The 142,444-nt window shown below is 50.1% G+C and overlaps 1 protein-coding gene and 1 non-coding gene across 2 annotated transcripts; one reads left to right on the plus strand and one right to left on the minus strand.

The window, feature by feature from the left end:
- Positions 1 to 16,710: 16,710 nt before the first annotated feature.
- Positions 16,711 to 16,817, minus strand: LOC138419868 (U6 spliceosomal RNA). Its single transcript, XR_011249119.1, has one exon. It is a non-coding gene; the product is annotated as a U6 spliceosomal RNA (small nuclear RNA).
- Positions 16,818 to 34,198: 17,381 nt separating this feature from the next.
- Positions 34,199 to 104,332, plus strand: CRISPLD2 (cysteine rich secretory protein LCCL domain containing 2). The gene is made up of 15 exons (XM_069549659.1): positions 34,199 to 34,377; positions 50,873 to 51,186; positions 53,924 to 54,042; positions 55,829 to 55,961; positions 56,392 to 56,507; positions 59,799 to 59,899; positions 66,613 to 66,753; positions 68,866 to 68,926; positions 74,576 to 74,642; positions 75,130 to 75,260; positions 77,228 to 77,271; positions 80,676 to 80,748; positions 84,035 to 84,110; positions 90,343 to 90,476; positions 101,935 to 104,332. Exons 2-15 carry the CDS (start codon positions 50,947 to 50,949, stop codon positions 101,987 to 101,989), a joined length of 1,491 nt encoding a protein of 496 aa, XP_069405760.1. The 5' UTR covers positions 34,199 to 34,377; positions 50,873 to 50,946; the 3' UTR covers positions 101,990 to 104,332.
- Positions 104,333 to 142,444: the final 38,112 nt, after the last annotated feature.

Genomic DNA, 142,444 nt, shown 5'->3' on the forward strand with positions numbered 1-142,444 from the left:
GAGTCTCTTTCTAACAAAGGTACTGGGTATTCAGGGATGTATAAAAATTCATGAGTCACTTGGTGTCCCCCCATCTGACATTTTCAGGGTAGGCTAGAGACACAAAGGCTGCATTTATCACCATCTGAGACCCAGCAGCCTCTGGGTCTATTGGCGTCTAAAGTCTATAGGCCTCGCACAGTCTTTCGCAGAACGCAGAGGGTGATTCGCTTTCCTTTGAATCACTTCGGAGGGTTTTGTGATACTCATAGCTTTTCGGGTCCCCCTCTTGAGACCTTGTGAAATAGTCACCTGATATCTCTCTAGGTGGCCCCTCCCTTCCTCTGTGTTACAGTCCCAGTTAGGCCTCTCATCGGGGGTGACTAGTTCTGCCCACCGCTGCGGGTTTGCAGTACCCTGAGGTGCTATTTCTCTTAACCATTTTCTGGCCTCAGGTAGGATCCTGTGTCTTTCCTCAGTACTGAAAAGGGAGACTAGTAGTTGGATTATGTCATCCTCTGCAGGGTGGTGGGTTCAAAAAATAGTCTCGATTAGCCTAATCATGGCTTGTGGCTCCCCTGAGTATGGTGGAGCGTGTCTCTGCCAGTTTAATATATCCTTAGAGGAAATGGCTGGTAATACTAGGCTACAGGGGCAGATGGTAGTGCCCCATGCGTCCTGAACCGGAGGCTGTTATAGCTCTCTGAGGGGCATCTGTAGTGGGGGTCTTTCCCCCTGTTCCTTGGCAGAGCGCAGCCTCTGTCTAATTGCTGCGTTTTCTTCTCCCTTCCCATAAGTACTCACCAGGAGAGGTGGATACAATCTAGGAGATCCAGCTGAGGGGGAATTCTGGGGGCACTGACCAGAGGTCTCCATTGCTGGGATTGGAGCCTGCTGAAACGGCGGCTCTATGAACTGCGGGAGAGCTGGTAGAAGAGCAGTGGCTGCTGCAGGAACTTCACCTGGCCCTGGATTGCACAGTAAGGCAGCCTCTGGTCCTGGTGGAGCACTGGGAGGCAGGTGTGTCATTAGCCAGTATGGGGAGGCGTCAGGTCAGTTCAGTTCAGTTGCTCAGTCCTGTCTGACTCTTTGCAACCCCAAGAATTGCAGCATGCCAGGCCTCCCTGTCCGTTACCAACTCCTGGAGTTTACTCAAACTCATGTCCATCGAGTTGGTGATGCCATGCAGTCATCTCATCCTCTGTCATCCCCTTCTCCTCCTGCCCCCAATCCCTCCCAGCATCAGGGTCTTTTCCATTGAGTCAACTCTTTGCATGAGGTGGCCAAAGTATTGGAGTTTCAGCTTAAGCATCAGTCCTTCCAATGAATACCCAGGACTGATCTCCTTTAGAATGGACTGGTTGGATCTCCTTGCAGTCCAAGGGACTCTCAAGAGTCTTCTCCAATACCATAGTTCAAAAGCATCAACTCTTCGGAACTCAGCTTTCTTCAAGTCCAACTCTCACATCCATACATGACCACTGGAAAAACCATAGCCTTGACTAGACAGACCTTTGTTGGCAAAGTAACGTCTCTGCTTTTGAATATGCTATCTAGGTTGGTCATAACTTTCCTTCCAAGGAGTAAGTGTCTTTTAATTTCGTGGCTGCAGTCACCATCTGCAGTGATTTTGGAGCCCCCCAAAATAAAGTCTGACACTGTTTCCACTGTTTCCCCATCTATTTCCCATGAAGTGATGGGACCAGATACCATGATCTTCGTTTTCTGAATGTTGAGCTTTAAGCCAACTTTTTCACTCTCCTCTTTCACTTTGATCAAGAGGCTTTTTAGTTCCTCTTCACTTTCTGCCATAAGGGTGGTGTCATCTGCATATCTGAGGTGATTGATAATTTTCCTGGCAATCTTGATTCCAGCTTGTGCTTCATCCAGGCCAGAGTTTCTCATGATGTACTCTGCATATAATTTAAATAAGCAGGGTGACAGTATACAGCCTTGATGTACTCCTTTTCCTGTTTGGAACCACTTTGTTGTTCCATGTCCAGTTCTAACTGTTGTTTCCTGACCTGCATATAGGTTTCTCAAGAGGCAGGTCAGGTGGTCTGGTATTCCCATCTCTTTCAGAATTTTCCACAGTTTATTGTGACCCACACAGTCAAAGGCTTTGCATAGTCAATAAAGCAGAAACAGATGGTTTTCTGGAACTCTCTTGCTTTTTTCTGATCCAGCGGATGTTGGCAGTTTGATCTCTGGTTCCTCTGCCTTTTCTAAAACCAGCTTGAACATCAGGGAGTTCAGGGTTCACATATTGCTGAAGCCTGGCTTGGAGAATTTTGAGCATTAATTTACTAGCATGTGAAATGAGTGCAATTGTGCGGTAGTTTGAGCATTCTTTGGCATTGCCTTTCTCTGGAATTGGAATGAAAACTGACCTTTTCCAGTCCTGTGGCCACTGCTGAGTTTTCCGAATTTGCTGGCATCTTGAGTGCAGCACTTTCACAGCATCATCTTTCAGGATTTGAAACAGCTCAACTGGTATTCCATCACCTCCACTAGCTTTGTTTGTAGTGATGCTCTCTAAGGCCCACTTGACTTCACATTCCAAGATGTCTGGCTCTAGATTAGTGATCACATCATCATGATTATCTGGGTCGTGAAGATCTTTTTTGTACACATCTTCCGTGTATTCTTGCCACCTCTTCTTAATATCTTCTGCTTCTGTTAGGTCCAGACCATTTCTGTCCTTTATCAAGCCCATCTTTGCATGAAATGTTCCCTTGGTATCTCTAATCTTCTTGAAGAGATCTGTAGTCTTTCCCATTCTGTTGTTTTCCTCTATTTCTTTGCATTGATCGCTGAGGAAGGCTTTCTTATCTCTTCTTGCTATTCTTTGGAACTTTGCATTCAGATGCTTATATCTTTCCTTTTCTCCTTTGCTTTTCACTTCTCTTTTTTTCACAGCTATTTGTAAGGCCTCCCCAGACAGCCATTTTGCTTTTTTGCATTTCTTTTTCTTGGGGATGGTCTTGATCGCTGTCTCCTGTACAGTGTCACAGACCTCATTCCATAGTTCATCAGGCACTCTATCAGATCTAAGATCTAGTCCCTTAAATCTATTTCTCACTTCCACTGTACAATCATAAGGGATTTGATTTAGGTCATACCTGAATGGTCTAGTGGTTTTCCCTACTTTCTTCAATTTAAGTCTAAATTTGGCAATAAGGAGTTCATGATCTGAGCCACAGTCAGCTCCCGGTCTTGTTTTTGCTGACTGTATAGAGCTTCTCCATCTTTGGCTGCAAAGAATATAGTCAATCTGATTTCAGTGTTGAGCATCTGGTGATGTCCATGTGTAGAGTCTTCTCTTGTGTTGTTGGAAGAGGGTGTTTGCTATGACTAGTGCGTTCTCTTGGCAAAACTCTATTAGCTTTTGTCCTGCTCCATTCCATACTCCAAGGCCAAATTTGCTTGTTACTCCAGGTGTTTCTTGACTTCCTACTTTTGCATTCCAGTCCCCTATAATGAACAGGACATATTTTTTTGCGTGTTAGTTCTAAAAGGTCCTGTAGGTCTTCATAGAACCATTGAACCTCAGCTTCTTCAGCGTTACTGGTTGGGGCATAGGCTTGGATTACATGATACTGAATGGCTTGCCTTGGAAACGAACAGAGATCATTCCGTCGTTTTTGAGATTGCTTCCAAGTACTGCATTTCAGACTCTCTTGTTGACCATGATGGCTACTCCATTTCTTCTAAGGGATTCCCACAGTAGTAGATATAATGGTCATCTGAGTTAAATTCACCCATTCCAGTCCATTTTAGTCCGCTGATTCCTAGAATGTCGGCATTCACTCTTGCTGTCTCCTGTTTGACCACTTCCAATTTTCCTTGATTCATGGACCTACCGTTCCAGGTTCCTAGGCAATATTGCTGTTTATAGCATCGGACCTTGCTTCTATCACCAGTCACATCCAAAGCTGGGTATTGTTTTTGCTTTGGCTCCATCCCTTCATTCTTTCTGGAGTTATTTCTCCACTGTTCTCCAGTAGCACCCGGGGAGTTCCTCTCTCGGTATCCTATCATTTTGCCTTTTCATACTGTTCATGGGGTTCTCAAGAGGTCAGGTCATCCCCGTCCAAATCCCGTAGAATTTCCTTTTTTATCATCAGTCAATTTTTGTGCCATTAATATTTTTCCCTTTCCCTTCTGGATACAGATGTTTGTCCACGTAGGAGGGTCTTGGCTAACCCTAGCCATGAGTCAATCTATGGATATTGATCCAGGTGTCCTGGCTCTCCTGTGACTACTGCATGGACTGCTTCCACTATTTTTAAGTTCATGGTGTTCTCTGGTGGCCATCCTACTCCCATAGGGGGCCATTCGACCTCCCAGAGTAGGTGGAGGTGGCTAGGCTCCATCGTCACCTCATAGTCTCCTCCAAATCCCTCCTTAAAATTTTTAATCATGTACTCTAATACAGTTGCCTTAGATTCACTTTCCCCCATCTTGTTTACCTTCTTGGACCACCTTCTACTTTTCCTTTTCGTTCTGTCTACGAAGTTCTCAGTACCGTATGTACTTCTGATATTTCCACTCAATGACACTTAAATTGCCATTCTGCCTCCTTAATTGGGGTGAGAAGAGCCTAACCTGCCAGATCCCAGAGGGAGAAGGGGGATCAGCGTGTCTTCACCTGCCAGTCAGCACAGCCGAACCAGAACACCACGTGATCCAAGACTCTTTCTTCCTTAGCTTTTAAAGTCCATTCTGTCTTGGTGGGCTTGATCAGGTGCAGATGAAAATACAGATGGGTTAAATACCCCACGTCCCAGGCCGTCCCGGAAAAGCCAGTTTGTACTCACTTATGTATCCCCCTCCTTCTAGCCTGACAATTCCGAGGGGGTCAAGAATTTCATAGCAGATGGGACGCCTCCTTGGGGAGGGCAGAATATGAGCACACAAAAACCAAGTTTCTTCTCCTAAAAATCCCCTGGTAATTGCTTGGTAATAATTTTCCCCAAGACGGCGTGGACACCGCCTCCTAAGTGACCTTCACAAACTTCCTTTCTAAGCCCTAACATGCTCGTCAACCTGTGTACCAAGCAATCGTTGCCACCTGCCTATTCCAGGCTCCTGGGGGTATGTGCCCCTTCTAATCCCTCCCAGGGGGGTTATCAGGCCCCTCTTCCACCCTACTGGGTGGGTTCCTCCTCACCTGAGCGCTCAGTTCCCCTGCTGCCGTCCACTACCTGCTAACGTGAAAGGTCTGGGCATTGAGAAGCAGAATCCTTCCAGAAGGGCGAGGTGCCTTCGCCCCTCTAGAAGATTAGAGCCACAAGGCCTCAGAGTAGTCCCAAATGGGACTTGTCTCCTCAAAGTGAGGAGTTTCCCGGCCCATGCACCCAATGTTGTAGCCAAGTGTTCTGGGAAACAAACTCACTCAGAAGGACAATGCAGATAGTGGAGTGTGGTTTATTACACCGGTGGCCCAAGGCAGAGTCTCCTCTTAGCCTAGGACCCCGACCAGTTTTTCTGAAAACCTTATATACCCTAAGTGTACATGCCAAACCCACCTCCCCAAATTCCCTGAAACTAGTCTGAACAAAGGAAAGGAAAGATACAATCAAAGTTAACCCGTGATTCATATGCCTTAAGCCTAGGCAGTTAACAGTGGACAATTATCAGTAGGCCTGTGGTCATACCCCAATAAGCATAATAGAATTTGTGATTCTATTTGGTTACACAGATAATTAGGGTATTCTTTTAGGCAACAGAGAGTCTAGGTATGAGCCCTGGGGCTCTTCCGTCCAAGGAGCCCAGTTTTCCAGTTGGTATGTCGTTTCCATAGATACGGGGCATATAGTTCAAAGTCCACAGTTCGCCCCAAGATGGAGTCCTGCTTTCAAGATGGAGCCTGTTCTGTCTGTTTCCTCCTTCATTCCCCCTCTTCATGCTCTTAACTCATAGTATGAGCATCATTCACAGGGATATATTGCACCCTGACTCTCCGACCTTTAATTTGGGACAACGACATCAACCTTTGGGTTGCAAAGTTCATGATACATTGTAAAATAAAGGGTCCACAAAGCAGAACTATCAAGGCAACTATAACAACGGTAAATATAGTTTTCCACCAGTCACCCTTCACCCAGGATAGGACCAAAGTCCAAAAAGGAAGATTATCATCAGCCATAAATTTTACCTGACCTTTGATGACATCTAGGGTGTCTGATACATAGCCAGATAAATCAGGAATATATACACAACATTCAACTTTAATTATAGCACAGGTCCCTCTTTGTACTGAAACTGTGGTTAGTCTCAAGATGATACCAGCAAGTCCTTGTAGCAGCAGTTGATGGTAGAGCTCCCCCTCTTTTTCTTCTTTAAGATGACCGTGGTTCCACGGGGCTCAGTGGGGTCCTTTTACACAGTCAGCTCGGCGTCCTCCGGGTCTGCGTGGTCTGCTCTCTTCACCCTCATGTGGTGGACCCACACCTGCAACTTTCACTGCAGGAGGGCTGGTTAGAACCACAGTATATGGACCCTTCCAATGTGGGGCCAGGAGTCGTGTTCCCAGTCTTTGAGCACACCTGATCCCCGGGCACAAATTCGTGAATCTGTTCCCCAAGGGGGAATGGCACCCTTTCTTGTACAAACTTCAGTTCAATTCAGTTGAGTCACTCAGTCGTGTCCGACTCTTTTCAACCCCATGAATCGCAGCACGCCAGGCCTCCCTGTGCATCACCAACTCCTGGAGTTCACTCAAACTCATGTACATCGAGTCGGTGATGCAATCCAGCCATCTCCTCCTCTGTCGTCCCCTTTTCCTCCTGCCCCCAATCCCTCCGAGCATCAGTCTTTTCCAGTGAGTCAACTCTTCACATGAGGTGGCCAAAGCACTGGAGTTTCAGCTTTACCATTATTCCTTCCAAAGAATACCCAGGGCTCATCTCCTTTAGAATGGATTGGTTGGATCTCCTTGCAGTCCAAGGGACTCTCAAGAGTCTTCTCCAATACCACAGTTCAAAAGCATCAATTCTTCGGCGCTCAGCTTTCTTCACAGTCCAACTCTCACATCCATACATGACCACGGGAAAAACCATAGCCTTGACTAGACGGACCTTTGTTGGCAAAGTAATGTCTCTGCTTTTGAATATGCTATCTAGGTTGGTCATAACTTTCCTTCCAAGGAGTAAGTGTCTTTTAATTTCGTGGTTGCAGTCACCATCTGCAGTGATATTGGAGCCCCCCAAAATAAAGTCTGACACTGTTTCCACTGTTTCCCCATCTATTTCCCATGAAGTGATGGGACCAGATGCCATGATCTTCATTTTCTGAATGTTGAGCTTTAAGCCAACTTTTTCACTCTCCTCTTTCACTTTGATCAAGAGGCTTTTTAGTTCCTCTTCACTTTCTGCCATAAGGGTGGTGTCATCTGCATATCTGAGGTGATTGATAATTTTCCTGGCAATCTTGATTCCAGCTTGTGCTTCATCCAGGCCAGAGTTTCTCATGATGTACTCTGCATATAATTTAAATAAGCAGGGTGACAGTATACAGCCTTGACGTACTCCTTTTCCTGTTTGCAACCAGTCTATTATTTCATGTCCAGTTCTAACTGTTGTTTCCTGACCTGCATATAGGTTTCTCAAGAGGCAGGTCAGGTGGTCTGGTATTCCCATCTCTTTCAGAATTTTCCACAGTTTATTGTGACCCACACAGTCAAAGGCTTTGGCATAGTCAATAAAGCAGAAAGAGATGGTTTTCTGGAACTCTCTTGCTTTTTCCATGATCCAGCGGATGTTGGCAATTTGATCTCTGGTTCCTCTGCTTTTCTAAAACCAGCTTGAACATCAGGAAGTTCACGGTTCATGTATTGCTGAAGCCTGGCTTGGAGAATTTTGAGCATTACTTTACTAGCGTGTGAGATGAGTGCAATTTTGCGGAAGTTTGAGTATTCCTTGGCATTGCTTTTCTTTGGAATTGGAATGAAAACTGACCTTTTCCAGTCCTGTGGCCACTGCTGAGTTTTCCAAATTTGCTGGCATCTTGAGTGCAGCACTTTCACAGCATCATCTTTCAGGATTTCAAATAGGTCAACTGGAGTTCAATTCTAGTCTTTATCTATTCTGTGTCCTTTGCCTTCCTACTTTGAATTTAGCATCTTCTTGTCTCTCTCTGCAGAGACTCATGCTGGAATTTAGACTGGAAATACCTTAAGCCCTAGAGATTGATTTCGGGAGAACTTAGAACAGAATTATGTCTTGTCTTCCAACCCCCAAACACAGTATGTCTCTCCATGTATTTAGGTCTTGTGTGATTTCCTTTTTAAGGGTTTCTTTGATTTCTTTCATTAACATTTAGATGAAACATAGAAATCAAGGGCAAATTTTGTTAGACTTACACTTAATTATTTCATTCTGGGGGACCAATTGTAAATGGTATTATTTTAAAATATTCAGTTACTGTTTATTTATTGGTGGTGAATGAAAATAGGGTTGATTTTTATATTTTGACCTTGTATCCTGAGATCTTGCTAAACTCACAGAAGCTTTTACACATGTTTTAAAATTTTCTTCATAGACAAAGATATACGCTTGTAGGGACAGTTCTGTTACTTTCTTTCCAGTCTGTATGCCTATGATTTCTTTTTTCTTGCCAAATTTCATTGGCTAGACCTTCCAGTAAAATGAGGTCTAAGAATGTTAACAATATATATACTTTTCTTGTTTCTGGTCCTTAGAGAAGGCAGTTCTTTCACTATTAAATATGCTAGCTATGGGATTTTTGTAGATATATCTTTTACTGGATTAAGGAAGTTACTTTCTACTCTTAGTTTTTCAAGAGTTATGTGTGTATATATATATATATCACGAATGGATGTTGAATTTTGTCAAATGTTTTTCTTTCATGCACGAATTAATATGATACTGTTTTTTCTTCTTCAGAGTCTATTAATGTGATGGACTGTGTAGATTTTTTTTTTAAATACTCCACAGCCTGCATTCCTGAGATAAGCACCATTTGATCATAGAGTAGTATATCTTTCACAGGTTGCTGGATTCTATTTGCTAATATTCATCAAAAAATTTTGGGTCTGCATCCATGATTCATACTGGTCCATACATATTTCTTGCATTGTCTTTGTGTGGTTTGGGTGTCAGAATAATACTGGCCTCTTGGATGTCCCTGGTGGTCCAGGGGTTAAGACTCTGAGTGTCTGTTGTTAGCTGTGCACGTTCATTCCCTGGTTGGGGAAATTCCACATGCATCATGGTGCAGAAAAAAACAAAAACCAAATGACAAAAACAACAACAAAGCAAAAAACTGGTGTCTAAAAATGAATTGGTAAGTTTGGTAAGTATTCCTTACTTGTGTGGGACTCGTGTTACTTTGACTGTAAACATTTGGTAGTTTTCGCTAGTAACACCATCTGGGCCTAAAGATTATTTTTGAAAAGTTTTAAACAAGTTTAATTAGTAGAGATAGGAATACTGGGTAATAATCTATTTCATTTTGGGTGGGCTTTGGTCATCTGTGGCTGTTTAGAAATAGTTCAAATTAATCTCAATTATTCAGTTCAAGTGCAAAGAGATGCTCAAGGTATTCTCCCATTGTCCTTCTAGTGTCTCTGGGGTCTGTGGTGTTAACTCCTTTTTATCCCACATGTTGGCTGTTTGTGTCTCTATCTGTTGTCAGCCTTGTTAAAGATTTGTCAAATTTTATTGGCCTTTTAAAAGTACCAGCTTTTGATTTCATTGATTTTTCTCTCTTGGTTTTCTGTCACTGATTTTAGTGTCACTGACTTTTGCTTTTCATCTTGATTCCTTTCTTTTGCTTGCTTTATTTTACTTTTGTTTTCCTGGTTTCTTAGTGTGGAAGCTTAAGTTATGGATTTGAGATCTTTATTATTTTTTTTAACATTTCCTAATGCTATAAATTTCCCTCTAAAGATAGCTTTAGCTGCATCCAACCAATTTGGATACTTTACATTTTCATTTTCAATTCAAAACATTTTCTACTGTCTCTTGAGACTTCGATGCATGTGTTGCCCAGAGGTGAGCCCAGGAGTTCCTCTCCCACTGCATGGGGTTGCTTTCTTGGGTTCCCTCCCCTTTCCTTCTCCCCTTACCGAGGTCTCCCTTCCCCCTCCCGTGACCAGAGAGTCTGAACCTTAGTTCTCGGCTCTGCCATGCTCTTCCCACCCTGCCTGCCTCTAGGACCAAGTGGCAAGAGGTCAGAGTGAGGGAGAAGCTAGTGGGGAGGGGGCTTGGGACTTCCCCGGTTGGTTCAGTGGTTAAGAATCCTCCTGCTGATGGATGGGGACATAGGTTTGATCCCTGGTATGGGGAAATTCCACATGCCACAGGGCAACTAAGCCCATGCGCCACAACTACTGAGCCCTTTGCCACAACCGCTGCAGCCCACGGACCCTTATAGGCCATGCTCTGCAGCAAGAGAAGCCACCCTAATGAGAAGCCCGAGCTCCCCAACTAAAAGTAGCCCCCTCTCAACGCAACTAGAGAAACCTTGCGCACAGCAAGGAAGACCCAGCCAGAAGTAAATGTAAAAAAAGCTAGGGTTGACCCCACGTTGTTGGGACCACAGCTTTTCTGATGAGACACTTTTCAGACTCAGAGGTTCTATGTGCCTGCCCAACCACATCCCCGCTGCAGACTCCCTGGGGGCTGGGATAAACAACGGGAATAGCAGAATAGAGGGAAAACAACTCGGGGCGTGCCCCCACATTCTCTGACTCTTCCAAGACTCCCTTTGGTGTTGCTCAGTCCAGAAACAGGGGTTCTGTCTGCTCTGTCTCTGCCCCACCTGGTGCATGGTTCCCTTCCTGCTGCCTGTGAGCTCAGACCAGGAGGTTCCAGGAGAAGGGTGGCAGCTCACCACTGCCCTAGGATGCTTTGCATTCTGGCTCCTTCCCCAGTCTGTCTGCCTCCATGTACTTCTGAGTCGATCCCAGTGAGAAAGCCAGCAAGGACAGTGCTGGTCCATCTTGATGGAATCAAACCACCTTGATTTTATTTTTAATAACAGTAATCACTGTGGGAGCTCGTGACAGCTGAGGGTGTCGAGGAACTCGGTGCGTCCTGGCATCACAGATACCAACCCAGGAAGTCATTTGGGTTTAAGGTTAAAAGCTGTTCCTCTACAGTAGCATAAGGTCCAGCCTGAACTCAGCTTTCCTGGGCGTGTGTGTCCACCTCCATCCTAGTTGTGCGTGTTGAGCTGGTTTTCATTGGAAAACGAGAAGGTCAGAGTGGACGTGGTCCTGAGGGAGCTGGCCAAGCCCATCATTCACAGAGGGAGAAACTAAGGCAGAAAGAGGGCCAGCGTGAGGGGTCCATCAGGGCCCGGCTGTAACGCCTCTGGAGGGCTCTTGGGGTCTCTGCTAACACAGCACAACTTTTCTCTGGAGTGAAAGTGCTTGGGTCAAGTCTATATCTTAAATACTAATCATAAGTGCTTCTAGTTACTAAGTACTTAATGCATCCGGACCATTACTCATTTATAATCTGTCATTCATCTCCACAGCAGCCCCAGGAGGTAGATTGTGCTTACCACCCTCATTTACAGTGGGGCGTGAAGCCCAGAGAAGGCAACTGGCTTTCCCAAGGGCACACAGCAAGGGAGAGCTATGGCAGGGATTCAAACCCAGGCCCATTTGGATGGTGCCTCTTAGTCGGGATAAACTGAAAAATCAAATCCTGAAGACATATCTTCCCAGTGAACACTTGGGGCTGGCCAGCTTATCTTTCAAGGATGGGCTTTTGGAATTTCAGTGTTCTGCAGATCAAAGCCTTTCTGGTGCATAACCAGGGAATCAGCCCATGTCTCAGAGACCTCGTAAAGTGGCTAGGTCGTTAACCTCTCAGATGACTTCCATTTACTGGCAGGAAATATTAGTAAAAGAAGAGTTACCCTTGAAACGTTTGTACGCTGATGGTATTTTGTTTTGATTAAGAATTCTGGGAAGCCCGAGAGGCCTTTCTGCGCGCAGAGCTGCTGTTTCCCCGCCAGGGTTGGCGCCTTCTGCAGATGGAGCAAGACCCCGTCATTCACGGGAACTTTAGAACCTTCCCTTCGGCTGACCCATCCCTGTCCCAGTCAGCAAGACTGACTCAGAATGGGCCAGACCCCCGCCCTCCCCTAGGGTTTTTCAGGAGGTGGGACCAGCGATTTCCGCCAACTCCCAATCAGTTCAATCAATCTCAGAGACAGGACACGAGGGCGGGGGGACAGCCCCGGATCCCATCCAGGCACCAGAAGTGCTTCACATAGGCAGGATGTGGATTTGGTTGCCATCCTCAGTTAATAGAAAGTTAGACCATGCTTCCAGCTGCCCTCGGTCCAGAGTGAGCACTGACAGGGTGGCTCCAGTGTGGACTGCTTCACAGGCACACACCCCCTCCAGGTCCACAGGATGCCCTGCTCTAGCAGGTGCCTGGCAGGTCGGGTTCCTACCTGTGATGATGCGGTGGAGGGTGGGGAGGCCCTCCTCCATCTCTCCTCCAGGATTCCCTGCAGAGTTGCCCTTTTGCTGCCTCTGTTGCCCCCTGTCTCCCTTCTTGTTTTGTTTTCCTTTCTCTTCCTTCCCTCCTCATATTTCTTTCATCGTCCTATTTTGCACATTCCCCCTAAGGTAATACATGCCCTCTGGACACATCTTTGTTAGACAGTCAGCAGTAAGGAAGTAAACCCAGAGCTCTATAATCTCATTGCATAATTCCCATTGGCCTTTCTATATTCATATATATGTGTGTATAGAATACAGGACCCTTCTTCAGACAGTATATTTTCATGTACCCTCCCCATACTAAATGCTTTTATAACCACATTATCATTTCTATACACATTGTAAACCAACAACTCCGGGCCATAACATTTGCTTTAAACAATCCCATTTACTAACTTGTTCTTTTACAGGGTGTGCTTTTGATGTTGTAACTGAGAAATCAGTGCCTAGCTGAGACTTTCTCCTGTCTTGTCTTCTGGGAGTTTTATAATTTAAGGTTCTGCATGTAGGTCTGTTATCACTGGAGTAGGTTCTCGTTATCCCTGGAAATATTCCTTGTTCTGAAGTCCACTGTGCTGCAGTATCAGCCCTGTAGCTTTCCTTCCATGAGCATAAGCATGTTGGTTGGTCTACACTTCTCCCTCTCTTTGTTTTCAGCCTCTCTGTATGTCTGTATATAAAGTTAGTTTCTTATAGACAGCATATAATTGTGTCTTTTTTGTACAGTCTGACAATCTCTGCATTTTAATTGGAGTGTTGAGATCATTTACATTTAATACAAATAACATTGTTGAGTTAAAACCTGCCATCTTGCTGCTTGTTTTCCATTTGTTTTACCTCCTCTTTGTTACTTTTTTCTCACTTTTTCTTCTCTTCTTTTGGATTAGTTGCATAGCTTGTCTGATTCTAATTCATCTCTGTCATTGTAGATAGTTTAAAAGTTGAAGTTTTATTAGAGATGTACAGAAAGTAGCGACTTTTTTAGTTAGGAACATGTACTTTAATCAGTTTTTACAATAAAAAAAGTCTTCTTTAAAAAAAAAAGTTATGACACACACACACACACAAAGAGAGTAGCTGTTTTCCCTAAAATAATGAGCCCAATCATGAGATAATTGGTTAAGGAGAAGGTCAATAATAATAATAATAATGCATATTTGGATTTGCCTCTGGTTACCAGTTAGGAAGCAGAATAATCCCACACTGGAAGCCAAGAGCATCTTATTCCCTCAGCTCACAAGTGTGGAGTCTATGGTTCTAATTCTCAGAGGGGCAGTGCCGGGAGCCAGCGTGAGGAACCCCACCCGAGGCAATGGTCATGAGGAAGGAAGCCAGACAAAATGCAAAGGCGTGATCTAGCTTCAAGGGTTCCCCCTGAGTTTTCCTGAACAAATACCTGCCAAAAACCAAAGTCTGCCTGCACACCACCACTTTTCTCTGGAAAGAGTTAACTCAGGGCTTCAGTTAACAGTCTCCCACAGAAGGAGTGTCTCAGCTCAAACCCCTCTGGTGGCTCTCTAACTTGCCTGACAGTTAGAGACTTTTACAATTTGTGGATTGTTTATAGCCCCCCCCCAACCGCAAGGGGCACAAAGCTTAAAGCATCTTAAGATACAGAGCCTTTTCTAAGAGCTAAAAATCATATTGGTGATGGGTTTTCACTGTTGACTCAATGACTGCTGCCAGGCCTCCATATTCTTTATCTTTTAGACACCTGAAGGATATTAATCAATGTAATAGGGATATAGAAATAGGAAGTAGTAGTTTTGATGTTAGCAACACTAGACTTTTGAGTTAATTACTTTTCTTTGTTATATATCACTGCACTCCTCTTGTGTCCTTGCTATGTAAGAATGTAACTTTATTTAGTGCTGAGAGTGGCACCAGACTTTGGGAAGATCAATACAAATAAGTCTTCTGGTTGACAAACCCTTATCAGAAAAAAGGCTGTAAAATGTTAATTGGCCCTCTGGCTAGAAGATGATGTAAATCACCTAAGACTTGTGTATACAATTAGGTATGTAGAGAGAAAGCCTGGTTTTGATAAGAGCCAGGGCTGATGACGCTGCATAACTTTATATTACCCATTGATCTCTATGTACAATCAAAAAGGTATAAAAGGCCTTTCTAGACGGTAGAGGCCGGGCCAGTCCTGGGAAGACTGGTTTCCCCCGTGTCTTACTCCATTTCTGGCTGAATTCCCGTCTGGGGCGTGGAGGCTCGCCATGTCTACTTACTTGCCCCAGCTTCTAAGATCCACGCGAGAGGGAGCCCAAGGTGGGGCACCCCCCGCTATTCAAGAGGACGCCGGTAGGACGCCAGTGGCCTAACGTAGATGGTGCAAGCTCCTTGTCTGGAACTGTACTGGCTTTCCACGTAAACCAAGTTATTCAGCCTCTTTTCTCCACTTAATTTTCCTCCTACACTATTTCTTCCTAATCTAATCTTATATTAATAAATAAATAAGTTTTTCCTCACCCACACCGTCCCCGCTTCGAATTACCCTGGATCCAGCGGGGCTGGACCCCAGCAGGGCAGAATGGAGAGTTCTGGAAATTTAGGGGAAATGAGTTGACTGGTGAAAGCCCTGTCCCTGGGAACGACGAGTTCCCCTTGGCTCGCCTTCCCCCACCATGCTTCGCCTCCCTCCCCTCGTGCTAAGCTTCTCTCCAGAGCCGTGTTTTCTGTGCTCCAAAACTTCCTCAGCCAAAGCACAGTTCTAACTAGTGTTTTTCAGTTCTCATCATTGTTAAGTCCAGCTCTTGGGTTAGCTGACGTCTCTCCAGTGTACAAATTTTAGGGCATGTTTTTGTGGGGGCGTGAAGGACAAGGCTCCAGACACTACACTCAGAGCTTTACCTGCATTGGTTCATCTGCTCTTTCCAGATGAGGAGGTCCCCTGTGAGGTCCCCACTGTTATCAGCTCCACCTTGTGGCTAGTGAACTGAGGCTCCAGCCCTTCCAGCAGGGGTGGAAACATTCTACTCGTGATTGTAGTCTTTCAGTGTAGACATTTGTTGGAACCTGGTCAGCTGTGTGGTTTATCAGATTTGAAGTTGACCTCCAATAGGGTTGATTTCAAAACGCCTCTGCAGCCCCCTGCTGGTGAGGTTGGGTAAGTGCAGGCCGTGCTAGTAGTGAAAGGGGATCAAATGAGAACTTGGCGATGAACCTTCCTCTTTTGTGTTTCAGGGTGCCTGACACTTCCCTTTCTCAACTGAGGCTCCTGTCTGCCTCTAGGGGACCAGGAATGCTTCAGGAGCTCAGCAGGAGAGAGGAGTCCGAGTCTTGCTTGGAATCAGAGATCAGAGGCCTGAAAGTGGACTCGGATAAAGACAAAGGGTCTTCTAATTCCCTTTAGCTCCCACTTTTGCATTAAGAGCCAGTTATCACCAGAAAGTCTACAAACAGTGAATGCTGAAGACGGTGTGGCAATGTGGAGAGAAGGGAACCCTCCTCCACCGTCGGCGAATATGTGAGCTAGTGCAGCCCCTATGGAGACCAGTCTGGAGGTCTCTTAAAAACAGAAAAACAGAATTGCCATATGACCCTGCAATTCCACTCGTGAAGATGATACACAAGAAGGGCCTACTATATAGCACAAGAAACTATTCAGTTCAGTTCGGTCGTGTCCAACTCTTTGCGACCCCATGGACTGTAGCATGCCAGGCCTCCCTGTCCATCACCAACTCCCGTAATTTACTCACACTCATGTCCATTGAGAAGGTGATGCCATCCAACCACCTCATCTGTTGTCCCCTTCTCCTCCCACCTTCAATCTTTCTCAGCATCAGGATCTTTTCAGATAAGTCAGTTCTTCGCATCAGGTGGCCAAAGTATTGGAGTTTCAGCTTCAGCATCAGTCCTTCCAGTGAATATTCAGGACTGATTTCCTTTAGGATGAACTGGTTGGACCTCCTTGCAGTCCAAGGGACTCTCAAGAGTCATCTCCAACACCATAGTTCAAAAGCATCAATTCTTTGGCATTCAGCTTTCTTTATAGTCCAACTCTCACATCCATACATGACTATTGGAAAAACCATAGCTTTGACTAGACAGACCTTTGTTGGCAAAGTAACGTCTCTGTTTTTAATATGTTTTTTTTTTTTTTTTCAAAGAGCAGAAAATGTATTTTCAGGAACAGAAAAAAATCTCTAGTGCTGAAAGATACAGTAAAAAGCAGATTTCTTTGGGGACATTAATCAATTAGATTATAATTCATTATGAAGATTTCTCTTTTCAAAAATATGGAACGCTTCACGAATTTGCGTGTCATCCTTGCGCAGGGGCCATGCTAATCTTCTCTGTATCGTTCCAATTTTAGTATATGTGCTGCCGAAGCGAGCACTGTTTTTAATATGTTGTCTAGGTTAAGATGCTGTCTAACTTTTCTTCCAAAGAGCTGCTAAGTCGCCTCAGTTGTGTCCGACTCTGTACGACCCTGTGGACTGCAGCCTACCGGGCTCCTCCGTCTATGGGATTTTCCAGGCAAGAGTACTGGAGTGGGTTGCCATTGTGTCTTTTAATTTCATGGCTGCAGTCACCATTTGCAGTGATTTTGGAGCCCCTCAAAATAAAATCTGACACTGTTTACCACTGTTTCCCCATCTATTTCCCATGAAGTGATGGGACCAGATGCCATGATCTTCGTTTTCTGAATGTTGAGTTTTAAGCCAACTTTTTCACTCTCCTCTTTCACTTTCATCAAGAGGCTCTTCAGTTTCTCTTCACTTTCTGCCATAAGGGTGGTGTCATCTGCATATCTGAGGTGATTGATATTTCTCCCGGCAATCTTGATTCCAGCTTGTGCTTCATCCAGCCTGGCATTTCTCATGATATACTCTGCATATAAGTTAAATAAGCAGAGTGACAACATACACCTTTGATGTACTCCTTTTCCTATTGGGAACCAGTCTGTTGTTCCATGTCCAGTTCTAACTGTTGTTTCCTGACCTGCATATAGGTTTCTCAAGAGGCAGGTCAGGTGGTCTGGTATTCCCATCTCTTTCAGAATTTTCCACAGTTTATTGTGACCCACACAGTCAAAGGCTTTGGCATAGTCAATAAAGCAGAAACAGATGGTTTTCTGGAACTCTTGCTTTTTCCATGATCCAGCGGATGTTGGCAATTTGATTTCTGGTTCCTCCACCTTTCTAAAACCAGCTTGAACATCTGGAATTTTACGATTCATGTATTGTTGAAGCCTGGCTTGGAGAATTTTGAGCATTACTTTACTAGCGTGTGAGATGAGTGCAATTGTGTGGTAGTTTGAGCATTCTTTGGTATTACCTTTCTTTGGGATTAGAATGAAAACTGACCTTTTCCAGTCCTGTGGCCACTGCTGAGTTTTCCAAAGTTGCTGGCAGCATCTTGAGTGCAGTACTTTCACAGCATCATCTTTCAGGATTTGAAATAGCTCAACTGGAATTCCATCACTTCCACTAGCTTTGTTCGTAGTGATGCTTCTTAAGGCCCACTTGACTTCACATTCCAGGATGTCTGGCTTTAGGTGAGTGACCACACCATCATGAGTATCTGGGTTGTGAAGATCTTTTTTGTACAGTTCTTCTGTGTATTCTTGCCACCTCTTCTTAATATCTTCTGCTTCTGTTAGGTCCATACCATTTCTGTCCTTTATTGAGAAACTATACTCAGTATTTTTTAATAATCTATAATGGAAAAGAATCTGAAAAGCAATATATCCATATGTATAAATGAATCACTTTGCTGTGCACCTGAAATTAACACAATGTTGAAAATCAACCATGCTTCAGTTAACAACAACAACAACAAAAGAGGCCCATTGAACTTGACCTTCAAGCTGATAACCAGCCAGAGGGGAATAAAATTCAGGGTCTGCCAAAGGGGTATCCCTCCTTCCCAGCTTCAGCCAGGTGAGGCGAGGGATAAGAAAGAAGTGGGGAGGCATGTCCTGAGCTGCCCCCTTGCGTCCCCCCAAAGTTGATGGAGGAAGGTAGATTAAGGGGGAGGCAGAAAGCAGAAGGACTCGGAGCTACCCCCAGTGCCACACAGAGGGGAGACCACCATGTTGCAGGATGGGGGACCCCTTTTCGAGCGCTTGTCTAACACTAGGAAATGAACTGTCAGAGGAGACACGTGTGCTGACAAAGCAAGAGACTTTTTGGGAAGGGGCACCCGGGCGGAGAGCAGGAGGGTGAGGGGACCCTGGAGAGCTGCTCTGGCACATGGCTCAGCCTTGGGTTTCATAGTGATGGGATTAGTTTCCGGGTTGTCTCTGGCTGGTCATTCTGGCTCGGTCCTTCCTGGTGGTGCACACATTGCTCAGCCAAGAAGGATGCCAGCACGGATTCTGAAAGGTGGTAGGACACATGGCGTTTCCTTTTGACCTTTCCCAAACTCTTTCCAGTGGTGGTGGCTTATTAGTTCCATGTTCCTTACCAGGATCTCCTGTTGTAAAACATCCCATGCAATGCTTACTACAGTGCGTGGCCTGTGTGTGGGGTCAGTCAGTGTGCTTCCCCGAACAACCACGTGCAGGCCCAGCTCCAACATGGGACAGCGCTGTGTGTCCAGGCTGCTGTGGGGCGGCCTGGTTAGGAGGGAGTAGCCAAAGCTGAGCCCAAGTAGTGTTGCTGTAGCGTTGATGGGGGGCTGGTAAAAAGCTGTGTCCACATGCTGACCCCCAGACTGGCAAATGTGACCTTGCTTGGAAAAAGAGTCTGTAGGTGTGATCAAGTGGCCCATCTCAAGAGGAGATCAGCCAGGCAGGCTCTACGTGCAGTGATCACTGTCCCTCTGAGAAGAGGAGGGGCCGGGTGAGGATGGAGGCAGAGGCTGGGGAGAAGCGGCCACAGGAACCCCCGAGCCACCGGAGACTGGAAAGGGCAGGAGAGGTTTCTCCAGAACCTTAGGAGGGAGACATACCTCAGCCACACCTTGTTTTCAGACTCCTGGCCACCAGAACTGCGAGAACATCAATTCCTGTTGTCTTAAGCATCCCCTCTGCACCCCCTCCAGTGTGTGGTCATTTGTTCTGGCAGCCACAGGACCCTAATCTTGGCTCCAGTGTCATAAAAAGATCTGGGGGTTGAGTGGATTACCCCTGCCCCAGCAAAACCACAAAGACCCGAAACAGCTCCTGCCCCGTGAAGCATCATTGTAGGAAGGAGAGAGTCGAGGAAGATGCACCCATGAGAAGCTCCAGATAGCACATCTCAGACAACTGACCTGAGACTCTGCAAATGAGCAGAGATGCTGTCAAGGGACAGAGACTGGGGCACTGCTTATTGTCAAGTTTAAACTAGTTACCACTCCCCGCACCACCCCACCCACCCTGTTCTAGAAGATAAGCACACACCTCTGAGCGGAAGTGGAGTGAGCGTAGCTGCCTCTCCCACAGGGGTGAGAAGCACGTGGAGGAGGAGGATAGCATGAAGATGCCTTGGCCACGGTCACGTCCAGTCTGGTCCCAGCTTCTGCAGGCCGTCCAGGGCTTCCCTGATGGTGGAAGGCGGCTACTGCCCACCAGAACAAAGCCTAGGGCTGGCCCCCATCCAATTCCTACATCTGGAACATGTTACATGATTGCTAGAAAAATAACCAGACGAACCCAGGACATTTCTGGTAAAGAGGCTCCGAGGAAGCAGCTCTTGGAGCAGATGACTCAGGCTGTGCTGAGGGCTGTGTGGTCTGCGAGCCACGCTGCCTGGAAGCCATTCCCTGCGCCCTGGCTGATTCACCCTGCAAGGGGCATCGCAGAAGGCTGTGGCCTAGCTCCGTGGCCGCCCAGATACCCTTTTGCAATCACAGTGAATCATGGGATCTGCGTTAATGTTCTGTGGCTGCTGTAGTAAGTGACCCAACCTTAGAGACTTAAGACAGCATGTGAAATGAAATGCGCATGCTCAGTCGTGTCCAGCTCTTGCCACCCCATGGACTCCAGGCTGCTCTGTCCATGATATTCTCCAGGCAAGAGTGCTGGAGTGGGTCACCGTACCTTCCTCCAGGGGATCTTCCTGACCCAGGGGTCAAGGCCACGTCTGCTGCATCTCCTGCATTGGCAGGCAGGTTCTTTAGCGCTCAGCCACATAAATCAGCACAAACCTACTGTCCTGCTGGGCTGGAGGTCAGAAGCCTGAAAGGGTCTCACGGGACTAGTCAGGGTTCCTTCTGGAGACTCCAGGAGAGAATCTGTTTCTTAAATCCTTTGGCTCATGGCCCCCTCCTCCATCCTCGGAGTACGTCCCTCTGATTGTACCTCACTCCTCCTTCTCCTCTGACTTTGACCCCTGCCTCCCTGCCTCTCAAAAGGAGCCTTGTGATCACACTACACCCACAGGATAATTCAGGGTAGTTCTTCATTCCCAGATCCTAATCACCTTAATAAAGCCCCTCCTACAAAGTGTGGTGATTGGACTAGTGTTCCCCCAGATTTCATCTCCACTCAGCCCTCAGAACATGACCTTCTTTGGAAATGCGGTCTTTGCAGATGTAATCAAGTTGGGGTCCTACCTGAGTGGGGTAGCCCCCATCCAGTCACTGGTGTCTTGTAAAAAGAGGGAAATTTGGACACAGATACTCAGGGAAGACAGCCTTGTGACTTCGGAGTCAGGGATGGGAGGAACGTAGAAACCAGGAAGCCCGAGGATCGTCAAGACGGGTGGAAGCTGAGGAGGCGTGGACTTCATCCTCCCTGAGGGTTTTGGAGCAAGCATGGCCCTGCCGATGCCTGGATTTTGAACTTCCGGCCTCCAGAGCTTTGAGAGCACAAGTCTCTGTTGTTTCACACCCCACCCCGTTTTTGGTTGTTTGCAGCAGCCCTAGGAGACTGATGCGTCAGCTGTTTTTCGCTCAGTTGTGTCCAGCTCCTTGCGACCCCATTTACTGCAGCACGCCAGGCTTCCCTGTCCTTCACCATCTCCCAGAGTTTGCTCAGACTCACATGCATCGAGTCGGTGATGCCACCCTCCCGTCTCATCGATGCATTCCAGGCTTCAGTGATCAGGCTGTGCTCCTCCTGGGGGTGTTACTCAGCTCATCACAGAGCCTTCGAGGGGAAGGGAATGTCCATGGCAGGGAGGAGCTGGAGACGGCAGTCAAGCCAGATGTGAAGTCTAGGTCTGGGACTTCCCTGGTGGTCCAGTGGTTAAGAATCTGCTTTCCTGTGCAGGGGACGCAGGTTGGATCCCTGGTCTGGAAGGTCCAACATGCTGCGAGGCAACTAAGCCTGTGCGCCACAACTGCTAAGCCCATACTCTGGAGCCTTGCTCCATAGCAGCAGCATAGGCATCGCGACGAGGCGCCAGCGCACACCGCAACTAGAGAAGAGTCCGCACGTCACGACAGACACCCAGCGCAGCCCGAACTCAACACGAAAGACGAAGTCTAGGTTCCCTGCCTCAGGCCTTGGCTCAGGCGACTGACAACTCGGCTAGGGCTAGGGGTCCGAGGCCACTTGCCCAGGTGCCTGGCAGTGGGGGCTGGCTGGCAGCTCAGGCACAGTCCGGGGTCCTTGGCTACCCCCACCCCATCCTCTCATCCTCCTGTGGGCTAGACCGGGCTTCCCCATATCATACCTGTCTCTGGGTCTGAGAGACCAAGAGCAGAAACTGCAGACCCCGTGGGTCCCAGGCTTGGAGCGGGTGCCCCATCCCTTCCCTCACAGCCTGTTGTCCAGAGTAAAACCATACGGCCAGGCCAGGCCCAAGGGAGGAGCATTAAACTCCGCCTGGTGATGAGCTGAGGGCTGGAGACACAGGGGGCGAGGATGCGGGGTCCCCGCCCCACTGACCACAGGGCCGTGACTCCCGGGAGGAGACCTCTCCAGCTTTGGCCTGAGTGGAAAGCGGGACCCAGTCAGCAGCAGACCCACGTTACCCAGCTGACGACACCGACCTGGAACACGTGTGTGCAGGGTGAGGCCGTCCTCGCAGTTGTCCCCGGGTCAGACCCGCCAGGGCTTGTGCATCTGCAGGTCTCACTGACTCACCAGCCAGGGCCTGCCAGGGGCTCCGGAAGTCTGTCTTCCATGAGGGCCATTATTTAATAGGAACACAGAAGCCACCCCATCATTTGGAAATAATCTCAGTTTGTCTTGGTTTAGGCAAGAAGGAGCACAGAACCTGGGCATGTTTCGTATAATAATAGATCACAGGGTATGAATGCCTCCAGTTGTTGTCATTGTTGAGTAGTTTCTTGGGAGTCAGAGATGATTGTATTTCAGTCCTTGAACATTTGGTGCGTGCCCACTGTGTGCCCAGCCCCATGCTGTAACAGGAAAGAGTGGATCACCCCTCCCTGTTCCGGTCACCTATTGCAGAACAAGAAAGCACCCCCTAAACTTAATGACTCAGAGCATCACCAGTCAATCGTTTTGCTGGGTCTGAAGGACCCGCATTCATGACTGCACGTTGGTGCTGCCTGCCAGCTCCCCTCCCTGGGGGCAGCTTGGGCTTCCTCCTGGCATGGTGGTGGGCTCCCAAGAACATGTGTCCCACAAGGAAGAAGTGGAAGCTGCCAGATCCTTAAGGCCTGGCCCAGCATCCTTCTGCCATATTCTTGGTCTCACAGTTTAGAGTCAAGGGAACAGCATCCTTCCAAGACTCATGGGAAAAAGGGATTTGTAGATGTAATAAGGTGAAGTTCTTACTGGATCAGTGTGGCCCTAACGCACTGTGACTTGGTGCCTGTGTACAGAGAGCAGGGGACACGGTGGGCAGGTGAGAAGCTGGAGGGGAAGAGCGAGGATCCTCCTCTCGGGGCCCAGAGGGAGTCCGGCCCTGCCGACCCTCGATTTCAGACTCTGGCCTCAGATACTGTGAGAGAACACATTTCTGTTATTTTGAGGCACCCAGTTTGTGGTCATTTGATCTGGCACACCCCAGGATGCGGATACACTGATTTACCCTGCTTTTCCAACTTTGACCAGAAACTCCACTTATTTGACTGTTTCCTAGGGCGGGGGAGATTAAGGGAGGTGTCCCATAGGCGGTAGTGCTCAACTTGGACGATATTTATAAAAATAGTAGTGTTGACAACTCAGAGGACATGGAGGAAAGGGATGATGCCAACAATTAACTCGTTTACTGCAGCGGCTCTGGGGAATTCCCTGGCGGTCCAGTGGTTAAGGCTCCAAGCTTTCACTGCAGGGGATGTTGGTTCAGTCCCTGATCGGGAAACTATGATCCTGCATCCTGAGCTGTGCAGCCAAAAAAAGAAAAAAAAAAACAACACTACAAAGGCTTTGTCAAGAGGGTCTATTACTATTCTCATCTCACAGATGGAGAAACGAGGGATGGGAAAATCAAGGCATTTGCCCAGGGTCTCAGGACAAGAAGGACAGAGCTTGGCTTCAGTGTCCAGTAGGAGATCTGGAGGTTTTGGTCCTCCCCAGCAGGAGGGGTTCCCATGCTGGGGTCTGGAGGGGAGACAGGTTTCCATTCTTTTCATCTCTCAGTCCCCCCGGGCTGGCATGGAGCGTATAGCAAACACACTAGGGGATGCTGTTCATGAGCGAATAGGCAGCATTGGGATGCTTGGCTCCATCTGCAGGCTGACAGGAAGGTTTAGAATCTTCTGGAAACGCCACACCCTGGGTCTGATGCCCAGGGCCCAGCCTGCTCTGGAAAAGCCTGATCGTCACCGGAGAGAAAGCAGTCACCAATGCAGCAGCCTCCAGAAGAGCTGAGCTTCCGAGGCGTTCTCAGCCACGGCCATCAGGGCCCCGGCTCTGCGCCTGGAATCTCAGGGAGGAGAGAAGCAGGCAGGAACCCTGGCGATGGTGGCAGCCCAGGCATATTTCGGATATGGGTTTGCCCTGTTCCAGGTTAATGATTTCAAAACCAGCATGAGCAACGAGTCTCGCAAAATTGTGAAACATAGTCTCCCCCTTTTTGTAAAGATATTATCATACTTCCATTTTGTTGTTTGCCTCCAAGAATGAAGAGGTTCCAGATGGATAATCCCAAAGAACAATAACAGAGAAAGAATAACAAAAAATAAACTCCCCTGTTCGAACATTAGATCTGTTATCAGGTTTAAACTAAAGATGTTATCCAATGTAAGTATTGGGGAGGAATAAAAATCCTACCCCTCCTCACCTAAATCAGGATAAAAATTTATCTTTTTATGTAATAGAAATCTGAGGTAAGTAGTGGGACTGATATAGAAACCTATGTTAGTTATAGATGGCCAGGTGCCACTACTTAAGGCTTCTGTTCCCACCATACCTCGTGGTCTAAAGTGGCTGCTGCACTCCAGCCATCATATGCATATTCCAGGCAGGAAGGAAGAGGAGAACTCTGAAGTCTCCCTTGAGGGAGACTTCCTTGAAGCCACACTTAGATGTAGTTCTACAGACAAGAGAAGGTGTGAGGCTGGCTGGGAAGTATCCTTTAGCTAAGTGACAATAAAAAATCTTCCTATTTTTTAAGGAAGAAGAGAGATGAGCTATCTGGAGGCAACTTGAGCATTCTGTCACTACTAGGGAATTTTGTGGTTCAAGGGATCTAGCATTGAGACTGAGCCTTGGGAAGCTGGCATTATGGCCCCAGGATAGCCACACACTGTGTCGTCTGGGCGGTGATGGTTTGGCAACCTTATCACTTCTTATAAACTTTTCCTTGGCTGAGGAGGAAGGGTTCATGAGCGTTCCAGGGTAGTTGTTTATACTTCAAGACCAAGAAAGCATTTCCATCCCAAATCCTGTAACAAAAAGCTCCCTGAAGGGTCCAGCACTTTCTAACCAAAGAATTTCATGGGCTACTCTTGTCCATCCTAGAAGAAATCAGTCCTGAATATTCATTGGAAAGACTGATGCTGAAGCTGAAACTCCAATACTTTGGCCACCTGACGCAAAGAACGGACTCATTGGAAAAGACCCTGATGTGGGGAAAGATTGAAGGTGGGAGGAGAAGGGGACGACAGAGAATGAGAGGGTTAGATGACATCACCAACTCAATGGACTTGAGTCTGAGTACACTCCGGGAGTGGGTGATGGACAGGGAGGCCTGGCATGCTGCAGTCCACGGGGTTGCAAAGAGTCAGACATGACTGAGCGACCGAACTGACTAACCTGACTCTTGTCTGACTACCTACTTGCTTCAGGAGGTATCCCTTGCTAGCAGGAAGCTCACAGTTGGGACTCAGGGCCTGAATAGATTCAGGAAGAGACAGAAAGGGAGGAAGGGAGTGGGAGAGAGAGATGCTGCATTGGACCTCTTGATGATAAATTACCACATCACTGATTTGTTAAAAGGTCAGGTTTTGGAATCCACTGGCTCCCAGCCTCTGTATCGCTTACTGTGTTATCCTGGGCCACTTATTTATGTGTGTGACTCTCAGTTTTCCTCTCATTTGACGAAGATGCCCCAGGTCCCACCTCAGAGCACCGGCATGAGGGATGGGAGATGGGACTCATGGAGAGCACCCAATAGACGACAAGCTTGGGTACCTAGTTCTCTACTGTGAGCTCAGGGCTCACCCAGCACCCAGGCACCCAGAATGGAAGAGAGCTGTGGGGGGCTGTGGCCCACCATCCTCTTTGGTGCGAGGAGTTCCCCCAAAACCTCCATCCCAGCTCCCCTGGCCCCAGGCTGTCTCCCCAAGGATGCCCCAGGATCTGCCCCAGATGCAAGTCTTGCCTTTTGGGGCTCCTCATTCTCTCCCCCTAGATTCAAGTCCACACTGATCAGAAGGCTCACTCAGATCCCCACCCCCCCAGCCTCACCTCTCCACCGCGGTCCCTGTGTCTCCTGTTCATCCTTCCAGACCTGTCTGTCTTGGCCATCTCTCTGCCTATCTCTCTTGCCCATCTGTCTGCTTCCTTGGGGCAGCTGTTCCTCCCCTGCTTGGGTCACTGACTCTGGCTGCCCTGGCCTCTGGGTGAACACCACTAACCAGGTCCTATCCCTCGGTCACAGGGTTGCAGTGGGTGTCCTGGTTTGCATTCCCCCTAAACAGACTCCAAAACAGGATGTGAGTGCAAGTAGTTTATTGAGGAGATGATCCCAGGAAATGCCAGGAGGAGGGAAAGGGCCAACAGAGGGTGGGCATCACACCAGCTGCCACCTCAGCACCTGGAGTGTAGCCCTGGGGGTCTCTGGGAGCCAGTGTCATCACCCTGAGGGGTGCAGGAGCTGGGGCATTTACACTCCAGTTCTTATTAAGTTATTGGTATGATTCCATGCTGATACTGTGCCATGCCCAGGGCAAAGGAGTGTCTGTGCCGGCAGCTGACAGGACAGGGCATGGCAGCATCTGCCAAGGTGGACGTGTGGCCTGAGCCCAGCTAATCATGTCTTTCCCTGGGATTTTGCTTCTCAATTTGAAGCCAGGCGGGAGGTGTGACCTGTTGAATCATAGCTACCAGTGGCCACCTACTCTGCTTCATGGACTGACCAGAGGTGCCAGGCAGAGCCCAGAGAGGAGGGGGAGGTCAGGGGAGGGGAGGGGAGGGGTGGTGACCATCTTCTCTGAGGTCCTGGTCCCGGGCATATCTGAACCTGTCTCTTCCCGGGCCTCCCACTCATAGGAGCCGACACACCACCTCTTTTTCTTCCTCAGTCTGTCCTAATTACCTTTCCATAACCTGCAGCTGGCCCTGCATCACGTCTGTTTGTGAAGCCTCCGTTCACTCCTTGGTCCAGACACCCGCCCCCTCTGGGCTCCTTGGAAGCCTCTAGATCCCTGTTGCTGCCCTCAGCACAGAGGACGCATTGACCATCCACCCGGGGTCCCTCCGTCAAACGGCTTGTCTCATGTCTGCTTTATTCATCTTTCTCTCTTTTTTTTTTTTTCCGGAATGCCTGGTCCAAAGAAAGTCCTCAGTAAATGTCATCAAATAGAATGAAAAATGAACTCCAGCATTCATTTATTTTTAAAAATCTATTTACATTTTCTGCTTGTATTACTTCTTGTGGGGTAACTCAAGGTGGATAAATTTGCTCTTCACTGTTGGCTGAAGAATTCCTTTCATTTGCTCAAAACTACCTCTCTCGAACTTTAAGGGGGTGCCCATCGTATTCTGGGACTTGGTGTTCACTTTTCCTACGTGAGTCATCGTTTTTATATAGTTAAATAATACCACAGCTCAGCCTTTGGCTTCCCAATTTCTTCTTGTAAAAAGCCCTCCTCTTTACGTGGCTAGACTTTCTCGGCTCTTTCCTCATCTTCTCCTATACTGGCCCGCATGTCGGCATGCAGTAGGTGCTCAGCTGATACTCAGTGGCTAGAAGAAAGAATGCACAGATATCCTCAGCGAACAGAGATTCCTGGGCTCGCCTTCCCAACCTTCAGGTCCTTGTCATAGTTAGGGTTCCCAGAAGCAGATGCTGAGCTGCAGATTTGAGGGCAGGCAGCTTATTTGAGATGTGGAAGGAATACAGGAGCTTCCCAGGTGGTGCACTTGGTAAAGGATCTGCCTGCCAGTGCAGGAAAACTTGGGTTCGATCCCTGAGTCAGGAAGATCCCCTGGAGGAGCAAATGGCTAACGAACTCCATTATTCTTGCCTGAAAATCCCATGGACAGAGGAGCCTGGAGTCCTGCAGTCCATGGGATGTCAAGGAGTCAGACATGACTGAGTGTGCGCACTCACAAGGAATACAAGAAGGAGATAAGTCTAGTGATGCAGGAAGGGCAGGAATATAATGTATATAGCATTAAGCTGATGACTGCTGTGTGACCAGCTAGAGAATCTTCTGGGAAACATCCACCTCTGAGTCCTCCCAGCTGAGAGCGCAGGGTCTGGGGTATTTATACCCCCAGCCCTGTTAGCCATGGTTGGCCAATGTCTCAGGGGCATTAAATCCCAGGCACTTTGGGGCCTTGACTGTGGAGTGACATCTCCTCCCAAAAGGGCCAGTCAGATTCTCTCTCTAGGAGGTTGGAACTGGGAGACAGCTGGGTACACCCTGCGCTGGTCCCTGGAACAAGGGAGATGTGAGCTCCCATGCTGGTGGGCTGGCCGTGAGACCACAGGCGATGAGCAAGGCCAGGCTGCAGAGGGAGAGGGAGGGGACCCCTGCTGCGAGAGGTGAGAGCTGCGCAGAAAGTTCTGACAGCACGCTTCCGGGACTAACTCTCGTTCTCTGAGGGTCTTGGCTGTCCTTGAATGCTATAGTAACCCAGTATCCTACCAAGAAACCCCCTCTGTGATTAAGCTACCTCAAGTGGGTTTCTGTTACATGCCGCTTCAACTGATCAAGATCTTCCCCTAGATTTACATCCCCCACCAAGAGTCACCTGCCAATATAAGATGTGGAAATCACCCTTGGGCCCTTCCTCTCCAACAAGTCAAGCAAACCCATCCCACCAAGATCCCAGAGGGCCACAGAACTGGCACCTGTCAACACAGAGGGGTTACCACCTTTCCTACTTTTTTGGTTCTTCTTTTTAAGCTAATACCCATCACAAAATGGTACCCCCATGTCTCCTTGACTCACGTTGTTAGAGGTCTTTGATGCTGAATTGAGGCTCAGTGGCTTTGTGCAGCTGCTAAATGGGTGTGGCAGGAACAAACAAGAAGCTGGAACTCCCCAGCCCTGGCGCTTGGTGTCCAGCTCAAGGAGACTCCAATGCAGACAACTGGTAAGAAGAGTTCAAGACCCATCAGTTCTATGGCAGCCACCTCGAGAGACAGGAAAGAGAGACTCTGATCTTTGCTGTGGATGATTAAACTCGTGGCCATCTGCAAACCCCTCTATTCTGCAGACGTGTGTGGTCCTCGCATCAGCCCACCTTGGTTCTGAGAGACCAGGCGGACAAGAGGATGGAACCTCTCCAGGCCCAAGCGTTCCTCTTTCCAACCTGGGCTTCATTATGACCAGACGGCCTTTTCCTTGGTCTCAAAGTCTCCGTGACTGAACTGCTGCCTGGGTGGCACATCGGCTCCTTTGCTGGGATTCCCACGGATGTATGTAGCCAGTCCCTTCCCAAGAGGACCCTTGGGTGCCTCTCAGTTCTTTTCCGTCCAGGACTTCCCAGGAGTCCACGTTGCCCATGACACACCGTTTTATTTGAATTGAAATGCAGTTTTTTGGAAATCAAAGTCTAAGATTGCACAATGATGGAAAAGTTGATGGAAATCAAACCTCTGCCTTTGTACTGTGTTGGCCCTAATAACAGTAATATTAACTAACACTTGCTAAGCGCCAGACCCTGTCTGGCTAGTTTCCTTATATTAACCATTTAATGCTCATGGCAGCCATGGGAGAGAAAGATGCTGTTATGATCACCCCATTTTACACACGGGAAGCTGAACAAAGGCCAGGCCTGGAGGTGGAGGAGCCAGGATTTGAACTCAGCCCTGCTGGTTCCAGAAAGCTGCAGACCTGGGCTCACACTGCCCCTTGGGTGAGCCAGCCTGGGAGGCGATTGCAGCTCAGAGAGGTCAGGTGACTTGAACAAAGACACAGAGCTGGTGGAACCAGGATTCAAACTCGTCCGCCTAGCCCCTCCTTCCCCTAAGAAGGACTGGCTGTCTCTCACGGAATGTCTGCTCAGTGCCAGGCACTGTTTGTTTGTTTTCACATATTGCGTCTGTTTTTTTGATTAATTGATTTGGCCACACCACATGGCTTTTGGGATCTTGGTCCGCCAACCAGGGATCAAACCAGGGCCTAATGTAGTGAGAGCGCAGAGTCTCAATCCCTGGACCACCAGGGAATTCCCTGTTGTATCTGTTTTAAAACTTGGGGAGGATTTAAAACCAGCCTGCAGATTCTCTGATCTGTACCTGTTGAAAAGTTAGGTCTGTGCCCTCTCTTCTGTGCTTTGGCCAAGGGTGTGGGAGCAGTGACGTTCTTCCACCGCCAGGCCATCAAAGGTCCTGCATCTTTTGCCTGGTTCTCTTGGGAGGCTTGCTCTGGGGGAAGTAAAAAGTCTGACTGCCTGGAAAGGCTGCATGGAGCTCCTATCACGAGAATGACATCTTGGGTATCTGGCCAGGTGGGACCTTCCAATGTCTGCAGCCCAGCCAGCATCTCACTGCAGGCACTCAGTGAGGCAAGGAAGAACCATTCAGCAGAGCCCATCCCACATTCCTGACCTGTAAAACCATGAACACAGTGATGTTTCTTTCTTTTTCCTTTAGGTTTAACTGGCTTTTTTTAACTTTTAATTCTGTATTGGAGCATAGCTGATTAACAATGCTTTGATAGTTTCAGGAGAATAGTGAAGGGACTCAGGCATACATATACAAGTATCCATTCTCCCCCAAGCTCCCCTCCCATTCAGACTGCCGCATAACATTAAGCAGAGTTCCATGTGCTGGACAGTAGGTCCCCGTTGGTTATCCATTTTAAATATAGCAGTGTGTACATGTCAGCCACAAACTCCCGAAGTACCCTTCTTGCCATCCTTCCGCTGGCAGTCATAAGCTTGTTCTCTTAAATCTGTGAGTCTGTTTTTGTTTTGTAAGTAAGTTCATTTGTATCAAGGAAAATGGTTGTTTTAAGCCACTACCCTTTGGGATGGTTTGCTGCAGAGCAGCAGTGACCCTAACATGCTGTTTGAGAAATATTAATCCCACTGAGATGTTAGAGAGAAATGAAGTTGCTGAGAAATGTCTAGTGGGTTCACACTGTGGCACATCCAGCTCCCTGTTCCCCTCAGGCCACTTGGTTCAGGGGCTAAGGTCTCTGACACGAGTGCTTGCCAGAAGGCAGCAGGCAGCTCTGGGCAGACAAGGAGCAGGTGCACAAATGCAGAGGAGCCCACAGAGGGAGAGGAAAGAAGCAGTGAGTGGAGGAGGTGGGGTGTTGGCAGTTCCTTGGTGCAGAGGGCGGGGCAGTGGCAGCCAGTCTGGACAGGCACCTCGGCTTGGGGGTGACATTATAGAAAGGTGCCCTCAGGTTGCAACTCTGCCAACGGCGCCCCTGGAACACCTGAGCTGGGGATGGTGTCCCCAGAGCCATCCAGAACTACCGAGGAGCCCACAGAGCAGCTCCCAAAGGAGGCGGAGGCCCGAGTCAGCCAAACTGGAGATGTTTTGTTGTTGACCACCCCCATCCGCACCCCCACCTGCATGCTGGGCCCGTGAGAAATCAGTCTGAGTAGCTTCTCTTCCCCTCTGCTAGGGCAGGAGCCGCTTTGCCCACTCTTCCCAGAGCCCCAGCATTAATGGTGCTCAAGGCGGCAGCAGGTGCGTGGTGCAAGCCTGAGTTGAAATCCCAGTTCCTTGTGGCAGGTGGGAGTGCACCTGCGCGCAGGGAACCAGCAAGGGAAGGGGCGAAGCGAGGCCTTTACAAAGCTGCCCTGTGTCCCGAGGCTTAGGTGCAGTGTCGCTGTTCAACCAAAGTTTAATTGAAATTGTAAATGTAAAATAAAAGTTCTCCTCTAGTGAAAAAAACAAACGAACAGGTCCCGGTACTTTCTGTACTCAGTTTCTGGGTGGTAGCACCAGCTTCGGAGGGCTGTTGGGAGCAGGGGGGTTTGCCAGGATGATGGGTATGAGGCTGGGTACCTGAGAGGCATCTGCCAGGAATACAGCTCTCTCCTCCCCTTGGATCTGCCCTTTGTCACATCGAGGATGCTGGTAATGAAGCAGTCTGTTTTACTTACCACTAAATGCCCAGTGCTTGGGACAGAGCTTGACACATAGTAGGAACTTAATAAGTATTGAATGAATAAGTGTTGAGCTGAGAACGATGCTTCAAAAACTGAGAAAAGGAAGAAAAGTAAAAGATGAAAATAAAATGAGTTAAAAAGGTAACTTTTTTAAAAAATTGCGTTTGAGCTGCACCTAAATCTTCAAGAGTTTCCAGCTTTCTGAATCCTAGTCACACATGCCTGGCCAATCACTTAGGTTCTTCCCTTTTATTTAACTCATCCTCCCTGCCCACCCCGCTCCCCGCACCAGCCAAGTGCTCTGAACCATTGACACTCCAGACTCAGATCCCAGTCCCAGAGGGGCATGTCTGTGCCTGCTCACTGCTGTACAGTGCAGGGGCCAGTGCAGAGTGACTGGATGGGGCTGTTGGGGAAAAGCTGATACTGAGTGATACGGTGTCTTCACTCAGGAATAAGCAGCGTGGTGAGGACAGGCTCCCTCGGGCACCGGCACTGCCCGCATACAGTTCAGTTCAGTCAGTTCAGTCGCTCAGTTGTGTCCGACTCTTTGCGACCCCATGAATTGCAGCACACCAGGCCTCCCTGTCAATCACCAACTCCTGGAGTTCACCCAAACTCATGTCCATAGAGTCAGTGATGCCATCCAGCCATCTCATCCTCTGTCGTCCCCTTCTCCTGCCCCCAATCCCTCCCAGCATCAGGGTCTTTTTCAATGAGTCAACTCTTCGCATGAGGTAACCAAAGTATTAGAGTTGCAGCTTCAGCATCATTCCTTCCAATGAACACCCAGCGCTGATCTCCTTTAGAATGGACTGGTTGGATCTCCTTGCAGTCCAAGGGACTCTCAAGAGTCTTCTCCAACACCACAGTTCAAAAGCATCAGTTCTTCAGCACTCAGCTTTCTTCACAGTCCAACTCTCACATCCATACATGACCACTGGAAAAACCATAGCCTTGACTAGATGGACCTTTGTTGGCAAAGTAATGTCTCTGCTTTTCAATATGCTGTCTAGGTTGGTCATAACTTTCCTTCCAAGGAGTAAGCGTCTTTTAATTTCATGGCTGCAATCACCATCTGCAGCGATTTTGGAGCCCCCCAAAATAAAGTCTGACACTGTTTCCACTGTTTCCCCATCTATTTCCCATGAAGTGATGGGACCAGATGCCATGATCTTCGTTTTCTGAATGTTGAGCTTTAAGCCAATTTTTTCACTCTCCTCTTTCATCAAGAGGCTTTTTAGTTTCTCTTCACTTTCTACCATAAGGGTGGTGTCATCTGCATATCTGAGGTTATTGATATTTCTCCCGGCAATCTTGATTCCAGCTTGTGCTTCTTCCAGCCTGCATATATTAAGTCCACATTAAAAGTGGGGGGCACTGGGGAGTCCTTTAGCTCCTGTGGCCTTGCTTTCTTCCTCTGCTGACCAGGACCTTGGCTACATCTCTCAAAGGTGATTTCTTCTGGTTCTAAATTCACTGAAGCGTTTACCTGCACTGCCAGCTAGGGACTTGGGACAGTCTCTTCTCCAAGCCTCAGTTGCCTGATCTGTGAAATGGGATCATTTCCATCTCAATGGATTCCTGTGAACCTATACTGAAATAATGACGATTAAGGATTAGCTTGGGCCTCAGCTTTACCGCGTTCATCCAGTAACATCTTCTTGTCTTCATTTGCACGTTGGGAAGGTGTGTGTCTATGTGTATATGTGTGTCCGGATGGCAAGAGTGAAGTTTTCTATCCAGGTGTAGAGGATGGGGATAAATTTAGCAAGTGTATTCTACACCCTAGTTGATGGGGCCCACACCAGTCCCGAGGAGGTAGCTTCTCTTTTCCCATATTCCAGTTGAGGCGCACAGAAGTGGAATTTGGTAAATTTGCAAACCCCTAGTGGAAAGTGCTTGGCACCGCGCTGGATGCATCGTTAATTTCTCAATGGAAACGCTATTTTTATGGTCATGATGAGGAAACTGAGCGCTTCCTCCTTTTCTCAAGCCGAGTTTTTAGGACGCGGGTGGTCCCGCCCTCCCTCCGAGGCCCCCGACTCGAGGCGCCAGCGCCTCCCGGAGGCCGCCAAGCTCTTAAGTGGGGCGAAGCCGGGAGGGGCGGGGCCGGGCCGGTGGGTGGGAGGGCGGGGCCACGACGGCACGACCCTATTAGGGCCGCCGGGGGCGTAGCTCCTGGGTCCGGGCAGCCTACAAGAGGCGGCGCGTACGGTCCTCTGACCCACTGCATCTTTCGGCGGCCCGAGAGTCCCTCATCCTGCGACCTGCCTGCTGTGTCCGCTGTGCTTGTGCTGCTGTCGCCGCCACTCCGCGCAGGAGACGCCGGCGAGGAGGTGGTTGAGCCCTGCGGAGGGAGGTGAGTGTGCCTTAGATTCCTCTCTCTGCACCGTGCTCTCCACCCCCTCAATCTCCTGGGAGCTGGAATAACCAGAGCAGATGTCATCTCTTAGGGTTTACTGTGCGCAGGCAAGTTAGCTGTGCACACCTCCTGCATTTCAGAACCGTGCTCGGCGGCATGCCCTTCCGCAGATGGAGAAACTGAGTCTCAGCGAGGGCAAGTTGTCTGAGACCTCACATACTAGAAGCTAGGGAGCCTGGGACTCAAAGCAGGTCTGACGCAGAATCGTGCTCCCTGAGGCTGTGTGTATTCTTGCCTTCCCTGTGCAATTCGCCAGCATCTATTGCATCCCTGTGTACACCGTGGGCGTCAATAAGTGGAGAGCATGTGGCAGGAGTTTGAATGTGTTCTGCCCACGTGTGGAGGCTGAGGTGATCCTGGCGCCGTGTGTATTCTGCTGGGCAGTTTATAGAGCCACGCCCCTTTACGATAGTGTTTGTAGACCTTCCAGGTAGTTTTCCTCTTCCCCTATTTCAGAGGAGGGCACTGAGAGGGTCAGGGAGGTGAAGTGTCCGGGCAGAGCGGAGGCTGGGACCCAGTTCCGTCTGCCTCCAAAGCCCCATAAAGCTGTGGATGTGTCCGGGCGTGGCACATGTCCAGTTCCTACAGGTTTGGGAAGAGTTCCCGGGCTTCTTCAGCTAGAGTAGGTATCTGTATAAACTTCTGGTAGGGGGAACCGCTGGCAGCTGAGGGCTCAGCTCTGGGGTCTGGGAGATCTGCGACCCCCAGTGGAAGAGCCAGGGCCAGCCCCGTGGGCAGTGGAGACCTGGAGCCTCCCTTGAAAGGGTTGGGCTGGTGGACAAGCCAGCTGGCTAATGCCAGCTCATCGAAGTCCAGTTTGAATTGGGTGTCCGTTAGCTGGAAGGTGAGTTACTGCTCTGGTCAAGGGAAGCAGCTGGGAGTTGACAGATGCCCGGCTCACCTTCCAACCGAGAGTGGGCTTGTGAGTTTCCACTTTGAGCCTTTGGGCTCCTTGCCCTGGCAGATTAGGGTGAGCCTGCCTTCCCCAGAGGGTCACGGCATCTAGGGTCTAGAACCTGACAGATGAGAGGCCAGGATGTGAAGGACAGGATGAAAGGCATGCCCCCTTCTCCAAACAGATCCAGAGGGGGAACTCTTGGGCCTGTTTGTTTTGTGCACTTGATGGCTGTGTGTGATGCTGTCACCTCAGGTCTATCTGTCTGCACTTAGCCTTCATACTTAAGGGCTGAGTCCTGCCTCCTTTAAGACACTTCTCTGTCCAACTGCTAACTCCACCTCTGAACCCGACCTTCAAACCTGAGGGATTGTTTTGTTTGAGAGGGGCTCCAGGTAAAACACAGTTAGCAGAGTTGGGGCCAGCCCATCCCTGACGATGCAGTCAGGGAAGAGAATGAAGAGAGTGATCTTGATTTTTACAGTCTCTTAAAGATAGGAGTAGGAATAGTAATGATCGCGTTTGTAATCCTATCAGCAGCTGACATTCATCTGGCACTTACTGTGGGCCAGTCATGCCTGGGGTTTTACATGGATGACCGCTGACTTATTTGTGAGCTGGACTGTCCTCCTTTTTACAAGGAGGAAAGTGAGGCTCCGAGTGATGAAGGCATGTACCCAACATGACATGGGCAGGGTCGGGGAGAGCTGCCATCCTAGCTGGGTCCTCCCTCAGATCCCGGAAAAAGATGCTGGTCCAATGACTGGCCACATGACTGTCAGCTCAGAGCTTGCTTCTGGGCAAGGCTCCTGCCGTGTGGGTTCTGAATTCCCCGGCCCTGGTTAGGGGTGGGGCTGGAGAGGAAACACTGACATGGGGCTTGGGATCAACTCTGCCGACAGGTACCTGCATCAGTGTGCAGGGCCCTGCTGGGGAACCCAGAGCAATGCCAGCTGCTCCAACAGCCCTGCCTCTGGACTGCCAAGGAGAGCTGGCTGGACGGGGAGGGGCTGGAGCCTCAGGAGCGGAGCATGGGCCTCTGAAGACCCCCACACTTCATCCCTCCCTCACCGACCCCACATCAGATACCTGGGTTTTTCTGTAGGTTGCATTTGAAAACCAGCTTTTAAAGGCAGGACCTCTAAATGTGACCTCTTTGGCCTCATGGGAGCTGGAACATTTCTTTTCTCTGTCACCAGAGTAATTTACTATGTATGGGAGGTGCCTCTGTGTCTGCTTACTCCCAACCTAGGAAGACTCCCCCCCACTTTTTTGCAGACTCACTGGTTTTTGATCAGTCCCAGATGTGCAAACCCAGCATCACTCAAAGGAGCTGATGGCTTGTCAAGAAAGGAAAATAGAACACAGGCATCATTTCATTTCATCTTCAGTTCACTGAGCTGACTACGATAGGGATCTGGAGCCCCTCATCAGGTCCTACGGGAAGCACACTCCGTTCTGGAACAGGGAGGGACAGGCCGCTCTTCTATTTTATTTTTTTCCCTTGGAAAAGATGATTCTAGCATTGTAAAATACTAATAACATGAGATTTATCATTTTAAAGTACACGGTTTGGTGGCATCTAGTACATTAGCTGTGTTGTGAAACTATCAACACTGTCTAATTCCAGGACATTTTCATCACTCCAAAAGGAAACCTTACAATCAGTATTAACAGTCACTCCCCATTCTATCCTCCTCAGCCCCTGGCAACTGCTCATCTGCTTTCTGTCTCTCTGGATTTGCTTAATTCTGGACGTTTTGTGTAAAAGAAACCACCCGGTATGTGACTTTCTGTGTCTGGCGTCTCTCACTGAGCCTGACATGGTCAGGGTTCATGCGTGTTGGAGCCTGTGTCCATGCTGGGCCCTTTTTTGTGGTTGAACACTCTTCCGTGGTGTGGGCAGGACAGACCGTCCTTAGTTGATCCTCTCACCCACTGCTGGAAGTTTGGGCCATTTCCCCCTTTCGGCTGTTGCACATAATGCTGCTGTTGACATCTGTGTACACTTTTTTTTTTGGACACCCGTTTTCAGTTGTTTTGGTTCTTCCCCCAGGAGTAGAATAGGTGGGTCCCATGGTAACCTTATTTTTACCTTATTAAGGATCATTTGTCCCTTTTTCTTGACTTTCGTCTTGAAGAGGCATCAACTGAGATCATCTCCTTCCAGAAGGAATCAAGGCCCTCTGCCATGAGCGTAGAGAATGGGGTGTCTGGATGTTTGGGGGGAAGTGTTCACAGTATCTCCCCACCCCTCACCCCGGAGAGCAACTGGCAGAGATTCCTGTCAGAGATGTTGTCCTGGGGAACATCTTGTATCCCAGGCTGTACATTTATGAGTACTTGGTGATAGACAACCCCCCAACCCAAGATTGTGGGGACAGACAGTTTCTTGTGGTCCAGCCCCGGGGAAATTTATCTTCTCTGATTGCCCCAAGTGCTGCGTCAGCTTAGAAAAAAAACCACAGATTCAGGGGAAAAAGGAAAAGTCCTAATGAGGATTATGCAACTTTTGGACCATCATTTTAAAAAAATATTATAAATTATGAAATCCCACATTTTCAGTCCAAGTTTCTGGATCATTTCCCACTGTGAGTGCAGAATGGTAAAATCCTGGAAGGAAAAGAATCCAGCTTCCATTTTGTTTGTAGTCAAGTGGTCCGAGAATGGACCCTTCCCTGACGTTCTTTTGGACTGAAAACTTCTGGATCTGTCTAGAACTAGGGACGGGCATCCAGCTGACCACAGCTGCGGCTGATTTGATAAGACCCTAGAAGTTCTTTTACTGGTGGCTCAGTGGTAAAAGGAGATGCAGGAGACTTGGGTTTGATCCCTGTGTTGAAAAGATCTCCTGGAAGAGAGCATGGCAACCCACTCCAGTGTTCTTGCCTGGAGAATCCCATGGACAGAGGAGCCTGGTGGGCTATAGTCCATGGGGCCACAAGGAGTCAGACACGATTAAAGTGACTTAGCATGCACACACAGAAGTCATTTTAGAGCAAAGAGGCGGTATGCCTGGCAGGGAAGGTGACAGTGGATGGGTGGGGCGTTGAGGGGTGCGCTGGGAGGGGGCCATGTTAGTGCAGAGGCCTGAAGGAGGGCTCCCCTGGCACCCTGAGACTGACAGGAAGCTCAGGGGTCCGGGGGTCAGGCTCAGGGTGGAGGAGCCTGCCCTGTGCTGAGTTTGCATCTCCTGCTCTGAGCTGCGGGGCACAGGGGAGTCATGGTGTGGCCTTCGTACCTGAGAGCAGGTCACGATGGGATGATCGGTGTCCCCTGCAGTGTGTGAAGCCCATCCCAGCCCCACGGTGACTGAGCCTGTGTACTGACCCAGCAGCAACCCACCCTTTACAAAACTGACCTCCCTTTACAACAAAGACAGGGCACCCTCTACAATGAGGCCTCTGGTCCTAGCTCTGCTCCATGTTCACCGAGGCTCATCTCACTTCTGCCTTCTGGTCACAGCAGGAGGGATCAGGTTTTCTGCACATGCTGACCATAGAAGGCCCCTCCTCCCCACTTTTTTTTTTAATTTTTGGCTGCCCTGCACAGCATGTGGGCTCAGTTCTCAACCAGGGATCAATCTGTGTCCCCTGCATTGGAAGTGCAGAGTCTCAACCATTGGACCACCAGGAAGTTCTGAAGGTTCCCTTTTTAACATAAATTTCTTTGAACTCCCAAAGCGAACCAACAGATAAAAATAAGAAAATATGAACTAGAACAAGGAGATGGTAGGAAGGTAGGCAAAGCTTGGGGTAGCAGGTGTGCCAAGGGCTGGAGTTTGGGAAACACCGGACTAAGGTGCAGCATGGGGAGACTGGAGAGGCTGGTGCCACCAAGAGTAGCGGTTCTCAAAGTGAAGTCCCAGGGCCAGCAGCAGCACCCAGGGGAGCTGTCAGAATGCTGATTCTCAGCTGCACTGCAGACCTCCAGAAGCTATGGAGGTGGGGCCAGCAATCTGTGCTTTAGCTTGACTTCCAGCACTTTCTGGTGCAGGCTCCAGGGTGGGACCCACTGCCCGGGAAAGCCTGGAAGACTTTCCCTGGGCAGGGGCCCAGAATGGGGTGGGCGGGGCGGCTGATTGGGGCGGACGGTTCTGTTTACAGGACCTGATGTCAGCACAGAGAAGTCATGTGGCAGGGATAGAGCCAGTGGCTTGGGAGCAAGAGTGACCTCTTCTGTCCAGCGTCGAGGCCCCTGAGAGCAAGTTGCTGGCGTGTTCCTAGGCCTTTCTTCAGGAATGACGCTGGGTTTGCTGGCACCCATTGCTCTAGGGCTTGAGCAAGTGTCCTGAGGGTTCCAGCCTTTTCCTTCAGCAGTGTTTAGAGCCCATGTGCCCTGGAGCTTGTGAAGTCCGTCTGTTGGTGACCCCTAAGCGGCCCCTCTGAAAGAATGGGCTGTTTCCTCTCCAGCATTCAAAATACATCTGTGTGTCTGTACATGTCCGCTGTGTCTCTCCATCCTGCCCCCAGCCGGCTCCCAACACAGCCAGTCTGTTCTCATGGGGGGAAGCACTGGCTGCTTTAAAAACACTGTTTATTCCCGGGAACCGTCAAGGCCAGGCTTCCCGGGGACTGAGATATTTTCAGCTTTGGCATCGCTGGACAAAGTGCCCTCTCAGACCAGGATGAACCGGGCCCTGTCTGGCAGAGTCGCTGTCTGGCCCAGGTGGGAGGCCCCAGCCGCACAGGGCTTTCTCTGGGCTCCAGCACCTTCAGGTTCACTTCGAAGGGCTGTCGGAGTCCAGGCCCCAGACTTGTCTCAGTGCTGATATTCAGGGGAGAGCCCGGAGGGTTTTGTCTTGCACAGTGCTCTTCTCCTGCTTCTGTGGAGGCATTCTTCCAACAGAAGCCAGAGCCTCTTTAACTCTTCACTGAAATTTTTTATTAAAGTTCAACATGCTGGAGAAGAAAGCGCATGCATTCCTGCACAGGGGGATGGCGTTTTCTCCAAGTGCGCATGTGCAGGCTCGGGCCCCAAGGTGACAGAGCCTGACTCCCCCCCAGGCCCCTCCCACAGCCCCACCCCCGAGGGGAACCATTTCTGCGCTTCTGTTGGTTTTGCCTGGTTTTGAACTTTACATCAAGGGCAGCATGGATGTTTCATCACTGGAGTCTGGCCTCTTCAGTTCAGCGTTAGGTCTGTGAGGTCCATCTGCGGAGCTGCATCTGCCGGGTTCTCAGAGCGTAAATCAGACCCTGTCACCGTCGGCTTCATCTGCTCTGCACCTGAAGTGCGCGCCTGTGCACACAGACACACACACACACACACACACTCACACAGACACAACCCCACCCCCCATTCCACTTTGCATTTAGAGTAAAATCAACACTCTTTGGTCAAGGCCCTCGAGGCCCCAGGCTGCCTGGCCCTGTTTGCCTTTGTGACCCCATTTCTCCCTGGTCACACTGCTCTGACCCTTCTTGTCCAGGCCAAGACAGTGACCATCTCAGAGCCTTCGTCCTTGCAGTTCCCGCTGCCTGGGGTTCACCCCAGCCAGAGTGGTCACCGCCCCGACCTCTGTCCACCCTCACCGTCCGGTGTCCCAGGCTGTCTTCCTCCAGCCTCGGTATGGTCTCCTCTGCTTGCTGTGATGCCCACCCCCCACTGCACCCCACTCCTGGGGACAGAGCCTTGCTCACTGCATACCCCAGGGACTCCCTAGCCACCTGAGGGCTTGCTCTGGGGATTTCCCCCGAGAGGCCGCGTGCAGAGTCCATAGTCTGGTGCTATATAGAATGCTTGACTTCGGTTCAAGGCTGTGACTCACCCTTGCAGGTACCACCTGACACCGGTGAGTCATGCATTTCAGGTGGGAGGATAGTCCCGGTGCTGCCAGCGCCGTAGCCTGGAGCAGAGGTGTCTGGGATGGCTAGTTTCACCCTCAAGGAGCGGGAAAGAAACACTAATTGAGCACCAGTGAGTCTCGGGACTCTGCTGCTGGGCTCCTTAGAACCACTATTTCCACAATCTGCAAATTCTCCCCCAGCCCTGGGAGAAACTCAGTACTTTGTTTTGCCTGGGAGGAACTGGATACTCCGAGGGATTGAAGGACCTTCTGGGCGGCCCCCAGGTCTACGTCATAGAGTCAGGATTCAAACCGGGTTTGGCCCACTGTCCACACTTTTCTTCGCTGTCTCCTGAGAGTTCTCAATTTCTTGTTTTTGGGAGCTGGAGGTTTCCTGCCATTTATCTAAAGATTTCTGAGAGCACTGTTTCCAAGGAAACATCCACATGTCTACGAGAAGGGAGAAAAGGGCCCCAGGCGTCATGTACTGGGTATTTGAAGAGTATATTAATTTATTATCCAGTCACTTTAAAGTGGCTTCTCATATATTATCTTGGCTTGCATTGAACAAACCTGTTTTTTCTTTTTTTTTTTTTCTGCACAGAGTAGATTAAGCGAATGTTTGTTGAGTAAGTGTGCTCTTTTTGTTCAGAATTGTGTATGTTCTCTGCATAGTATTTAAAAAACTGAGTGGGTTTTATATATTATATTCAGTTAAACATACTGAGTTGAAAAATAAAAAAATAAACATACTGAGTTGTTGCCCTGTGTCTCGCATAAGGACATATCTTTTGCTGAGGGGACAGGAGAAAAGAAGGTGCCCGTGGGGGTGGCCTTTTTTGTTAAGCCTAATGTCTGTCTTTGTGGGGTTGGGGGCAGAGCAGTTGACAAAGGAAGCGACAGTCCTCCGTGGTCTTTCCCTAATTCTGTCTAGAAGGGTTTACGGAAAACTGGCTCCCATGGAGGAGGGAGATCCCTGCCCTCAGCGTGTCTGGTACTTACCCAGCCGCTCTTCCAGCCCTGGGATTTGCCCGAGACAGGCTGGGGTGTCCCGCCCCCCTCCTCCCAGCCGCCACTTCATTCCTGGAATTTCTGGGTGGTTTGTGGGTCTGACTCTGCTCTGCCTTCAGCCTCACTCACATTCTGAGTTCTCCTTTGTGCTCCTGAGGGAGCTTGGAGCCCTGATGCCCCTGCCTTTGGGGCTAGCTGTGGGGGCTCCTGCTGACATGGGGGCGCAAGTCAGAGCTGCCCTGATATTTTGGAGGGCAAGGCAGGCAGGGAGTCAGAGCATGGCAGGCTCCTTGCCGTTATCCACAGGCATTCTGCACGACTGTGAGCAAGTTGCTCGTCTGCGTTGAGCCTTAGTTTCCTCAACTGTAAAATAGGGATCATAGTCATAGTGACCCCAACAGTCTGCAGAGAGGGTAAAAGACAAGATTCTGGGAGCAGAGGACCCAGAACAAGGTCAGCCACTTTGTCCTCATTCATCATGTGTTGGCTGGGTGATTGGTGAGAAATGTTTGTTGAGCAGTTAATATGCCCCGAAGTTTCGGGTTGAGTAAGACCCAGTCGGCCAGTGCTGTGCTGGAGCTGGCTCATACTGGCTTGTGGGAGCTGATGGTTAAGTTTCCGGATAAGTTGTGGGCCAGTTCAATCCCACCATCATTTTTTTTTTTAATTGAAGTATAGTTGATGTCCAGTGTTGTGTATGTCTCGGGTGTACAGTACAGTGATTCAGTTACACGTGTGTGTGTGCGCGTGTGTGCGCCCAATTACTCAGTCATGTCCTACTCTTTACAGTCCCGCTCCTCTGTCCATGGCATTCTCCAGGCAAGAATACTGGAGTGGGTTGCCATGCCCTCCTCCAGGAGTTCTTCCCCACCCAGGGATCTGTCTCCTGGGTCTGTGGCACTGGCAGGTGGATTCTTTACCACTGTGCCACCTAGGAAGCCCTACATACACATATTTTCAGGTTTTTGCTCTTATAGTTTATTACAAAATACTGGGTATAGTTCCCTGTACACGCAACCACCATTATATGTTATATAAACTTACAATGAAATAAATCTTATTTAAAATAAAAATAGTAGCTAGTCAAAACTTATTGCATCCTAATCTTTTACCCTGCCTCACTGTTCTCTCTGTTCTTGGGGTGGTTGCTGTCTACTCCATGTGTATGGTGGAAAAGTTGCATCACAGTGTGTTATCGTGGGACTCTTTCCAGAAACTCCATACTCAGTGACCCTACATCAATGGCTTGAAATTGCCGTGGTGGGGATATTTACACCAAGGGAATGGGTAGACACTACAGATTAGGGTGAGTATTTCAAGGTTTTCCAAATGTCCGTTATTAAACATTTGCCAGTCTAGCACTGGTTCCAGCCCCTTGAGAAGTGCCAAGTCTAGCTGGCAAGGCAACCAGTGTGAGCAGACTTGAGGCAGGTTGCTGGCTCCTTGACACCCAGGGCTCAGCTGAGCCCTGGAAGGAGACCCAGCCTCAGGGCAGCAACGGCCACTGAGCCGGGTAACTGTCGCTGTGAATCCGGTTTCTGGCCAGCTGATCATGTTCGTGCTGCAGATCCAGTCTGTGACATCTCGAGTCATCACTTCCCCAGGAAGCTGAGAGAAGTGGCTAAGGCCCCAGGCATGTAGGGAACTGAAGCATATTTCAGATTTAAGGGAGGCCTGTTTTTTTTTTTTTTTTTTTTATCATCCCCACCAGCATTAGACATCTTATAGGAGTTTTAAAAATTAGGTTTGTCTCAAAGCAGAGGCTTTGAAATAAGAGAGAATAGCCTTTTTCACTTCATTCACCTTTATTAATCCCAGTCTTCCTCAAATCTCTCCAAACAATGGGTCTGTGGAGCATTTAGCATCATTATTATTGCCATAGCCAATACGATTAGCCATTAACCATGCAATGAACCCTGTAATGTTGTGACCCTGTAGTTCTTTGTCTTCATCCCTTGATCCCAGCCTGCCTCCTCCCCTCACAGACAGATCAGTCTCTGCTCCACAGGAAGACTCAGTGGAGGAGTCAAAGGGTCACCACTTCCCGGAAACCTCCGGGAGCTGAATCACGCCTGCAGACCTGTCGATCTTGTTCACTGACGAAGATGCCAACGATGTTCTATAAATATTTACGAAGTGAATGTACAGATCTCCTCGTTCCGACGAGGTCAGACTGTGGCGATTCAGCGGTGAACAAGGCGGACAGGTCTGGGGCCATGATTAAGCTGGGACCCCAAAGTTGAGTCCTAACCCACGGGCAGGAATTCATCTGCCGGGCCCTGGTGGGGGCGTGGCAGGTCGGGGTCACAGGCTGAGCCGCGGGAACAGCGTGTGCAGGAGCAGAGAGCTTGGCACAGCCTCAGGGCTGCCGGCTGGCGGGTCCCACGAAGATTCATCTTTCTGGCAGACTTTCCTAAACACAGGCAAAGGCAGCCTGGGCGGAGTGACGCCTCCAGGTTCATCCACATTCTCTTTCTTCATTTTGCTCCTGAGAGTTGAGTTGAGTGTCAGGAGACCCCGAGGTGGATTGGGGGCACTTGGGGCTGTGGGTGCCCTTGATGTCCACAGACTCTTAGGCGGGGCGGAGGGTGATGGCAGAGCTTTGTAGCAGCAGCCAAGTGTACAAAGCCCTCCACGCTTCCAGAAAGTGGGATCTCAAGTCTTGGTTCCACCCCAATCCAGCCCCAGACCTCACTAATACCATGGAAGATCACCAGGCTCAGTTTTGTTTTCCAGAAAACAGAGTGGAAAACAGCCAGAGCCCAAATGTATCCCACAAGTTGGGGCGATGCTGCAGGAATCCGACCCCAGATTGAGTGGCTGTAGACCGAGGGGTTTGAAAGCTTTGTCAGTGTCTCCCCGCCCCCGCGCCGCACCCCTGGTGCCCTTGTTTGTGGTCTCTCAGGCTGGGAGTTTCAACTGCCGTCAAGGAGACCTCTCCTAGACTGCATTTCTGTCAGCTGCGGCATTCACTCGGGTGTTTGATGCTGTTGGTAACAGGCCAGGGACAGAGAGTGGGGAGGGCTTCCCTGGAAACGAAGCCTGCATTTGGCCACCCTGGGAGAAGCGGGGGGGCAAAAGAGCCAATGAGTGTTGGCCTCCATCTCCAGGCCCCAAAGGGAGCTCGGATACCCCGCTTGCCTTAAGTGTGAGTCCCTCGGGGATGTCAGGAGGGTTGGAGGAGTGCAGAGAGAGAGTGGGCGTCATATTTGAGTCAGAGGTAGATGGAGGCTGGGTGGGTGCTAGGCTCGGTGACGGGGCATGTCATGGTGCAATGTCACCGTGACGTAAACGTTTCACTCCCCTGGGGATGACACATGGGTACCTTCTTCTCGACAGAGTCACTGGCTGACCTGGAGTTGGGGTGGGGCCTGTCTCCACTGAGCCCAGCCATCTGCCCAGGAAGCAGAGAAGGGTGGGGAGGGTCAGAGTGTGAACTGGGTTGTTTGCGGGGGTCCTGCCCTGTGTGGGTGGTGATGGGAAATCCCCAAGGAAGCTCACCCCGGGGAAGGCGTGGTGGCATTGAGGAGGGGGCTCAGAGGCCAGACGGAGCTGCGTTCCAGCCCCAGGTTTTCTGCTTGCAGTTGTGTGACCTTGGGTGTGTTCCCAAAGACCGCAGGGGCCTTAGTCTCCTCATCTGTCAGATGGGAGCAGTAGAACCCAAACCCCTGGCTCATCAGGAGGGTGGAGTGAGGAATGCAGCCATGGACACGAATTGGGCCTCCCTCCAGGTAAGCCCCCACCGGCCTCCCTGGTAGGAGCCTGTACTTGTCATTTTGGAAAGCCCCAGGTGGCAGTGTGTGGGTCTCCGCTGGAAAACTTAAAAAAAAAATGTATTTTATTGAAGTATAGTTGGCTTACAGTGTTGTGTTTATTTCTGTTGTACAGCAAAGTGAGGCAGTTACGCATCTGCTGCTGCCGCGCCGCTTCAGTCGTGTCCGACTCTGCGACCCCACGGACGGCAGCCCGCCAGGCCCCGCCGTCCCTGGGATTCTCCAGGCAAGAGTACTGGAGTGGGCTGCCATTATATATATTCTTTTTCGTATGCTTTTCCATTCTGGTTTGTCACAGGATGTTGAGTATATTTCCCTGTGCTCTGCAGTAGGACCTGGTAGTTTATCCATCCCGTGGATAGTAGCTTGTTTCTGCTAACCCCAGCCTCCTGCTCTGTCCCTCCCCCACACCGATCCCCCTCAGCAACCACAAGTCTGCTCTCTGTCTGTGAGGCAGTTTCTTTTAAATTACAGATGGAAGGGGCTGAAGTGCTTTGTTCCTAAGTTCTGATCGAGCTGTTTGGGCAGCAGAAGTTGAATAGTCTGCGCAGACCAGGGGGCTGGCAGGGCCTGGTGAAGTCGCCTCGGCCGATGGCCTTGTGCTGAGACACAGCACCAATCGCCTCCACCCAGGTTCCAGCCGCGATCTCAGTCTCGGCCGCCCGATTTGCCTCTCTGTTGCCCCGTCACCCCCTTCCATACAGCCATCAGCGGGATGTTTAGAACCTAATTCTCATTTATTATCTGATGCTTGTATTAATACTAGTCTGCTAGGGCTGCCAGGACCAAGCACCCCAGACCAAGCAGTTCAAACAACAGAAATTCATTCTTTCACCCTCATGGAAGCCGGAAGTCCAAGATCAAGGTGCCGGCAGGGCTGGTTTCTTGTAGGCATTGCTCTTCAGCGTGTCAACAGCGGTCCCCTCCCTGTATCTCACACGCTCATCCCTCTGTGTGTGTCTGTGTCCAATCCATCCTTCTCACAAGGACACCAGCCATACTGGAGCAGGGCCCACTCATATGGTCTCATTTTAACTTAACCACCTCTTCTAAGGCCCTGTATCCAAATCCAGCCATGGTCTGAGGAGCTGGGGTTGGGACTCCGGTGACGGAATTTGCAGAAGGCATAGCTCTGTCCATGATTCTGTGTTTCCCTCTGTGTGCCAGCCCTGTGCTGTGGTCTGGAATAAAGTTGTGGGACACCAGGCCTGTTACTGCTACAGTTCTGCTTGAATCTTCCATGTTCTCCTTGGCCCAGACTTAGAACCCATCAGGGTCCAAGCATTGCCCCCTCCCCAGCATGGCTCCCCCAGCCCCCAAGCCCGCCCCTCCCTGCCCCCGCCCCAAGCTGCAGGCACACCAGGCCACTTTCAGACCCAGCAGTGCCACCCGACATGATGCTATGAATGGCCTGGCCCAAGACAAGTCGGCATGTCTGTGCCAGCGACTGTCTCGAGGTGGAGAAGCCACTTGGAGAAACGCCTCTTTTCACTTGTGTTTCTCCCCAGGGGAAGGTTTGACTAAACCCCGTGGTTCTCCCAACTTTGAAGCTCCACCCGAGCCTTCATCAGCTCTCTCCTGAACCTTGGAAGGAAGGCCCTGTCTGTGGGGCATGGACCATGTGAGGCCATTGAATGTTCAGAGTGAAGGCGACTCTCCAAGTCTTCTGGAATAAGGTCGCCCTTGTTCAGGAGAACATGCCAGGAGGGTGCCCTTGAACCAGCAGTGGTTTCATTGTCTTTTATGCTTTGGCATTTTGCTTTCTTCTACTCATTAATATTTTTAAAAACTTTGAAGTAGATAAGTCCAAAAGATAGAGGGCACTCACCGGTGAGGTCCGGCCCCCAAGGATGCCCAGCTCTGGCTACCACCTCACAGTTCCAGCTAACTCACCTGGTCCACCTTGCGTGAACTGAGCTTACGCTTTGCCACGTGTTCTTGAGCTTTTAAAGCAGAAACAATATATTAAAGATAAAGATGAGTCCCCTCGTAGTCTCATTCCCGGTTCAGTTTCCTTCCTAGAGTGAACCACCAACATGAACTGGTTTCACTGTACAAACATGTGCACGCACACCATATATGTACAAACACATATAATACATGTCTGTGTAATAGACACATACGTATACATGCATGTCCACCTATAATATCCCCAAAGCTTGTCCAAACATGGTCTATATGCCTTAAAATGTACATAAATAGTACAAACACATACGATACATGTCTGTGTAATATACACATACATATACATGCATGTCCACCTATGATATCCACAAACTTGTCCAAACATGGTCTATATGCCTTGAAATGTACATAAATAGTACCATTAGCATCATACTCTACAACTTTCTTGGCCCAACCTCGGATTAGAGCTTTGTTGCTGTGGACAATCCCAGAACTCCAGGTCTTTCTTTTACCTGCTTTATACTATTCCACCCACGCTGACCCACACCTATTTTACCCCTCCCCCTACTGAGAGTTATTTGAATTGTGCCCACTGGTGATTTAAACCAAACCCAGGTTTTGGTCCAGTTGAGTCATGTGAACAATTCCTGTTTCATGCCTTTGGGGGTGCCCTGCCCCTCAAGATGCTGAAGCGCAGAGTAAAGCAAATTGGATGTTTCTGTGATGACCGAGTGGTCATTTTGTGATATCAGTCTTGTTCCTGCTTTGTCCCAAATCTTAACCCGGCATCAGTACTTTTTGGCATCCTTTTCAGCCTGGCCTCTGCAGCTGGGAAATGGTCATATATGGTGGTGTGACTAAGCGGGGAGGTGGCAGGGACCCTGGGAGCGTCTGCATTACTGGCTTGATTCCCACGGGGCGAGTGAGCACACAGAAGCCCTCCCGTGGGCCCTGCGGCTCTGCCCCAGAGGGAACTCCTCGGCCAAGAGGCCACAGAGCCGGGCCTCCGCCTGTATGTCGGCTGCTTTTATGTGAAGCGTAAGCCTGGTCAGGACCCTGGAGAGTTTCCAGGGGTGGAGATGGGAACTGCCATGTTCCCATCGCTCCAGGCTCTGTGCTCAGCCTCTCGGGTGCCCAGGGCAAGCCCCAGAGGATCCCCGCCTTCCACTGCCATCTTGCAGCCCCACTCCAACGCAACCAACAAAACCCTGGCTGTTGCTCACGTGGGAGATGCCAGAGGGGCCTCCTGGGGTTCTGGGTGGGCCAGCCTCCAGGCTGCCTCCCTCCCTGCTCAGCCAGCAGTCTCTGGAGCCCTCCTTTCAGCTCTCCGTGCTGTCTTCAGCCAGGCCTATCCCACTGGTCAGGGCTTGGGGGCTTCCCTGCCCGTCTCCCAGCCTAACTGGGAGCCCCTTGAGGCCAGGGAAGTGCCTTGTTGTCCTCCTCTCTCAGTGTGCAGCACAAAATAGGTGTCTATAAAGGTCACTGGGTAACTGACCGACTCTCCCTGGGGGTGAAACAGAGGCGAGAGGGTGAACGAACAAGGGTGAACAACAAGCCCTGTCTTGTCTTCTTGGACCAGACAACAAGCCATCAGGAGGACCACACTTCGTGACCTGTAGTGTGACCCCTGGCCCCCCAGGGTGAGAGGAACCAGGGCAGCAAGCTGGAAAACCCCAGGCTCTCAGGGACGTCACACCTGGGTTTGAGTCTTACCAGTAAGCAGCCTCTGGGATCAACTCTCTGAGCCTCAGCCTCCCCATCTGTAATGTGGTCGCAAGGGCACACCGACCTCCTGGGTTGTCATGAGGGCTGGAGATGACATGGATGAGGCGACTGGCCCCCGCAGAGGCTCAGGAAGGGCTCTGGGAAGGAGCAAAGGCACAGCGGAAACTCAACCTAATAAATTATCTTCGGGCTGGGGAATTTTAGAATTAGTAAGTGTGTTCCAAGACTAAGACAGCTTTTCCTAAGATGCCTGCCAAGGAAGAAAGGTTAGTGAGAGGCGGTGTTTGGGAAAAGGGCCCAGAGCCCAAAGGCAAGGATGGATCATGAAGCTCCTTGACAGGTCATAAAATGACAGCGTCAGGCACTGTGGATCTCAGAGGGGGTGAATCCCAACTGATGTGACCGTGAGGCGTGCACCACAGCCCCGGGGCCAGCACGCGTCAAAAGCTAGGGTTCCAGAAACACTCCGTGGGAAGCACAGCCCCAAGAGGGGCTGGGAGGCCCGGGAGTCCCAGCCACCATCTTCCATCCTTTCCTTGGCCCCGCTGATGCAGCTGTTGGGTGCTAATCACCCACATGAACCATTCACTCAGCAGCCAAGAGAGTCACACCCAGCAGTGCCCATAACGGGCCCACTGTCAGACAGAAGCTGGCCGAGGAAGGCTGCACGCTGGACTGTTTGGGGGGGTTGCCAGGCAGGGACAGGGTGAGAGTGGGGTGCACAGGTACTCCTGGGAGGCCCTGTCTCTTTCTCCGAGGATCAAGTTAGCAGAGCATGTGGCTGGGCCCTGGGAGGCTGTGTCGCAGGGTGTGATGGTTACACACCCCATGGAAGGGCCGTGACCAGAGCAGCCTGTGCAGGGATGGGTCTGGGGGTGCCTGACGGCCAGTTTGGGAACTGAGTCTTACTTCACAGGGACTAGGAAGTTTGCTGCCCCTGTTGGTTCATGGCACATCCTTTGCTGACATGAAATGGCTTTAGCAGTCTCTTTTGGGGGCAGGAGATGGAGTTTAATTCAGGCCATAGACTCACCGGAGCCCTGAATGAATCCAGATGCTGACTCAGAGTGAGGAAAAGGAGGCGCCACGAGCAGCTGAGTCTGGGAGAGACCGAGCCAGGATGTCCATGTGGCATCGGGCCGCTTGCCGTGCTGGAGGCTGTTGGCTTGAATCCCAGCTCCACCACTTCCTGCCTGCCGGACCTTGCTGGTGTAGCTTCTGGGAGCCTCAGTCTCCACATCTGCACAGTGGGGAGAGAGGGGTGCCGGGTCCACTCTCTGCCGTGGCAGGTTTGGCACTGACCAACTTCTCCGGCCACCCTCTGCTTCCTTTCAGAGCACGAGAGTGCCCAGCTGTCTCAGGCACCCAGGCCATCCGTCACTCCCTGCCCTCACTGCCAGAGTGGAGCCATGAGCTGTGTCTTGACCGGCGTCGTGCCCTTGGGGCTGGTGCTGCTGCTCTGCGGAGCCCAAGGCTTTTTCCTGCCCAATGTCACACACTTAGAGAAGCTGCTCAGCAAATACCAGCAGGACCAGCCCCACTTGCGGGCGCGGAGGGCCATCTCCAGGACGGACCGGGAGGAGATCCTCATGCTTCACAACAAGCTGCGGGGCCAGGTGTCACCGCCCGCCTCCAACATGGAGTACATGGTGAGCTCCGGGCCCGGGGCAGGCCTGGCGTGGGGGCTCGGGGCGGGGGCCGGTGAGGGTCACAGGCTGGGCTCTGGCCTCGGCACTCACTTGGCAGTTGGTGGCACGCCCAGCACAGACGCTCAGCCCTGGGGCTGTGATGGTACCGTGGCCTCCGTGCAGCGTGGCCTCCACCCCACTCTTCAAGTGCTCCCTCTGTCCACATAGCGAGGGGCAGCTGAGTCTGAGCAGTGGGGCGTTCTGCTGGGAGGAGGAGGCCGAGAAGGGACACTGGAGGGTCCCCTGTACCTCAAGAGAAGCCCCCGCACTTAGGAACAGAAGGAGCAACCAGCTCCAGGTGCCCGTCCCCAGCTCCACCCTCGCTCACATGTCTCCATGTCTGGTTTTCTCAACCCCATGAAGTGGGCACTGGGGTTCCCCCCAGCTTTACAGACTGGCCCGGGATCACACAGCTGGCAGAGGCAGAGGTGGATTCCGACCTGGGTCCAGCTGAGTCCAGGACCCATACTCTCGTTCACCTGTCCATGCCTAGTCTGAACTCTACCCCACCCTGCTGCCCCTCTAGGTACCTGGGGCTCGTTCTCTGGCTATTTCCATCCTCCCTGCCCATGGTGTTCTCACCTTGATTAGCGGGGCAGCCTCAGCCCTGGAGGGGGACTCACCTCCCATCTTGCCCTCTGAATCCTGGTATCACGTTATAAATCCTCAGTCTTTATTCTTCCAGCCTTTCTCCTGGCAGGAGCCTCGAAGGCCCTCTGTGCTTCTTGCCTGGCACCCAAGGCCTCCTGTCAGGAGCCCTGGTCTGTCTGGTTAGCTTGTTTCCCTTCCTCCTCTGAGGCCAGAGAGGTCTTGGGGTGCTGTGTGTAGAGCCCCCCCTCTGCACCCTGTCACTCCCGTATCTAGCTCTGTGCAGCCCAGGCCCTGGCCCTCTCCTTCCTCTGGACTCAGCTGCCGCTCTCTGTGTTGATCATGTTCTGACCTCGGTCACCCTCATGGTCGGGCACCTGCCTGTGTGGCTGTGGGCCCCTAGGCATTGCTGTGCCCGATGAGGTGGTCCATCACCAGGGATGAGTGGATGCCGCCTGGGCAGAGCCTGAGCAAGGCTGTCCCCTGGGGACTCCTTATGAAACCATTTCTTTTTTTTCCCTCAAGAAAATAGTCCAGGGGTTTGTTCTGAAGGGGCTCTGCTAATTTTAGGAGGCAGAGTGGGCACCCTTTCAAAATGTTAATGCACAGGGCAGCCACGCAGAGCTCTTTAGGGTTAAAGATGGAGAGAATTAGGGTAGGTTTCTTTTTAGGCTCCCGCTGCCCCCTGCCAGGATCCTCGCCTGCCAACGTCCATCCACCCAACAACAGGCGGCACTGATTGGAGAGAGTGTCTCAGATCCATGGCTTCCTGCTCAGCCCCGCTTCCTGGGGCTTTGAGCCACAGCCCTCTGAAACAGGCTCATCCCAAGAGGTGGACTGTAAAACCCCACAGAGTTAAGACACCCTGTTTTGAGGTTTTACAAGTAGACAGGCTCTGGAGCCAGCCTGTCTGGGTTTAGGACTTGCCCCTGGATGTTGAGGAGTGCAGTTATCTTGGCTAGAAGGAGACGCAGGACCGGAGACTGGGGCAAGGGGTGGCTCCATGCTGGGGTCCTGCGGTTGGTGAACCAGTCTCCTGGAACGTCCCAGGGCCCTCCCCGTACAGGCTGTCAGTGAGCATCTACTATGTGCGGGGCTGGGCCTCCTGCCTGCCGGGAGAGTCTGGGAGGGGGCGAGCAGCCGCTGGCTCATAGCCTGAGGGCGCTGGGCGTCAGTTTCTTGAAAGAGAGAAGTGGTCTCCCTCACCTGCTTCACCGGTTTCTCTTCCGGGGAGTTATATATGCGCCCTGTGCTGGCTGGGAAGGGAGCAGGTGGCAGATTCATTGTCCCAGACCCTGCCTCAGGGTGGGCTTTGCTGGAGGGGAGCAGGACTGGGTGAGTTAAAGGCATTTCTTGCTACTTACAAAAAAAAAAAAAATCTCTCTATATGTGTGTGTATGTATGTGTGTATATATAGAGAGGGTTATATATGGGCTTCCCAGGAGGCACTGGTGGTAAAGAACCTGCCTGCCAATGCAGGAGATATAAGAGATGTGAGTTTGATCCCTGGGTCAGGAAGATCTCCTGGAGGAGGACATGGCAACCCATTCCATTATTCTTGCCTGAGAATCCCCATGGACAGAGGAGCCTGGCGGGCTAACAGCCCATAGGGTCACAAAGAGTTGGACATGACTGAAGCGATTTACCATGTGTGTGTATAAAGAAATGTATATGTATATATATACATATATATATATATAAAATGGTAAAATATACACAATATAAAACTTACCATTTCAACCAGTTTAAAATGCACTGTTCAGTGGCATTAGGTGCCTCCACACCATTGTACAGCCATGACCACCACACATCTCCAGGGTATTCATCCTCCCGTGTCACAGACGAGGAGGCTGGGGCTGAGAGGAGGGACTTGCCAGGGTTCCCAACAAGTTACGGGATGAGCAGGAGCTCTGAGCATCCAGGCTCCTCCAGGTTCTTTGCTGAGCAGAGACTGTTGAAATGCTTTCGGAGTCCTTGAGTCCAGTGTCGCGGAAGCTGAGCCTGGTCCTTAGGGTCGTCCTGGGGCCCGAGCTGGGGGCGTCTGTGCAGTTTGAGTTCTTCCACACACTCCTGACCCTACCTCCTGGTGCCCGTTTCTCGTCCCCTGCAGACCTGGGATGAAGAGCTGGAGAAGTCGGCGACGGCCTGGGCCCAGGAATGCATCTGGGAGCATGGGCCCACCAGCCTGCTGGTGTCCATCGGGCAGAACCTGGCCGTGCACTGGGGCAGGTGAGAGCCGCATGGCCCCCTACTTGTGACCTGGGGTCTCACTCACTCTGCCGGACCACTGAGCATCTGTTAGACGTCACCCACTGACCTTCGCCCAGGTCAGCTGGTCCGGTTTCCTTAGAGGAAGTGGGGAAGATGTCTTCCAACAGGTTGAGACTCGCTGACCATGTGCAAGGCACATGAGTTCTCTGAGTAGGGGCCCAGGAATCGCTAGGGTTCCAGAGTCTGCTTCATTTTGCCCCATTCATTGAAAAATTGATATGGACTGGACAGGGCCCCTGAAAACTCAGGGCAGGGTTTGCTGGCCTTCAGACCTACCATATCCAGTTTCTGAGCTTGGATTTTAATGGGACCCCAAGCCCTTGCACTCTCCTTTAGCCAGGTTGTTCTGGGCAGGACCTGGGCAAGGGGTCATCACCGGGCTAGAGGCTTGACTCCGTGGAGGCAGAGCAACCCGGTGTTGTTTTCTGCTTTCTATCCAGTCAGTCTTATGACAGCATCGCCAGAAAATGTCCAAGAGGAACCCAACCCATGGACCTGCTGACCTGGTCAGCTCTTTCTGTGTTTCTGGGCTCCTGGGCTGCATCTGGCCGACATATTTTCGCATAGTTGTAACCGTGGCCAGGACAGCTATTGATTTTTTTTTTCCTTCTCATATGACATCAAACAGTTTTCTAGTACATACTTGTCATGGTTATCACATTTTAAAGGCTGCCTGTGAGCGGTCAGGTTGACAGACCCAGAATTTAGCCATTCCATCCTCGTAGCTGGGTTTTGTTTTTTCCTTTTTCCCTTTTGGCTCATTTGAATGATTTCATTAGGAAAACTCCAAGGAGTAGGATTAATGGGTCCATGGCACAAAGGCTGTTCCCTTTCTGGATCAATATTGCTGACTCACTTTCCAGAGCAGCCCCTCATCTGAAAGCCCCTCAGCAGCTGAATGTTTTCTTTCTAAAACCGGCCTAGCCTGGCAGCACGCTTGTGGGACATGGATAGATGGGGTGGTGGGTACCCTGTGGCCTTGGAGCTCCGTCACTGTCTGTGTGTCCTTCTCCGAGCTGGCCCCAAGCAGAGAGGCGCTTTCCCTGGCCAGGGCACTGACCGCCACCATTACCTGAGTCCTGACTGTAATCCTTACAGGACTGCTGGCTGCCCTGCTCCCCACGGTGCCCTCAGAAGTGCCCAGTTCCCCCTGCATCTGTTCTGCTTATTGAAACCACTTTGTCCACACTTGCGGGTGACAGCAACCGGGGCTTGCATCTGGCTTATTTTCTCTCCCAGTGCCAGCCTGGGGCTGAAGAGAGGGCCAGCAGCCACCAACAAGAGGTGGGGAGGGTCTTCTAAGTGCTGGGGGCTCGGGAGGGCTCGGGTGATAGGATCCCAAACGGGAGCTTGGAGCAAGGTTTTCGCCCCCTTCGGTTTTTTCTTATGCAGTAGTCTGTGAAATATGGGATTCAGGGGCTGCATATATTTCCCCAAATGTATATAAAAATACATAATTATTAGTATAAAAAAGGGTTCACTGGGGCCAGATACAGGTATCCCATACACACAGGTGGTGTCTGGGTCACCCAGGCATACTCCTGGACTCTGAAGGAGGCCAGTTCGTGTTTTAAGCACTTCTAACAGGTGCCAGGTGGGATGTGGGGCTGTTGGTCTGAGGAGGGCCCGCCGCCCCCCTGCCTCCAGCTCCACCGTGGGTGGTGGTGCTGCCAGAAGGGGTCTCTGTTGCTGTGCGTGTGGTGGCTAGAGCTTCACAAGCTGCCCTGTCCCTCTGTGCCTGCAGGTATCGCTCCCCTGGCTCCCACGTGCAGTCCTGGTACGATGAGGTGAAGGACTACACCTACCCCTACCCCCACGAGTGCAACCCTTGGTGTCCGGAGAGGTGCTCTGGGCTCATGTGCACACACTACACCCAGGTAAGGCCAGAAGATCGGGCGTGGCCTCAGCCTGGCACCCCCCGGATTCTGGGGCTCCCCCCAGTCAGAGAACCTCTGTTCTATCATTGCCTTCATTTTTCCCCTTTAACTCAGTCCTACTCAAAGTATAACTGGTGGGTTGAGCTGTTTGTGGCTGGTTCACAAATATGGAAGCTGAGAATAAGCACTAGAAACTTCTGTGGCAGTTTTACATTGCTGGGGCATTTTCCTTGTTTTGTTTTGTTTTGTTCACTTTTCTGTTTTTGATTTAAACAAATGTCTGGATCTTTCATGGGCTAAGGGAAGAATGTGGGCCTTCACCCCTTTACCACACACCCGTTTACTGTGGGCACCTTATGGATTCAGGCCAGATTACGTCACCCTGGTCATTTTCCCCTTGAACTTTGATGTACGGATGTCATCTTTTCAGATAGTTTGGGCCACAACCAACAAGATCGGCTGTGCCGTGAACACCTGCCAGAGGATGAATGTCTGGGGAGATGTTTGGGAAAATGCGGTCTACCTCGTCTGCAATTATTCTCCAAAGTAAGAGCGAGTGACATGGTTTTATGGGTTGGAGTGTGTTTGCTTGCCGTGGAAGACCCAGCTAGAACTGGCTTAAGTGGTAAAGTCTCTTCATTACCTCACATTCAGAGATTAGTGTGTCTGGGTTAGCTTAGTAGCTCAGCAGTGTCAGTGCGAACTTTCTGTCTTCTTGCAGTACTGTCCTCTCCTCATGGTCTTAAGAAGGCTGCAAAACATCAGGCACCAAGTCTTCCCAAACAGAAGGGAAGCGAATGGTAGAAAAGAGTTCTTTCTTTTGGCTTTTCTCCTCCCTGGCCCACTTTCTCCTTAAGTCATTTGCCAGAACCGGACTGCTCATGGACAAGGGGGAACAAGACTGCCTCAGCTGGCTTTGACCAATGAACTTGTCCCAGTTGGCTTGGCAGATCGTCCTCTGGGACTACCTGAATAAGTCAGAAGCAGGAATAGCTGTTGGCTGGGCCACTAGTGGAGTCCACTATAAAGATTCTTTTTCTCTGAAAATATGCAGCAAAGAGCACTCTAGTAAATAGGTATTTTGCTTCTTTATATTTCCCCTTCCAGAAGGGACCTCATCAAACCTTGTGGGCACAGTCCCTCTCCGTCTTTACAGCATCCTGATGTCATCAGTGTGCCACTTACCCCTTTCCTCGTTCGCCTCTGCTGCTCATGAGACAACTATGTGCTGATTCTCGGAGAACAGCTCACCCAGTTTACGGCCTGTGGTTTGCGCACCGGCCGAGGGGCTGGCAAGCCATCCTAGCGCTGTGCCCTGCATGCAGGGGCCCTTAAGGGATATTTTCTCAGTGACTGCATGAAGCAGGAATGACCTCATTTACTGGGTTGGGTCAGGAGTGGCCGTGAGAAGGTGGGATGAAGAGGGAATCACTGAGGTCGGGAGGAAAATAGAAACTCTCCATAAACCATCTGGCATGCTAGTGGTAGCAGTGTCTCCACAGCCACAGGGATGAGGTTAGGGGTTGTGTCATCAGTGGGAGGGACCAAGCCCCATGGAAGGGCAGTAAGCTGGTCAGAACTCCTAGAAGAGTGGCAGGTGGGGAGTGAGGAATCATTCAATTTGACTGTGTATTTAAAAAACCCCAAACACTAGAAGATCCTTCTAGAAATACCACTTCCCTCTTATTTAGCTCCTATCCCTTTCTTAAAAAAATTAATATCCTATGTATAGTAAAATACACTAATCCTGAAAGTACAGCTGGTCGATTTTCACGTGTATAAACATATATTAGCACAGGCTGCTGTAACAAAGTGGCTTCAGCAGCAGATTTCTCTCTCATAGCCCTGGAGGCCAGACGTCCAGGTCAGGGTCCAGCAGGGCTGGTTTCTGGTGAGGATTCTCTTCCCAGCTCACAGATGCCCACCTTCTCCCCATGTCTCCACATGGTGTTTCCTCAGTGTGTACAGTGGGTGGAGAGAGATGGAGGGGAAGTTGAGCTCTCTATGTCTCTTCCTATAAGGACACTAATCCTATCGGATCAGGGTCCCCACCCTTGTGACCTCATTTAACCTCAGTCACCTCCTCTGAGGCCTCATCTCCAAATGCAGCTACCCTGGGGGTTAGGGTTTTAACATATGAGTTGGGGGGTGTGCACATACGTTTAGCCCATGAATCCTGTATATATAACGTAGCACCCAGGTTGGAAGACGGGCTCCCAGGACGCCTGGCACCCAGCCCATGTCCACAATGGCTAACTCAGAGTTACTGCTCCAGTCCTGTGGGAGGCATGGTTTGTCACTGAGGAAACGTGGAGCCTACATATTCTGGCAAACTCAGCTTGGGGAGGGGAAGAGCCCATCTGGGGGCCCAAATGGTCTGAAGAACCTACTGAGCCCCACCTAGGGACAGGGCAGGTGCCGGGGCACCCAGGGTCCACCTGGTGATGGTCCATTTGTGGGGGTCAACCCGAATTCATGGCCCTCCGTGAGTCCCGGCCAGCCTGCATGTGAGGCAGATGTGCTTAACAAAGCAGTGTCTGCAGTCTGCTGGGGAATGTTATTTTGCCCTCTCTGGGTGCAGATTAGGACAGCCCCTGCCCACCATCCCCAGCCGGACACCCGCGTGGCCCTGGGTGGTTCCATTCCACTATTTGTGCTGACCAGGAGCAAATAGTATATTTTCTGCAGTTTGTCCTTTGGCCAGCACTAACGGGACCCCTCCCTCCCTGGCCACCCTGGACAGCCGTCAGACCGTCACCCCATGAGGCTGCTGATTTAGCAAGCACTCAGAGAGTGTGTCGCCATCACCAGAGGCCAGCCCCGATGTGAGGCGTACACACAGCCACCTCCTTCATCTCACGACCAGCCCCCGAGGTTACCCTGCGCAGAGAAGGGGGCAGAGGTTCTGGTTGGCAGGGCCAGGTCTAGCCCCGGAGCCTGCTTCTCATGGCTCGGCCACCCTTGGCCCAAGAATGGGGCCCTGCAGCTATTTCCTGAGAGGATAGCTGGTTGAGTGGGGCAACCATGAAGGAAGTTCCTAGAACAGATCACAAAGACCGGCCCCCAGTCACTCACTGCTCCAGCCTCTGCTGCCAAAGGCACCACTAGAAGAGCCTTGGAGTCCTGCTCACCACCTGCTCGCTACCCAGGCCCTGGAGAATTCCCACCGAGTGGCCTTTGGTTTTCTTGCTCTGGGAGGTTAGAGGGAGGCGGATCGGCACCTGTGATGCCCAGAGGGACCTTGGTTCCAGCCCCGCGAGCAGAGTATGGTCAAAGCTCTGAACCCCACAGGCTGAAGTCAAATCCCAGCCCTCACACTCACTCACTGTGTGACATTGGGCAAGTCACTTAACATCTCTGAGCCTCTTTCCTCTACTGATAAAGGATTGAACTCTAGCATGTCCTTCCTAGGGTACTGGAAGGATGGAGTAAGCGGGTGGGTATGCAGTGAGAAGCCAGTAACCTTGAGGTCCTCCCTGGAACAGGCTGCCCATCACTCATTTGAGAAATGGCTTAAATGGGAGGGTCCCAGCAGTTTCAGGGCTGGGGGAGGAGGCGGTGCTGCTGGCTTTCAGAGTTGTGCGAGGGAGCAGCGTGGGTAGGTGGGGGCCACAGGACAAAGGATGAGAAGGAGAAGGACACTTCATGGCTCCTGGCTAGATTATTCTGTAATTCTCTAGACGCTGTGCACAGAGGGGCTCAGGGCAAGTGCCTGTCCCCCTCATACCTTCCTTCCTCCCTGCCCAGGTCAGGGCCCCAAGAGTGTCTAGAACAGAAAGAGGGGTCCCCGGGCTCTGGCATGGCAGCCCTGTGATGGTGTTTCTGGTCTGTCCTCAGGGGCAACTGGATCGGAGAAGCCCCCTACAGAACCGGCCAGCCTTGCTCTGAGTGCCCGGCCAAGTACGGCGGTGGCTGCAAGAACAACCTCTGTTACCAAGGTAGGAATCCGCTTCAGAGCCCTTGGGAGCAGGCTTCCGCTCCCATCCCTGAGCCATAGAGCTGCCAATGTGAAACGGGGACGTTGGACAGCTAGGGGGAGAAGTTGGTCCCTTTTACCCTTGGCCTCTGCTCCCCTCCTCCATCTTCAGACTCCAGCCCACGCTCCCTCCTCCCCTCCTCATCTCCAGACTTGGGGTTGAGCCCCAGCTCCCCCTGGGACATCCCCCAGTGGGCGTCTCCCTTGGGCGGCACTGACCAGAGGCATCCTGCCCTCCTGGTGCTCAGACTTTTGTATAAAACAGACAACAAACGAGGAATTTAAAGCAGCCGTGTGATGGATGGTCCAGACCAGCTGTGGGCTGGGTGGGCTGTCGGAGCCCCTCCTGCTCGTCCTTGTCCCCACCAGCCCCCCACCAACCCACATGTGCGGCTCACCAGGCCCTTACTCGTCATAAATCTAAGTTTCCCTCCCCCCTCAGCTCAGGCCTGGCTAGAGCTTTCAGGCCCTGTATTTCCCAGCGACACCAGCGTTTGTTTATTGCCAGCCACTCAGGGTGCTTCCGTTTGCCCCGCTCCTGTAAATAATGCGCATTTTTCACGCCTGAAGTGCTCCTCACATTTTGGACTGTTTCCTCCAACTCCATCCCAGCTGCGGTGCTGACCACGTGTCTGCGGTTGAGGTGTGTTTTTTTCACGTGGCTGCATCAACAGGTCCTGTGACGGCTGAGAGGGGCCTTTCAGGAGGGTTGGCACGGGCAAGAGGCAGCGGCCCTTCCCTGCCGGGGGTTCGTGGGATCAGCCCAGTGGGCTCCAGGCTGAAGAGTGGAGTTCCAGCCATCTTGCGCTGCAGCAGGGCGGTGGCGGCGGGGCGTCCTCTGAGGGGAGAAGCAAGGGTCTGACTGTTCAGTCAGTGTGGCCCAGTCCATGTGGTCCCCTGGGTCATGACTTACATGCGGGGAGCTGAGTCTCTGGGGGAAGCAGGGGCTCAACCCAGAGTCCAGACATGAGACTTCCGGCTCTGGATCTTGGTGATCTGAGGTTCTTTGCTTAAATCCCTCGGTCTCTCTGCCCAGCAGCAAAATGGGCCTGGTGGCTCTGTCCGTGACGCATCTCAGGCTCAGATGAGAGAGTCAGTGCATTTAGTGTGAACATCCTGAGTGCCTGCTGTGTGCCAGGATGTTGCTAGGTGATGGGGTGGGGTGACTATGGGGACCAGTCCCGGCCCCGCCCTGGGGAACCTGACATCCAGTGGGGCTGTCGCCCCTTTCAGGGCATGATACAGGTGCCTTGGGGCCGTAGCATGAGCCTCCGCCATGGGCCAGGTCAGGGAGGGCCTCCTGGCAGGCAGCTGTTGAGGAAGACTGAGCCTGGTGATGAAGGAAGGGAAGGGCGCGCCCCCCAGGGAGCCGCTGTGCCGTGGCGTAGCGCCCAGGTCCTGGCAGTGCCTGCTGCGTGGTAGGGGGCTACAGGCGTTTGTTAAGTGGAGTTCCTCCTGCTCCCCCTCTCCACTGTCTTCAAGACCGGGTCCCCACGCCTATCCTTAGTGAAATATTTCCACGCAGTCCCACTCCAATACCTGGATTCCTGGGACAAGTGTGGGTTTTAGAGTCTAGTACACCTGCTTGAGGGCTATCAACCCTGCACGTTCCAGCAGGGGGACCCTGGCAGGTCACTTCATCAATCTGAGCCTCAGTCTTCCTGTGTGAGCATGGGGTGACATGTCAGCCCCTGAGGTTAATAGGAGGGCTGAGAAGGCAGGCCGACACTTGAGGCATCTCAGGCTCCAGGTCCTCATTCAGGTGGGTCCTGTGGCTGCTATCTGGTCACCCAGAGGGACAAGTCCCCTCTCAGATCCTGGGGGCTGGTTAGGGGACTGTGAGGGAGGGCAGACCCCTGGGGGCGCCCCCTCAGGTCTCCCGTTGGGGGATTCCATGTGTGCGTGAGGCAGACTGTTGTGGTGCAGGGCGGGCAGAGGGGCTGGGTATGCCAGGCAGACTGCTTGCCTTCTCTGAGCCTCAGTTTCCCCATCTGTAAGAGTAATGCCATCATCTCCTGCAGATGGTTTGCTGGGAGGATGCGGTAAGGAAGGTACGAGTTGCTAGGACAGCAGCCTGCACATAGTCAGCACTTTATGGACCCAGCCCATTACTTTCTTGGAGAAGCAGGTGGGGAGGTATGACCTCACTCATCACCTGGCATGGAGTTCTTCACCTTAGGGGTTACTGGGGTCCCCATCCATCTCAGGATCCTGGCACATGCCTTCTTTTCTTGGAAAACACAATTGTGGTATCACACCTCCTCTAGGAAGACTTCCCTGATTTCACAGCCAAGCCACTCACTTGCCTCCATGCTCTCACTGCACCCAGACTCTCCATGAACTTGAATCACCTGTAGTTACAACTGCTGGTTCACGCCAGGGCCTCCAGGGGCACCTAGCAGGTGTGTTCTGCATGTTGTCTGAATAAATATACCCCCAAAGTCCACAGAGGGTCCTTGTCAGAGAACAAATGTACACAAAGACAGCCTAGATACAGGTTAACCCACCCAATGAAGCCTCCTGGACTTGCTTCTTTATTTTTGGTGGAAAATACCCAACTTCACTTGGCGGGCATCCTGATTTCCTTAGCTAACCATGCAGAAAGTCTCCTCTAAAGCGGCTTATCTGCATAAGCTACTTAATAAGCGTTTATTGAGGTGCCTGGCAAAGCCTTGACCTCTTAATGGAGATGGAGCAGGGATAAGGATACACCATAAGAGGTGTTCCTACCCCTCCAGCCTGTCCCTGTGTGGCGATGAAGGGTGTGGAATTCAGGGAAAGGAGTTTGACTCTCAGCTGTGTGAGCCTGGGCAGGTCACAGAGCCTCTGCAAGCCTCAGTTTTCCCATCTGTGAAATGGGGCTGTTCACGCCTCCCAGGGCAATGAGAGGATGACACGAGAACTTGACATTAGCTATGAGCTTTGTCCACACTTACAGAACCAGATGGAGTCTGCAGAATGATGTAGAAATGCTCAGTGCCCCAGGACCCCTGGTCTGGAGCTGGACAGTGCACAGGGTAACCTTGGCGTGAACTTGGGCATGGAATTTCCCCAGGCCTATGCTGGTCCACTCAGGGGATCTTAATTAGGATGTGCTCAAATACAGCCCATCCTCTGGGTAAGCATTCCACTTTTCATGTGTGTGTCTGAGGGTGAGGACTGTCTGCCCATTTTCTTAAATAGTGAGCCCTCAAATGCTTTAGGCTGCTCTACCCAACTATATTCGGCTAAATAAAGCTGCGATTATGAGGTATAAAAATCCTAAAGGCCAGTGGAAGAAAACCCAGCTTATTCCAGAGACAGCTCTGGCTTTCAGTGGAGGGCAAGCCTGAATAGCCACATTGACGGGAAGACAGACCAGAGACCGCTGCTGGGTTCCAAGTGCTGTTTGCAAACCCAGCGTCTTCGTAAAGATTTTGCCTATAGAGTTTAGCTACAGATGATGTTTTTCGCATTCCCCTTCCTGAATATCTTTAAACTTTGCTGGGACTATTTTTTTCCTTTCCTCCTCAAAGACAGAGTTCATTGCAGGGGTTGGGGGGAGGGTTTGATGCTCCTTCATGCAGCCAATTTTGTTGAGCAACTGCTGTGTGCTGGAGCCCGTTGTAGAGTAGGGTGTGAAGCAGGCTGGCTGTTTTCAGCTGGTGGGGAGGCAGGTGGTGGTGAGCATGTCGTCCAGGAGCCGGACATGAAGGCCCACGAGCTCTGGTAATGAACTTGGGACTCAGGATTGATGTTCTCCTCTGGCTTCGATCCCGTCCATCCTCCTACTCCCGTCCCATCCCCAGGGTTCCCCTGGGGCAGTGGTTGTACAGTGATGAGTCAGCCAGTGAAATGGCTGCAGAGTATCCTATCAAAAGGCATCCAGAGAAGATCTCTGGAAGAAATCTTGAAGTCACCCTTCAATTGAATGGCTTGTGTCAACACAAAACAGTTAGTCTGCCCTTCAGAGAAGAAATGTTGTCACCCTAAAGGAGAAATGGAGATAAGGCTCAGAATTGGTGGACATTTGATGGGACTTGAGTCTTAATTCATTGACACAAAGAAGCCTGGGAAGGCCCCATTCCTGCTCCGTGAACTCTTTCTTATCAAAGCACATCTGTTGTCTTTTCTCACTGGAGAAGCTTAGAAGGCAGGGGTTTCCAACTCTGGTGCACGGCATCCTTGCCGAGTCCCCCAGCAGATGTGCACCAGCTCATGTTTGATGAGGGCACACAAGCAATACTTTGCTTTGCTTTGGCTGGAGTGTAAGGCGAGGTGGCAAGAATACACAGAAGAACTGTACAAAAAAGATCTTCACGACCAAGAAAATCATGATGGTATGATCACTCACCTAGAGCCAGACATCCTGGAATGTGAAGTCAAGTGGGCCTTAGAAAGCATCACTACGAACAAAGCTAGTGGAGATGATGGAATTCCAGTTGAGCTCTTTCAAATCCTGAAAGATGATGCTGTGAAAGTGCAGCGTTCAATATGCCAGCAAATTTGGAAAACTGAGCAGTGGCCACAGGACTGGAAAAGGTCAGTTTTCATTCCAGTCCCAAAGAAAGGCAATGCCAAGGAATGCTCAAACTACCGCACAATCGCACTCATCTCACATGCTAGTAAAGTAATGCTCAAAATTCTCCAAGCCAGGCTTCAGCAATACGTGAACCACGAACTTCCAGATGTTCAAGCTGGTTTTAGAAAAGGCAGAGGAACCAGAGATCAAATTGCCAACATCTGCTGGATCATGGAAAAAGCAAAAGAGTTCCAGAAAAACATCTACTTCTGCTTTATTGACTATGCCAAAGCCTTTGACTGTGTGGGTCACAATAAACTGTAGAAAATTCCTCAAGAGATGGGAATAGCAGACCACCTGACCTGCCTCTTGAGAAACCTATATGCAGGTCAGGAAGCAACAGTTAGAACTGGACATGGAACAACAGACTGGTTCCAAATAGGAAAAGGAGTACGTCAAGGCTGTATATTGTCACCCTGCTTCTTTAACTTCTATGCAGAGTACATCATGAGAAACGCTGGGCTGGAAGAAGCACAAGCTGGAATCAAGATTACCGGGAGAAGTATCAATAACCTCAGATATGCAGATGACACCACCGTTATGGCAGAAAGTGAAGAGAAACTAAAAAGCCTCTTGATGAAAGTGAAAGAGGAGAGTGAAAAAGTTGGCTTAAAACTCAACATTCAGAAAATGAAGATCATGGCATCTGGTCCCATCACTTTATGAGAAATAGATGGGGAAACAGTGGAAACAGTGTCAGACTTTATTTTTTTGGGCTCCAAAATCACTGCAGATGGTGACTGCAGCCATGAAATTAAAAGACGCCTACTCCTTGGAAGAAAAGTGATGACCAACCTAGATAGCATATTGAAAAGCAGAGATGTTACTTTGCTAACAAAGGTCCATCTAGTCAAGGCTATGGTTTTTCCAGTGGTCATGTATGGATGTGAGAGTTAGACTGTGAAGAAAGCTGAATGCTGAAGAATTGGTGCGTTTGAACTGTGGTGTTGGAGAAGACTCTTGAGAGTCCCTTGGACTGCAAGGAGATCCAACCAATCCATTCTGAAGGAGATCAGCCCTGGGTGTTCTTTGGAAGGAATGATGCTGAAGCTGAAACTCCAGTACTCTGGCCACCTCATATGAAGGGTTGACTCATTGGAAAAGACTCTGATGCTGGGCAGGATTGGGGGCAGGAGGAGAAGGGGGCAACAGAGGATGAGATGGCTGGATGGCATCACCGACTCGATAGACGTGAGTTGAGTGAACTCTGGGAGATGGTGATGGACAGGGAGGCCTGGCGTGCTGCAATTCATGGGGTCACAAAGAGTCGCACATGACTGAGCGACTGATCTGATCTGAAGGCTTGGTATCCAAGTGGCCTGATTACAGATCATGGTGACTTTCATATTGAGAACCGATGCTTAATAAATGCAGTTTCTTTGGTGAATTAGAATGTTTTGAAACATGAATGTGGCAGTCATGTTTGGAGAAATAACCATATTTGGCTGGGGAAAAGGTTGGGATCCAGTGAACTAAGTTTTTTTAACCAAGAGTTGGGTCTTTGGCTCTTTCTGGGTGACGGTTCCAATGTTACTGGGTTTCAGAACTTCAGTGCAGAGAAAGGTTAAGTGATCTTGACCTTTGGGGGTGGGGAAGGGAGCAGAACGTGTGGGCTGTAAAGGGCAATGGGTCTAAGACTGTCGACACGGGTATTCTTGCACCCCGATGGCATGTATCTAGGAGGACCCCTCCCGCAGTGAGAACCCAGGGCAGAGGGTCCTCAGGGAGACAGCTGCGGTTTGGGGTCAGAGGATGAGGTGGCCTCCTGAAGCTGCTTCCTTGGGTGGGCAGTGGTGAGTAGGCAGAGATGGGACAAGAAATCATTCTGACCACCCAAGGGTGGGTGCAGGGGCCTTCTAACCTCCAGTCAGCCCAGATGCTCTTGGGTTCCAAATCAAGCACAGTGAGCAGAGAGCCATCCATTGCCCTTGGCAGGGAGAATCCCACCTGGCCAGTTGGCCCTGAAGTGGAACTTTCTCTTTGCTGTTGAAATGACCCTTTGTGAAAGCAAACCTCAAACTAGTTTTGTCTCCAGATGGCTTTTTGAGTTTTTCCCAAGTGCATTTCGTTTGGATTCCAGCATGTTGCTTTTCTCTCCCCCCTTCACTATTAAGAGACTCACGGCCAGGAACCTGAAACGGACGACATGAACGAGGTGGAAACGGCCCCTATTCCTGATGAGAAGCACGTCTGGATCAGCCCGAGGGTGATCAAACCCACGAAGCCCAAGAAAGACTCTCCCGTGAACTACATGAGTGAGTGGGGCTCTGCCCTGCTGGCCGCCTCTGGAGGGGGCAGTTTTCTCTGGGGTGGACGGAATAGGGGAGCCAGTGGGTTGAGAGGTCTCCAAGTCGACAAACAGCGGGGACCAGAGTGGGGTGTAGCTTGCAAAAGCGCCACCCAAACACATTTCTAAAAAATGATATTTTAAAGTCATTTCAAAAGAAGCATTACAGGAGCTGTGCTTGGGTGGCCTTCCCCCCAGCCCCCCTATGCAGTTATTTTAAGGTTAAACCTTCTCTTGTCCTTTCAGAGAGGACCAGGGCTGAGATTGGGTTCCTGTTGGGGTGCCCACCTCCCAAAGGATGAGTGAACAGGCAGCATGGGGCCCAGCTCCCAGGGCCACCACGCACACGGGTCCTGTGGCTTGGACCTGCCTCTTTGACACCCCACGTGCTCATCTGTAAAGTCAGAGCCCTGATGACTCTTGTTAGCACTGTTTTAGTTTAGAGACACGGGTGTGTGCATTTCCTGTGTCCATATTTTAGGAGAGGCATTGTGTTCTTGGCAGAGAAGAACTGAAGCAGTCACCAAGGAGCTAGGCTATGAATTCTAGACCTGGGCTGGATGTTCTCATCTGTCCCTCCTCAGCCATCTCCTTGCCAGAACGGCTGCAGCTCGGTCAGGTCACTGTGAGGATCCTTTGCAGTCACATGGGTCCCCAGTGTCAGCTGTACTGTGAGGTCCTCAGCGTTGCCTCTAACAGGTCCGTTAAGGCGGGAAGTTGGCTATTTCCCCAGATACTTTAGAAGGTCCCCAGATGCCATGTTCTCACGCTCACTTCTGGTCTCCCAAGACCCTTCCCCTCCTGGGGCTCGCTTCTCTCTGCCTTTCCTTGCTCGGCTCTGATTAACCCCTCCCTGGCCCAGGTCACCTGGGTATGCTTCACCTTTACTGAAGTTTGGGGGCTCTAGAAGGCATTTTCTTACAGACACGGCACCAGGTATGGCTCCTCTGCCCACCAGTGTCTCTATTTTCCCTCTAAACCATCACACAGCACACAACTGGACTCGGCTCTGAGCAAGAGGCCGGCTCACGCCCATCTTTCTCAGAAAGCCTTGGCTATTTTGTCAGTTGCCCTCCCGCCACCCCCCACCCAGCCGGTGTTCTTGTGGGCCTTCAGTTCTCTCTCCCCTGGGCTTCCCGCCTGTTTAGTCAATGGGTTGCAATGGCAACCCACTCCAGTACTCTTGCCTGGAAAATCCCATGGATGGAGGAGCCTGGTAGGCTGCAGTCCATGGGGTTGCTAAGAGTCAGACACGACTGAGTGACTTCACTTTCACTTTTCACTTTCATACATTGGAGAAGGAAATGGCAACCCACTCCAGTGCTCTTGCCTGGAGAATCCCAGGGACAGGGGAGTCTGGTGGGCCGCCATCTATGGGGTCGCACAGAGTCGGACACGACTGAAGCAACTTAGCAGCAGCAGCAGCAGCAGCAGCAGCAGCAGCAGCAGCAGCAGCAGCTCTCTGTGACCAGGAAATACCCTGATGTCCTTGTCTGTCCAGAGGTTCCAAACTCTTTCATTATATTTTATTTTTTGATAATGTAAAATTACAAAATAATACGTGTCTTTCTGTCAAACTATAATGCTACTCCAAGATTCTGATATGTCCCTATAAACTAAACCAAAAGGAAAACTTGGCAAAGTCCTCTTGGCTGTAGGGGAGATGACACTGGGAAGAATGGCTGGGTCCCCACTTCCTGGGCTGCACCAGGCTCGCCCTCCAGGCCCTGTGAGGCTGAGGGGAACTCAGTGTACCAGGCTGCCTTCCAGGGTTGGTTCACTTTCTCATCAAGGCTCAGAGAAACTCTTGGAGGTGGACACTGTGCCCATCCCCGTTAATAAGTGGGATTTGAACCTCAGAGAGGGGAAGTAAGTGTCCAAGATGACAGTCCTACTAGAAAAAGGAGCCGGGATTCAAACCTCCACCCTGCGCCTGCAGCCAGTGGGTGACGCTTCTGCTCTCTTTATGACGAGGATTCCAGGATATTACAGAAAGTTCCTCAGGGTGGGGATGGCATCTGCTCTCAGACTCATCCTCCCATTTCTTGCCGTGACAAGTGTTTCTGCATTTCTCTCCTAGCCCAAGTCGTCAAGTGTGACACCAAGATGAAGGACAAGTGTAAAGGGTCCACGTGCAACAGGTAAGGGCTGGCCCCTCCCTCTCCCACCACCTGCAGCCCTTAGACACACCTGCTCTGGGTCAGGGGTCCCTTCGTGACCTGTCGGCTGATCTGCTGTGGCAATGCCAGGTGTGCTATCGACAGGGAGATCCAGAACAATGTTTTGGTGCAGGTGGGTGCTCCTTTCCACCCTCTGCCTGAAGGGGTCCCCGAGTGACCCAGAGCTCTGGGCTGCAGCAGCGTTAGGGCAGGTGTGGCCATGGCCGGGTCCAGCACAGCTGCTGTGGGGTCCCAGTCAGCCTGCTTCCCCAGGGCCCCACCAGACGAGGAGTGGCCAGCATCTCCCCCAGAGTGGAACGAATCTAGCCAATGGAGTCACTTAGTATCATCCATTTCGGATGCTGAAAAACATCTGCCAAGAAGAACAAGCTTGGTTTTGGCAACATAGCCTCTGAGCTGCTCCTTCTGGCAGCAAATGGCCAACAGGTGCAGCGGCCATGTGCAGACCCTCAGGTTCACGGCAGGAAAACTGTGGAGGGGAGGGGTGGAGGGGTCCTTGCTCTTCTTCCTATAGGTCCTGGCGTCTGTTCATCTAAAGCTGAATCATGTTATTTAAAGCACATGCTAGGTGTGTATGCCCAGAAGTGGGATTGCTGGGTCATAAGGCAGTTCTATTTCCAGTTTTTTTAAGGAATCTCCACACTGTTCTCCATAGTGGCTGTACTAGTTTGCATTCTCACCAACAGTGTAAGAGGGGTCCCTTTTCTCCACACCCTCTCCAGCATTTATTGCTTGTAGACTTTTGGATAGCAGCCATTCTGACTGGCATGAAGTGGTACCTCATTTTTTTTTTTTTTGATTTGCATTTCTCTGATAATGAGTGATGTTGAGCATCTTTTCATGTGTTTGTTAGTCATCTGTGTGTCTTATTTGAAGGAATATCTGTTTAGTTCTTTGGCCCATTTTTTGATTGGGTCATTTATTTTTCTGGAATTGAGCTGCAGGAATTGCTTGTATATTTTTGAGATTAGTTCTTTGTCAGTTGCTTCATTTGCTATTATTTTCTCCTATTCTGAAGGCTGTCTTTTCACATTGCTTATAGTTTCTTTTTTTTGTGCAGAAGCTTTTAAGTTTAATTAGGTCCCATTTGTTTATTTTTGCTTTTATTTCCAATATTCTGGGAGGTGGGTCATAGAGGATCCTGCTGTGATTTATGTCACAGAGTGTTTTGCCTATGTTCTCCTCTAGGAGTTTTATAGTTTCTAGTCTTTCATTTAGATCTTTAATCCATTTTGAGTTTATTTTTGTGTATGGTGTTAGAAAGTGTTCTAGTTTCATTCTTTTACAAGTGGTTGACCAGTTTTCCTAACACCGCTTGTTAAAGAGATTGTCTTTTCTCCATTGTATATTCTTGCCTCCTTTGTCAAAGATAAGGTGTCCATAGGTGCATGGATTTATCTCTGGGCTTTCTATTTTGTTCCATTGATCTATATTTCTGTCTTAGTGCCAGTACCATACTGTCTTGATGACTGTGGCTTTGTAGTAGAGCCAGAAGTCAGGCAGGTTGATTCCTCCAGTTCTATTCTTTCTCAAGATTGCTTTGGCTATTTGAGGTTTTTTGTATTTCCATACAAATTGTGAAATTATTTGTTCTAGCTCTGTGAAAAATGCCGTTGGTAGCTTGATAGGGATTGCATTGAATCTATAGATTGCTTTGGGTAGTATACTCATTTTCACTATATTGATTCTTCTGATCCATGAACATGGTATATTTCTCCATCTACTAGTGTCTTCTTTGATTTCTTTCACCAGTGTTTTATAGTTTTCTATATATAGGTCTTTAGTTTCTTTAGGTATATTCCTAAGTATTTTATTCTTTTCATTGCAATGGTGAATGGAATTGTTTCCTTAATTTCTCTTTCTTCTCATTATTAGTGTATAGGAATGCAGAATTGAAAGAGACATTTGTACCCCAATGTTCATCGCAGCACTGTTTATAATAGCCAGGACATTGAAGCAACATAGATGTCCATCAGCAGATGAATGGATAAGAAAGCTGTGGTACATATACACAGTGGAGTATTACTCAGCCATTAAAAATAATACATTTGAATCAGTTCTAATGAGGTGGATGAAACTGGAGCCTATTATACAGAGTGAAGTAAGCCAGGAAGAAAAACACCATTACAGTATGAGTTCAGTTCAGTTCAGTCGCTCAGTCGTGTCTGACTCTTTGCAACCCCATGAATTGCAGCACACCAGGCCTCCCTGTCCATCACCAACTCCTGGAGTTCACTCAGACTCACGTCCATCGAGTCAGTGATGCCATCCAGCCATCTCATCCTCTGTTGTCCCCTTCTCCTCCTGCCCCCAATCCCTCCCAGCATTAGAGTCTTTTCCAATGAGTCAACTCTTCGCATGAGGTGGCCAAAGTACTGGAGTTTCAGCTTCAGCATCATTCCCTCCAAAGAAATCCCAGGATGATCTCCTTCCAATGCAGTATACTAACGCATATATATGGAATTTAGAAAGATGGTAAGGATAACCCTGTATACGAGACAGCCAAAGAGACACAGATGTATAGAACACTCTTTTGGACTCTGGGAGAGGGAGAGGGTAGGATGATTTGGGAGAATGGCATTGAAACATGTATAATATATGAAATGAATCACCAGTCCAGGTTTGATGCAGGATACAGGATGCTCAGAGCTGGTGCACTGGGATGACCCAGAGGGATGGAACGGGGAGACAGGTAGGAGAGTGGTTCAGGATGGGGAACACATGTACACCCATGGCAGATTCATGTTGATGTATGGCAAAACCAATACAATATTGTAAAGTAATTAGCCTCCAATTAAAATAAATAAATTTATATTAAAAAAAAATAAAGCACATGCTCAAGAGAGAAGTTGTATTGTATTACCTGAAAGAGAGGGTCCTATTTTACACCATGGGGACGTGGAGTCAAGTTTGTCAGGAGAACGCTCCACTCGCCTTTGGCAGAAGTGTCCTGGGACAAAGAGCAGCTGGGATCAGATGTTCAAGGGACTCACATGTTGTCCCACCAGCCTTGGTGATGGGCCAGCAAATACTGCGAAAGTAGAACCAAGCAGTTTGGTGGTGAGACGAGCAAGAGGTGGCAGCGAGGGTGGTGGAGTAACCATCTGCCTCCACTGTGAACGTCATCCCAGAGGGGTCTCCACCCTGCAGACTCCTGGGTCTGAGATGCCCAGAAGGCTCCCGAGCTGCCCTGTGGCAGTGCCGTGTCTTCCAAACCGCTGACTCATAAGAAGAGCATCATGCCTGAACAGTCAGTGGGAAAAATGACAAGATTTGAAGAATTTTCGTTGTCAGACAGCATCAAAAGAGTTTCAGGTTCAGAGGTAGACGGAGCCCTCCCCAAGCACGAAGAAGGCAGGGGCCTGTGCACATGAAGCCTCTTAGACGCCTCCTGTCAAGAAATCGAGCTCAGCCCATGTGTAACCCCCTGAACTCCCACGGTGCCCTTCCTGGATGTTGTCCCATCACCTGGCACACCAGTTTTCTGTATATGGCACTTTTGCAAGAATAATATTTACTGGGATGTTTGTTCTGACTTTAAAGGATATCCTTGTTCATTGTAATTCAGGAAAACAACCACCAGAACAAGTATAAATAAGATAAGTGTCCTAGAATCTTGTTAGTGTCAGTAATAATTTGATGTCGTTCCTTCCAACCTTTGTTCTGTGCTCTGATTAGGCCTATCCTATTGTACAATCTTGTATGGTACTAGTTTCACTTAAGATTTCCAAAGTCAATAACTATTCCTCAAAAACTTCATTTCTAGTGGCCATATAATACGCTGACATTTGGCTACACAGAAATATATTTGGCTATTCCTTTGACACCTGCTGACTTACTTCCAGTTTTCCCCAGTTATGAACAGTTGGAATAACATGGAGGTCTGACTTTCTGATTTTTTTCTTGGGAGAGTCAAGAATCAAGGGATATAAATTTTTAGGTTTCTTTAAATTGAAGCATAGTTAATTTACAATGTTGTGTTAGTTTCAGGTATATAGCAAAGTGATTGTTATACATATATATATTCTTTTTCAGATTCTTTTCCATTATAGGTTACTATAAGATGCTGCATATAGTCCCTATATACAATATACAGTAGTTCTTTGTTGGTTATCTATTTTATATATAGTAGTGTGTATATATTGGAGAAGGAAATGGCAACCCACTCCAGTGTTCTTGCCTGGAGAATCCCAGGGATGGGGGAGCCTGGTGGGCTGCCGTCTATGGAGTCGCACAGAGTTGAACACGACTGAAGTGACTTAGCAGCAGCAGCAGTGTGTATATATTAATCCCAAACTCCTGATTTATCCCTTCCCCAATTTCCCCCTTTTGTATTCCTAACTTTTCTATGTCTGTGAGTCTGTTTCTGTTTTATAAATAAGTTCATTTGTATATTTTTTTAGATTCCACACATAAGTGATAGTATATATTTGTCTTTCTCTGACTTCACTTAGAATGATAATCTCTAGATCCATCCATGTTGCTGCAAATGGAATTATTTTAGTTTTATGGCTGAGTAATATTCCATGGTATATATGTACCATCCTTTTATCCATCTATCTGTTGATGGGCCCTTAGGTTACTTCCATGTGAATATTGTGACTATTGCTGGCATGACCATTGGGGTACCTGTATCTTTTCAAATTAGAATTTTTCATCTTTTCAGGATATATGCCCAGGAGTGGGATTGCTGGATCACTTGGTAGTTCTGTTTTTAGCTTTTAGGGAACCGCCATCCTATTCTCCATAGTGGCTGCACCAACTTGCATTCCCACCAAGAGTGTAGGAGGCTTCCCTTTTCTCCACAGCTCTGCAGCATTTGTTATTTGTAAACTTTTTAGTGATGGGTGGTACTTTATTGTGGTTTTAATGTACATTTTTTCTAATAGCAAAATTGAGGATATTTTCATGTCCCTGTTGGCCATCTGGCTGTCTTCTCTGAAGAAATGTCTATTTAGATCTTCTGCTCATTTTGGGGGCTTTCTGATTGGATTATTTGTTCTTTTTTTATATTAAGCTGTATGAGTTTATATATTTTAGAAATTAATCCCTCGCGGGTCACTTCATTTGCAAATGTTTCCTCCCAGTTTGTAGGTTGTTTTTCTTCATTTTGTTTATGGTTTAAGGGACATGAATTGTTAAGGCTTTCTGGAAAGATTAATTGATATTTGTTTGTGAGCATGATCACCATCATTGAGTTTTCTTCTATTAAAACACCCTTGTAGTTTGACACCTGGAACTTTTAGTCTGCACATCTTTGATGATTGGTATCTGAGGACTTTTTTGGTGCCTTTGAAGCCACTTGTCTTTCTTCTGGACAAGCCATTTGTCCATTGTTCATAGAAACGTCCATCTATTTGACTTGAATCTGAAGCACATGAAAATGGTCTTTAAAGAGGCCAAGTTGAATCTGTAATTGTGTCCATGTGTCCATATACTTCAGCTTGGGTAAATTGTGACTTGCTCCCAAACGGTGTATGCTAGATCACTGACACTTTTCTATATGTAATAATAGCTACTGAAGGGGAATAAAAACAATAAATTCATGGCGAGGTTTTATCAACGTATTTTATTCAACTTATGAAAATCATCTCCTTTCTTCCCCATCAGGTACCAGTGCCCAGCAGGCTGCCTGCACAGTGGAGCAAAGATCTTTGGGACTCTCTTTTATGAAAGTGTAAGTACGGCCAGAGCTTCTTTAAATGGGCGGCGTGGACGCCTGTCTCTGTGTTAAAAGCAGGTGGCTGGTTTTCAGGTGAACAGATTTTCATTCTGCTCAGTAGTCAAACCCCCCTCTTTGTAGAGCTGATCCATGCCTATTTCTGGGGTCACAGATTTGTGAAGCCACTTTCGGGAATGGGGGCTGACCGCTGAGCCAACCAGTCTCTATGTTAGCCTCAGCGTTAATATGCTCCACTGGAGGGGGAGAAAGGGCTGTTTGTCACTGTTCTTAGTTTGTAAAGCAACGCAGATGAGTTCTTAAAGATAAGCAACCCCAGAAACAAAGACGTGTTATAGAGTGAGGTCGGAGTCAGCAGTGGGGTGAGCCTTGGCCCGGCTTTTTGGCTTTTTGTGGGTTGAGGACAAACATCTTGTGTGTTCCTGGAAATGATTGCTGACAAAGGTGAATTCAGATGTACTTACATTCCGGCCCCGCCCTGCAGGCGTCCAGCATCTGCCGGGCCGCCATTCACTACGGGATCCTGGACGACAGGGGAGGCCTGGTGGACGTCACTAGGAACGGGAAGGTTCCCTTTTTTGTCAAGTCAGAGAGAAACAGCGTGCAGTCTCTGAGGTAAATGTTCTGTGATCAGGGCTCATAAAAACTTCTTTTCTGATTGTGAAAGTATTGTTGAAACCTTAGGAAGTTCTGGACCATATAAAGAAGTGGGAAATAATAAAGATGACAATGCTATAACTCAGAAATCACCCCTATAGGCCATGTAGCATATTTTATTCCACTGGGTTTCTGTGTGTGTGTTTAATGTGTTGAGCTTTTTGTATGTTTGCTTGTTTTGTAGCTTTTAGGAAAGTTTATTCCATATTTGAAAGTTAATACTGACTGCTCTTAATTATGAAATGTACATATAGCCATTAAGATATAGAAAAACAAATAAGGAAATATTGACCCCTTCTTTCCCACTTGCTCGAGATAGTCTCGGTACACAACCTTCAAAAGCACACAGTCTTGCAGTCTGACGTGAGTTCTGAATCCTGCTTTTTTTTCCCTTCCTTGTCACTGAGACCTTTTCAGACACCTCAGTAATGACTGATAGTATCTTTGAGTTTGCAGGCTAATTCTTCACTGGCATTCCCCACATACCCCCCTACCCCCGAGAATGAAGCTTTACATTTTAAAAATATACCTACTTGTGTTTGCAAGATGCTCATCACATAAGGTATGTGGATGGATCACAAGGCAGACCATCCTTGCTGTCCTGACTTTTGGGGGATGGAGGGGGCATGAAGACCAGCAGGAGGCTATGTCTTGATCTGTCCATGGCATCTGAGGCATAAGGTGACCAGGAGATGGTGGAACCCACTGCAGGCTCTGGGGTCAAATGGACCTGGCTCTGCCTCCTCCCCTTCTGTGACCTGGGCTGGCTTCCTCATCCCTTCTGGCTGGCAGTGCTCTGATATTTAAATGGGGGCCATGGTAGGACCTGAGGCTGACACCCAGCTAACCCACCACAGGGCAGCGTGTCAGGGACCCCTGTCAGCATCCCCCCCAGGGTCTGTGGCAGGAAGGCACTCAGCAGACGCTTCTTTTGTTGTTACAAGGTGGTATGTCCATGTCTGTTCTAAACAGTGAGGCCACTCAAAACGTTTCAGAAACGATGTGAGTCATTCTGCTTGGAAAGGCCTGGTTCTTCATCTTCAGGCAGTGTTGCAATATTCCTTGTTCTGTCTTAGCTGGGGATTTGGGGGTTATATAAACAAAACAAAACAAAACAAAAAAGAGCAAGGAAGTTTAAATGAAAACCAAGAAAATATTCAGAGATCGATTGGGTGACCTCAACACCAGCCTTGGTGAAGCTCACCCTCAGCCCTGGTGGAGCTGTGGGCTTGGGTGAGGGTTCAGGTCTGTGTTGTCCAGGATGCCGGTCCTGAAGCTACTTCTGGTCTCTTCCAGTGGCCAGCTTTGCATCTAGAGTGAGGCTCTTCACGTCTTAGAATTCAGGGAGTCTGTGAACACAAGACAGATGAAAGCTTTAGTTTCACTGACCTCTAACTGAAATGTAGTATTGTCTTCCTTTATGGATATTTAGCCCCACATCTAGCTAGCACTGCTAAAAGTCCGCTTGCTGGAGACTTCTTGAAACATTCCTTGCCATCATGGTCCCTCAGTGACCGAAGTTAGAAAACCTGCCTCTTGATTCTGGTTTTAATGCATTAATAAAGATGCACAGCCATTAGGCTAACACAAATTTGTTTTCATACTTTGATAATGATATTAATAATACATGACTTCCTTTTAATCTTTTAAATGTATCATATGCGTTTAAAAAGCATTGTTCTGAGGAGGCGTCCAAAGGCTTTACCAGGCCTCTAGAGGGATCCTTGGCACGAAGAAGATTAATGAGCTCTGTTCTAGAATGTTCTCAGTCTAGACCTTGCTCTGGAATGTCCTACGGGCTTTCAGGGTGATGGGAAACAAGTAGGAAGACATGAAATTGAGGCTGAAATAAACTAAGTACAGTAACAAGGGTGCATGTTTAGAAGCAGTTCTGTTTTGCATTCATCTAATGTTTCCTTTTACAGCAAATACAAGGCTTCCAGCTCATTCACGGTGTCAAAAGTAAAAGGTAAGCTGGACAGTCTTCTGTTATATGACCACAATCCACAGGATACCCTGAAATTTTGTTCGCCTTAGTTACTGATTTAATGGTTATCATAACTGTTGATACTGCTTTTCTCAGCATTGCCACAATATTGAAGAGGTTCCTGAGAAGGATTCTTTAGCTAGTTTCTAAACATATCTGAACTTGGCATTGGCCCTAGATGGCTAAGGCTGAAACACAGGCCCGAGTTCCCAGCTGACTATCACAGAAAGACTATTGCCTGGGTCTAGAAGGCAATGGCACCCCACTCCAGTACTCTTGCCTGGAGAATCCCAGGGATGGGGGAGCCTGGTGGGCTGCCATCTATGGGGTTGCACAGAGTCGGACACAACTGAAGTGACTTAGAAGCAGCAGCAGCAGCAGAGTAGCTAACAGGCTTCATAGGCAGTTTGATTTCTACTGAGTGGTAGTGGCTACCTGGAACATTGTGTTGAGAAGGATTCTGAGGTCCAGTTCTGTGCTCAGCAGAGAACGGAGCTGGAGAGGTTAGTCATGTCTGCCACAGAGGAGAGAGTGAAACCTGGGGAAGGACGTGGCCTATATTTGCTGTATCTCGTCCAGCTTTGTGCATGACCTGCGGCTTGTTCCTTTGGCAGGGCGGCATGTGACCATGGGAGAGCAGGCTGTAGCCAGAATTGGGGTTGGGTTTGTAGTTGCCCAGACCGGGCACTTTCCTGGAGGGGCTCAAGCAGGCAGGGGTGCATGGGCACACCACCAACATCCCCCTCCCCCCTGGAAAACTGCCCGCCTGCCCTTTCTTCCTTTGGGAAAGCCATGCTTGTCATTTGGCCTGGATACCAGACAGGTTGTTGTTCAGTCGTTCGGTCGTGTCCGACTCTTTGTGACCCCATGGACTGCAGCGCGCTAGGCCTTCTTGGCCTCCACTGTCTCCTGGAGTTTACTCAAACTCATATCCACTGAGTTGGTGATGCCATCCAGCCATTTCATGCTCTCTCGTCCCCTTCTCTCCTGGATACCTGACTACCTGGTTAGATATCTTTATAAAAATATGTAGCAGCATTTTACCGTATTACAAAATTAATAGCTATTTATTCCAGATAATTTAAAAATATGGAGAATCAGTAGGGAAAAAAGAAAAAAGAAGACCTAAATTCCACTACTCAGAGATAACTACTCTGAACATTTTGGTGGATTTCTGTAGAGTTTATTTTCCTTCTGCATTGAGTATATACATTGATAATATGTACATTGATATGTTTTTAAAAATTGAAATTGGTAGCCTGATTTATTTTTTGAATAATATACCAAGAATATACTTCTATACCTTTAAGTGGACTTCTGAACCTAATTTTAATGGTCTCCCCAGCATCCCATTGTATAACAGACCCTTGTTGGGCCCCTGCCTGTCTAGATGATAGGCTCTGCTAGAGGTGGGCAGACTACAACCTTCAAGGCCAAACCCCGCCTGCCATCTGTTTTGTAAATAAGGTTTTACTGGCACGGAGCCATGCCTATTCATTTCTGTGTTGCCTAAGAATGGTTTTTCAACAGTATGTGAACTGTGAACTTCCAGATGTTCAAGCTGGTTTTAGAAAAGGCAGAGGAACCAGAGATCGAATTGCCAACATCTGTTGGATTATCGAAAAAGCAAGAGAGTTCCAGAAAAACATCTATTTCTGCTTTATTGACTATGCCAAAGCCTTTGACTGTGTGGATCACCACAAACTGTGGAAAATTCAGAAAGAGATGGGAATCCCAGACCACTTGACCTGCCTCTTGAGAAATCTGTATGCAGGTCAGGAAGCAACAGTTAGAACTGGACATGGAACAACAGACTGGTTCCAAATAGGAAAAGGAGTATGTCAAGGCTGTATACTGCCACCCTGCTTATTTAACTTATATGTAGAGTTCATCATGAGAAATGCGAGGCTGGATAAAGCACAAGCTGGAATCAAGATTGCCGGGAGAAATATCAATAACCTCAGATATGCAGATGATACCACCCTGCATTTAGTGAAGAAGAACTAAAGAGCCTCTTGATGAAAGTGAAAGAGGAGAGTGAAAAAGTTGGCTTAAAGCTCAACATTCAGAAAACGAAGATCGTGACGTCTAGTCCCATCAATCACTTCATGGCAAATAGATGGGGAAACAGTGTCAGACTTTATTTTTTTGGGCTCCAAAATCACTGCAGATGGTGACTGCAGCCATGAAATTAAAAGACGCTTACTCCTTGGAAGAAAAGTTATGACCAACCTAGACAGCATATTAAAAAGCAGAGACATTACGTTGCCAACAAAGGTCCATCTAGTCAAAGCTATGGTTTTTCCAGTAGTCATGTATGGATATGAGAGTTGGACTATAAAGAAAGCTAAGCACCAAAGAATTGATGCTTTTGAACTGTGGTGTTGGAGAAGACTCTGAGAGTCCCTTGGACTGCAAGGAGATCCAACCAGTCCATCCTAAAGGAAATCAGTCCTGAATATTCATTGGAAGGACTGATGTTGAAGCTGAAACTACAATACTTTGGCCACCTGTTGTGAAGAACCAACTCATTGGAAAAGACCCTGATGCTGGGAAAGACTGAAGGCGGGAGGATGAGGGGGCGACAGAGGATGACATCACTGACTCAATGGGCACGAGTTTGAGTAAACTCTGGGAGTTGGTGGTGGATAGGGAGGCCTGGCGTGTTGCAGTCCATGGGGTCGCAAAGAGTTGGACACAACTGAGCAACTGAACTGAACTGAACTGAAGGCTGGTTTCTGCTACAACAGCAGAGCAGAGTGGTTATAACATAGATCATAGGGCCCGGGGAGCTGGAAATATTTACTCTGACTCTTCAAGAAAGAGTTTGCTCTTAGGCCTGGATTAAACAAGGACAAGCTGTTAGAGACCACAGGTATTCAGTATTAGAAGTGCTTCCTTAGACACAGCATCTGACCTTGAAAGAGTCACCTACCCCTCAGGAAGGGTTTGAGCAATGAACTGAGGCTGGAAATCAAAAAACCAGACCTTCAGCGTGTCCTGTGCAGCCTCAGGGGGTCTCTTAGCTCTTTTGGACCTCAGTTTCCCCATATACATAATTAGAACAATACTTTCCATGAGGATCCAGCATGATAAGGTAGAGGGAAAGACTTCAAAGCAGAAAAGCACAATGCTGGCCCCACAGAGAAACTGGTGAGGGTGACGACCTTTGACCTGGAGACACACTTCGGCTGTGGGTTTTGTCTCATCCCTTGAGTGGCCCTGGGGAAGGAGTCGGGAGCACTGGGGCCTGGTGCCTGCTGGGTGCTCACCCCGGCTCTCATCCGAGTTCAGAGGCCCAAGTAGCCCCCAGGACCAGCAGCCCCTTTCACAGTGTGGAAGCCTGAGGCTCAGGCCCGCCCATGACCTGTCATTCCCATTCACAGTGCAAGACCTGGACTGCTACACCACTGTGGCCCAGCTCTGCCCGTATGAGAAGCCGGGGACACACTGCCCAAGGTAAGGCTCCCTGGCATCTGGATTTGCAAACATGGGGTCTGAGAGAAAAAGGGCCAGGCTGCGGGGTGGGTGGGGTGGTCACCGCACACAGCCATGCACGGCTGAGTTCTAGACGTGGCCCTGGCATGTGTCCGCCTAGGAAGTCATTTGCTTTGTGGTCTGAGTCAAGGACCCACCCGACTTCTCCCTGAGACCACTCATTCTCAGCCCTGGCTGAACACTGGACTTGCCACAGAGGCATTAAAAGGACGAATCCCAATCTCCAAGGGTGGCCCGGGAGGGCATCGCATCTTTAGAAGCTTCTCTGTGAGTCCCTTGTGCAGCCAAGTGCCTGCGGCCTGCCGTGAGGAACCTAACTGAGAAGATGATTTTGCCCCGCTCACTGTTGCATCCACTAGCAGGAGAGAGTGTGTGCTTAGCTGCTCAGCCGTATCTGACTCTGCGACCCCATAGACTGTAGCCCTCCAGGCTCTCCTGTCCATGGGGTTCTCCAGGCAAGAATACTGGAGTGGCTTGCTGTGTCCCCTTCCAGGGGATTCTTCCCAACCCAGGGATCAAACCCAGGTCTCCCACTTTGCAGGCGGATTCTTTACCGTCTGAGCCACTAGGGAAGCAGAAGAGAATATTTGACTTCATTTGCCGCCAAGCTCTTCCCAGGCCCCAAGACAGAGCTCAGTGCCTGTCATTCTTGACCCCTTAGATCAGCTGAGAACTCTGGAAGCTGGTTGACACTGGTCCCCTTGGAATCTGCTCTTTGATTCTTATATTTGATCTGTGATGTTTTCTGTGGGTCACTTTAGAACCAGCTTGTTAAAATCCAGCTTTTCGGAGGTAAAACTTACGCAGTGAAATCCACCAGTAATAAGTATACAGTTGGGTGTGTTTTGAACAGTGTACACCACAATCCCGAAAGAGGACATTTTCATCACCCCAGCAGGTTCCCCTGTAGTCTGTTCCCCTCCCTCCGCTCTCTCCTGTATCTCTGCCAGCGCCTGATCTGCTTCCTGTCCCTATAGTCGTGCCTTTTCTGGAATCTCATGTACATGGAGCCATCACAGCAGAGACTTGGGTGTCTGGCTTCTTTCACTCCGCACGATGCTTTGCAATTCATCTGTGTCCTAGAGCCAACGGGTAATTTGTTTCTTCTTTTACGTTGCCGAGTGGTGGTCCACTCTGTGGATGTACTGCAGTTTGTCTAAGGAGTGAGTTTTATACGCATCTGCCTAAACCTTACTTGGCTGGTTTTGGAAGATGGTGCGTCATAACTAAAGAAGAGGTGCCTCTGAAGTATCTATTAGACCCTCTCAGAAGATGGGGGATATAGCACCCCCTGAGCCCTTCTCCTGGGCCTGGAGGCCTGTGGGTTCTCCAAGGGAAAGACTGACCTTAAAACCAACAGGTGAGGACTTCCCCGGTGGTCCAGTGGTTAGGACTCTTGCTTCCACGGGAAGGAGCACGGGTTTGATCCCTTGTTGGAGAACCAAGATCTTGCATGCTGGGTGCAGCGCCCCCCCCAAAACCTAACAGGCAGAGAACCCCCAAGGGTGAGCAGGAGGACCCCCAGGAGGGTGCTGATGAGGGAGAGGGGCCTGGACTAGGCCCCGGACTCCTCCCCTTGGCTACTCACGTTCCCCTTGGGGCTTTCTCACTGCCCACTGCCACCTCCACCACCACGCTGACCCGCCTTGAATGTTCAAGGGAAAACATCCCTTTAATATTTTCCCACATGTTAAAGAGAAGCAGAAGGAAGTAATTTCAGAAAGTACAAACAAAAAGAAAAACTTGACATACAAGTATCCAAAATGTTTCTGACCTCTCATTCTAGAAGCAGGAAAGAACATTCTTACCCAGATTCCCTTTTTTTTTTTTCTGTTTAAATCTCAGACACATCCTCGTTCTCTCTGCCCACTCTGCCCCTTCGCCCCAAAGGACCCTTTCCACTTCCTGGTCTTTCTGCCTGGCTCTCTTCCCCTTCAGCATCCTGCCTGTCTCTGGGCCAGAGGGCTTCCGGCCGCCTTTTTGGTTTCTTGGTCCCTGGGCTCCAGCCCATGTGTGCCTGTTCCAGATGAAGACAAAAGACCTTTTCTTAAGTCAAGCTTGTGCTCTTTCTTGGTTTGAGAGGCTCCAGTTTGAGGCACTCTCCTCATCCCCTGTGGCAGGGATGTGGTGACTGACACAGCAGTGAGCAAACCCTTCCTGCCCCAGGTTATCAGTGTTCCCTCCCTGGAATATTCTGTGACTCACAGAGGTGAGCACCCCCACCCTTTCCTCCTCCAAAACAGGGAAGTGGCCTGAAAACAAATCTATTGATTACAATCTCTATACGGTACCCGCAGTGTGAAGCGGCCAACGCCCAAGAATGGGAGATACAACCCCCTACAATTGCATACTCACCTCTGTTAGATTTTTGTTTCATTTCACCTTGTTGTTTGTGCATGTCTTTTAATATGAAGAGCTTTTTTTTAATTTTTATTTTTATTTTTTTTTAGTTTTTTATTTTTTAAATTTTAAAATCTTTAATTCTTACATGCGTTCCCAAACATGAACCCCCCTCCCACCTCCCTCCCCATAACACCTCTCTGGGTCATCCCCATGCACCAGCCCCAAGCATGCTGCATCCTGCGTCAGACATAGACTGGCGAGCTTTTTTTTTTTAAAAAAAATTTTATTGCAGTATAGTTGACTTACAATGTCATGTTAGTTTCAGGTACACAACAAAGTGAATCAGTTATGCAAGCATCTGTTGCTGTTGTTCAGTTGCAGGGTAGTGTTAGACTCTCTGTGATTCCATGGGCTGCAGCATGCCAAGCTTCCCTGTCCTTCACCGTCTTCTGGAGTTTGCTCAGACTCATGTCCATTGAGTCGGTGATGCCATCCAGCCACCTCATCCTGTCACCCCCTTCTCCTCCTGCCCTCGATCTTTCCATCTATATCTACTCTTTGAGATTCTTTTTCCTTATAGTCATTACAGAGTACTGAGTATAGTTCCTCATGCTATACAGCAGTATAGAGCGGGATATTACAGTAGGCCTATTTTATATATAGTAGTGTGTATATGTCAATAAAATTCTACATTTACTTTTAGGAGAAGGAAAAATATCTTTTATCACTGCTAGGGTGAGAGAGGTATATATGTATTTTTTCTTAAAGGGTAGACTGTGGTAATAATTGTCTTTCCTTTGAGTACTAAATCTTGATGAGCAAATAAAGAGGGCCAGCTGCTTTTCTCAAGAAGTTTTGTTTTCTGCTGATGATAACCATTCCCTAAACGCGTCTTGTTTTCCAGAGTTCACTGTCCAGCTCACTGCAGAGATGAGCCGTCCTATTGGGCTCCCGTGTTTGGAAGCAACATCTATGCAGACGTGAGTATTCTGGCCTTATTGGTGACCGCCCCACAGAAACCACATTCCAGGGTCTGGACATCAGAAATTTAAAATCTCATTCCTGTGCCTCTAGATAAATTTATACCATCCATTTCTGCTACCAGTGCTCTAGTTTCTGCATTTTCAGAAGTATTTGTGCTTCCGCCAATGTGTGCTAAAGAACACAGACATGGGTGTGCCTCCTCTTACCCAGACATCTCAGAGTCTGGTGAACTGAGTCCTGCTCCCTCACTGACAAGCTCTGCTCATGTGGAGGCTGCCAGGCCTCACATACCGCACCGCCCCGGATGCTTAATGGCCTTTCTGGCTCTCCTGACGCTTGTGTAGCTGTTGGTCTTTGCGCATTGCATTTCTTTTTGGCTGTGTACATGCCCTGAACTAAAAGCACACAGAAGAAAATGCAAACTACCACCAATTTACTACTGGTAATAACCACTCTTATTATATTCCACTTTTCCATCCTAACTTTAGCAAGGAACCTTTAGCTTGGTTGTTTTTTTAAGTTTTATTGAAATATAATTGATCTACAGAGTTGTGTTAATTTCTCCTGTACAGAAAAGTGAGTCAGTTATACATACATATTCTTTCTCATGCTCTTTCCTATCCTGGTTTGTCACAGGATGATGAATATGGCTCTCTGTGCTCCAGAGTAGACCCTTGTTGTTTATCCATCTTACAGATAAGAGTTTGCAGATGTGGCTCCTACAGAGCAAGGTCTCTCTCTCCTGTGCTCCAGGGTTTAGGGACATGGTGACCCAGGAGATGTGAAAACGGTCACAGCTCTGCCCAGCAGGCTCTGTGATCTTCTTGACCAAGCCATTCACCTCTCGGTAGAATGAGCCAGGGCTGAGGTTTCCTAGTTCAGGGAATCCTCTAGATCTGAAAGTCTGTGAGTAGGTCAGCTTCACTCAGCCCCAGCTGATGTTCTCGCTCCGCTTTCCTCATCTCCATGTCTGTAGCTCCCCTGCGTCCACTGTTGCCACCCCCGCCTTTGCCTCCATCTGCCTTCATTTATTCTAGACCCCTGTAATGTCAGCTCACCGAGTTCTGTAAAGTCAGAGCAAACTTCATGACTGACCTCCCCCCACCCCTCATCTTTTTTTCCTCTCCTCTTTAAATGAGCCTTTTTTTTTTTCTCCTTGAAAGGTGCTTAGCCAAAATGGAGCTCTAAAAGTTTAATGAAGGAATAAAACAACGTGAATCAATTGTTATACCAAATATTTAAGCCAAAACCTGCTACTGAAAGGCAAAGTCTTTGATTTTCAAGTGCTTTAAATATAAAAGGATGAGCAAGATGATTCTAGTAAAGTACAAAAAGACAAATAGATAAAGCAGGAGTGGCAATATTGCTATCTGATAAAGTGAAATTTAAACATACTGAATGGGACAAGACAGTTTGTTACGCAGTGGCACAAAAGGTACAATTTATGTGTATGTGACAATCAAGTCCATATCCTCCAAACAGTGTAGCAGCTAAACACACAAAGCAAAAAAAAAAAAAAAAAAATCTAGAAACACAAGGAGAACTTGATGACATTTTAATAATAATATGAGGCTACATTTTACTTTGTTATAGGTTCTTAAAAACACCATCACTAGGTATTGTTACTCCCATCTTACAGAGACGGACAGGGAGGCTCAGAACAACCTGGCCCAGATCACGCCACTGGCAGTGGCGAAGGCAAGATGCAGACGAGAGCATGTCTTGTCTTTGGGTCTATTCCACCTGCATGAATGTTGCTGCATTAATGAATACACAGGTGTGAACAGGCCTGTGTGAAAACCTGTATTCAGTCTCTAACTAAGTTATTCACTAGGATTTTGAGCTTTTGACATCACTGTGCCGGTGCCCATGACAGGGCTTGGCATATAATAATTGTTCAATTAATGTTTGTTAAAAGAATAAGTAGATAAAAATACTGCAGTAGTCAATGCCTAAACATCTCTTGAGAAAATTTTGAAAAAAAAAGGAAGGAAGCAGGGAGAAAGAAGGAGAAAACTACCTCCGTTTCAGAGGCTCTTTTCTGGCCTCGGTTTCTAGGTCACTCTGTATTCTGGGAAATGATGATGCCCCTGGAAAATGTCTGTTTAGCTAAGAGATTTATTTTGGGAGAGTTGTCTCCAGGCCTTCGAAGGGCCCAATAGTGCCTCCCTCGGCGAGCGTTACTTGGCAGACCCCGCACTTTGTGGTGAGCTCCAGGCAGGAGGAGCACCAGGGTGCAGCCTGTGAACCACGTCTGGGTCAGAAAATGCGAGAAACTCGAGCCCCAGCTGTGACACTGAACAGGCCTGGGATGGTGGACAAGCCTTGCCCTGCTCTGAACCTCAGTTTTCTTATCTGTCCCATCTCCCTCTGCGGCTCCTTGAGTTCTCACACTCCTGCGTGCACCAGAATCCCCAGAGAGCTTGTTCAGACGGAGTTCCGGGTCCCACCCCACCCTGCATTTCAGACTCGGGGTTTTGGGGCAGAGCCAGGGAATCTGCATTTCTAGCAAGTTCCCTGGTGGTGCTGATGCTGCTGGTCTGAGACGGCACTTCAAGGACCCCTCGGTTGGAGATGACTGTCGTGTGGGAATTTCCGATAGTGGTGGTGGTGAGAGCAATGATGGTGGTGGTGTCTGTCTTGTCACCTGACATCTGTTGGGCACTTGCTGTGTGCAGGCCTGCATTCAGCCTTTGATCTTTACACAGTCGCCTTGCTAGCCCCCCTTGGGCTCTTACTGACCCCTGTGGAATAGTGTGCGGCTTGCCGGCTCTGAGCGGCAGTCCCGGCTCTGCTGTTTGCCAGTCCAGTGATTTGGGGCAAGTCTTTAAACCCCTGTTAAGAGGGAATAATGGTGGTGGTGATGATGGTGACCATGATGATGGTGATGATGATGATGATACTGTGTAGGTTACTGGGAGTTACTACATCAATCACTTGAAATGCTCAGAACTTGTCCTGTAGTGATAAATGCTCAGAAAAATTACCTATGATGATCCCTGCTTTATGTTGAGAAGATAGAGCCTCTGAGGGTTAAAACAGATCATCCAAGGCCACACAGCCAACCAGTGGTGGGGGCAGGGCTGCTGAGACCGGGTCTCTGTTGATAGTGCTTGTGAATAAGTATCCAGGTACCGGTGATGCCGATATGCTGGTGCTGGAGAAGACTCTTGAGAGTCCCTTGGACAGCAGGGAGATCAAACCACTCAATCCTAAAGGAAATCAACCCTGAATATTCATTGGAAGGACTGATGCTGAAGCTGAAGCTCCAATATTTTGGCCATCTGATGTGAAGAGTTGACTCATTGGAAAAGACCCTGATGCTCGGAAAGGTTGAGGGCAGGAGGAGAAGGGGACGACAGAGGATGAGATGGTTGGATGCATCACTGGCTCAAAGGACATGAGTTTGAACAAACTATGGGAGATGATGGACAGGGAAGCCTGGCATGCTGCAGTCCGTGGGGTCACAGAGTGGGACACACCTGAGTGACTGAACAACAACGAAGTTGGTGTCGCCTCGGGTCTTGAGAGAAAGCAGATACCTTGTACCTCTGGGGAAGCAGAGGTGAGAAGAGACGTGTGGGAGGAGGAAGCGGGAGGAGAGTGTTTGTCTGCCATCAGCAGTGGAAGGCGTGTGCAGTGATCACCAGCCCATGCAGTGAGGAGGATGAGGTGCTGGGCGTGAGGGTCCCATGCCTGCTGTTATCGTGGGAACCTCTGTACCGCTGGTGCCCAGACACCCTCGGGGGCCAGGGCAGAGGACCATCCCAGAGGCCCCAACACTGGAGCTACCCGGCCTTTTGGCAGCTGTGGTCAGAGGATATGCCTCCTGGGCAGGCCCTGGGTCTGGTCACTCACAGAGCATGAGTGATACAGAGAGGGAGATGGAAGAACCCCCAGTCCTGCCCACTGGGCGGACAGTGAGCCCCAGCTCAGCCCTGCAAACAGCGAATGTAGGAGGATTCCACAACAATCATTTCCTTTGCCGAGTCTCCCTGCCTCTCTCTGAGATGGGGCAGACTTATTACTTGTTAATTTTCTAGGGACACAAACCCTTCTGAGAACTGGAAAGTTGTGGATCCTTCCGCTGAGGAGGTGGGGGTGGAGAAGGCTTCATAGTATTGATAAAGTTGACCAACCATCTCAGTTTGCCTGGGATGCTGGGTTTCCCAGGCTCAGTGCTAAAACCTTGAAAGTTCTTGCCAACCCTCTAGGCCCACAGAGTTCTGCCTGTAGCCTCAGGGCCTTGCAGATGCCCTGGAGCCTGCTTCAGGCTAAGGAATCCTACCCTTATCTGTTTAATGTATGAACTGAAGACAAGATATGTTCACGCAGGATTAGAAAAACTGGCCTTCAGTGCCTCAGGTCAGTCAGTAGTAGGAAGCAAAAAATCCGGTTCTCCCATCTTTAGTGTGAGGGTGCCAGTCGGCTCTGAGATTCTCCAGCTTCTAACAGCAATGTTAACTTCCCAGGGAGCTGGCAGGGCAGGGCAGGGCCTTCTACTGTGAGTGTTTTTTTCTCCTTCTGCAAAACCAGCAGCTTGTCTGGAATGGCCTGGATTTGGAAGGGATGTGGCAGGAGCTGGCAGTCTGCAGGGCTGTTGGGTCTTTCTCTCTGCCTCTGACCCTCCAGTCTACCTCTTGCAAGGACCCTTGGAATTCCACTGGACCCACTGGGGTAATTCAGGACCCTCTTGCCTCGAGGTCCCTAGCTTCGTCACATCTTCAGAATCTTTGTGCTGTGTCGAGTCACGTGCCCACATGTTCGGGGATGGGGTGGGAATCTTCAGCGTTTCCCTTATTCTGCTGACCACAGAGGCCCAGACTTGACCCTTAGCCCAATCTCGTTTGGAATCACTACTAAACCATGAAGTGTCTTCAGGGCTTTGGCAATGTTGTCCAGTCTCACTGAGCCTGTGTTTCTGGACTACAAAATGGGAATAAGATAGTCACCCATCTCACTGGAAGATGAAATGAGATGACAAGCAAAAAGCAGCCCAGGGCTGGTATTCAATAAGCTCAGTCGACATGAGCTCTGCTCACCGTGACAGAGCCTGTTGACGCCACAGATGGGTTGGCTGCACCTGACCAACAGTCAGCCTCAGGCTTCACCCCAGAGCAGCTGAATCTGTGGGGTCGGGGGGAGGGGGGATAGGAAGGGCATCACCAGGTAAAGACGCCGCAGCTGCAGTGAGGGTGGAGGCTCGCTGCCAAGGCCAGTGTCAGAGTCCAGCACAGGCCAGACGAGGGACCGCAGAAGGGTGTTACCTGGAGGCGGCCTCAGCATCACCTGGCCCTCACCTGAGGGGATGCTTCTGAGTCTGTAGGTGTATCAGGGTGAAGTCCAGGAGCCTGCATCTTTCAGAAGCACTGGCCTCCCCAGCCCTGAATGAGTCTCCCCAGCTTTGAGAAACGTTGATTAATTACTCTCAGACAACCCAGTCTGAAGAGCGTTTTTCTACTGGATAAGTCAAGACCCTAATGGAAGTTGAACCCGACGATTGTCTTACCCAGGGATTGGATGATTTGACGACTTTAGAAAACAGCATCTCCTGCCCTTGCTTGAAACACAGGGGCTCATGTGGCACCTGGAGTGAATCCAGATGCCCCCACGGCCCTCACGGCCCAGAGTGACTGGCCCCTGCTTACCTCCTCCCGCCTCTCCTGCCGCTTTCTGTCTGACTCACTGTGTTCCAGCCACCCGGGCCCCCTTTTCTATTCTTTGGATATGACAAGTTCAAGTTCAGTGTGCTCCAGGGCCTTTGTACGGGCTGCTCCCTCTTCCTGGGACACTCCTCCCAGACTTCCCATGTCCGTGGGAGTCTTCCCGTATTAACTGTTCTAAAAGAGCCTCTCAATCTTATCTCATGATCAGGTTTTGTTTTCTTTATGGGTGAGTTCCTCATTTGTGTATTTGTTTGTCTGTCTCTCTTGACTCCGTGAAGGCAGAACCTATATTTTGTTCCGCCCGAATCCTCTTGCATCTAGTACAGTGCCCGGCACATAGTAGGTGTTCAGAAAATGTTTGTCAACAAATTAACAAATGAATGAGGGATGAGGCCAGATCTCCCTGGAGAGACCACTGAGGAATCGAGGTAGTGATGGTTACTTCCTAGGGCTTGGTGGGGTCAACATCCTACCAACCAGCAAGCCAAGTCACAGTTGACCCCATCAGGGCGTGACTGAAGTCCTGACCTTGACACTAATCACAGCCCTTCTGCACTTTCAGACTTCCAGCATCTGTAAGACCGCTGTGCACGCGGGCGTCATCCGGAACGAGAGTGGGGGCTATGTGGACGTGATGCCTGTGGATAAAAAGAAGGCTTACGTGGGCTCGCTCAGGAATGGAGTCCAGTCTGAAAGGTAGGGCTGCTTTCTTGGCCACTCAACACCCGAGGCCTGTGGGGGCCATTGGAGAAGGGCCATGGCCAGTGCCTTTTAAGGTAAAGCTTGGGCAGACTTGGCACGTGTTCTCAGTAGAACACCCAGGACAAGCCTGTCCCTCTCTTCTCTCTTCCTTTCTTTTTTCAAAATAAGAGCTTGTTTCTCTGCCCAGCACATATTTTTGTAGAGTATTTAGAGGTGTCAGAAAAGCCCCAAGGAAAACTATCACCCGTTACCTCTCACATGGGGGAGTTAGAGATCTTTGGTGTGCTACCCTATGGTCCTTTTTCGGTATATATGTGTGCAGGGCCCCCGCCCCTCCCCACGAAAGACAAAGGGATCAAGTTATAGTCACACAGCGGTTCTCTAGCTGCGTCAGAATATAGCTGCATTCCGTTACCCAGCTAAGAGCCAAGTCTGAAGTGCAGCAGACCTAGGTTCAGCTGCTTCCCAACTTTGTGACCTAGAGCCGGTCGCCTGGTTTCTCGAGCCTCTGCTTTCTGGCCTGGAACATGGGGAGAACTACAGTCCCCACCTCTGGGGCGTGTTGGGAGGCTGACAGAGGCGTTGCCCAGCCCTTCTGGCCAGGACACCAGCCACATTGGACTGGGGCCCCGCTGATGACTGCGTTTTACGTTAATCACCTCTTTGAAGTCCCCTTCTCTAAGCACAGTCACATTCCGAGGGCACCAGGGGTTAGGAGGCCCACATGTGAGCTTGGGGGTGGGGGTGCACAAGCCAGCCAACCATACCAGGGGAAATGATGAGGATTCTATACTTGGGGAGCGCTTTAGAAAAGGAATATAAAGTCGAGGGTACAGACTGTGCCAGGCCCCCTGAAGCCCGGGCTCTCGTGACTCCTGGCACTCTGCCACTGTCTGCACCCTCCCAGCCTCCTGGGGCGCTGCAAGGGCAGACCCTGCAGAGTCAGGTGACAGGGATCCTGGCGGGGGGTAGGGGCGCACAGGGTGTGCTTGGTCATAGCCATCAGCCCCGAACACGCGGAGTTAATGGCTTCTGCGTTTTCTCCTTCAAAGCCTGCAACCTCTGTGTGGGAAAAGCTTAATGAAGGGAAATTCCATTGATTTAATGGGAGGGAAATGAAGCAGCTGATTAGGTGGAATTTCCTGGTGGGGCTGGAAAGAAATCCCAAGACACCCATCTCATGAGTTCACTGTGTCCCTTTGAGAGAGAAAACGCCTTGGTGAGAAGCTGATAGGCTGGCCTTCATATCCTTGAGAGGACCCCAGCAGCTCCACCTCCGCCCTAGGCTGGGACACAGGGGGGTCTCTAGGGAGGACTGGGGACCGACAAAGGGTTCCCCAAAGTGCCTTCTTCCCCACTGTTAACTGCCTCCATCCATCTGTAGTTCTCTCTGCCCAAAGGACCCGCCTGAAATACTGTCATTATAACTGCCCCTTGACATTCACGGCCTTGGTTCCAGGATCCCCCAAGGATACCCCAGTCCAAGGATGCTCAAGTCTTTGTTGTTGTTGTGGTTGTTTAGTCGTTCAGGCATGGCTGACTCTTGTGACCCCATCTACTATAACGCACCAGGCTCCCCTGTTCATGGGATCTCCCAGGCAAGAATACTGGAGTGGCTTGCCATTTCCATCTCCAGGGGATCTTCCCAACTCAGGGATCAAACCTACGTCTCCCATATTGGCAGGCAGATTCTTTACCTCTGAGCCACCAGGGAAGCCCCAAGTCCTTATATACAATGATGAAGAACAGGAGGTTGTCCACATCCACGACTCCACAGCCACAGGTGGACGTGGAGTGGATACAGAGGGCCGACTGTGTCTTGTGGGCAGCCTTCCCCAGGCCCTGGAGTGGTTGATGCCCACTGCACTACTCAGATAGGTTCTACTGAGCGGACAGTTTGCTTCCCTTCCTTCTTGGGCTCTTTCCCCCTGAGTAGGTCGTGCAGGCTGAAATCTGTGATCAGCTGAAATCTGTGGTGAGCTTCCCCACCTGTAGAGGGAAAATGATAGCAGCCACCTCCAGTGTTGGGGAAAACAGTGGGTCTCCAAGTAGGCTCCCCAGAGCAGCATCCAAATTGACGGGGAGTTTGCTAGAGAAGCACATTCTCTGGCCCACCCGGGACAGACACTTGGGGAGCGTGGGTCTGCCCTCGGGGGCCCTGATGCCTGCTGGAGGGCGGCTGCTGCTGCAAGAGGTGATGATGCAGGGCGGCCATGTCCTGGCACACAGTTGCACCGTCCATGCTCCTGATAGTCTGTGATGCACTGTGTATCTGCAGGGGTTTCAGACGCATGCCGGGATGGGTGGGCGCCAGGTGGTAGTCTGCCTTGCATGTGCAGAGGGGAGAGGCCAGGCCAGAGGGGACATGGGGTCTAAAGGCAGCTGGGAGCCCTCTGCACTGCTCGTCAGCTGGCTGTCCTGGGGCAGGCAGTCTCCCCAGGCCTCCGTCAGTGTCTACTGTGAGGATTAAATAAGAAAGTGCGTGCAAAGTACTCACCAGCGGCTTAGAGCAAGTGTCTAACAGACCCACTGGTCTGGCTGTTATGACACCTCAAGGCTAGTTCTGAACCTCAGGACAGTATGGTTCTTTTCACGTAGGGTCAGGTAACGTGACTGTAGGAAGTAGCCTACATGGATTATTCCAGGACAAGGGAGAAAGCATCATACAGGAATTACTCTTTCGTCCTGATATCCGTCCGTTCCGCATGCTCTCACCTATCAGGTGTCACACACGGGGTGAACCCTTACAGTGTCCCAGGCACTGGGACCCAGCGGGGAACACATAGTCCCAATCTCCGCCCTTCTGGGAATTGTTACCTGGTTGCAGGACAGACAGTGCAGAAATAGCAACTCAGTAGCAGGGCACAGGCGTCTCTGCTATGGAGGGTGGTGCTGGGAACCAAGTACATCTAGCAGGGCCCCATCTTACTGGCTGGAGGGGCCTCTGTAGTGACATGGCTCCTGCAGAGATGTCTGGCTGCCCCAGGCAGGGCAGCCCCCTCCTCCCCTTCTTTAGATGGGACCTTGGAGCCCCTCTGTGTATGGACCAGGGCTGAGGAGTTTCCCTGGAGCCTGTTCCCATTAGGGAATTAGGGACTGTGGGAACCCAGCCTGAGGATGGTGACTCTGTCCTCAGTGTCTGCAGAGCCTCTGGAGTGGTCCTGGCTGTCCCGAGGGAGATGTGGATGCTGGCCATACAGTGGCCCGTTCACAGAAAGCCACATTCTAAATTTAGGGAATCCTTCAATCAGTCAAACAAACAAAACCTCCCGAACAGAATTCTTAGTACACGGACAAAAAGTTGGTTCTGCGTCAAAGTGTCTTTAGCAATTGTGTTTTTCTAGAAAAGGATTTCCTGAACATTTTGAAAGATGACCATGCAGAACTGGGACCATGTAAGACGACAGGCACTTTCTCTCTCTCACACACATACCCGTGAAAGAATGGAAGGAAAAGGAATCCGGGGAAACTTTGGATGTTGGGACCTGGGTTTGTCTAGATATTCTCAGAAAGAAGCTAGACATCTGGAAGAAAATCGGTTCAGGATTTTTTTTTTTTTTCTGAGGCCAGGACTGATTTTTGAAGACAGATTTCACAATGAGATTGGGAAATATACCAGACAATGGCAGATAATACTCTTGGTCACAATGACCTGTTTACGGAGGTTGATGGTATATGCACGGAGGGATGTTTACCCGAATCGTAGGCCATCTGGACTAGCATTTATGGGGAAGCTCCTGTGTGCTGGGCACTGTCCCTGGGGCTGGGGCCACAGCAGGGACAGAAGAAGCCAAAATTCTCATCCTCAGAGGCCTCTGTCTATTGGGGCATGTCCCAGATACATTCCGTGAGCCACATATGGGATTAAAAAAAAATTATTAGAGCGTAGTTGATTTACAGCGTTGTGTTAGCTTCAGGTGTACAAGACAGTGAGTCGGTTATACATACACATATATCCACTTTTTCTTAAGATTCTTTCCCCAACACTTGGGGATTTTAAGGTTTCTAGTAGTACATTCATTTCATCCAATGAATCAACATTATTATTGTTTCAATATGTATGAACAGAAGAAGAGTTGATGGGAAACTTGCACTCCTCTCTTCTCAAAAGAGCTGGGAAATCCAGCGGGTGTTTCACACACAGAATGCGTCTAAGTTTGGGTGAGCTGCATTTCCAGCCCTCGATAACCACTGTGAGCTCCGGGAGTCTCGAGGGTCAGGTGTTGGAACTCTCTCAACTTGTGCAGAAACTCTGGGAAGCAGAAACCACTGGGCCATTATTTCCAGATGGAATGAGCTTTGCATTCTCCCCCAGGCTGGCGTCTCCCTCCCTCCCTGCTCCTGTTTCCCAGCACTCTCAGATCTGTGCTACCGTTAGCTCAGCTCACCTCCCAACAGTCCCATGAGGCAGAGACCACAGTTACCCACATTTATCAATAAGGAAAGGGAGGCTTAACAGAGAGGTTAAAGGACTTAACCAAGGGCACCCCACAAATAAATGGCAGGGCCCATACTTGAACTCAGGCTGGTAAACAGCACATGTGACTTCTCACTGCAGACAAGTTGTTGACCGAAGAAGGGGCTGGGGTGAACCTTAACACTCCTAAGGTACACTTGTTTGTAAACTTTACAAATAACTAGAAGAGAAATACTTATTATTTAAATAATAGGGCTTCCCTGATATCTCAGACGGTAAAGAATGGTATCTGGGACCCCTCTGTACTGCTCGCCAGCTGGGTGTCCTTGGGCCAGCATTCTCCCCTGCCTCTGTCAGTGTGTCCTTACAATGCAGGAGACTCAAGTTTGATCCCTGGGTCAGGAAGATTTCCCTGAAGGGAATGGCAACCCACTGCAGAATTCTTGCCTGAAGAATACCATGGACAGAGGAGCCTGGCAGGCTATATAGTCCACGGGGTTGGCAAAGAGTTGGACACGACTAATCGACTAACACGTTAACTTTCTATTTAAATAATATGTCTAGGGATTAGAAAAAAAGAGTTCCTATAAGCATTCTGTTAATCTCTGTTAACTGCTTTTTTTAAATAACTTTTCCAGGCTTCCCCTACCCTATGCCGGGCAATACACATAAAAATGAAAATGTAGATTGTATTTTTTTCCCTAAAAAAATATTTTTTGAAATTATTTTTTCCTAAAAAAATATTTTCTATTTCATGAAATGAGATGAAGATGTTTGATGATTCCTTGGGGATTGGGCTTATGCGCGAATAGTTCACTTGCCACCGTGCACCTGCCCGCCGTTCCCCTGATGCGAGAATGCGGTTTCAGTCTCGTGGGGTGACGCTGTCCATGGCCCAGGGCTTGAGCTCCGGTCAAGTGCACAGCACTGACCCAGAACCTTCCCTGGATGAGCTCATTCACCTCCTATAGGGCCCCTGAGGAGGGGGTACTTTTGTGAATTCTGTCCTCAGAAGCAGAAACTAAGGCTCAGAGAAATGGATTAACCACCCCAAGGTCCAATAGGTAAGATCTGGAACTCTTTCTGTCTGACTCTTGAAGTTTTCTGGAAGATCAACAGAGGGTAAGAATCTGGGAGAACAGATTAGAATATTAGAAAAATGTTTATGTATATATAACACACTATACATATAAATACATACATGTTCATGTATGCATATAAGTGATATTGCTTAGTACTAAAAAAGATGTCGCACATTTAAAGCCAGGAGAGCAATGCTCTGCCATCCTTTTGTCGCTGGGTTCCCTGCCCTCTGGGGTTAGCTGCCAACTAGTGGACCGTTTATCCCAGGACAGAGGTACACTGCCCTCTCTCTTTAATCCAGTCTCTGTCGTGTGCTGCCAAACGCCAACCACTTCCTCCCTGAGTAATTTTCGCCCGCAGGAGTGAGCTTCCAGGACGAAGCCTTATGCTTTTGGCTCCTGGCGGACAAACCTACCCCCTCCCAAGGGGCCCCCGGCATTTGAGCCCTGACTGCCATGTGTGGGTTGGCCAGTGTGGTCCTCAGCAGTGGTGTGGCCACAGCCCATCCCTTTAGGGTGAGGGTCGGGAAAGGGTCCCAGAGCATCCACAGAGCTGCATCTGTGTCCCAGCTGCGCCTGGAACAGATGTTCTGTTTGGGGCAAAGCATGTCACTTCTCAGAGCCTTGCTTCCCTTTCTGTAAGTGGGAGGAACCCTGGAGATCTCTAGGGGGGCTGCGGGGACTGGATGGGGTAAGATTACATAACGAACGGAGGCAGAGTAGGGGTGCGGCGGTGTGTGTGCCAGACACAGCCGCTGGCTTGGAGAGCTGATCACTGGTGCCCAGGGCAGGCGAGGGGCCGTCGGAAGCCTGGACTCACTCCCCAGGGCTGGGCTGTGATACCACCCGAGGCTACAGTGCCTCAACCTTTCCCGGAGCTCCCATCCCAGCTCGTCAAGTAGATCAGTGACCCTTGGGACGCCCCAGAGGCTTCCCAGGCCAGCTCCGGTTCTTCCCCAGTTCTCACTGGGGGTTTTTGCGCGGTTTTCCCTCCCTCCCCCCTCCCATTCTCTCTCTTTCTTTCTCCCTTTCTTCTTTCCTTCCTTTCTTTCTCTTTTTCCCTTCCTCCTCACCCCCTAACTTTTCATAGTAAGATTAGAGAAATTTCAAGAAATAGTGCAAATAGTTTTAAGAAACTACTATCACAGAAAATCCCACTGTAAACACTCTAGTGGTTTCCTTCCAGATTTTTATTTCTATTTACACAGTAACACTTTGTTTCTTCGTTCTCTTAATTAATTCTGCTTTTGGCTGCGCTGGGTCTCCGAGGGCCTCTCTAGGGCAAGCAGTGGCCGCTCTCTGGCTGTGGCAGCCGGGCTTCTCTTTGCAGCGTCTTCTCTTGTGGCAGAGCACGGACTCTAGGGCACATGGGCTTCAGCAGTTGCAGCTCCTGGGCTCTAGAGCTCAGGCTCAGGAGCGGTGCACAGGCTTAGCTGCTCCGTGTAACGTGGAATCCTCCCAGACCAGGGATCAACCCGAGTCCCCTGCATTGGCAGGCAGATGCTTATCCACTGTGCCATCAGGGAACTCCCTTGTGATTTTGTTTTTGTTTCTACAGAAAAAGGAATCAGACTGCCTGCATTGTTCTGTTAATTTTTTTTTCAGTCAACAACAGTTGTGAGTGTCTTCCCAATATTTCCCATGCCTGACATAGCCACACCATCATTTCCATGGCTCCGTGATATTCTGTTGCATGGACGGACCATCGTTTCTTTACCCAGTTGACTGACATCTGGGTTGGTTCCTTTTTTTTTGTTATTGTAAACAACACAGCAAAAAACATCTTTGCACAACCTGTGTGCTTCCCCTGCACTTTGCTTAGGTAACTTCCTGTTAGCAGCATAGCCACAGCCACCAAATTGACCTCTTTCTGTGATGCATGGCATGTCTCTCCTGTTCAAGCCCTGGTGAGAAAAAAATCTCCGACTTTTGCCAGGCAGGTCACCCCACCCACTTCCCCACCCTCCTGGTACAGCATCTGCCTTGTCACAGCAGTACCCCTCACTGGCCTGCTCTCTTTCCTGGATACCTCAGGGCCTTTGCACCTGCTGGTACCCAACCCTGGGCCCTCCCAGCTCCTAAACCTCCCATGGCTGGACCCTCATGTTGTTTACATCTACACAAAAATGCCAGCTCCCCAAGGAGGCACCCTCCTGCTGTGGGGTCTCCATTCACTCTCCCCCACACTGTGCCCCCGATCTAATCAGATCCTCAGGACCCGCCACTGTCTGCAATTACTCTTTACACCTATTTAGCGGTTAATCTCTCACCCCCAGACTGTAAACTCCATGAAGGTAAGAACCCCTTCACAGGTGTGGTTAACCCTGTGTCCCCGACACCCACCCCAATGCCCCTACACAGTAGGTGTTCAGTAAATACTGGTTCAGTGACTGATAAAATGATGAGTTCAGCTATTTGTTCAGAACCAGCTGTAGGATTTCAATACCCTTTATGAAAGTTATTCAGTATATTTTAGGAACATCGTCCAATACCTTTGGTGAAAATTGTTCAGAAATGTTGTGCTGGTTTACATTCCCTCATGGGAGCTACAAACTAACCTAGAAAGAGTCAGAGGGCAAGATTTAGAAAAGGAGGTTGTCTTCTAATTTATCAGGTCACACTTGGTTTTCATCAGACACACACAATTGTCAACTTTCCTAGCAGAACTGGAGCTTGGTAAATGTTTGAAGCATGGACCTTGCCCGAGGCAGCGGGAGGGACCCACTTGATGTCACATGATACTCAGTTGGCCCACTGTCTGATGTGTTGAGAAATAAACAGCCCGTTCAGCAGAGCCTGCTTGTGCCTTCCAGGTGGGGTGGTGGTTCAGTGGGGATGTCTGGCAGGAACTTTAGGGTTCCTGTCTGGACGGCAGCCTGAGTGGCCCCTGCCCCTGGCTTGTTGGGGGTCCTATGGATGGGGGCACCCACTGCCCCATCCATAGAGTTTCAGAATCACAAACCCTGGTAATTGTCCCCAGCACGTGTAATAGCCGAGGGTGTGTGGCTCTGAGTGATTCTCCCAGACGATTCCTTTGGGCAGAGAATCCAGGAAAGTCTTGCAGCCCAGAGGCCCGAGGAGGGCCCTGAAATCTGAGCTTCTGAGAAAACTGCAGGACAGGGTTGCCACAGCCCCCACCACAGTGTCTGCCCTCTGCCTCTGCAGGCCCATGGGGGCTTCTGGCACCAACATTCTGTCATTTCTGGGCTCTGGACTTTCCCCACCGCCCCCTCTTGCCAAGGGCTCCCATCTGATACACATTTCCAGAAGATCCAGCTCAACCAAAAAAATAATGGTAATAAAAAAGCCACATGAGGGGTTGTGCTGGAGGCATGTGGGTTAACAGGCCACCCCGTGCATAGTTGAGGAGGGTGTGAATCATGCTGACCTTCCTGAAACACAACTCAGCAGGTTGCCCACATCACCAGTGGGCATATCCTCTGATACAGTAATTCCACTCCTAGGAGCTTATCCCGGGGTGCCCTCCTATAGATATAGGCAGCGCCATGGACCAGGTTGTTCTCTGTTTTGCAAAAGCAAAACATTAGAAATGGCTAAATATCCATCCTCAGGGACCCAGTTAACTATATGATAATAGCGTGGTGCAGTGGTAAAAAGCATCTGCCTGCCAGTGCCGGAGCCAGAGGAGACACGGGCTTGACTTCTGGGTCGGGAAGATCCCCTGGAGGAGGGCATGGCAACCCACCCCAGTATTCTTACCTGGAAAATCCCATGGACAGGGGAGCCTGTTGCGCTACAGTCCGTGGGGTCGCAAAGAGTCGGGCACGACTGAGCGACTGAGTACACAGTAGCTCCCTACAGGACAGTACTATGCAGTTGGGTCAAAAGCACGAGGAAGCTGTTTTTGTACAGGGAGCCAATGGCTGTAAAAGGGACAAAAACAAACGTTGACAGGATGTGGAGAAGCTGGAGGCTGCTTGTGTGTCGCTGGTGGGGATGGAAAATAGTGCAGCTGCTTTGGAAAATAGCCTGGCAGGTTTTTAAAAAGTTGAGCATACATCTAACACACGACCTAGTAATTCCACTCCTAGGTATATACCCACAAGGAGTTGGAAGCGCACATTCACACAAGAACCTGTATGCAAATATCCATCGCAGCATCGTTTATACTTGCCAAAAGCTGAAGAAACTTAAAGTCCATCAACTGAGGAAGGGATTAATGGTGTGGGATCAACCCACGTGCTGGAGCACCACTTGGTAAGAGAAGCAGTGAAGCGCTGAGCACGCCACAACATGCTGCTGCTTTGCTGTTTAGTCACTAAGTCGTGTCTGACTTTTCGACCCCACGGACGACAGCTTCCCTGTCCTTCACTCTCTTCCGGAGCTTGCTCAAACTCATGTCCATTGAGTCAGTGACTCCATCCAACCACCTCATCCTCTGCCATCTCCTTCTCCTCATGCCCTCCCCTTCTCCTCGTGCCCTCAATTTTTCCCAGTGTCAGGGTCTTTTCCAGAAGTCAGCTCTTCACATCAGGTGGCCACAGTACTGGAGCTTCAGCTTCAGCATCAGCCTTTCCAGTGAATATTCAGGGTTGAGTTCCTTTAGGGTGGACTGGTTCTCCTTTAGGGGTGATTGGCTTTCTGTGCTTGGCTTCTGTTGAGCATGATGTTTTGAGGCCACAACATGGGTGAACCTCAAAACACCATGCCCAGAACAGAAGCCAGTCAGAATGTCACACACTGTGTGATTCCATTGACACGAGAGGTCCAGAAGAGGCAGGTCCATAGCAACAGAACTGGCCAGGGGAACTGACTGTGAATGGGTACCAGAGACCTTCCGGGGATGACTGTAATGACTTGGACTGTGGAGATGATTGCATAGCCCCCCAAATCACTAAAAGTCACCAAACTGTCCACTTGGAAAGTATGAATTTCCTGGCATGTTGTATCTCAATGAAGCTGGGTGTTTTTTCTTTTTTTTTTGCTTTTTAAAAAAGGATTTAGCTCCCATCTTGAGAGCGTGGTTTTTTCTGGCTGTGTGACTTGTAGAAACTGACTTTCTCCTTGCCTTCATACTCTTGCCTGCAAAATAGGGATACGAATGGCTCCACTGTGGGAGGGAGGTAAAGGTGGATAGAAAATGCTTCCTTTACAATTCAGTTCAGTTCAGTTGCTCAGTCGTGTCTGACTCTTTGCGACCCCATGGACTGCAGCACGCCAGGCTTCCCTGTCCATCACCAACTCCCAGAGCTTGCTCAAACTCATGTCCATTGAGTTGGTGATGCCATCCAACCATCTCATCCTCTGTCGTCCCCTTCTCCTCCCGCCTTCAATCTTACCCAGCATCAGGGTCTTTTCCAGTGAGTCAGTTCTTCACATCAGGGCTTCCCTTGTGGCTCAGCTGGTAAAGAATCTGCCTGCAGTGCGGGAGACCTGGGTTTGATCCCTGGGTTGGGAAGATCCCCTGAAGAAGGGAAAGGCTACCCACTCCAGTATTCTGGCCTGGAGAATTCCATGGTCCATGGGGTTGCAAAGAGTTGGACACGACTGAGCAACTTTCTCTACACTCCTATACAATAGCCGAGCTCAACTGTTGTGCCTCTTTTAGTAACTGGAACACATGCACTACTGTTTTAACACCTCCCTATTAATCAGTCAAGCAGGCGGTTTCTCTTTGGGTTGACAGGTGGTAGCAAAAACCAGGCAGAAGTCCTAAAGGCTGAGTTGCGTTCAGACAGACAGGGGCCAGCCAATTCCAAGTTAACAGAAATACCTTAACAACCCAGACCTGGACTCAGACCCGGGCGTGTCTGCAGAGGCAGAGGGCTTTGCCAGCTGCTCCTGGCCGGGGTGGGCCCTGTTCCTGAAGCTTTAGGAAGCATCTCTTGGCCACACTGCTTCCACTGAGGGGACCTGGGGACACCCAGCTCCCCCACCCCCAGCTCGATCCCTGCAGAACTTTCAGTAACATGTGCTCTTCCTTCTTTTTCAGCTTGAGGACCCTTAGAGACGGAAAGGCCTTCCGCATCTTTGCCGTGAGGCAGTGAACTTGCAGGGCTGGGGAGAAGGGCACGTCCTCAAGACGGCTTTAGGGATTCTCTTTTTATTTTTATTTTGTCATTGCGGGGGGTGGGGTGGGCTGGGGATGTGGGGAGTCAGGAAGCTTCCTTTGATTGGCGTCCAGTGTCCCGTCTGCCGTGCCTTGGGCTCAGCTCCTCGCATCGGGAAGAGAGAGCATCCCAGGGGTCCTGAGCAGACAGCTGGTGATCATCCTGCTGAGGCCCAGGGGTCTCCTTGCGGAGGTGTCTTTCTATGGATGGAGAGAAGATTCCTACCAGAGGAGAGAATGAAGAATTTGGAGCTGACACCGCGAGGCACTGGGGCCATGGAAAGAGGCGCACGGAGAACACTTGGGGGCGGGGGAGTTTCAGGGATGGAGTAGAGGTAGCTATTTAAAACATTCAGAAACACAGTCTGTCCCTACCAATGGTGAAAATGGGATTAATGTTTGCTGGTCAGACAAACGGGCTGGTCTGGGGGACTCTGCCCTGGCGCCTGTCCTGCTCCCGTCCTGCTGCATGCGGGCTGGTTCTACACACAGCAGTGCTGGTTGACTTCGAGTTCAGCCCTAATTCCAGAGATGTGTCTTGTCTTGGTCCTTTCCTACGTCCATGTGGCCTGTCTGTCTGCTGCCTCGACCTTTGGTCTCATTGAGGACTAATGAACCAGGACCCTGCCTTGCTCCCCTCCTCGCTGCGGCTCACACCCCGCCCAGACGAGTTTTTGTGTCTCCCACCAGGGTCTTTGCTTAGCAAGTGATTCTGTATGAAGCCCACCTTTTCATTTCAACCCCTCATTCTCTGTGGGTCCCACCAAGATGTCTAAAAACAGCCAAAGAAGGGCTGTTTAGTTGCTGCCTTTAAAAATGGCACTGAAGTGTGCAGATTCCCCGTCCGTCAGATGACCTATTTTTCTGCAGTGGGAGGAATGGCTTCATTCTTTAGTACATTCCTCGCCGAGGTTAGCAGCTCTGGAAGGAGACACAGCCTGTGGTTATGAAACCATCTTGCGGCATAATAACAAGAGATGGTAACACACGCGGGGGATTTCTCTTCCTGTTTTTGTGGAACGGTTCTTGCCAAATGTTCCTGAGGCTCCGAGGAGCATGGTGCTCTCTGGCTCCCATCGCCATATAACTCGACCCGAACCCACAGTGAAATAAAATACTCTTCTGTAAATAGTGTTTCTTTGCAGAAGGTAAAATTCCACCTTCCACCACCAGACTGGCCAATAGATCACTTTCGTGAATGCCAGTTTCAATGTTGATTTCACCCTCAATCAGCATATTTCAAAGGCAAAAGAGCTAGCAAAAAGTTAAAAAGAAAAAATTAAGATAGTCCGGACGAGGAACTCTACCTGGGGAACCAAGCTGGTGCTTCCATCCGTGTATCCCTAATTAGAGCAGAAACAGAAGGTAAATACTATTCCCAGCTAGAGGGAGTTTGTAGAAGGAATGAAACCGTTAACCCTGAAAGAGCTGAAATGAGCAGGACTGGTTTTGCTTTGCACACTGCGGGCTTGTTATAATTCGTAAGTACTGACTGTCCGACTCCAGATGTCAGAGTGGAAGAATCTGGTCCGACTGTCAGATACTCACCTTGTCCCTGCCAAAGATCTGAGTCCTTGGAAACCTCTGGATGCTAGCTAGGTATTACACTGTTGGACTTCTGCTTGTCACTAGGCTTTGGTGGCTGTGACCACGTCCAAACTCTGAGTTTGGGTTTTTAGAATTAATGGCAGTCCAGGGGAATTTCAGTATGTTTGCTTTTAAAGCATTCTGCCTGAGGGAGAGTCTGAAACATCCAATAGGAGTGAACTGTATCATTTAAAAATAAAATTCCTCCTTCCTTCATTAACTGGCCCGAATAATGGACTAAAAACTCCTTGCCCAGAACCAGGTCTTGCTATTTTTTTCACTCTCACAAACATTTTGAAGTTGGAACCATTTATCTTCCAGAAATGAACACAGGGCTTCCAAGTAGAAGCTCTCCTACTAATTAGGGACCCCCTTCCATTTAGTGTGTTTACCAGTGCCTACGGCGCCTTCAGCACCTCAACCATAAGAAGATGATAAATCTGGCCGACAGTGTTACTGGGACCCCCCAAAATATAAAGTTTTGGTTTCCTTCCGGGTTTTCCCATCATGTTCTGATTTTTCATACTGTCTGTAGGCTCACTCAGCCCGCAGCTTACATGTGTGCTTTTTTCTATGAAAAATGATGTATTTTACTACTTCCTATGTACAAAAATTTATTGTAAATTTATGTGTGCTTCGCTTGAACAGGGACCACGTTGCTGTCATTTCAATAAAACTGACTTGATTTCTAAAACGTTTCTGGGACTTATCATTTACGGGCACACCTCAACCGTTTGTGTAATAAAACGTTTAAAAGCTCGTTCCAGGCTGGTTGGAGAAGGAAATGGCACCCCACTCCAGTGTTCTTGCCTGGAGAATCCCAGGGACACGGGAGCCTGGTGGGCTGCAGTCTATGGGGTCCACAGAGTTGGACACGACTGAAGAGACTTAGCAGCAGCAGCAGCAGGCTGGTTGATTTTTTTCATGCCATCCTCCCGGAAACGCGGCGCACCGGCCCGGAGATGCTAATTGTGGAAGGATTTCCATCTCCGATGTGCGTGAAGCGTAAGTCATGTTGGGGCTGCGGACGTAGGGGCGTGAGGACGTGGGAACTATAGACGTGGGGGCGTGAGGATATGGGGGGCGTGACGACTTGGGGGCATGAGGATGTGGGCGCGACGACATGGGGGCGTGAGGACATGGGGGCTGCAGACGTGGGGGTGTGGGGGCCTGCGGACATGGGGGCGTGAGGATATGGGGGCCTGCGGACGTGGGGGCGTGAGGACGTGGGGGCGTGAGGACGTGAGGACGTGGGGGCCTACGGACGTGGGGGCGTGAAGGCCTGTGTGCGTGCGGACATGGGTGTGTGCGTGCTTGTGGGTTCCCGTCGGCCGGGCTCGGCTGTGGCCTGAGGGGCTGCCTCCTGACCAGCTAGTCGCACGGCGTGGTGAGTACGACAGCTTTACCCTCACTCCATCAGCATCTTAGTCCTCTCCGCTGTCCCCGCAGCTCTGGCGGCCGGAAGTCCAAGATGAAGGCTCAGAGGGCCGCTCTCCTCAGGCCTCTCTCCTGGGCCTGCAGGCGCCCCCTTCTCACTGAGTCTTCTCTGCTGGAGCATTCCTGGTGTTTCTTTTTCGTCATACGAGGTCAGATTCTGTAGGATCAGTTCCTACCGCGTAGACTCCCACTTAACCTTAGTTATCTCCAAAAGGGCTTTCTTGGTGGCTCTGTGGTGAAGAATCCGCCTGCGGTGCGGGCAGATGCGGGTTCAGTCCCTGGTTGGGAAGATCCCCTGGAGGAGAAGATGGCAGCCCACTCCAGCATTATTGTCTGGAGGGCTATAGTCCAGTGGGTTCCAAAGAGTCGGAAACGATTGAGCACGCTCATCTTCAGAGGCCCCATCTCCACATACAGATGTATCAGGCGTTAAGGCTTCAGCACATGACTTTGGGGAGGGGGAACCCCAGCTCAGCCCTGAATAGACGTCGTCTTCCCCGGCGTCAGTCCGGTTTTGTCCGGTGGAGTCGTGTGTCTCTGTGTGTTTCGAGCGCCACATCCCCAAACCATTTTGGGGGCTCCTGGCCGACCTTTTTCATCTCCCCATCCACGCTCTGCCTTTGCTTTCACCGGCCATCTATTTGTAAGAAGAGCTTCTCATTCCCATCAATGGTGGGATTAATGGTCCTTTTTTCTTTTTTTGGCAGTGGCAGGCGAAATCTTACTTAAACCTTTGCTTCCTAAGGGAAAGCTGAAGAGTACTAACCGCTGGAACAGGGAGCTGCAGGGAATTCTCAGCTTTCCTTTTTAATAAATGTACTTGTGGCTTTTTAATTTAAGAATTAATTTATTTGTTTGTGGCTGTGCTGGGTCTTCATTGCTGCAGGCAGGCGATCTCTGGTTGCATTGAGCGGGGGCTGCTCTTCATTGTGGTGCCTGGGCTCACATTGCAGTGGCTTTTCTTGGGGAGCACCAGCTGCAGGTCTGTGGGCTTCAGTAGTTGTGGCTCCTGGCCTAGAGCACAGGCTCAGTAGTTGTGGCACACGGGCTCTGTTGCTCTGTGGCAAGTAGGGTCCTAGTTCCAGAACCAGGGTTCAAACCTGTTTCCCCTGCATTGGCAGGTGGATTCTTAACCACTGGACCACCAAGGAAGTTCCCATTTAAGGCTTTTTAAATGTTGATTTAAAAATACTGCGTAAGTAGGTATGCGGGTGGGTCACAGAAATCACAAAGATGAGATGACGACTGATGTTTGGGCAAATGCAGCTTTCTGACCAATGCTTTGTCAAGGCCATGGACATGCCCACCCCCCCCATCCCCGCCCCCAGATCAATGGCAACCTCTGGGCACTGGGAGTGGCCCTTCCAGCCTTTCTTCTACAGAGCCTGCAGCCTTCCTTGGTGCCACACCTCTTCCTCCTGCTTCAGGAAGTTCTTCTGAACCCCCAGGATGCCGCAACCCTGGGTCCCGAAGTTTTTGCCCCCAAATGTCCAACACACAAAAGATGCACTGGCTGGGGAGGCAATGGCAACTTGCAGGGAGCTGGCACTCCCTTCTTGCAGAGTCGGTCTGAGACGCAGCAAAGGTGTGTAGGAGTGGTGTGAGCAGGCTGAATGCCACCATGCTGCTTGGGGACCCCAACAGAGGAGGCTCCGCACAAGGTGACCCAGGGACTGAGCACTGGCCTGAGGGTCCCTGGCCTGCCTCCCACCCCCTTACCAACTGAGGAAGCTTGGACAAGTTGGTGTTTTTTGTTTTTTGTTTTTTTTTCACAGCTGCACTGTGCAGCATGTAGGATCTTAGTTCCCCAGCCAGGGATCACACCCATGCCTTCTGCATTGAAATGGGGGAGGTTTAACCATTGGCTTACCAGAGAAGTCACTTCTGCCTGTTTGGGCCTCTGGCTGCTCATTTAGGAAATGGAATTTCTCACAGTGACCTCACCGCGCCTAAGAGCAGTGATTCCAGGGGAGCTGCGGGCTGAAAGGTGCTCTAGTAATCGTGGCCACTGTGCCGGCTGACATGCTTTGGGGTGGCAGCTAACACGAACCCATGCGGTAGCCCCCGGACTTGTCAGAAAGGCAGATTTTCGGGTCCCAACCCAGATCCTGTGAATCAGAACCTGTCGGAGTTCACAAGCCCTCAGGATGATTCTGGTGCTGGGTCCGTTGGAGAATCATCATTCTGAAAACATCCAGATATCTCACGTGAGAAGTCAGAAGTGATCTGGGGGCAGAGGCTCAGGGATGCCGGGACAGCTGGTCAGCATCATGAGAACCTCCCCCCTCCTCTGTGGGCAGGATGGCAGCCGATCACAGACTGTCCCCACACTGAGTCTGAGATGGGAAGAAGGGACGAGAGGGTGGGTCCTCTTTCCCACAGTATTTTATTGGGGAAGAAAATCCTTCCTGGGATTCCCCAGTGGGCCTGCTTTTGCATTGCTTTCATCACCAGTGGGTCACATGCCCAGTCCGAGGTTTATCTGAGCAACTGTGATGGAACAGGAAGGTTTAGAGAGAAGAGAGGCAGACCGGGGGGGGGGGGGGCCACAAAGGGGTCACGTGGTCTAAGAGCTATGAGCCAGGATGCAGACATGCCTGCATTTGAATCCCATATCAGCTCTTCACCAGCACTGTGACACTGGGCAAGTTGCCGAGCCTCTCTGAGTGTCAGTGGCCTCCTCTGTAAAGGGGCAATAATGACAGCGCTCACGGTTGGATGTGGATTCAGTGAGGTCATACTTGAGACACGCTCAGCCCTTGGTGGGTGCCCACGGCTGCCACATGTATCACTACATTGCTTTGCAGCGTGGAACTAATACCAGTGGGTACATGCCACAGGGAGACAGATTTCTACCAAGTACAATGAGGAAGATTCAGATTGGCAGGACTTCCAAAAGAGAAATGGGCCTTATGAAGAGGGCGTGACGCCTCTTCCCTGGAAGACTATGAAGGGAAGCTGGAAGATCCCTGGACTAGATCGACCTCAGAGCCTTTTCCCTGATTCTGACTCCCAGCAGAGACCTGCCTTCCCTCTTTCCCCTGCCCTGCCCCGAGGGCCCTGGGGACCCACGGAAGGGATGACAGGAACTGTGAAATCCTGGCTCCTCAAACCATGGCCACTTCATTCTAAAAAGGAAAAGTAAAAACCCCGCAGCTTGGTGGGTGGTCCTGAAACCATTACATGTTTTATGGGGTTGATTTGTTTGTTTGTCTTACCCATTTTCCTTCCAATTTTTCACACCAAGACCTGTCCTAGACTACCACTGGGACTTTAAAAATCTTTTAGGCCCTTAAAAAAATAAATCTGGTGGCGAAGGCCCAGGTTTCGAAACCCTCATGGTGTTCCTTTGACTCATCCTGGCCAACTAAACCGGTAGCAGCTTTTCTCCAAGGACCAGGAGACAGACCATTAAACCAGTTCTTCTGTCAGTACCTGGCCTGGATCCCACGTGGGCAGAAGGCCGCCCTCTGGGCCCTGCTGCCACCTGAATGGGGATGGGCTGGCCTGTCAGCCAGCAGGCTCCCAGCTCGTGGGCTCTCACCTTCTCGTGGCCGTGGTCCAAGGATATTTCCACTCCATCCCACTGGCACCAGTCCAGACCCACTGCCCTCCCACCCCTGTCTGACCCAGGAAGGCAGCAAAGGAACCCACCTGTGCCAAGTGCTACTACATGCCAGGATTAACTGGGCACCAAGCTTGTGCTGTCTCTAATAAGCACACGTCTCCATCAACAATTTGCTAATTCAATATATGTGTCAAATATAATTCAAATCCTAATTAGATTTTCTTTGTCAAAATGTCAGCTGGGAATGCATTGAGTTGCATGTAACGGAGACCCAGCCACAGTGGCAGGGAGGTCCTGGGGATGCATGCTTGGGGAGTCCTCCAGGTTCCTTCCCACTTGCTGCTCTGCCATCTTCAGAGAGTGGCGTGTGTCCTTGTGGTTAAAAGATGACTCTTCACCCCTATCCCGTAGCAGACCTTCCAGGAGGGAAGAGACACCATGAAGGGCAGAAGCCACATGGCTGTTTGATTCCGCCTCTTTTATTCCAGGTAGTGTATTTTTCAATTCTGGAATTCTGAGGGAAAACCCGAGTCTGTCTCAACCAGAAAAACAATGGAAGCATAGTTTTCCCAGAGGTCTCAGCCCGTGAATTTCCACTGATACCTTCTTGGTCAGACTTGGGTCCCACAGCCACTCCTTGCTGCAAGGAAGTTTGGAGAGATGCATCTTTTTCCACGATGAGATCCAGCTATCAAGTGGGTCCTATGAGGATGAATGGGAGAAGGGACCTTGAGTAGGTCAGGTCCGGCTCACCTGTGAACAGGTGAGAACTGCAGGTGTCACTTCTTAGAACTGCTGTAACAAATGACCATAAATCCAGTAGCTTAAACAGTAGACATTTACAGTTCTGGAGATCAGAAGTCTGAAACTTCTAGAATCTGAAGATTCTAGGGGAGGATCCTTGCTGCCTCTTCCAGCTTCTGGGGGCCCCAGGCATCTCTTGGCTTCTCACCACGTCACTCCAATGTCTGCCCCAGGTCACGTGGCCACCTCAAGATCCTTAACTAATTACCTTTGCAAAGATCCCAATTCAAAGTAAGGTCACATTCTGGGGTTGCAGGGAGACATGAGTTTGGGAGGGATACTATTCAACCCAGTCTAGCAGGTGGACACCAGTCCTGCGGGCTGAGCAATGGTGGCTGCTTGTCCATGTGACAGCTGTCTCCCTGGACGCTTGGGTTTGCCACCATTAGCTCTGGGGTCTTTGTCCCAGCCCCTCTGGAGCTGGTGACTATTGGGGCAGTGTTTTGGGAACTGGGGACTGATGTGGCTTCAGGTTCCAGTCTGTGCTCTGTCTCATTTTCCCTTTTCAACTCCTCATAGTTGGAACCTTTGACATCTTCCCTGTATGATACTTTAGAGGGGGCAGAAGGAGAATCTGGAGCTGGTGAGCCTGGGTTCAAATCACAGCTCTACCACTTAAAATCTGTGAAACCTTGCATGAGGTACTTAACGTCTCTGCCTCAGTTTCCTCATATATGAAATGGGAACAATAATAGCAGCTACTTTGGCTTTTTTAGAAGTTTGTTTTGGGACAGGGGAGCCTGGTGGGCTGCCGTCTGTGGGGTCGCACAGAGTCGGACACGACTGAAGCGACTTAGCAGCAGCAGCAGCAGTTGACTTACAGTGTGTTGATTTCTGCTGTACAGCTAAGTGACCCATATATGGGTCCTTTTTCATATTCTTTCCTATGATGGTTTATCACAGGATGTTGAATATAGTTCCCTATGCTATACAGTAGGGTCTTGCTGTTCATCCATTCTATATATAATAGTTTGCATAGGCTAATCCCAACTCCATCCCTCGCTCACCCTCTCCGCCTTGGGAGCCACAGATCTGCCATGTCTGTGAGTTTGTTCCTGTTTCATAGATAAGTTCCTTTGTATTGTAATTTAGATTCTACATGTGATATTGTCTTTTTCTCTCTGGTTCACTTCACTTAGTTTGATAATCTCTAGGTCCATCCATGTGGCTGCAAATGGCATTGTTTTGCTCTTTTTCATGGCTGAGTAATATTCCATTCTCTGTTTGTACCACATCTTTATCCATGCGTCTGTTTACATTCAGATTGTTTCCATGTCTTGGCTATTGTGAATAGAGCTACAATAGCAGCTGCTTTGTATAGTTGTTATGGTGTTCAAACAAGTTAATATTTTTCTTAAAAAAAAAAAAAAGCATTTGGAAGCCTGGCACATAAGCGCTGTATACGTGTTAGTTTATATCATCATTTTAACAAATGTGTTTTGCATTCCTCGTTTTTTTTCCCCTCAAAGTTCTGCCCTAAGCCTTCAGGCAGCAGCCCCTGTTTTTCTTAGGGAAGGGAGGCCATAGCAGAAGAGCAGGAACAAAGACGTGAGTTTTTTGTAGCTTTTGACTTACTAGACAGATTTTTGTTTCTTCTTTTTCTTTTGACATTACTTCAGACTTGCAGAAAAGCCACAGAAATGCTCCAGAGGATTCCCCTCTGCCCTTTATTCAGCTTCCCCAGATAGGAACACTTATCATCTCCTTGATCATCTTCTTTCTCTCTCCTCTAAATTATTTAAGATGGAGTTGCAGACATGAAACCCCCTTTATCTCTAAATACCTTAGTGTGTGTTTCCTAAGAACATGGACGTTTTCTTTGAAGGAAGGAGGCATTTTCTTCCATAACCCTGGTGTAATTATCTGAATCAGGGAAATGAACATGGATGCATTCTGTAGTCTAATCTGCAGACCTTATTCAGGTTTTGCTGATTGTCCAGGAATGTCTGTTACAGCAGAAGAAGATCTCAGATCATGAATCACAGTCAGTTTTCTCATCTCGTTAGTTTCCTTGAATCTAGATAAGCTCTTCACTTTATGCTCTTCTTTTATGATGCTGACATTTTAAAAAAGATGACTGACCAAGTGTTTTGTGGAATGTTCCTCACATAAGTTTGTCTTACGTTTTTTCCTTATGAGATTCAGATGACATGTTTTTGGAAGGAATCTCACGGAAGCGATATTGTAAGTGTTAGTGCCTCATACCAGGGGCCACGTGCCTGTTCGCTGTGGGGCTCTCATGTCCATTTTGATATCTTGGTTAAGATGATATCTGCCAGGTTTCTCCACTGAGAAGAGCCTATATTTTTTGGTGGTAAATATTTTAATTATCTTGTAGTGAGATGTTTTGGAACTGTGTAACTATCCTATCCCATAAAACCTCCAGTCCCCAGTTTTGATATCTGGTGATGATTCTTCCCTGAAACAAGCATTTTGTGACGGTTATCAAATGTTACTTCTTCTCATTATGTTGTGCCTTCCGCATTTGTCAGTTGGCAATTTCATCTCAGGAAAACATTTCCCTTCCCCTCCATTCATTCATTTAGTCACACAGTGTATTTTATAAATGTGTATTCCATGTGTATTATGTTACATGCAAACATGGACATGCATTTATTGTTATGGCCTCATCCTTATTTCATGAGGTGGATTACATTTTTTTTCTGTATTTTCATGCTCAAGTCCCAGATTTGAGCAGCAGGAGCCCCTTCCAGCTGGCCCTGTGTCCTTCTGACACAGCCCCATCAATTTTGGCTCAGCCTTCTGGCACATGGTGTTCCTGGCTTGCCTTGTACTTAATTTGCCCTAGTCCTGGAATCAGCTATTTCTCCAAGGAACCCTACTTCCTTTTAGTGGAGATTGTATCTAAATGGACATATTTAGTGGAGAAAATGGGTTGAGGAAAAAAAATGTTCAGATCTCAAAAGCCAAATCTCATGGACCACACAACAGATTTGGGCAGGATCTGGTTCTTCACCCTGCCCAGGCTCTCCACATAACAGGAGAGTGGAAGCCCAAACCCAGCTGCTGACCGTGGTCTAAGAAAGTCCCCGACCCCAGGAGGTGGAGCCCCCTCCTGCTGTTGAAGCTTGGAGACAGTTGCTTTCCCAGAATCCCTTGCAGCTAGGTGCATACCTAGGATGTGTTTGTATGACTTCAGATTGGGAGCCTCTGAAGCAAGGAAGCTGGTGTCTAGAGACTTTTCTCAGGGGAGCTGTAGGGGCTTCAGGGATAGCAGTTAGGGGTGCTAGATTTAGACAAAATAAGAACATTAAACTATTATATGCAGCATACCTTTACTAAAATACTATTGTTTATCTGCAGTTCATAATGGACTGGGTTGCCTGTGTTTCGGAGCCTAACAGGAGCGTCTGGATTCCAGTCCCATCGGGCCGCATGGCAGTCACCCAGCAGGTAGGTCCCACCCCCACCAGGCCTTTCTGTGGGGTGATCTCTAGCTGCAGAATGCTCCCGTCTTTCCCTCCAGCTCTCCTTGAGATTCTGGGGGATCCACAATGTTCTTGTAATGGCCCGTTTTTTGCTTAAATAAGTTCTGAGTGCTGTGAAGGGCCATCTGTGCCTGCCTCTCATTGTGCTGAAGTCAGGTGGGGAAAAAGAGAGGAGACCCCCAGATCAGTTCTGGAAACTGGAGCAGAGAAGGGCCTTGTTCCCCACTTCCTTCCAGAGCTTGCAGAATTCCCCAGCCTGCAGACTGAAGACAGTCACCTATGCGTCCATTCAACGTCTACCATCTACTCGTCTTCCCATCCATTCATCCACCCACCCACCCTCCGTCTGCCATCCACCATCTACTATCTGTCCATCCATCATCTACCATCTGTCTATGCACTGTCTGTCCATCCCTCCATCCATCTGACATTCAGAATTGAACGCCTGCTCTGTGCTAGACACTGTCTGGGTCCTGGAGACACCACCGATGAAGACACAGCAGATACAAATGTGTCTGTTTCCACATGGAGCTTGCCTTCCTGTAGGGAAGGCAGGCCTTAAGTTACACAGGTTGTATGTCAGCTGGTGAGAAGTGCTATCAAGATGAACCTTGAAGGGGGCCGGGAGCACTGAGGCAGGGGCTGTCGGTGTTCTACCCTGAGTGGTTAGGAAGGCGCCTTGAAAAGGGGCGGCGCATCCCAGGTGGAGGCAGCATCGAGCCCCAGGGTGCTGGGGAGTCAGAATGCCTGGTCTGAGGGACCCCACCGAGGCTGAAGGGAGGGAGGGAAGGGGCAGGGACAGGGACAGGGGAGGCCAGAGTCCAGGCCGGTCAGGAACGCCCTGAGGCTGTGGAAAGAGCTGGGATTCAGCTCAGAGAAACTGGGGCTGCGAGTGGGACCTGAGCCAGGAAGGTTTGGGCTCTGATTCCAGTTTTAAAGGCTATTAAATGCCACCTCAAGGAGAAGCAGGGCCTTCTGAATGAACCAATTTAAACTTGAAACGACAGCAAAAACCAGGCTGCTTTTCCCTGAATGACTGATTTTATTCTACCAAGTTCACTAGATGTGGGGCAGGACTTGAGATCGAAAGGTCAAGTTACTTGTAGGAGTGGGTGGCTGGAAAACTCCTCACACCTCACTGGCATCCCCTGTTTATTCCTCACCACAACCCCACAATACCCCATTTACAGATGAGGAAACAGGCCCAGGGTAGCCCAGCATCTTGTCCAGGGATAGTGAGACCATCCAGAGAGGCCCGAGTGGGGTCGGCAAGGACAGTTTTCCTCCCCCACCAGCCTGGTGGCAGGGCAGCCTGGCTGGGAGTGAGCATGCGGGTAGAGTGTCACCGTCCCTGGCTCCCAAGGCTGCTGGGATAACCTGCCCACTTGTGGACGAGGCTGGCAGAGCCACGAGACGTCTGCTCCCAGATGGAAAATTGAAACCACGCTCTTCCGTCACTACAGCCATTTGTCACTGAACTGGGGTGCGTATAAACAGCTTAATTCGAACCATACTGCCACCCCCTCCCCTCCCTCCTTTCCCAAGCCTTCCTCCAGCTCACTTCAGGAAGGTAACCGACACAGCACTGTGTCAAAATGAAGGGCCCCATTTGCTACTCCTTGTTGAGCTGAGCCTGCTAAGATGTTATGTCTTCACAATGTCAAGACTTAAGAATTATTATCAGGCCCACTTGTCAGATGAAGAAATTGAGGCCTGACAAATCGTTTGGCCAAAGTCATGCTGACAAGAGGCAGAACCAGGTTCTGGCCAGACCTTCCCATAGAACCCAGCTGCCCCTCTGTGACCTCGACTGCTGCTTTGGGACACACAGCAGCCAGGTATACACCAGAACCCTGGCCCTAGGCTGGATCCCAGCTCCACTCCACCTGCTGAGTGTAGTTGGCCTTGCAGAACCCTCTCTGAGCTCCAGTGGGAGATCCACCTGCCTTAGAGACTCATCGCACACCTCACAGGCGCCTGTGCTGGTCTTCATCCCCCAACTGCATGAGCATCAGCCTCTAACCATCTCGAAAGTCTGTTTCTCACCCCCACCGCCATCTGTATCATCAGACAAGGGAGTATAACTGAAGAACGTGGAGCCCCCCGGGGTAGAGTCCTGGCGGGGCCTCTTCCAGCTGTGTGACTTTGGGCAACTTCCTTAACCTCTCTGTGCTTCCGTTTCCTTAATTGTACAAGAGGCACAAAAAGTTCCTGTCTCAGAGTGATCATGAGGAGTCAGTGAGATAGTGTATGTAACGTGTTTGAAACAGTTTTTAATAAAGGACTGGACTGTTGAATAAAGGCTGATGGATAATAGCCAAGAAAGCCCTGTAAATGTGTTTGATAACATCACGATAACAAGTGAAAGGTTATAGGAGCAACAAGAACCGATCACACCAGGAACAGGTGGATAAATGAGTGAGTGAATGAATGAATGCGAAACTGACCTGACTAGCTCTGGAGAAGTCCATGCAAGCCTGGCCCCTTTTTCCAGTTCCAGGAGCCCTGGGCTGCAGGTGAAGACGAGCGGTTGTAAACTGAGCCCACACAGATGGAAGGGGGAGGATGTGAGTTCCCTTTAGGGGAAACCTGCAAGCTGGAGCCGCAGGCTGCTTCCTCAGCCCAGAGAAGAGGATTTGTTTCTGTAAGGCCTCCTTCCCCATGTTCACCCCGCCTACCTCCTTCAGTGATTCTGACTAAAATAGGGGAAAAGTGAAGGGGGATAGGTCTCTGGAGAGTCCTGGACCCAGGAACTAAAGGCTTCTTAGAGGTGTCTCCGAGATGACCTTGAGAGTGAGCTGTGGGTTAGACAGGAGTAATGAGGTGCACTAGAGCACACAAAGCACATTAGTACTGTGAGACCCCAGCAGCACAGGCCAGCCTTGGTCTATTGCTCTCCTCTTTATCAGGCCTTGTGAGTATTCCGTTTTTTACGAATTGCTGATTTGCGGTGACCCTGCAGCTGTGTGCTGTCCTTAGTTGCTCAGTCGTGTCTGACTTTTTGTGACCCCATGGACTGTAGCCTGCCAGGCTCCTCTGTCCATGGGATTCTCCAGGCAAGAATACTGGAGTGAGTTGCCATGCCATTCTCCAGGGGATCGTCCCAACCCAGCGATCGAACCCAGGTCTCCCACATTGCAGGCGGATTCTTTACCATCTGAGCTACCCGGGAAGCCCAGGAATACTGGTGTGTGTAGTATTTCCAACTTTTTCATTATTGTTATATTTGTTATGGTTATCAGTGGTCTTAGATGTGACTATTGTAATTGTTTTGGGCACCACGAACCACACCCATACTAGAAGGCAGATTTAATTCATAAATGTCGTGTGTATTCTGACTGCTCCATGACCAGGTGTTCTCCCGTCTCTCCCTCGCCTTGGGCCTCCCTGTTCCTGAGACACAATATTGAAATTAGGCCAGTTAATAACCCTGAAGTGATCTCTCGGTGTTCAAGTGGAAGGAGGAGTCAAACGTCTTTCACTTTAAATCAAAAGCTGGAAACAAGCTTAGTGAAAGCCAAGGCAGGCCAAACGCTAGTCTTCTCACACCAAACAGTTAGCCAAGTTGTGAATGCAAAGGGAAAGTTCCTGAAGGAAATTAAATGGCTGCTCCAGTGAACACATGGATGATAAGAAAGTGAAACAGCCTTGCTGCTGATACGGAGAAAGTTTGAGCAGTCTGAATAGAAGATCAGACCAGCCACGTTCCTTGAAGCCAAAGCCTAATGCAGAGCAAGACCCCTACTCTCTCCAGTTCTGCGAAGGCTGGGAGGTAAGGAAGCTGCAGAAGTGGTTCGTGAAGTTGAAGGAAAGAAGGCATCTCTATAACATAACAGTGCCTGGTGAAGCAGTGCACTGCGCAAAAGCGCTAGCTCGGTTCACGCGTGACGGCCCTGCAGTGAATAGCAGATGTCAGTGCAGACGATGAAACAGCCATTAAGAACATTCATGATTCTTGAGAAAGAGGTTCAAGTATCAAAATAAACAGCCCTCATGGACACCTTTGAGGGGTTCAAAATACAGTGGAGGAGTTAGCTGCAGATGTGGTGGGAACAGCAAGAGAACTAGCAGTGGGGCCTGAAGATGTGGCTGAATTGCTGCAACTTCATGATCAAACGTCAGTGCAAGAGGAGCTTCTCCTTATGGATCGGCATGGAAGTGGTTTCATGAGATGGACTCCACTCCCGTGAAGGTGTTGTTAAGACTGCTGAAATGACAACAAGGGATTTAGACTATGACCTCAACTTAGTTGATAAAACGGGTTTGAGAGGACTGACTCCAGTTTTGAAAGAAGTTCTGTTTTGGGCCACATGCTATCTGGCAGCACTGCGTGCTCCAGAGAAACTGTTCACCAAAGTCAGTCATTACAGCCAACCTCACTGGGGTCTCATATTAAGAAATTGCTGCAGCCACCACCCCTGTCAGTCAGCAGATGAGTGCTGAGGCAAGATCCTCCACCAGCAAAAAGAGGATGACTCTCTGAAGGCCCAGGTGATGATTAGAATGTTAAAACAATGAAATATGTTTACATTAAGGCACGTACATTGTGTTTTCAGACATAATGTTACTGTGTGCTTAACAGACTGCAGCGTAGTGGAGATACACCTTTCATAAGCGGCAGGAAACCAAAGCATTGTATGATTTGCTGCAATGTTTGCTTTACTGCAGTGCTCTGGGGTCAAGACAGCAACATCTTGGAGGTTCGCCTGTATTATATTCTGGTAAGATGTTAAATTTCCTGATTTTGATCATTTTATTGTATTTAGGTGATAGAAAGTCATGTTCTTGGGAAATACACGCCAGAGTGTTAGGGAGAAAGGGGGCCAATGTCTGCAACTTACATATATATGGTATTTACATGAACACACATAGAGAGAGAGAGAATAGGGTGAAATGTCAGTGATGGTGAATTTGGGTGAAGGGTACACAGGAATCCCTTATATTCTTGCAGCCTATCTGTTGAATTTATACGAAAATAAAAAGTTGCAGAAAATAATGACTAAAAAATGAGTAAGCAGCCCCAAACCTGTGGTGTCACGCTATATCCCAGCACTGCTCTTTCAGGTTCTCGACTTCCTCCAACCCTGGAACACGCTCATGCCCGCTTGGTCCCCCCCGGGCACTAGAGACTGTCGTGCTCAAGTGGGTGGCCCATTGCTCGGATGGTTTGGTTGTCCTTACCTCCTCCTCCTCCTATCTCGAGAGATGCCGGAAGCATCCACTCACTACATGCTGGGCTCTGGCGCTGACCCTGGTGGTCCCTGCCCCCACCCTCAGGGAAGCAACAGACACAGGACAGGAATTACAAGGGGAGGAGGATGGGAGGAGAGGGGCTCAGGGACCCAGTAGTCTGGAGCTGAGTGGGAGCAGGAAGGGTTCTAGGTGGAGATAGTTTACACCAAGATCCAAAGGAAAAGGAAAAAAGCTAGGAGAGGAGAAGGGGCAAAAATGCTTCCCAGCAAGTCTGTGAGTTAGGTGCCCTGAGCCCATTTTACAGGTGGGAAAACTGAGGCTCCAGGTGTATAATTAACTTGCCCACAAAAGGTGCCATGGCTAGGACATGATGGCCCTGGGATCCTCACTGCCCCACCTTCCTATAAGTGAGAAGGGTGACATCTAAGGGAATTGGAGACAGCTCTAGGAGGGGGGACATCTGGGGTAGGGGGTGCCTCTTTCATCCCCAAGAGGCCAGGATGCAGATAACCAGCAGGATTTTCAGGCACCACTGTCTCCAGTCTCCACTTATTGCGGAGCTATTTCCCCAGAATTCCATAGTCTTAAGAGCCAGGTTCCTCCTCTGATAGTGAAATTAGAGAGATCACTCCAAGGGGAAAATCGGGCCACTCAACCTGCCCTCTCAACTTCTCAGCCTTCTACCTGCCAGAGCTGCCGGGATGTCTGGGGAGCGGGAGAGCAACGCAGACCAGATGCCCAGGTAAGGAACCGGCTGCCCAGCCCTGACGCTTGGAAGCCTGGCGTCTCGCGTCTGGGCCTCCGTCTTGTCCCTAACGCACAGACACCAGTGGCGCTGCAGCCTTGGCTCCGGGCTGGGCGGCTTTATAAGGGCGGTGGCGGTGCTGATCAGAATGGCGGTCGTTTGAGACTGAAACACCTCATTTTCTCCCTCTGGCCCAGATGCCGAGGAATGAGGTCCAGTCTCCCTCTCTGGCCGACTCCACTCCTTCCAGACTGTGTGGTGGTTTTTCCCCTCGTTGCTTTGCCAAAAGTGAGTCACAAACCTCACCACCTGCCCTTTGGAAGAAAATCATTATTTTAACCAAGAAGACAGGGATGGCAAACCTGAGGAAACAGTGGGAAACTCCTAAGATGTCAGCAGGGATAGGTCTCAGACTCCACATTCACCCCACGGTGGCCTCTGTGTGTGTCTGCTGCAGGGCTTCAGGGACCTAACCCCAAAGTACAGTTGGGGAGAGGGATTTAAGAGGCTGGCACCTGGAAAGATTCCAGCAGCTTCTGTGTTTAGGCTGGACCTGTGGCCTCAGCTCACCTGGGCAGCTGCCTTTCAAAATGGCCCCAGGAGGCTCCGTCACTGATAATGGTCCTCAGTGATTAGCATGGTCAAAGGACCCCTGCATCTCCTGACTCCAGGAGAGGGGACATCCCTCCTTCCATGCCCAGGAGGCAAGGATGCAGATAACTAACAGGATTTTCAGGGACTGGTCTCCAGCCCCTGAGACAGACTTGAGTTATTTTTGCTGGGCTATTTCCCTAGAAATTCTGTAGACTGAGAACCAGGTCTCTCCCCTGAATAATGACATGTGGTCGTGGCATCCTCAGCATTTAAGATGGCCATGCCAAAGTTTTGTGGCCATACAGAGATGTGCTACACTGGGTGATCACACACCCTAAAACATGATGTGAGTGATAAGGCTGCTCCAGTACTGTGCTTATGGATATGTTCCATTCATCTAATGCAAATGTGTTCTCAGAGTGCTTGCTCTTGGCTGAGCACTGATAATAGAGAGCTTCCCAGGGCGCCGTGATTCAGGGAGGCCGGATGGTGGGCCCATTGGCACCCATGAGAATAGCAGTCGGTGGTGGGGTTATGTGGTGCTGTGAAGTGGGGATGTGCTTGGGTGTGCAGTCAGGGAGGCTTCCTGGAGAAGGAGTCCGGTGTTTATCCTAAGAGCAATTGGCTACAGCAGTTGAGGTTTTAATCGGGGTGATGGGGATCAGATTTGCATTTCAAAAGTATTCTGCCGACAGTGTGGAGAATGACTTGTTGGAGTTCAGGGTGGGAGCCAGGGAGGAGGCTGTCACCCACCCCTGGTGAGAGGCCTCAGCCAAATATTTCTAAAGTGCTTCCCACTCTCTGGGCCAAGGGGATGGAGAAAGGTGGATGGGTTGAGAGATACTGAACGGACCATCCTGACAAGACTCAGGGGTTCACAGGTTTTGGGCAGAGGGAGAAGTCAGGGTCACAGTCGCCCCCCAGGTGTCTGGCTCAGAGAAGTTGGGCCAGGCGGTGTCTGCTCGTCCAGGTAACTCATGTGAGAGGGGGAAATAAAACTCTTTGTCATCGTAAACTTAAAAAGTACAAAACATAGCTTATAGTACAATATTGTCCTTGTTTTAAAATGTACGGAAAAAAAGACTGAAAGGAAATTCACCGAAGATTAACAGAGGTTCTCTCTGCACACAGGATTCTCGACTTTCTGCTTTTCTCTGTTTCCCAAATAATTGTTAATGACCATGTACTAATACAATAATTAGGGAAAACCACAGGTGAGAAGGGATGTGTATTTCATCAGTTCTAGGACAGTCCAGCCTCTGATGGAGGTAGTGTTTCATTTTTTCCCAGAGAAGAAGTCTAGCTGGTCAGAGCAGGAAAGTTCCCATAGCTGGCACTCCGTAGCTTAACCTCTCCGTTTCTAACAGGATCCTGCAGCCAGGCTCAGCCCCCATCACCTCTGAAAGCAGTTTTTGCTCCATTTGTTGAATCCAGGTGTGTGACGCTCCGAATGTTAGAAGCTCGTTGTCGTTTTCTTCCGTAAGTTCAATGTCATGTTTTCTCCTGTTCTCCCAAAGAAAACTTTCAAAGCAAACCATAGCTTCACGTGCACAACATCTTCCCACAGTGGAGTATTACTCGGCCATTAAAAAGAATACATTTGAATCAGTTCTAGTGAGGTGGATGAAACTGAGCTGATTATACAGAGTGAAGTAAGCCAGAAAGAAAAACACCAATGCAGTATACTAACACATATATATGGAATTTAGAAAGATGGTAATGATAACCCTGTATGCGAAACAGCAAAAGAGACACAGATGTCTAGAACACTCTTTTGGACTCTGTGGGAGAGGGCGAGGGTGGGATGATTTGATTTGGGAGAATGGCAGTGAAACACGTCTACCATATGTGAAACAAATCGCCAGTCCAGGTTCAATGCAGGATACAGGATGCTCAGGGCTGGTGCACTGGGACAACCCAGAAGGATGGTTTGGGGAGGGAGGACGCAGGGGGGTTTAGGATGGGGAATCCGTGGCAGATTCATGTTGATGTATGGCAAAACCAATGCAATATTGTAAAGTAATTAGCCTTCAATCAAAATAAATAAATTTATATTTTAAAAAAATGAAGTGTTCCATTCCCTGGCTTCAGAAGGCCAGAGAGCTGCTCTGTTTTGTTTCACGTCTGGCCCCAAGAAAATGGGATTTGGGTCAGGAAGAGCCCCTTGGAAGCAGCCTTCCCAGTAAATCCAGTCTGTTTGCTCGGGAATGACAAAAGGTTGAAACGTTTTAAAACAGGAGCCTGAAGGATTGAGTCTGGCGCAGGGGCACCCCTGACCGTCTGGGGAAGATTGTGGCCCCATTCCAGGGAGATTAACCCCCAAATGCAGATGTCGGGGGAGGGGGCTGTGCTCCAGGTCCCTGCAGCCTCCAGCCATTCATTCCAAAGGGCTTTCCTCCCCGCTGGGCACAGCCTGGCACTGTAGCGCTGGAGACCTGGGAGGACCCTGACCCCTTTGGTTCTGCAGTGTCAGGTTTTTATTCAGGTTCCTGTTCCAAAAGTCCAAATCTCAGCCTGCGCAAGAGATGGTTGTCCCTCCCTGCAGAAGTTTGGAGGACAGAGTGCCTATGCCTTGACAAAATAGTAGCAGAGCAAAACAGTCAGAGGAGCCGGAATACTAACAGTGACGATACTAGCCGTAGTCATGATAGAAATTGCAATAGCAGTGTAGTAGTGATAGTTACGGTATTACCATTAATACTGGCAGTGATAAAAGTAGTAATAATGATAGTAACACAATGGCTAGCATAACAGTGACAATAGTATTAATAGTAATAGTAACAGTGAGTGCTAAGTTGCTTCGGTGTCTCTGACTCTTGCGACCCCATGGACTGTAGCCCACTAGGCTCCTCTGTCCAAGAGATTCTCCAGGCAAGAACACTGGAGTGGGTTACATTTACTCCTCCAGGGGATCTTCCTGACGCAGGGATTAATAGCAGTGCTAATGGTAGTTATGGTAATAATAGTGATGGTAGGAGGTAATAGTAGCAGTAGTAATAGTAGTGATCATAATCATGGTAGTGATGAAGGAGGAAACAGACAGGACAGACTCCATCTTGAAAGCAGGACTGCATCTTGGGCCAGACTGTGGACTTTGAGCTCTATGCCCAGTACCTATGGAAATGACATACCAACTGGAAAACCAGGCCCCCTGGATGGAAGAGCCTACACTGCCTGTTCACAGGTCAATGATGCCTCTTGGCACAGAAACCTCCAGGGACTCAGCTAAAAGGCACTCTGCCCTTTGAACACCTGGAAGTGGACTTCACTGAAATGAAACCTCACCGACACTGCCATTACCTGCTGGTCATAATATGTTTGTTCTCGGGATGGGTAGCAGCTTTTCCTACCCGGACTAAAAGAGCATCAGAAGTAGCTTGGTGCCTGCTTAGGGAGATAGTTCCCAGGTTTGGATTTCCTACCAGCATTGGATTGGACAATGGCTCATCTTTCATAACTGATTTAGCATAGCAAGTAAGCAACTCTTTAAACATCAAGAGGAAATTACATACAACATATAGGCCCCAGAGTCCTGGGATGGTGGAGGGAACCAACCGGACACTTAAAGCAACACTCTCCAAGTAGATCTTAAGGGACTGACTGTTCCTGGGTGGACTTGTTTCCGACGGCTCTGCTCAGACTTGGGATGACCCCACAGTCCCATGGCTCTTCTCCGTACAAAACTGTGTATGGGGGGGGCCCCCTCCCGTAATAAAACAGGTGTCAACAAATTTGCCTCAGGTAAGGGGAGATGAGATTTCACAGCAGATGGAGCAACTGGGTAAGGTAATAAATCAGGTAACTAAGTCTGTACAAGAAAGGGTGCCATTCCCCCTTGGGGAACAGATTCACGAATTTGTGCCCGGGGATCAGGTGTGCTCAAAGACTGGGAACACGACTCCTGGCCCCACATTGGAAGGGTCCATATACTGTGGTTCTAACCAGCCCTCCTGCAGTGAAAGTTGCAGGTGTGGGTCCACCACATGAGGGTGAGGAGAGCAGACCACGCAGACCCAGAGGACGCTGAGCTGACTATGTAAAAGGACCCCACTGAGCCCCGTGGAACCACGGTCATCTTAAAGAAGAAAAAGAGGGGAAGCTCTACCATCAACTGCTGCTACAAGGACTTGCTGGTATCATCTTGAGACTAACCACAGTTTCAGTACAAAGAGGGACCTGTGCTATAATTAAAGTTGAATGTTGTGTATATATTCCTGATTTATCTGGCTATGTATCAGACACCCTAGATGTCATCAAAGGTCAGGTAAAATTTATGGCTGATGATAAACTTCCTTTTTGTTTTTTTTTTATTTTAACATAATTTAAGATTTATATAAAAATGAAGATGATGCAGAGAATTCCAATATAACCCACACACATTTCACTTAATATTAACACCTTATATTAATATGGTACATATGTTGTAATTATGAATCAATATTGATGCTTTGTTAATTAAAGTCTAGACATTATTCAGATTATCCTAGTTTTCACCTAAAGTGGTTTTTTTTCTTTTTTTTATTATTATTATTTTTTAAATTTTAAGATCTTTAATTCTTACATGCGTTCCCAAACATGACCCCCTCTCCCACCTCCCTCCCCACAACAACTCTCTGGGTCATCCCCATGCACCAGCCCCAAGCATGCTGCACCCTATGTCAGACATGGACTGGCGATTCAATTCTTACATGATAGTTTACATGTTAGAATTCCCATTCTCCCAAATCATCCCACCCTCTCCCTCTCCCTCTGAGTCCAAAAGTCCGTTATACACATCTGTGTCTTTTTTGCTGTCTTGCATACAGGGTCGTCATTGCCATCTTCCTAAATTCCATATATATGTGTTAGTATACTGTATTGGTGTTTTTCTTTCTGGCTTACTTCACTCTGTATAATTGACTCCAGTTTCATCCATCTCATCAGAACTGATTCAAATGAATTCTTTTTAACGGCTGAGTAATACTCCATTGTGTATATGTACCACAGCTTTCTTATCCATTCATCTGCTGATGGACATCTAGGTTGTTTCCATGTCCTGGCTATTATAAACAGTGCTGCGATGAACATTGGGGTACATGTGTCTCTTTCAATTCTGGTTTCCTCGGTGTGTATGCCCAGAAGTGGGATTGCTGGGTCATAAGGTAGTTCTATTTGCAATTTTTTAAGGAATCTCCACACCGTTCTCCATAGTGGCTGTACTAAACTTCCTTTTTGGACTTTGGTCCTATCCTGGGTGAAGGGTGACTGGTGGAAAACTATATTTACCGTTGTTATAGTTGCCTTGATAGTTCTGCTTTGTGGACCCTTTATTTTACAATGTATCATGAACTTTGCAACCCAAAGGTTGATGTCGTTGTCCCAAATTAAAGGTCGGAGAGTCAGGGTGCAGTATATCCCTATGAATGATGTTCATACTATGAGTTAAGAGCATCAAGAGGTGGGAATGAAGGAGGAAACAGAACAGGCTCCATCTTGAAAGCAGGAAACAGAATAGGCTCCATCTTGAAAGCACGACTCCATCTTGGGTGGGACTGTGGACTTGGAGCTCTATGCCCAGTATCTATGGAAACGACATACCAACTGGAAAACCAGCCCCCTGGATGCAAGAGCCCCAGGGCTTGTACCTAGACTCTCTGTTGCCTAAAAAAATACCCTAATTATCTGTGTAACCGAATAGAATCATAAATTCTATTATGCTTATTGGGGTATGACCACAGGCCTGCTGATAATTGTCCCCTGTTAACTGCCTAGGCTTTGATTGTATCTTTCTCTTCTTTGTTCAGACTAGTTTCAGGGAATCTGGGGAGGTGGGTTTGGCACGTACACTTAGGGTATATAAGGTTTTCAGAACAACTGGTCGGGGCCCTTGGCTAAGGGGAGACTCTGCCTTGGGCCGCCGGTGTAATAAACCGCACTCCACTGTCTGCATCGTCCTTCTGAGTGAATTTGTTTCCCGGAACGTGTGGCTAAGACAGTAATAACGGTAGCAATAATAATAGTGGGAATAGTACTGCTTTCTCTGCCACTTTCTATTCACTGTGTACCCAGGGCTGTTGGAAACACAAGACAAAAGCAAACGCATTCACCTCCGTGACACCTGTGAGAAAGGTCCTGTCCTTACCGTCCCCTGTTTCTCATGAAGACACTGAGGCAGGGGCCGTTTACTTGGTTGCCCCAAATCTCTCAGCTGTCAAGAGGCAGGGCCAGGATTTGAATCCGAATTTGGATCTGTGTCACCTCGCAGGCTCCATGTGGGTCACAGCCTGACAGCCCCAGAGGATCACTGGACACAGCTCGTGCCTGGCCCCTCCAGGGTCTCTGCTCAGCCAGCCACAGAGAGCTTGGCCTTGGTTTTGTGTGGTGAGCTCTGAGGGTGATCTGGCACTCAGCCAGGGTGACCGTCACCACACTGCACGGTAGTTCTCAAGCCTGGGGGCAGCAGGACCCCTGAAAATGACACAGCTTGTCACCCACCCGCTGAGTTTCTGATTTAGGAGATCTGGGGGGACCCAGGAACCTGCCTTTCTACTAATCTCTCGGCAGGTGCTGAGCTGTTGGTCAGGGACCACCCCTCTGAGAAACCGCCCCCCGCCCAGAGCAGAAACTGTCCGTGTAGGCACGCGTTCATTCAGCAAACTCTTGTGAGCGCCTACTGTGTGCAGCCCTCTGCCAAGCTGTGAGTGACAGGGCAAAAGGGGAGGTTACACCCCTCTGTCCTTCCTTCCCTGACAGCGTGGAGCCCGTGGGGGTTGTGGGGGTCCTGAGGGATGAGAGAGGGTCCCCGTGGCAGGTACTGGACTGGAGAGGCTTCGCGGACCCTCAGCCGGTTGTGTGGGGAGCTCCTGTGTCCTCAGCCCCTGAGCTAACTTACTTCCAAACTTTCCATTTAAGCCCGTCACATAAGTGTTCCCTGAGGCCTCAGACCTTCCAGATGGGCCTGTGGCCATCCCACCAGCTGCTCCTGGGATGTCAGCCCCGACCTCTTGCCTGGGCCCTGGAATTCCTGGAGCAGCCTGACACAGAGCAGCTGCTGAAACATCAGGAGGCCACGTTAAACAGCCTTTGTGCTCCTGGCTCCTCCCACAGGCAGCTGCAGTGGGGGAGGGGCTGGGTCCTCGTGACCCCAAACCTCTGGGCCCACAACACACACCAGCCTCGAGGCAGGGACGCCAGCCACCTCTTGTCCACAGAACAGCCTGTCCTTGTCCCTCCTGCTCTCCTTGGATGCATTCCCGGGCCCTCAGTGAGGAATCTCCTCCCATTGCCCTCAGGTCACCCCCATGAATCCAGGGGCCACTGGGGTCCTAGGCCTCCAGGTCCTTCAGAATTACCTGGAAAGCTGGCATAAAATAGCCAGCTGGGGGCCATGCCCGAGAGCCTGATCCCAGAGGTCTGGGAGGGATCTTCATGTTTGATGAGGTATCCAGACAGTACAGGGGTTCCTTGGACCACACTTTGAAAAGCACTTGTGGAGATAGTAAACTCTCATTACATGATATGTGACATATATGTGTGTATATACACACATGAGAGGCTATTTTGTATCTATGTGTGTAGAGATAAAAGGGCTTCCCAGGTGGCTCTATTGGTAAAGAATGCAGGAGACGGAGGAGTTTAGGGTTAGATCCCTGGGTCGAGGGGATCTCCTGGAGGAGGGCATGGCAACCCACTGTAGTAGTGTTACCTGGAGAATCCTGTGGACAGAGGGGCCTGGTGGGCTACAGTCCATAGGGTCACAAAGAGATGGACAAGCCTGGAGCAATTTAGCACCCACACACGTATAGATCTATTGATACCATATCATATTAGTTTCCTAGGGCTGCCATAGCAAATTACCCAAACTGGGTGACTTAAATCAGCAAACATAGATTCTCCCACAGTCTGGAGGCCAAAAGTCCAAAATCAAGGTGTGGGCAGGGTCAGCTCGCTTGGGAGGATCCAGGGGAGGGTCCTTCCAGCTCCTGGTGGCCCCTTTGACTTGTGGCCACATCCTTCCAAATTGGCCTTCAAGCAGAAGGACAGGGAAGATGCCCGAGTTCAAGTCCACCCCCAGGACGGAGCTGCAGGCTGGGTCCCTGGCCCTGTCTCCAAGCAGTCAGGCTTTGCCCCACAGCCGGTGAAGTGGCTGATCAAACGGCGCATTTTTCTGAGACCGCGCACACTTCCATCTGGCACCTGCCTGTCAACACCTACAGTCCTCACCCCTCGAGGTTCCCCACCCTCCCTGGCCTCTCCTGCCAGTTCCTGTCATTCTCCGTTTATGCCCAACTCTGGGCCTCTTCCCTCCTCTTAGACCCACCTTCTAAGAGTTTTAAATGTCACTGATGTGCAGGTCACCCCACACCCCCTTTAGTTCTTGCCTCTCTGAGTTCCAGGTCTGTAGAGTTCCAGGGCCAACCAGTCAAATGTCTTCCAGATTCCTCACTGGCCGGTTATGAAGGTAGGAAAGCTCATAGCCTATCTGAGCCCCCGCTGGCATCTGTGGCCTTGGAAGGCTGCTGTAGGCTACAGCGATGACACTGAGCACAGGGCAGGTGCCCAGAGCCAGAGGTGAGCATCTCACAAGGCAGATGCGAAGTGCACACCCGCCCCTCCAGCTTGGAGCTGCCTCGGCCAGCTTCTGCTACCTTCCAGGGTCAGAGGAGACAGCTGCCCTCTGTTCTCAGAAGGACCCTGCCTGTCCTTCTCTGGTACATAAAACTTAAAGCCAGCAGCAAAGCATTCCTATCCTCCAGTATGAGCTTTGGAGTTTAAGTGGCACTATCTCCTGGAACGAAGTGCAAGGACTTGAACTTAATCTTACTAAAGTGTAAATGACTCACAACAGATCACTTCCCAAGAAAAACCAAGTACGAGGACCCTGGTTCTGGGGTCAGGGAGCAGGCACCCCCACCTACAGTCAGCAATCAAGGGTACCTCCCAAAGGAGGTGGTGCAGAATTGCCCACCACTGGGGGGCAGCAGAGCACCAGGGATTAGTTTACAAATACAAAGGCAGGGGTCCGAATTGGTACCTTGATACGTTGCGAAAACTCCTGCCCACCCCGTCTAGACAGCCCTTCTTCCTTCCAACTGAATTCTCACTCCCTCTGTGCATCCCCATCAGGCGAGGATACAAAGGTCCCAAGTGCAGCAGGAGCCTCATTCCTTATTGGCAGGTTTGCCCAAGTAGAGACAGAAGCACTTTACACCTTTTCAGGCCATGTGGACCAGCCCTGATACACCTGACTTCTTAGTGACTTGGAGCGTCAGCCTCGCCTGGGAGCTTGCCGACTCTCAGGCCCACCGCAGACGCATAGGCAGACGCGTAGGCTCAGACTCTCAGAGGGTTAGGCCCAGCGGGTTTTTTTCAGTTTATTCTATTGAAGTATGCTTGATCTACAATGTTGTGTTAATTTCTGTTGCACAGTAAAGTGACTCAGTTGTACGTACACATTCTTTCTCATTTTCTTTTCCATTATGGTTTATCACAGGATGTTGAGTATAGTTTCTTGTGCTATAGTAGGACCTTGTTGTTTATCCAGACTATATCCAGTAGTTGGCATCTGCTAACCCCAGACTCCCAAGTCATCGCTCCCTCGTCGCCCTTGTCTGTTCTCTATGTCTCTGAGTGTGTTTCTGTTTCATAGACAAGTTCACTTGTATCGTGTTTTAGAGTCCACCGGTAAGTGACATCATGTGGTATTTCTCTGACTTCTTCACTTAGTATGGTTATTTCTGGGTCCATCCATGTTGCTGCACGTGGCATTATTCCATCCTTGTTTATGGCCAGGTAGTATTCCATTGCATTTATGTATGCCGTATCTTTATCCATTCAGGTGTCGATGGATACTTAGGTTGTTTAGTCACTTGGGGTTTTTATGGCCCTCGGGATTCTGCTCAGCTCAGGGCCGAGAATGACCGCTTTCAGTTCAGCAGGCAAGCTGGGAACGTTGGTTCACGTGCTCTCCTGTGTTGGTGCTGCTGTAAGGAAAAGGCCTGGTTGGGTTCTGTTCACCGCAGGGATGTTGGTTTGGAGCAGGGATTCGACCCGGCGGGCCCTTCCCCGAGCTGGGCCAGGTGGACCGTTAATGTGAAGGATGTGTGAGTCAGTTACGGCCACACAGCATTGTGACCCAGCCTCTGATCAGTTCCCAGGAGGAGGAATTAGAAAGTGGTCTTTGGGTTGTTAGTTCTTCAAAATGTGAACATCTCTGGCTAAACAAGAAGCCTAGTCCTCTTGACACTGGAATGCAGGCCGCCTGTCCCAGGTCTTCAGGAGGGAGGGGACCACTACCTGGGTTCATATCCCTGCTCCACACTTAGAAGCTGGGCCCCCTACTCAGTGACTCAGCGTCTCGGATTCCCAGCTTCCTGCCCTGCACAGTGGGGACATGGAAGGAGTGCTCGCTGAGCAAGCTTGTCGTGGGGCTGGAATAACGGCAACATTCTGACAGCCTGACCAGGGTGAATGCTCCGCAAGTGTTAGTGAGTTTTTAATAAATGCTTCACTTAAGTTATAACACTTTATGGTTTCCCAGTCTGGCTGTTACTCAGGAGGTTAGATGTAGAGTTGCTATATGATCCAGCAATTCTGTTTATATACCCAAGAGAAGTGAAGAGTTAGGTTCACACAAAATCTTGTACACGAATGTGCATAGCAGCACTACTCACAGCCTCTAGAAAGTGGAAAAAACCGAAATTTCCATCAGCAGATATATGGATAAGCGAAACATAGTCTGTCCACAGAACGGAGTAGCATCTATTGCCTGTAAAAAGGGATGAAGCGCTGACACAGGCTGCAACATGAATGAGCCTTGAAAGCATTATGTTCAGGTCAAAAAAAAAAGGAAAGGAAATTAATCTCTCAGTCGTGTTGCACTGTTTGCAACCCATAAACTGTAGCCTGCCAGGCTCCTCTGTCCTTGGAATTCTCCAGGCAAGAATACTGGAGTGGGTAGCCACTCCCTCCTCCAGTGATCTTCCCAGCCCAGGGATTGAACCCGGGTCTCCTACATGGCAAGGAAGATTCTTTACTGTTTGTGCCGCCAAGGAAGCCCAATCCAGACACACAAGACCGCAGCTTGTGTGATACTATGTATATGAAATGTCCAGAAGAAACTGCACAGAGACTGAGAAAACAGCAGTAGTTGCCAGGGGTGGAGGGGTTGGAGGTGATGGCTGAGAATCCAGGGTTTCTTTTAGGAGTGGTGGAATGCCCTAAAAGTCATTGTATTGATGGTTGCATGATGGAATATGCTGAAACCCATGCAACTGTGTGCTGTAGAAGAGTGAATTGTGTGGCCTGCAAGTTATATCCCAGAAGAGTTTCTTGAAAAAGTTATGTTTTCCCCATCAGATGCCCTAAAGCTATTTTTTATTGTTAATGAGGGCAGGGAGGGAAAGAGTGACCTGTGAACGTTTTAATTTTTTCCCAAAAAAGCAAAACAGGTTAGAAGCATGAGCTACATTCCATCTGCAAGCGAAGGCTCTGCCCCAGCCCCTGTCAAGGTCAGGCCTCATAACACAGCAAAGCAGGGCAGCCTGCTGAACTCTGGGCTGTGTTTTTAAAGGCTGCAGGCTTTCCAGCTGCATTTTGTCTGAAAATATCACACAGTCTTTGAGGTGAGTTAAGCCCCTAGGATCTTTGGGGGCTTCGGGCTCAATTATCATCAGAAAATTGCAGCATCTCCAGGCTCAGGGAACCAGGCTCTGTGTCCACAGCTGTCCTTGCAGCAGCTGCCAGGGATGCCTGCCTGGGCCTTATCTCCAGGAGGAAGTCACCCCACCCTGTTCCAAATGCTTGTCCAGAGGGATGGGGCCAAGCAGAGTCCCAAGGGGTGAGGCAGCCCCACATCCCCAGCCAGAAAGAAAGTCTTCCCTCCCTCCTGCCCCCGCCCTGGCGGAGGAGGAGAGCCACTAGGGGATGGATGGGGTTCCCAGTATGTGTGCTTCCCACGGGGACCCAGCAGTTCTGTCCCCAGCCTCATCTCTGGCTGGGACCCGCTTACATCATGCTGTTACTGTTGCATGAGTTCAACTTCAAGGGTTGGGGGCAGCCCTAAGGTCTCACAACCTGACTCGGCCCCCGAGACACACTTGTCACTTCTCCCCACTCCCTCACACCCCAGGGCCTTTGCACAGGCTGTCATGGGAAGATTCCGTCAGGTCCCAGCCATGTGCCCTTGGACAGGTTACTCCCTCCTGGGCCTCAGATCCCTGTTGGCTATTTGAGGAGCTTCCTCAGTGCCAGTGGAGATCTGAAGGCCAGAACTCTGGGGGTGAGTCTGTGTTCCAACCGCCTCCAGGACTGCTCTTTCTGCAGAGTCAGACTGCTCTCTGCCCACTCATCTTTCCAGCCTCAGCTCCCCTCTTATCCCTGGGGCCTTCCAGGATGTCCTGGCACTTTTGGATTCCTGGGCCTATCTGTGATGGTGTGGGGGCCTTCTTGTCCACGCTGGAAACTCCTGGAGGGCAGGGCGGTCCCCCTAGCAAGTCCTCTCCCCAGCCTGGCCTCACAGGCTCTTTACCAAAGTTTTTAAAGAAGCCACAAGTGAGTTTCCAAAATACTTCCTCTTTCACGATCTCATGGTCCTCTCCAGCACCTGGACACAGGAAGCAGGCTGTTGCTCCATTTTACAGATGAGAAACTAAGTCTCTGAGCTCTGGGCTTCCGGCCAGCCTGCCCCTCCTCCTCAGTGTTTCCCAGGTTTCCGAGACAGCAGGAGAGAGCCTTGTCACCACAGGTGAGATTGGGGCTGCCATGGCCCCTCCGTGGGCTTCTTGAAAGGATGCTGTATAGCAAAGCCTCCCAGCCCAGCCAGGGAGAGAGGTCACGTGACCTTTGGCAGAGAAGAACCTGACCCTCAGGCTGGGCTGTGCTCAGGCTTGCTGATTCATCACTCCTGGCCCCTGAGTTCTCTGCCTCCCGCCCAACCACCAACACACAGCGCCAGCTCCATTTATCTTCCCATCAGGAAAGAGGGCAGTAGCCTTAGGGAACCCTGGGGGCCACCCTTCTGGAAGCAGTTGTGGCAGGCTGTTCAGGTCGGCGGGAGGACGTGTTCTCTGCAGGCCGCTCTGGTCATAGACCAGAGTAGTGGAGCCACAGGAGGCTGTGCCCGGCCAGCCCGGGGTCCAGCCTCCTCCTCTGCCTCTCAGCAAGGTGACCTTGGCGGAGCACCGGCCCCCTCCACCCATTTCCTTCCTGCCACAGGGGTGAGGGGTGCGTAATGACATCCTTATTCTGAAGGGTGGTCATGAGGTATAGAGGTCGTGGAGGTCAGCTCGTGTTGGGCAAAGCGCCTTGTGCATAAGAAACCCTTGGTGAAGATCACATATTTGTGAAAACATTACTTATTTGTAGAATTCATCAGGAATCCTCTAGATAGAGGCCAAGGGAGATAAAACTGCGCTTTCAGAGTCAAGAGAGGATGTGGGCCCCTCTGTGGGGGTCAGGGGGCGGCAGGAGCTGTGGCCTACTAGGTGCCCTGGGCGCTGAGGTGGCAGCAGACACGGGGGCTTGAGAGACGGAGCCTGGCCTGGGGGCACAGTCAGTGAGACCAGCCACTGTTTGGGAACAGGGAGGAGAGGGAGGCAGTGTCTAGAGCCACTGCGGGGACCTCTGGACTGGCTGCACTCAGGTATTCTCTCGGAAGTTCCCTGGTGGCTGCAAGGCAGAGACTGATGGGAACTTTGAGGACTTGCCGAGCCCCATGGGGCTGGGTTCATCTGGGTTACATATAATCGTCATCAGTTAGCCAAAGCTAAGCTGTGCTTGGTGAGGATAGCTCCCAAAAGGGGTCTTTTGAGGCTGCTGAAGGTCTGGTCTGAGTCAGAGCAGGGTCTGTGGGAGCAGCAAAGAGCCCAGGGCCCTGTGGACCCAAACCGGAGGGCCCAGCTGAGCAGCAGGCTGTTCTCCCCGCACAGCCTCCCATGGCTCCTGTTAGCTAGCTGCACATACCCAACACCTTAAAACCGCACGAGCATGTTCTCTTCCTGCCCCGGAAGCTGGAAGCCTGAAATGAGTCTTTCAGGCAACAATCGAGGTGTGGGCAGGGCTACGCCTTCTGGAGGCCCCAGAGGAGAACTTGTTTCCGGGCCTTCTCCAGCTTCTAGAGGCGCCCACATCCCTTGGCTCACAGCCTGGTCTTCAGTGCTTGTCCCTCCGCCTTCTGTTTGATCCTCACGTCTCCTTTCTCTGACCCTCCTGCTTGCCTCTTGCCAGGACCCTCATGATGACACTGAGCCCATGAGACAAGCCAGGATCTTCTCCCCACCTCCAGGTCCTTAATGACATCCGCAAAGTCCCATTTGTCGTGTAAAGTCACACAGTCACAGGTTCTGGAGGTTGAAACATGCATGTCTTTGCGGGAGATCACTATTCCACTGACCACACACTCTGTATCCACATAGTTGGGGCGGGCAGCCTCTGCCTAATAAGACTGTTGGAATATCATTCATATAACTTCGAGTTTTAAAATAATAACTTCTCTTCCTGCAGATGTCACCAGTACTCACCCCCTTTCTTCCTTTAATGATAGAATGCTTCAGTTTTCACTGGGCTTAAGACTGCTCACTCGACAGCCTCCTTTGCAGCTAGGAATGATCGCATGACTGTGTCTGGCCACCAGAGTGTGAGCAGACACATTGTGTGTCCTTATGTGTGCCCTTAAAAGCACGGGCCCGGGCTACCTTCATCTCTCCCCACTTGCCAGTGTCGGGCTTGTGGACACCTCGGCAGGGGCTGCAGCAACCACTTTGGATCCAGAGATAAAAACCATGTGTTGTAGCTCACAGAATCGCCCTGCTAGTAGTCACCTCCCTCTGGATTGTGAGAGAAATAATGTATTGCTTAAGTGAATGTATTAGGGGTCTCTCTCTCACAGCAGTGCGCCTTGTACCCTGACTCAGACACATGGGCCTGCGTGTCTGAGAGGCTGTCCCACTGCCGATGACTCCAAGGTCTCTGCCGCCCCCCTCCTAGATCTTCCCGCTGCTGAGCTGGTCGCAACTGCAGGCAAGATGATCAGATCCTCCCTGACCTGGGCAGAGAGGGGGGGCTTTTTCCCAAATGCGCGGGCTTGAAGCCAGTAGCCTCAGCATCACCTGGGAGTTTGGTTGGAAATGCAGAGGCTCTGGCTTTCGTTTAGACCTTGCGCCTCAGATTCTGCCTTGAGTACACCCGCAGCTGGGGGTGTGCAATCACTGGAGAAGCTCTGGTCTTAGCATTCCATGCCTCTGTGCTGGCACCCCTTGCTCTCCAAGTCAGTGGACTCCACGCTGTACCCCGTCCCTAGGGTTGCCCACAGGCTAGATGCCTCAGCCCTGCCTGAGCAAGGCGAGACCACATTTGGGGGGTATTGACGGGGCTCTGCACAGGCTGGTTTTCTGAAGTGGAGAGGTATGAAAGGCCTGGCTCAGGGTCGCACCTCCTCTGATGGCCGCCTCGCTGGGGCCCCGTAGGGCATGAGGCCGCAGGGGCAGCACCCCAGGGTGTCAGGAACCCCACCTACTCTTGGCCATCTAGAGGACTCTCCCCCAGTTTCCTTTGCGGAAGGCAGTCTCCTTGGGTGGAGGGGCCTGGAAACTTGTCTCCAGGTGCACTGAGATCATTCATTCGCATTCATGTTGTTTTACGTCGTTTTCATTCATTCGTGAGTGGATAAACGTTTACTCAGTGCCAGGCACTATTCTGCGCGTTGGGAATACTGCAGCGATTGTACACAGGCCTCCCTCATGGGGGTTACAGTTTACTGTGGTTGTGTCTGGGGAAAAGATTTCCAGGCAAAGGGAGCAGCCAGTGCGAAGGCCCTGAGGTCATTGGTGTTGGGAATGTTTAGGGCAGGGTCATGGCTGGCTGGCATGCTGTGGCTGGTGGATAAGCGAAGGCAGCAGGAAGGAGGTGGAGCGATGAGAGGTTTGTGGGGTGACAGGGCTGGTGGGGCAGATGCTACTGGACGCCCTTGCCCATATCGCCTCTCAGCTCCCCAGTGCGATGCATGCCAGTGGCTTCTTACCTGCCGTGTCCCATCTGAGATTTTCTCTGGCCACAGGAGCAAGCCCAGGGTGCAGCAGGGTTCCCCAGAAGAGCCAGAGAGTAGGCTGACCCACTTGGATCTGGCTGAAAGTCCCAGGGCCCAGAAAGCCCCCAGTCCCAGGCAGACAAGGATGGGTGTCACCTTGTGGAGGAGTTGATGTTTGGGGAGCTGCCCTCAGGCAAGGAAGGACGAGCATGGTGTGGGAAGCCTGGGTGCTGCCCCTCTCGTGGGATAGCTCAGAGGCTCGCCCCTAGTCATGGGGCCCCCAGCAGGCCACCCGCTTGGGACCACTCTCTCTCCCATCTTTCCCCTGCCTGCTCCCTTCTGCACCCCTCACCTGCCTTCTGGGAGCACCTCTGGTATATTCTATTTGTCCCGAATCCTTTCTCAGGCTCTCTGCCTGGAGGCCTCAACCTAAAGCCCAGGGCAGAGGGGCTCATATGGGGAGGAGCCAAGCTACCCCTTTGAGTCCCCCTTGCACGTAATGTTTTGGAATTTGAGGGGTGTCCCCATCCCATGGCCTCTCCAGGACTGTGCTAAGCCTGGCTTTGAGTCAGAGTGGATGTCACAGCTAACAGGCTGGAACACCGGTGCCTCCCCAGACACTGAGGTCATCCCAGCTGCCCTGTCCTCACCTCCTCCCCTGCTGACCTTTCACCTGCCCCTCCCCAACAGGAGGCAGCCGAGGTCATAGCTGAGAGTGAGTGACCTGTGTCCTCAGGCCGCAGCCGGGGTTGCTGCCGGGAACCCCGGGCTCTCCTTGCCCGGCTGGCCCCGCTGTGCTGACCCTGGCTGCTGCCTGCGTGGCTGGAGTCTGGGGCCGCGTGGGGCCGCCGGCCTGCCCTGCACTTGCCCCGTCTTGCCCTCGCTGGGCAGTGCCAGTGCTGACCTTGAGTTGCTCTCCTGGCCTCCAGACCTTGGCCTCTTGCATCCTCTTGCCATGCGGTGCCCAGCTCCGCTGATGAACTTCTCAGGTGGCGGCTGCCCTTCCCTGTGCCCTGACCTGTGAGGGCCTGGGCTGAGCCGGCAGACATGGCCAGAGTGGGCTTCCTAGGCCAACCTGGCAGCCCCGGCTGCCCTGGGCTGGAGCCAGGGCCTTCCTCTTGCATCGCATCCCACAGGACGGTGGCTACTCTGGAGCTGTGCAGGACGGGGGCCACGCTGCCCTTCTGCAGCCCCCTGCCAGGCTGCCCCGGACACCGGCACGCTCACAAAGCCCCCCTCACTCTCTTCCAGAAGCCCCTTCTCCCGTGCCTGCTCTCCGTCCTGCCCCCATATCAGCTCATGGGAAGTTCTTTTTCCCCCAGCTAGCTTCACGGTGTTGGCTTTAAGATTCCCTTTTGGTCATGGCATTGAAAGAATGACTCAGTGGTGACGTTGGCAGACCACTTTTTTTCAAAAGGAGGATCCCTTTTCTTTCAGATTAAAGGACTGTTTTTTCTGGCTGTGCCGTGCAACATGTGGGATCCTAGTTCCCTCACCAGGGATTGAACTTGTGTCCTTTGCCTTGGAAGCACCAAGTCTTAACCACTGGATTGCCAGAGAATTCTCCTAAAGGACTCTTCTAGATTCAAAAGACAATCATACCTTTAGCTGACTGTGAGCCTTGAACAAACAAATCCCTTAGCCTTTCTTGATCTTCACCTGTTTCCTTCATAGTAAGTGACCTCATATCCAAAACCGAAATCCTGGCGCTCTCCTCCTTCCTGGAGCCTTTGCAGAGTGAGCCCATGTATTAAGCGCAGGGAGAAAAAGTCCTTTACTGTTCGCCATGTTTTCACTTTATAAGAATAATAAGTAATACTGTTTTTAAGTGTTCACAGTGTGCTGTGCTCACAGCCTCCCTATGAGGTGGTCCAAGTACTCTCCCCATTTTATAGATGGGGAAAGTGAGGCTCAGAAAGGCTAAGTCACTTGCCCAAGGACACCCAGCAGGACTCAAACCTGGATCTTTCCAAGAGCCAGCGGTGCCCTGAGTGACTCATTCCAGGCTGTCTCAAGGTCCCTTGTGGACTCAGCGTTTGTTTTACCCCTCTGTTTTTCTGTGGGTTTTCTCTCTCCAAATCAAAACCGGTTGTTGTTGTTGTTCTGATTAAGTTGGGGCCTGGTTGGACCTCCCCAGAGCTGGAGAAGATGCCTTTCCAGGATAAATGGAAACTGTTTACACAATAGTTGTCAGATGCTTTAGCAGGAAATAAATCATATGGAATAACACTGGAAAAGCTGAAATTAATCTGTGTGGGCAGCTGGGTTTCACCCCCAAATTAGTTCCAGTCCTTTTAAAAAACATTTTCCCCCTCTCTTTTCATGTTTGTTTGTTTCATTTTTTCCCCCCCTTGCATAAATTTTCCAGATCTGGCTTTCAGAGAGGCTGTTGATGAGTCAGACCATTCTGCTTGTCTCAGTGCTAATCAGGGCCACCCTGTCCCCAGTTATCTTCATTCCCGCAAAGTCAGCACAGTGGGGAGGGGGTGGTATCCACATGAGCTGGGGTTCGTGGAGGTTGCCCAGCCCTAGGCTCCAGGTTTAGGGGTCGTCCCTCGAGGGGCTGCAGGCCATCCCGTCAGCCTGAGCCCATCAAGCCCCTCCACACTGGGGTCCCAGACCAGACCTCACACCAGAAGTGGCAAAGCCCAGGAATCTGCATTTTGATGCACAGCTGTTTTTTGACCCCTGCTGCCTAGAGAATCCTGTGGACAGAGGAGCCTGGTGGGCTGCTGTCCATGGGGTTGCGCAGCGTCGGACACGACTGAAGCGACTTAGCATGCATGCATGCTGTGGAGAAGGCAATGGCAACCCACTCCAGTGTTCTTGCCTGGAGAATCCCAGGGACACAGGAGCCTGGTTGGCTGCCGTCTATGGGGTCACACAGGGTCGGACACGACTGAAGCGACTTAGCAGTAGCTCTTGAAGAAAACTTAGACTCTTGTACCACAGTCCTGGGAGCACAGCTGGGAACCGGAGACCTCAGGAAAGTTCTCTGGAAGATTCAGGACCCCACAGTCCCCACCCCAAACCCAGTCCAGTGGGCAGCTCTGCCCATCCAGGGTACAAGCCTCGGAAGGTTTAAGAGCTGAAGAGCTGTGACGACTGTTCCTCTGCAACTCTCGGTTGCTTCAATGTTGACAAGAAGCTTCTGCTTGTATCTACTTCCTTTTCCCTCAAAACATCAAAAGTATAAGCAGAGTTAGGAGCTCTGTCATCCACGTGTCACTGAATGCATTTATAACAGGAGAAACAATGGAAAAACCATTTCTCAGGGGTTTCTAGTGTTTCATCCAGTTATACAGTGAGTCCTTTCCTGAGTTTCCACCATGTACAAGGCATGGACAGTCATGAGCAGCCAGACACACCCTACCCACCTGGGCTGGCAGCCAAGAGACAGACCCTGGGATTTATTGTTTAATGGGGTGTGCGAGAGCTTATAATGGGAGGCAGGCAGTGTTTCTGTGAGCTCTGAGGGATGCGGGGAGCATCCAGACAAAGGCCAAGCACAGGGAAGCATCCCCCGCCTCTTGTGTGAGGAAATGAAGCCTGAGGTCTGGGGAGAAGCCTGAGATGAGGCCTGGTGCACCACGTGGAAGGTTCCGAAACAGCTGCCTGCCTGTCCTCAGAGTGCCCAAGCGAAAGCTGCCTTCTCAGCTGGCCCTTGGCCGCTGAGTGTGGCATTTCTGCCATGTCCCGGCCCCTGTCCCTGCTCCTGTAGGGACATCCTCTTCTCTGCACCCCCAGACCTGCGTCTGCATCCCGAAGGCAGTGTTCCCAATGCCAAGGGCATCAGTGTAGACTGGGAACTAGGCTGACAGCTTCCAGATGTCTGTGGACCCAGCTTGTCTTCTAGAGGGGCCACTCGGCCTTCTGAGGTTTACAAACGGCAGGACCAGTTCCCTGCTGACCCTCGTGAGGCAGGGGCCCCTGCCTGGCCGGTGGATCAGGGCAGTCCCCTGGGGTCCTCATGTGGGTCCTCTCAGCATTTCTTCCCCGATCCCAGCATCTACCCCAATCAGATGCCCAAGCATCTGGATTCTGCCCCAAAAGAGGAATGAATGAAGGCAAATTCCACAAGCCCCAGGGAAGGGGCTCATCAGATTGGTGGAGCTGGTAGGACCCCGGCCATGCCCCTGACGCGAGCATAGCCCCCTGTCACCCCGAGAAGCCCAACCTCCAGGGCCACACCCAGCCCAGACACACTCCCTGTCTGATGCCCACTGAGCCAACAGCAGCCACTCTGATCTCGAGGCTCAGCCAAGAAGGTGGGGTGGGGAGGGCCGGCTCCAGAAAACAGGACCCACAGCCTGTCTTTCCAGAAAGATGTTAGCAGTCCTCCCACCGACTCACTGGGTGGGAGATGCTCACGTGAGTGGTACCGCCCACCTCCACCCTGGGAGGCGCCCAGGCACCACAAACCCAACACACAGATGGCTCATCAGTCTTCCTCCCGAAGCTTCTGGGGGCTCTGTGCTCCAGACGCTGATGAACCCCACTATCCACCCAGGCCTGCACAAGCCAGAGCTACTCCTCCTTTTCCGTTTGTTGGGGGTGGGGCATCCTTCTGAAATCTCAGCACATCCCAAGTTCCCCCACCCCCACCCCTGCCTGCAACCCCTCTGCTGCCACCTCTGAGCAGCACATCCAGCTGGTCTCTCCGGAATTCAGCCTTGCCCACTTTGGTAGGTTTTGTTTAATTTATTGAGGTAAAATCACATAAAATTAACGCTTTTAAAGTGATCACTTTAGTGGCCTTTAGCATGTCCACAGTATTATAAACCACCAGCCCTACACAGTTCCAGAATGTTTCCCTCACCCCAGAGGAAACCCATCCCCAGGAAGCTGTTTCTCCCTCTTTCCATCCCCCCCGCTCCTAGCAGCCACTCACCTACTTTCTGCCCCTGTGGGCTTCTCTCTTCTGGACATTCCACACGAAGGGAGCCACGCGATGTGTGACTTTCAGTGTCTGGCTTCTCTCAGCTGGCACAAGGCTTTCCAGGCTCATCCGTGTTGTTGCTGTTGTCAACGCTTCATTCTCTTTCATGACCAAATCATACCCCACTGTCAGGACAGACCACCCTTAGTTTATCTGTTCACTGGCTCTTGAGCTGTTTCCACCTTTTGCTGTTGGGAATTGTGATGGTGTGAACACGCGTGTAAGAGGGTTTGTTTGCGTCTCTGCTTTCAGTTCCTGCGAGTGTGTGTGGGGGGGCACACACCTGGTCATAAGGGGGTTCTGTGTTAACTTTCTGAGGCACCCACATCTGTCCACGCCTTCTTTGAGGGCAGATCCTGCGTGAGCTTCCTGCTTGAATGCCCAGCATGGAGCAGAGAATTGTACATGAAGTAGATGCTCAGAATTTATCCCTGAGTCCTCAAGACAGAACCAGGAGGCAAGCAGGACAAAGAGGAGTGTTCTGCGACTGTCCAGAGAGGATGGAACTGGGTAAGCTCGGGACACCTTGCTGTTCTTTTTGTTTATTTTTCCTTTGCTGGGTTGTCGTGACTTGTGGAGTCTTTAGTTGTGGCAGGTGGGATCTAGTTCCCCGACCAGGGGTCGAACCCCCACCCCTTACAGAGGAAGCGCAGATTCTTTGCCGCTGAACCACCAGGGAAGACCCTGCCTTGCTGTTCTTCAGACACACCAAGCACGCTGCTGCCCCGGGCCTTTGTAGCTGCTGTGCCCTCTGCCTGGAATGCCCTCTCCGGCGATCTTCCTTGCCACCTTCCCTGCCTACCCCACCCCACCCCCCCGACCGCATCCCCCTTTCTTCCTTACTGGTTTCCCAGATGGCTGTTTAAACCATGTGTTTACTTATCTTCTTGTTCACCTCTCTCCCTATACTGTGAACTCCACAAAGGCAGGGTTGTTCTGTTCTGTCCATTCGCTGCTGAATCCCAGTGCCCAGGAGAGTCTCTGGAGCATAATGGCACTTAATAAATATTTGGTGGAAGAGAAAACTCAGGCGGAGAGGGAGGTGGTGCAGGGAGGGAAGAAAAATGAGGCATCAAGAAAGAAAAGAAGGAAAAAACAAGGTGAGAGAGGGTGGGTAGCTGGAGGCAGGCAAGGAAAGAATCGCGCCTCTTCCGCCCCATTTAGGTCCCCCGAGCCCCTAATGCCATGTAGGAGCAGGTCCCCCCATTGGGTTAGCTCGTGCTCTGAGGCTGTTGGTCAGTTCCCTCCAAGAACCAAGTCTTCTTTTCGAAGCCAGTTGACATTTCCACTTAAAAAGACACTGTCCAGCCCCCAAAAGCCCAGTGCATGCTTCCGGGCTGTTGCTAGCTCAGGTGTGGCCTGGGCTTGGCCAGCTCAAGGCTTTTAACATACTGAGCCTTTAAATGACCCCAGTGTGGCCCATTTTTAGCTATCTCTGGCCCACTTGCCATCTACAAGCCATTTCCCGCCCGCAGTGGGCACTTGGCGCTCATTTACCAGAAGCGGAGCAGGGAGGCCTCACTGCGGGGCAGAAGCTGGGTGGGCCTGGTAGAGTAAGTGTGGCAGATGGCCTTGGCCAGAGGCTGGCACTTCATCTCGATCGAACTTTAATGCCACTTGCCTCAGTCGGAAAGGTATGTGGTTAATTTTACTCCATGAAGAGGCCCCCACAGCAACCGGAAAGAAGCTGTACCAGGGCAGCCTCGAGTGCCCGCAGCGTGGTGGTGGATGGTCATGACTGACAGCATGAGTCCCCTGCTTGAGGCTCACAGCAGGCCTCGCCGGCCAGGCCTTGTGTCATTGTGCATCTGTAAAGGGGAAACTGAGGCCCGCAGACTCTGGCCGATGCTAACAGAGCTGGCCGCATAATTTCTTCTCCCTTCGCTTTCCATATGCAGGGCAGACTTGTTAAGGTGTTTTTCCCTTCTAAGGCACCTGGTGTGTATCACGTGTGAGTCATGCCTATGACACATAAAGCTGGGTCAGGCTGAGGCCCGGACTGGGCATGAAATCATATGCTCTCAGGCTTCATCCCATCCTGTCCTGCTCCTCCACTCCCAGGCCCACGACCCCA

Source organism: Ovis canadensis, chromosome 14 (genome assembly GCF_042477335.2).
Source record: "Ovis canadensis isolate MfBH-ARS-UI-01 breed Bighorn chromosome 14, ARS-UI_OviCan_v2, whole genome shotgun sequence".
In the NCBI taxonomy this organism is placed as follows: Eukaryota; Metazoa; Chordata; class Mammalia; order Artiodactyla; family Bovidae; genus Ovis; species Ovis canadensis.

What these genes read in the sequence shown, in the direction of transcription:
- CRISPLD2 (XM_069549659.1), top strand. Translation starts at nt 50,947, where the DNA reads ATGAGCTGTGTCTTGACCGGCGTCGTGCCCTTGGGGCTGGTGCTGCTG. An exon ending in AAAGGGTCCACGTGCAACAG is followed by an intron (nt 68,927 to 74,575) that starts GTAAGGGCTGGC and finishes CTTCCCCATCAG; the next exon opens with GTACCAGTGCCCAGCAGGCT. An exon ending in AACAGCGTGCAGTCTCTGAG is followed by an intron (nt 75,261 to 77,227) that starts GTAAATGTTCTG and finishes TTCCTTTTACAG; the next exon opens with CAAATACAAGGCTTCCAGCT.